This window comes from Crocodylus siamensis, chromosome 13, assembly GCF_052110815.1.
Source record: "Crocodylus siamensis isolate JL-2025a chromosome 13, ASM5211081v1, whole genome shotgun sequence".
In the NCBI taxonomy this organism is placed as follows: domain Eukaryota; kingdom Metazoa; phylum Chordata; order Crocodylia; family Crocodylidae; genus Crocodylus; species Crocodylus siamensis.
The window spans coordinates 10572087-10714615 of record NC_143407.1 but is presented as its reverse complement, the minus strand read 5'-3'; the positions used below and the strand labels follow the sequence as shown (position 1 = coordinate 10714615).

The 142529-nt window shown below is 45.9% G+C and overlaps 5 protein-coding genes across 12 annotated transcripts in view; 3 read left to right on the top strand and 2 right to left on the bottom strand.

Annotated features, from left to right (window-relative positions):
• The first annotated feature begins 50372 nt into the window (after positions 1–50372).
• Positions 50373–71809, top strand: RBM15 (RNA binding motif protein 15). Of its 5 annotated transcripts, none has more exons than XM_090025036.1 (6): positions 50373–60951; positions 61992–62039; positions 65228–65334; positions 69922–70077; positions 71197–71299; positions 71776–71809. In XM_090025036.1, the coding sequence occupies exon 1, from the start codon at positions 52048–52050 to the stop codon at positions 54904–54906; it is 2859 nt and encodes a 952-aa protein (XP_089881162.1). In that variant the 5' UTR covers positions 50373–52047; the 3' UTR covers positions 54907–60951; positions 61992–62039; positions 65228–65334; positions 69922–70077; positions 71197–71299; positions 71776–71809. The 5 variants fall into 5 exon arrangements, with proteins under 5 accessions (XP_089881162.1, XP_089881165.1, XP_089881164.1 ...); XM_090025039.1 differs by lacking the exon at positions 71776–71809 and having other exon boundaries at positions 50373–54969; positions 59325–60951; XM_090025038.1 differs by lacking the exon at positions 69922–70077 and having other exon boundaries at positions 71776–71808.
• SLC16A4 (solute carrier family 16 member 4) lies at positions 70997–88511 on the bottom strand. Of its 4 annotated transcripts, none has more exons than XM_090025040.1 (9): positions 88286–88509; positions 87635–87756; positions 84243–84375; positions 82868–83011; positions 81121–81282; positions 79757–80332; positions 77565–77776; positions 76264–76357; positions 70997–71888 (listed from the first exon to the last, which is right to left on the bottom strand). In XM_090025040.1, exons 1-9 carry the CDS (start codon positions 88299–88301, stop codon positions 71737–71739), a joined length of 1611 nt encoding a protein of 536 aa, XP_089881166.1. In that variant the 5' UTR covers positions 88302–88509; the 3' UTR covers positions 70997–71736. The 4 variants fall into 4 exon arrangements, with proteins under 4 accessions (XP_089881166.1, XP_089881167.1, XP_089881168.1 ...); XM_090025041.1 differs by having other exon boundaries at positions 84229–84375; positions 88286–88508; XM_090025042.1 differs by lacking the exon at positions 76264–76357 and having other exon boundaries at positions 88286–88511.
• A 3827-nt stretch (positions 88512–92338) lies between these two features.
• On the bottom strand, positions 92339–95069 carry LAMTOR5 (late endosomal/lysosomal adaptor, MAPK and MTOR activator 5). The gene is made up of 4 exons (XM_090025343.1): positions 94920–95069; positions 94783–94844; positions 94088–94205; positions 92339–93309 (listed from the first exon to the last, which is right to left on the bottom strand). The coding sequence occupies exons 1-4, from the start codon at positions 94952–94954 to the stop codon at positions 93249–93251; spliced, it is 276 nt and encodes a 91-aa protein (XP_089881469.1). The 5' UTR covers positions 94955–95069; the 3' UTR covers positions 92339–93248.
• A 23466-nt stretch (positions 95070–118535) lies between these two features.
• On the top strand, positions 118536–126095 carry PROK1 (prokineticin 1). Its single transcript, XM_090025746.1, has 3 exons — positions 118536–118607; positions 124061–124186; positions 125976–126095. The coding sequence occupies exons 1-3, from the start codon at positions 118536–118538 to the stop codon at positions 126093–126095; spliced, it is 318 nt and encodes a 105-aa protein (XP_089881872.1).
• Positions 126096–139049: 12954 nt separating this feature from the next.
• LOC149853893 (embryonic pepsinogen-like) overlaps positions 139050–142529 on the top strand; it is a 16383-nt gene continuing 12903 nt past the window's right edge. Inside the window, exons 1-3 of the mRNA XM_090025522.1 lie at positions 139050–139105; positions 139591–139747; positions 142262–142379. Of these exons, the coding sequence (XP_089881648.1) occupies positions 139050–139105; positions 139591–139747; positions 142262–142379 (331 nt within the window). The remainder of the gene's footprint in view (positions 139106–139590; positions 139748–142261; positions 142380–142529) is intronic.

The window sequence follows — 142529 nt, the reverse complement described above, 5'->3', positions numbered from 1 at the left end:
ATGCCACGTGCCCTCCTTCCCTTGCAGGCCTTAGAGGCGGGAATCCCGGCTTCCTACCTGCTCCTTTAGCAGCCACACCTCATTGTTTCCTAGGCTGATCTGTTTATTATTGCCTTCATGCTACGAGCAGGACAAAATCATACCACAAGCCCGCTGTGCATCACCACTTGCCTGTTGGCTCAGTGATGGCACCTGGCGTGTGAACAAGAGACATCAGCAGGGCAAAGGAGGTGGGTAATTAAAAGTCAGAGATCAGATGAGGGATGCTGGTTGCTGCAAGGGGGCTCCTCTGCTCTGTTTGCTCACAAGGCTGAGATGCCTTCCATGAGCTGAGCCAGGAGTTACGTTCATCCCGAAGTAGCTGTTTAAAGACAGTTGCTATAATAGAGCTGCCGTTGCAGTTGCTTAGAGTTGCTGTGGAGTCCTTGGTGTACTCAAGAGCCAGGTAACTCTCCCTAGAGGGACTTCACCCTTTCTGATCCGATCGGATCAAGGGGGTACAGAGGTATAGCTGTTCCAGCCAAGTAGCCAGGTTAGATGACAGGTGAGGGATGGGTCTGTGGGGGGGACTGGGGAGACTCTTATCAAATAAGAAATAAATATAACGCACATGGGGAAGGAACAGCTTGTAAATCACAGCGATGTCCCCTTCTGGGAAGAATGCAACTGCCTACCTGCCCTGCTCAGTGCTAATGATCAGTACTATTTGGTACTTCTGTTGAGCCTTGTACCCATGGGTCTCGGAGCACTTTGCAGATATTAATTAGTTGGTTGTCACAATGCCTCCCGGAGGCAGGCCGTTATCTTCACTGCACAGAAAGGAAAACTGAGTCATAGACCGGTTAAGTGCCAGCTTTTCCAAAGAAGGTGGCCTGCCGTGGGCATCTTGTGAACTGAGATGTGTCTTCCAGGAGAACATGATTGGAAGTGTCATTACGGGAGATACTGGGTGCTGAGCTGCTTTAAGGATCCAGCCTCGGTTGTGAAGGCTGATGAGCACTTAAACCTAGCCTCCTGCGGCTATCACAGTAAGTCAGTGGGGCAGCGACAAACCTGGGACTGGAGCCCCAGAGTCCTGGCTGCCAGCTTTAAGCACGAGAGCTGAATTATGACTTGTCTGGGTTTTGATTTTGACCATTGTTTTTTCTTCTTGTGTTCACATGTCCCATTCGACCAAGGTCCAGAGAAGGAATAAGAGTGCAGTTGGGTCCCCGAGCTCAAAGGTGCCCCCTAAATCAAATCACTCTTTATTTCCTGTTTCCAAAATGGAAGGTGGGGTGCCCCCCTACCAGGATGTGCCAGGCCCCAGACTTCTCCCACAGGTCCTCCCCTACTCTTTGAGTGGGGGGAGTTAAACCCTTTCGATCCAGAGGAGCACAGGGAAGGAAAAACACCGTTGTACAGGAGCACCCTGAACTCCAGTTTCTTGGCAGGGGGAAGGTTATTAATGACTCTCCAGTTTGTTTAAGGCACTGTGTGTGCGTTCGCGAGCCTCCACTCCTGTGCTTCACAACAAGGCCCTTGGAATCGAGTCTCTTTTGGCAAGACTTTTCCTGTTGGACTGAGTTACTCAGCTCGAGCATCTTGCAGGCGATGGTGGGGGAAGGGTGAGTCCAGAACAGGTTTCTGAGTCCTATTAGGCCCCATTCTCTTTCCTTATATATTAAAACAAAAAAAAAAAAGAGGGCCGCCTCCTCTCCCCTCCATGGGAGCACTCAGCAATGGTTTATCTCATTCTGAAAGCAGGACAGATGAAAGCGGGAGACAATACAGGCGGGATGACAGTGAAACCTGAATGGTGCGCAGTAGGGGAGAGGAGGGAACAGACAGTATGTGAAAGGCAAAGGAAGAGAGCAAGAGAATGCATTAACCCACAAATGGAAACCCTGATCACAACAGCCCTGGGCTGGGGGAGGTGATTTAGCAGGAAGATGCAATGAGAGGGTTTTAATAAGTCAAAAATCAGGCTGCCAAGCAGCGGGCTGCTAAGGATTATCTTGTGCTGTGGAGCCAGACTGCTGCCTGCATTAGTTATAAGCTAGGGAAGTCGCTTTAAGTGTTGGAATAGAGCAGCAAACTGCGACAGGGGCACCAGTTTCTGAACTGCCTCCAACTTCTCATTATCTCATGGGTGAGGAGATGCCCAGTGTGAACTGCACTATTGTGGGGACAGCTGCACCTAAGCAGGAATGTCCTTCCCTTGTTTTGCTGGGATAAGTGGGTAGGAAGACCTTTGCTGGCCTAATTCGTTGTAGTTTTGCACTACAGACTCGCGTGCAACGTGCTGCCAACAATCAGCCTGCCAGATCCAAGCTGGACGTCCGCTTCCCTGAGCTGAGCTTCAGCGTTCTCCTCCCTGGCCAGCTCAGAGTGGTTGTTTCAAGCAAATTCAGTGCCATAGGAGAGAGGGGGATGGCAATGCTGGTTAGTGGTTAGACTAGTGTGAGTCTGGAGCACTGGGTTCTCTGCAGGCGGTTTGCTCCCTGGCCCTGGACCGCTCTTCACCTGTGTCTCAGGTTCCCCGGCTGTTTAAATAAAGATGTTATGAACCTCTTTGAAGTGTGCTAAGTTTCCTGCCTGAAATGTGCCAGGCTAGATCTTAAGGATTAGTATAGTCAAATGACAGCAATGAACTGTGCTTGGAGCTAGTTGGGAGAGGGACTGTCTCCCTTGCTTCGTGTTTTGTACTTCCCCCTAATACTATGGGCCAAGCTAAGATTAAAGCCCTTGCCTACCCTGGCAATACAGATAATTAATAATAATTGGGGTGATGCCAACCTTCTTTTTTGTGAATTAATGAGGCCCTGTAATTTTATTGAGAAGGCAGTGGCTATTGCAAATTTATGAAAGCCCACATAGAGAGAATTCTCTGTCAGATACAGCCCAGGTTGGGTGCAAAGGGAGTTGCTGAAAGCAGTCTCTGCGCTGGCTCCCTTGAAGGTAGCAGCAGCACAAAGCTGATGAAAGATATATTCAAAGGGTGCTCCCACTTTCCGATCACCTGGGATGGCTGTGGGACCTCTAGCACTTAAAACCATGTGGTTGGTTCCCCCGCTACACTGGAGTTTTGCTGCATACAACACTAGACCTGGGTCTGAGACTGAGGTGAGTGGCCATTGATCACCCACCCGCCCTTCCAAATGCACTTGCTATTTTTCCATTCATTGTTACATGCAAGGAAAGTGGTGAGGGCCTGTTACAAGCTGCTCTTTGCCCACCCTGGAGTACAGAGAGCTGCCTGCAGCCCGTCAGACACATTTTAACAAGGCTGCTGTTCAAATCCTGCCTTTGAAAGAGCTGATTGAAGCAGGCATCTTTCATTTAAGGGATCTGAAGCAGAGGGAGAGTATTCAAATGAACCAGCCTGGCAGTGCAGACTTCCTGAAAGGTTAGGATCCAATCAAATATTGGCCGGAGGAAATGGATGGCATATATCATCCCCAGATCTTTGACAGCAGCTGGGGGGAGCCCAGCACAATCAGGTTCTGTTCCCATTTGGTAACTCCAATCCTGCATCACAAATAATGAGATAATCAATAGACCATAAGCATGGGTTATCATCAAATAAATGTGACATAAATGCACAATAATTGCAGAGCAGGAAAAATCCTATGTGGTTTAAGTGACCAGCTGGCACCAACCTCCACTTATATGAAGCAAACCCCCCAAAAGTGTTATGTGAAACTGGTTAGGGAAAAGCAACATCCATCTGAGGACTCAGGCAGGGTGTGGCTGGAGGGTTTCACCAGCAGATAGTTAGCAAACTCAAAATACCAAATGTTATTTCAGTCCAGGGTTTTACAGAGGGCTTCCTTCCCCAGAATCTCTTTCAGAGAAGGGAAAGGCCTTTCCTTTTCTTTCTTTAAGACAATGACACTTTTTGTCTCTCCAATCCACCCTCCTAACCACACTCCATGTTCTTCGTGCCGTAGACTATCCGAAGCAGTTGGCCATTAGCCAAAAGGACTTTTGAGTTAGTGGAGGCTGGAGTTTTGTTCCCTATTACAGCCATCCATGGCTGGCTACCCGTGCCTACCCTGAGTGCAAGCTGGGTTACCTGCTTTAAACTGAGACTTGCCCTACTGCAGATTACCCTGGTACAGCGACTTTGCCTCTCTGCACAAGAGGCTCCCTATGGTGTTAATACACCAGTGGCTTAAGTCAGGGCAAATACCCAGTGTCAGCAAGGCCTGATTATCTAGGGACTATTCTCAATCACCAAGAACTCGGGGAGCTGCAGCTTTGCTCCCAAGTGTGCTTAACACCGTCCTTCAGTCGGCATTTGCAATCCCTTTGCAGAGCCACGGTGTCCCTCTGGACGTCTTGGCAGTTTAACTCAGCCGTGGTCTCCAGGTCTCCTGGCTGGCTGTTCCCTGCACATCTATTCCTGCTCTGTGACACTTCAGGCTTTTACTTTAATGGAGCCTGGAGTGAAGTTTTGGCACAGGATGGATTGCTGATTATGTCCAGTTCCCCATAATTCAGTGTGATGCAAGCTAATAAATAAATCAAACCCAGAGTGGATTTGCTTTATAATCAAGGAATGGAATTCACAGCCATTTCGGACCAAGCCTCACACAGCTCTGTTTGACTTCCCTCGTTACACAGACTTGATGGAACATTTTGCTTTTATCTTCCCGTCACCAGGGTGAAACTGTTAGAAAAATAGGAAAATCACTTAAAATGGCCCTTTTCCTCATTACTTTTTCATGGACTTATAGAAATTAAAGGTGACAAACCAGCTGAGAACAGGGCCAGAATAAAAATGTGGGGGAATTTGTTTCAGAGGCATAGGGAAGACGGCTCCTCCACCCGCCCCTCTCACAGACCTGAGGGAAGGGATCCAACTTTCCTTACCAGGTCAGTACTCCCTATGAGAGGGAGCGGACATTTCACCCTATCTTGCAGAGAGGGAAGTCATAGTAATCTCAGTACTCACTTGACTTCCTCCTGCTCTAGATGTCTTCAACAGGTCTGGTTGAAAATGTTTTGTTAACACAGCTTTAGTGGGGCATTGGGCTTTTGACTTGAGTTTTTTTCTCTATGAAAGTGTGTATTTTCCACAGGAAAAAAGAAATCAAATTTTTGTGTAATATGCCCTCACCCCAGCAATTTTTCAAAATCTTTAATTTGCAGGCAATTTGGACATCTTGCCTCTTTGGTCAAATCTGGGATGAAAAAAATATGGACTAGCTGGACTTTCCCAGAGGAAGAGAATTCCCCTTTATGACAAATTTGAGAAGTGTGTAATTCTGGGTGAATCTCTTAAATGCCCATCATCAGACATGTAAGACATGACTGTGGAAAGGGTGTGGTTCCAGTCAAATAGATTTGGAGGTGTGGGTCCTTAAAACCCCTGCAATTTTCATTCCCCCTTCAGAGGAGAGAAAACCCACTGGTAATCTGGGCATTTTGAGGCATGGGTTCAATTCTCCCTCTGCCACCGGTTTTCTGTGTGGTCTTGTTTGCATCACTTACCTTCTCTGTGCCTCAGTGCCCCATCTATAAAATGATGCTTACAAAACATGGAGTTGCCAGGAAAAAATCAATAAAGAGTGAGGATTATTCAGGTACCCTGGAAACCAGGACTATTTAAGTACCAAGACAATTGAAAAATAATAAATTGTATGATCAACAGGCCTATAAGCAACACTCTCTTGCTGTTTATTATAGTTCTGGCACTGCAAAACTAGATAAGGTAATGTAATGCATTGTAGGAAGAGCAGGGGAGCTGTGAGGCTTAATTAATGGCCTTTGAATACTGCTAGCTCTTCAACTGAATGACAAAGCATTATTCATTTTCATAGGAAGGAGCCTTCAGGTGGGAATGACTTTTGGTCACACCTGAAGCACGCTGTGTCTGAGATACTGACCACAAACTAAAACCCCCATCTCCCATTCCTAGGACGCTGAGCCACCCTGACCCTAACTCTCCTACATTCCCAGTGTCATTATCTAGATAGATGTAATCCTGATGGCACAGAAATGGAGCACATACGCTGGGCATTAACCCAGCATGTGGCAAGGCAGCTCAGCAGGTGGTTGGTAACCCTGGAAGAATGGAAACTGCTCACACTCCACACTGTACCTAGACTCCTGGCGGCCCTGGGTGAACTTTTAGTATCAGCCCTCCCTTCCCCAGAGATAATAATAATAATAAAAATTACCATTTTCAGGCCCCCTTTCTGTTTGGGCCCCAGGCGGCCACCTGGTTCACCCATGCCTGTGTCTGGCCCTGCTCAGATGTACCATTTCCAGCTGGAGGGAATCTCTACACCTTCCTCTGTAGAAGCCTGAGCACTGAGGTCTTCTTTCAGGTGCTTAGTTCTTTCAATGACATTTGCAGTCAGTGGAAGTTGTGGGGTCAGACCTGTGAGAGCCCATCGGTGGAGATGGAAAGATCTTCTGGGCTTCGGGAACTTTCATTCTGCATGGGCCTTGTGGCGGCCCAGTAGGGGGCACTCTTGCTTTGGGCCACCCAAGTCACTATGCCCGACCACCTTCCAGGCTCCGGGTGCCTCCCTGGGGGCGCCTCACGTCCAGCTGACCCCCTTCCTGGAGCACACTCGCTAGCCTGGGGGTAACGTAAGCTGCCACCACCCTGAGAAGGGACTCTCTCGGTCCTGTGTCCTCAGGGAAACACAGGCCTAATAGTCCTATGGATACTCGACCCAGTACAGGCACTTGGGGCACTTCCCCAAGTTGGGAGCCAAAAAGGAAAGTCTCCCTTAGTCGCAGACCTAGGGGGCTTCTTAGGCATAATTTAGACCCACCCCTCAATAAGTCTCCTACACTGGTCATAAAGGAGAACTTTATTGACTACAGGGGTAGGGTGAAAATAGGGTACAAGATAGAGCGATATCATAGGAATCCCATAGAGCAAAACAGTCTGGCTGAGGTAGCCTTTTGATCATGCATCTGAGTTACTGCCAGCTAGATATCTAACCAGATCTCGAGTAGCTTACTCACAACCATCATCCCGAGACTGCTGGAGATTCCCTCTAGAGGTAGGCCATTCCTCGCTCATGAGTTACGGGGGAGAGAGCCAATTTCAGACGGTAAAACTCCTCTGTAAGTCTGAGTCACCCACGTGGCTGCTGCCCCCCCCCCCGGGCAGTCTTAACTTATATAGCCCCTATGACCTCATTCACCTGGTCCAATGGAGTCCAGCACCTGTTGGCTGTCGGCCAACCAATTTGAAATACATCTCTAGTTTCCGGGCAGACTCTAGCCCACCAGGTAGATGCCCCTCACCCAGGTAGGTGATGCCAGTCATGTAGGCAGAGGGAGCAGGTTTCTCCCCTCCCTCAGGAATGTATCCAGCTCAGGTTACCTAAAGAGACCGGGTAAAGGTGTGTCTCCTCTGCTGGGCCCATCCTCATCAAATTGTCACAGGGCAGAGATTTTGGGGAGAAACAAAGGTGGCTTCCTGCCACAGTCCTAGTACAGCGATTTCTGATAGCCTTCCAAGGATGCCACGGTATCTGGCCCCTGTGCCAGGAGGTAAGCAATCGGTCCTCCTCCCACCAGATACTCCAGCATCCTGCAGACAAGCAGCTTGCTGCCCCCTCCCCGCTCCCCCCAGCAGCCTACATTGCTGTGCTCACAAGTGGGCAGGTGGAAACAGGGCTGCAGGACCACACTTTTCAGCTCAGTTCATCCCACCACTCCTCACATGGTCCTCGGGCCAGAAGGACAGGCTGCAGGCACACGTAGTTCCAGGGCGCCGTACTTCTAGAAGGATGTTGATAGACTCAAGAGGGTCCAGGGGAGGGTCACTTGTATGGTTAGGGGCTTACAGGATAAGCCCTGTGAGGAGAGATTGAGGGACCTGGACCTCTTCAGCCTCTGCAAGAGAAGGCTGAGAGGTGATCTGGTGGCTTCCTACAAATTCATTTGGGGGGTGCAGCAAGGGATTGGAGATGCTCTGTTCACCAGGGCGCCTCTTGGGATAACAAAGAACAATGGTCACAAATTGACAGACAGCAGATTTAGGCTTGATATCAGGAAAAACTTCATGGTAAGGGTGGCTAAAACTTGGAATGGGTTTCCAAGGGAGGTGATTCTCTCCCGTACCTTGGGAGTCTTTAAGAGAAGGCTGGATAGGCACCTGGCTGGGGTCATCTGACCCAGCGCTCTTTCCTACCCAGGCAGGGGGCTGGACTTGATGATCTGTTCCCTTCTGACCCTAGCATCTATGAATCTACGTGAGTCACCAGAGGAGCTGTGGTAGTGGCAGGGGCTGTATTTCCCCAGTAGGATGCAAATCAGGGGTGAGGAGGGGGCAGACGATACAAAAAGCAGGGTATGGTGGGGTGAAGTTCTGCCCCATCCTGCTCACCTGGTACCAGCTAGATTCCAGCTCACCAGTTTTCAGCCAGTAAAATGCTAAATGGTAACATTTATGGAGGGTTTCTTGAAGATAAAAAGGTCTAGAAAGAAGTAAAAATTGTCTTACAGATTACTTCCCACCGGGGGTCTGGGGAACTGGCACCATGGACTAATGCTCCGAAGAACTATGAATAGATCCTGCCAGATAGGGTGGAGACTTGTTTAGCTGGTCGCTTGGGACTGCAATTCTTTGCCAGATGTCATGAGGCCCCTTTTGTGTTTCCTTACAAGGAGAAGCAAAGGGACGGTGTTTTCCATGCACTGACTCTGAGTGCATAAGGGTAAAGAGTGAAAGCAGCCCTGCTGAAGGAAATGCACTCAGCACAGCCACATTGCGTTAGCAGCAAGGAACCAGTGTGACCATCGTGATCACAGGATGTCCCTTAGAGAAGGGGTGTCAAACAGGGCCCACCAGCTGGATAGGGTCATGGTGCTAAACCACTGGATGCTGGCTGTGCCAACCCAGTGGCTTTGGCAGCCTGTGGCGAGATGCTCTGTGGACCAAATGACCCATGCCCTGGCTTTTGGCAGGAAATACGGCCTGCTAACCAAGTTCAGCTTGACACCTCTGCCTTACCACGCAGGATCCTACCTCCTCCCTTTGTCTGCCCAAGCACTATAGCACCAACGATTAATTTGCAGTAATTAGCATCTGATCTTCCCAGCAGCTCAGCAATGGAGGGAAATAGTTGTATCTTTATTTTACACATTGAGAACCAGAGACCCAGAGAGGCAAGTGACTTCCTAAGGCAGGGGTGGGCAATTATTTTGGGCAGAAGGCCGCTTACTGAGTTTTGGCAAGCCATCGAGGGCCGCATGACAGGCAGCCAGGAGCAGATTAATATTTATTTTCTAAATTTTTTAGGGGCCCCGCAGGCTGGGTAGAATGGCCTGGTGGGCCGCATCTGGCCCGCGGGCCGCATTTTGCCCACCCCTGGCCTAAGGACACCTATGGACAATGTGATGGGGCCAGGAACTGAATGCAGGTGCTCTGAGTGTGCAGTGTCTTCCCAAAATGATGCAGACACCCTTCAGTGCATGTTCATCCAGCCCTGTAAAGGACCCTAGTTCACCTTCTCGCACCCACCCTCCATCCCCCGCCCCTCCACAGGCTCCTCTTCCACCTTCCTATGCCTAACAAAAACCCCTCCACTGTACTGCACGATGAGGATTTGCATTTCCTCAAAAGTTCTGCCAATGCCCTAATTTTAGCTGATTCATGGGATTTCTGAGCCCCAGCAGCAGAGTGTTGCTTTAAGATGCTTACTCAAGTTTGGGAGGAGATTGAGCGCCGTGTATTTTTAGCTTACCGGGTAGCTGAAAGGTATTAAAATGCAGTCAGTGTTACAGACGCTGGGGGTGAATCAGTATTCCAGCACAAGCTTCTCCGTGCCAGCATTTTCCATTGAGTGTCTGAAAAATGCACGTTACCATGACGACCCAGCTCCAGGGCAACAGCACTTCCTGTCAGAAAGCAGCCGCACAGGTAGAAAGATGGTCCAATAGAAATCCAGGGAGCTCGGCGAATGTCACAGAGTTCATCTCCAGAAGGCACATGTCGTCAATAAAGCCTGTGTCTGGGATGCACAAGGATAAACAAAAATTAGGACGATTAGTCTGAGGACCCCTGGGGAAAGGCTGTTAAAAGGCATATGGTGCAATTCTGAGCACTGTCCTAGAGAGGCCCGACCACTTCCTCTCTCCTTCCCCTTTTGACGTTGCTCGCCTTGTCGCTGGTTGCAAAAAAAATCAAATCTGCCCTCGGTAAGGTGAGCTTGAAGGCCTGGAAGCAAAATGTCTGAGACACGAACAATCTGGTGCCAACGTCTGATGCAAAATCCTCAAAGCAAACTAGGGGAGATAGGCTGTAGCTGTGTTAATCTAAGGCAGGGGTGGGCAATTATTTTGGGGGGAGGATCGCTTACTGAGTTTTGGCAAGCCATCAAGGGCCGCATGACAGGCAGCCCAGGAAAGATAAATATTAATTTTCTAAATTTTTTAGGGGCCCCGCAGGCCGGATAGAATGGCCTGGTGGGCCGCATCTGGCTCCCGGGCCGCATTTTGCCCACCCCTGGTCTAAGGACCAAGACTATTCATACATAGGACTAGTCACTCCATCCAGGAAGAGCACACACCAATCGCAGCTGATTCCTTAGCCCGACAAAGAGTATTTAAACCCAAAAGCTTGCTAAGCAGATTTTTTTTCCCACTATTTGAGTTGGTCTAATAAAAGATATCAGATTAATCCAAAGGAAGCTGGGTGTCTCTGGAACTTGCAAGCCACTCCTAGCACTAGAGGAGTTAATTCAGTAGGTCTGCTCTGTGTTCTCCATGTCCCCTCCCAACCACCCAGGCCCAGCAGCTTGCTTCTCAGGCTTTTCCATTATGTATGGGCTATTGGAACAAGGTGTCCTATCAAAGCACAGGTTGTCCAAGTCCTACAGTGTAAAAAGAAGTGAATAGCATAAGCCCCCCAGTTCCTTAACAGGCGCAAGGATGGTGACGTTTCTTTTGGATGGAAATTCGGCGTGAGGACCAATCCTTGCTCACACATATGTTCAATTCTCTTTCATGGCCAATCAGTGCAGGTCTATTGACTTCGGTGAAAGCGACTAAAGCGGGAAGTTTGTAGTGACAAGCCCACTGTTGAGTGGACTGTTGAAATGTTGTAATTTCCGATATTTTCCAGCTCATCACACCTTTTTTTTTTTCCCCTGGGACTGCATCTGCTCTGAATGTTTAAAGGAAAAGAATTAGTTCTTGCCATGAATAATGATAATGACTGACATTTATATAATCTCTTTCATCCAGACAGCCCTGAAGCACTGATATGCTGTACAAAGATCATTTTGCCCATCGCTGAAACGTGGCCATCTCCGGAATATAAGGTGGCAGGTTTCAAGGAGCGCTACAGGGTGCAGAATGCAGCCAAAACACTAGCTCTGTTTGGCAGGGGATGAGTCGTCCCATTTGAATGAGTTAATTGGAAATCTTTTTAATGACCGCAAGAGCATTGGGAAGTGTTTAGCACAGCTTTGTTTGACATAAAACTCTGAGAAGCCAAGTGACCTATTCTGAACTGGGTTATACTCAGTTCTCTCTCTGTGTACAGCACCCAGCACAATGGGGTTTCAATCCAGACTGGGCCACGTGGCACAATTGTAACATAACTGTCTAAACTAGCACTTCTCCCAGGCAAGCACAACTGTGTGGGTTTGTCTTATGAGATCCAACAAGATCCCATGTTGAGCTGTGAGTATGCACACAGCTTCCTCTCCAGTCAGGTTCCCCTTCCCACCCTGTCATGCAATGCCTGCTCAACCATGCAGCAGTAATATAACAGGAACTGAGAAGCAAAAAGCAAACTGCTTTTAATGAAACACAATTCCTTGCTTTCGGTTGTGACATCCTCATTTACATCAGCCTGTCTCTTTAAACCATGGCAGATCCTATTGCTTGTGCCAGGCAGTTTATAATGCAATCCCCAAGGGAGCTATGGTACAATGCAGAACATGACTGCAGCCTGGAACTCGCACGTAGCTGTACCAGTGCAGTCTGAAAGCCCCTACAGGAGGGCTTTTCTAAATACACTTATCCTACTGAAGTCATGGGTAATGAATCATTAGATGAAACTGCTAAATTAGAGAGTACTGGGTGCATAGGGCCAACTTCACAGGTGATAAGTAAGGTGTGAAGTAAGGTAGGCTTTCTTTGCCTTGCAGGCAGTGGTATGATTGGTACGGCTAGCTTGGGCTCCAACAGCAGTACATCTTTGGGCATCACGGGGTTCAGCATCGGCAGGTAACTATTTGGGTAGCCAGCCAGGACTGAACACCATGATGCTCTGGTTGCACAGCTAGCAATATGCAAGCTGGCTAGTTTAAAGTTGGCTCAAGTAAGTTCCTACAAGCTGCGGTCATGCCCCCAGATCACAGTGCAAGCATCCTCTTAGGCTCTTGCACTCTCAGATTCCTTATAGCTAGTATGATTTTCTAAGCTAAACTGGAGCAAAATATACCGTCGATCTCTAATGCCCCACTCACAATCCAAATCCCACTTATTTTTTATGCCAAAGTGAGATGCCACTCAGTACTGACTTTCAAGGAAGGATCTTTCCTCATTACCTTTGATCACCAGCTAAATAACAGGGACAGCATGTAAGTCAGGGGTGGGCAAAATGCGGCCATGGGTCAGATGTGGCCCGCCAGGCCATTCTATCTGGCCCATGGGGCCCCTAAAAAGTTTAGAAAATTTATATTTATTTGCCCCTGGCTGCCTGTCATGCGGCCCTCAATGGCTTGCCAAAACTCAGTAAGAAGCCGTCCACTCAAAATAATTGCCCATCCCTGATGTAAGCGGTCACATCAGTTAGCTCCTCCAGCGATGAGATAGCTACTCCATAAAGAGTAGAGGTTCATACTGTCTAAAGCTTATATTATGAACCTAGCATTATGATTCCTGAAATGTGGTCCATGGCCCACCGGCAATTCCATGTTATCCCTGTGGATTTCAAAGTAGAGAAGAGAACTAATGAGGATCTGCTTTGGAATAAATGTTAATTATTGACATAAAACAAAGTATTGGCCCTTTAGGGAAGCTGTGGGTCCCACGCAAGCCAGTTATATAGTGCAGAAGACTGGTTTGCTCCTTCATGTTCAGGTAGTACCATGGAATGGAGGTGCCCATCTACATTTCCGGACACATTTCTTTCTGATGTGAAACTCTCTCCAGGGAACCATGCCTATGTGTTGGGCTTACTGCATTACTGCTACCTATCTATGCTACCTAAGGGCGTAGACCCAAGGGCGTGACCAAAAGGACACATGTGGGATGCACTTGTAATTTATCCAGCTGACTATGGGTGCCATTAATTGATTAGGACTATCCTGGCTTTGGGGAACCAGAGGGCTGCTTCAGTAAGCCACAGTCCCAGGTATCGTCCTGTGCATCCCCATGTGGAAGATTTCTCTTGGGGCAAAACATGATTTTATTTCTGCTTTGGAAGCTTTTGCCAAGAATCAGAGTGGGGGTGGACAAATTTTAACATGCTGCAGGTTTAGACCTTTTGAAATCAACTTAGAACCTCTTTGTAAAGGCAGCCTGAAAACAAAGGCTTTTGATGCACGTGACATATGGCTCATGCTCCCTTAGTGTACAGGAGCATGGAAGTGATCAGAGCATCACTCTGTTAGCACGTGCAAAGAAGTGAGTTGCACACACAACTCACAGGCATCACCTGGGATGTCTACCAACGTGTACAAATCAGCCATGAGATAAGTTAAAATCTTATGAATGAGTGTAATTGATTATGAAAATCTCTTGGGTACCAGGAAAAAAATTATCTCCCCTTCTCCCCCCATCCCCACACACCCTTCTAGCCCAAAACACCAATTCAGATGAGTTTCAAATGTGTTGACTTGGTTGGTTTTTTTTTTTTAAAGCTTCACACTGCTCTGAACATAATTTATTCCCAGTAAATTCAGCATCCAGGAACCATTCAATGACAACATGATTCAAGCCAAATAAGGGGGTTCTAGGGTTCAGTTCTTCTCTCCCTCACTCCAGATCTGACCCCATTGCTTCCACCTGACTTACTCCAGCACAAGTGAGACAGGAATCTCACCCCGCAGGAGGAAGCAGTTAACCAAATGCAGCATTATATCTCTCTAAGATGGGCATCCTGTCACTGCAAGAAATTATTGCAATGGGTTTATTGACTTTGCCAAGGTAAGGAAACAAATGCCAATGTGTGATTTAAAGAGCAGAATTGGCACCATAGAAGCAGTTTTAGCCTGTCAGGCTTATAAACGCCTAATGATTTTGTCAGCTCCCCTGACCAGCCTCTCAGACTTGGGCTAGGACACTCTGAAATGCACGGCAATGTCTTTGGCACAAATGCCTCCCTCATGAAGGCTCTAAGTGGAAACTGTCTGAAACACTTGGAAGATCTTGCTCATAAAGCATGTCCGTGGTCAGCCTGCCAGGCTACTCTGTAAAATGCCCAGCTATGCTGAGAGACAGCGGTCAAGGCTGGAGCAATCACCAGCCTTCCCAGATTTGTTATTGCTTCAGATATATAGCACCTGAAGGTATCAAGTAAGACTGGGGCAGCCTCATAGGCTGGCTGGCCCCTAAGGGTCGTTAGTCCCATCTTGGTTCTGGCGGTTCACCTCCCCTCAAGGATAATTTTCACTGACTACTGGAGCAATTATGTAATATTGGAGCAACGATAGATTCCTGGGGAAACCAAGGCAGTGTGACTGATGTCATAGCAGGCCACAAAGGGGTGTTATGGATAGGATCAGTCCATCCAATGCCTTTTGCGCCAGGTGCTATACGTGAACACTAGCCTGGAGAGATGGTCCAGGCCCCCAAGAGTTCATGGCCTACGTAGATAAGATAAAGGAAGGACAATCATTCTCACCTTACAGAGCAAGAACAGAAGCAAGACCCCAAATCCTTCCAGGTATATAAATACTTCAGAGGATAAAGGCCAATGTAATCTGGCCAACTTCACAAAGGGAGTCTGCGTTAGAAGCACAAATGGCATGCAGCTCTCTGGTATTCCCATTGAATGCTTTTAACCACAAAACCTTCCATGTAGGGTAGCAGGATAATTCTTCTCTGAACCAGTTTCTATTGGGATTGTGGTGACAGCACTAAGTGAAGGGGAAAGGGTGGAAATGTCTTTAGATGACTCAGTGGGGATACAGGCTAAAAGCCTGTATGACCATGGCAAATTACTGCTATGAAAACATAATGGCTTTGATAGGTGTGTGGGAAGAGAGGTGGTACTGCTAGGAACATAGGATTGAACAGGATCTCCTGGGTCACTGTTTCTCATCCCCTCCTATCACAGGAAACCCCATCATATACCCCTTTGATAGATGATAATTACCCTGGTAGAGCAGTTAGCTGTGTGGGCTGGCTCATTTCTCACTGTTGTCATGGCAGGCTATTGTAGTAGTCAAGCACCTTTTTCTAACTTCCAGTCTACACCTATTCCTCCCCAGTTCACACTACTTGTTCTTGTGCCAAAATTGTTCTTTAACTTAAATAGCTGTTCCTTCCTTTCCTTTGTGGCCACTTTGTTGATGTATTTAGAGGTAGCAACTGTTTCCCCTCCTATCCCAGCAAGGGTCTTCCAGTCCATTTTCACACTGGAGAGTTACCCATCTACCCGGTCATCTAAACCAGGTAAGGCTTCACAAGAGGAACTGGTTAAAATATGTCAAATACAGGAATGTGAATCCGAACAGTGGGTACAGTGAAGCTGAAATAACAACCAAACAAAAAGCCTGATCTAAATCCCACGTCCATTGGATTCTTTCTGCTGACCTCAGAGGGTTCAGATCAGGGCTACTGGTGGAGGGGATGGAATTAGAAAGAAAATGAACCAGAAGTCACGGGTTTGTTGACTGGACTTTCTGTATGCAGCTGGGAAACGTTCCTTGCGAGTCACTGCATTGGTCTGCTCCTCTGAGTACAGGGACATCCGTCAGCAGTCAGACCTAAAGGGCAAATGGGTATAAGAAAAAAAGAGAGATGCAAAGTCTGAAAAGAAAAAGGAGAAAGCACAAGGCAGGGCAGTGATGGAAGGACCTGCAGAGAAGGGAGAGAGTTGGGGTGCAATCCACTGGCCCTTTGTGTTACCACCTCACTGGCATCTGATGAAGTAGGTTATTGCCTGCAAATGTTTGTTCACCTATATGTGCATGAATGAGTTTTTCCTAATGCACATTACATTTAGTACCGCCAATATGAGGTACTAAAAATGTGCATTAGGCTGCGCTAATGTGCAGTAGTGTAAGTGCACGCTTTTTAGGTGACGCTTAATGTGCAGTAGCCTATTTAGTGTGCATTAGCATATTAGCACAGTTTTTATGCACCACCTTAATGAGCAGTAGAACAGCTACTGCTCATTAAAGTGCATGTGTTGATGTGTCCACTGAATCAGTTGGTCTCTAAGGTGTCAGCCTGCTCTACCACTCACCTCTCTGGGGCAAGTAGCTTAATCTCAGATTCTAAGATGGTGAAAATCATTGCAGTTGTCAATGCAGTTAGCTAACGTCCACCAGGTCAGAATCTCCTCCAAGCTCATATATAAGCTTTTTTACGTTTTTGCAGGACTGTGCCATATTTGAAAGCAGAACAGTGAGATGTAAACCTGCTTTTCAGTTGTAGTTAGTAATGTATCTTCACTGGAGGCATGTCAGTTTAGTCCAGTTGAGGATTTGGCCCAAATATCACATCACATGTTTGTAAACTGCACAGTGCATTTGGAAGGTAAAACACTGGCAAAAAAGTCTTGGCTCTTCTCAACCACAGCTTTGAAAGCCCTTACAAAAGCAATTGGATTCATTATTCCCACTTTACAAATAAGGGAACTAAGAAATATGGAGGCCAAAGGACTCCCCATGGTCAAACTGTAGCAGAGCTGGGAATTGCTTTCATGTACTGGGGAGTCAAAGGGTCTCACCATTTCTATTGCATGCATCCTCATGGGCCCCAGTTCCCTACTATCTCCCTGGGGGGTGGTAATGTTTCCTTGCCCCGCACTCGACCCGGGAGATAATAGGGAACTGGGGCCCAGGGTCTTGAAGGCAAGTGTATGCTGTGTCCCACTCCACAGCACTGCCAGAGATGCCAGCTCATGGGCACACCCCACTCACCCACCCACACATGCCAAACTCAGAAGTATGTCCGTCAAGCCATTATCTCCCCCCTCACAGTCACTCAGAAGCACGCTGGTGACAGATGTCTCTCAAGAGCAGTCATGGGGGCATGGGCACCATCCTTATAGCTTCACCTATGCATTTTGGGTTTAGTGCATGTGGGTAGATGGGGCACACTTGGGACACCCTTCTCTAAGAGCACCATGGATGTTATTCTGACACATGTATGGGCCTCCAGTGGCTATTGCCCTTGAAATAAATGGTAATGAGGTGTCTTCTTGGCTTCTGGGCCCTCATGACTTGCCCAAAGTCATATAGGATGTCTGTGTTTGGATTAAAGCTGGAACTCCCACATCCAAGGCTATAACTCCACTGGACCATCCTTCCCTGGCAATGTGCTTGTACCTGGCAAAAGCCCACCTCAGCCTCATTATGCTTAGCATAGAGCAAAGGTCCATTTTCTTTGTGTTTAAGTCTGTAACCCCCTCCCCCAACCCCCATGTAAATGAAATGTCTCTTATCATTGCTTGTTGCTCACAGTTCTCTACATCATTAGGCTTTTGTTTCTTCCCGTGGTGAACTATTCTTCATCTTTGCTTTCCGCTCACAGAAAATGGCATTTGCAGAAGAGCCTGCAGCAAAAACAAATTGCAGCACTCCAGAAATGTATTGACACTAATATTTCAGTAACATACTAAAATTCTCGGAGGAGCAATGTGTGTCCTTTGGGGGATTGCTGTTTTGTTTCTTGTTTGCAGATGCTGTGGACTGGACCCATGGGCTTCTCCTCTCAACAAAGCAAGGGGCAGGGTGGGGAACAACTTCTTTTCTTTTTACTTGTATAAGACATGTTGTTATATTCTAACATGTATAAGTCTTTAATTCAGACTCCATTATCCTTATGGCCGCCTGGGTGGAGTGATCATAGTAGTAGGTAGGGTTGGAAGGGACCTGAGCAGATCATCAAGTCCGACCCCCTGCCATGGGCAGGAAAGAGTACTGGGGTTAAACGACCTCAGCTAGGTGATTATCTAGCCTCCTTTTGAAGACCCCCAGGGTAGGAGCCATCACCACTTCCCTTGGAAGTTGGTTCCAGACCCTAGCTGCCCTGACCGTGAAGTAGCGCCTCCTGATGTCTAGTCTGAATCTACTCTCAGTTAACTTATGGCCGCTATTCCTCATTACTCCCAGTAGTTCTCGGGAGAACAGGGACTCTCCCATAGTCTGCTAGTCTCCCTTGGTCAGTTTGTAGATGGCCACCAGATCCCCTCTCATCCTTCTCTTGTGGAGGCTGAACAGGTTCAGGTCCCGTAGCCTCTTCTCGTAGGGCCTGCCTTGCTGCCCCCTGATCATGCGAGTGGCCTCCTCTGGACCCTCTCCATGCTGTCCACATCCCTCTGGAAGTGCGGTGCCAAAAACTGGATGCAGTACTCCAGCTGCAGCCTGACCAGTGCCGCATAGAGGGGGAGGATCACCTCCCTGGACCTGCTCGAGATGCGTCCATGGATGCATGACAAGGTACGGTTAGCCTTCCTGACCGCATTCCCATATTGGTGGCCCATGTTCATTTTGGAAGCAATAATGACTCCAAGATCCTTTTCTGCCTCTGCGCTGACAAGAAGGGAGTTCCCCAGCCTGTAGGTATGGTGCTGGTTCTTCCTCCCCAGGTGCAGCACTTTGCACTTGTCAGTATTGAATCCCATCCTGTTCTCATCCGCCCACTCCTGTAACCTGTCCAGATCTAGTTGCAGCCTGTCCCTCTCCTCTAACATGCCCACTTCTCCCCACATTTTAGTGTCATCCGCGAATTTGAACAAGGTGCTTTTCACCCTCTCGTCCAAGTCGCTGATGAAGATGTTGAAAAAGTTCATAAAGTTCTGGTCCTCCACACTCGCTACAGAAGACCACAAGGCCGTTCTAGGGAGACAATAATAAAAGGTGGGACAGCCCCCAAAAGGGACCCAGACTACAGCTACAATATGTCTGCATGTCTCCCTCTCATTATATCCTCCTCCTAAACCAGTTTCTCATCATCATCTCTGTTCATTGCTTATGTCTCTTGCTAAAGCAACAGCTCTTCTGCTCGAATTTATGTCCCACCCATCATCTTTGCAATCCAGACAATGGCAGTATGTCTCAGTTCAGCAGAGCCTGTAAAGTATGCTGAAATGCTTTGCTGAGTATGCATGTATTTAAGCACTACCCTCCATACGTGGCTGCGCAGGAACCCTGAAAAGTGGCAAAGCCACTCCTCCGATGAGAATTAGAAAGAGTAAGTCTTGCCCCACTGGATTTTTGACTAAATTCTGGTTCAAAATATCTTGGAAGCCTGCAAGACAGTCCTTCTGTGTCCCATTTACTGATCTGCTTGCCCTCTCCCTTGAAGCCTGGCTGTCTCTCATCCGTTTTTCCTTCAGGGTGAAATCCTGACGTGCTGGTAGATTTAATATAAATTCCCACCGACTCCAAAGGGGCCTGGATCTCTAACCTCTACATTGCAAGTTCCCTGAAATAGAGACTTTCTGTTATGTTTGCACAGCACCTGGCTTGATAGGTCCATGATTAGGATTTCCAGGTCATCCTGGAATCCAAAATAAATGTTTGTCTATCAGGTGTCTAGCACAGCGAGACTCAAGCCCTTGAGTGGGGTTCTTAGGTGCTGCTGTAACACACGTTGGCATTATTATTACTGGTGCATTGCAGCTGGGTCAGATTCCTTGCACACCCCAAGTTGGAGAAGAGCTCCTTTATAGTGTCCCTGGGACAGAGCTGTTCTGCAAAACTGTGGTGCAAAGCTGCAGCTGAGTTCTGTATTTAGAGCAGTGAAATGTTTGATTCAGGGTGTAATAATATCTTGCTCTGTAAATACGTTCAAACGTGTCTGGGAGATGAACACTGACATGTTAGGCGAAGGCTCACAAACCATAAAAAACACCAAGTAGCACTGTACCTTGTGAGAGGATGGAGCTACTGAGTGTAGCACACCTGATGCTAAATCTGGCTTTATTGACTAGCTTCTGTGCAGATTTTAAAGGGGAAGCAAGCAAGATAGCACTAACATTTATGGGCGGCATTAATTTAGGAGAAGAGGCAACATTCCCAGTAGCAAGCAGGAAAAGCAGGATGGTACAGTAGCTTGGAGCACTGACCTGGGAGTGAGGAGACCTGCAGCTTATTTTTATGCATTATTTTGTTCATGACTCAATCTGATAGAGGCTCAAAGCATATATGTGGTCCAGCCACTAGAGGAGGGTAGAGAACCAGACTGTACTATCATGGATACAGGGGCATAACAGAACACTACATTTACTTGGGGTTACACTTGGGGGAAACAGACCTAAAGCCAGAGTCCCAAGCCAAGGGAGACACCAGGGTTAGGGATAGAAATTACACGTAAACCAGTATAAGCAATGGGAAACTGGTTCAAATCTGCAACACAACAGAAGTTCAGTGCACATAAACCACTTTCAAAATGGCCAAAACTGGTTTAAGATAAACCTGGATGGATGTAGTATCAGACTTAATGGATATAGGTTAAATTGGTTTATTGAATTTCTGTCCCAGATCCCCTCCAGATGCAAATTAACTCACAGTCCCCCAGCATCCCAGGATGTTTTGCACCTTCCTCACAACCTCCTCCCCAATCCTTTGCAGGGTGAGGGGTAGGCTAGCCTTGGCCCAAGCTGTCTGCACCAGCTGAGCAGGGGGGAGGAGGGGAGTGGGGGTGCTCTAGCTAGTGCCTCCTGGCTTGTGGCCTGGGCCACTGTAGGCATGTGGCTGCATTTCTGGAATCAGAAGTGAATGCCTGTTAACTAACTTATTGGTTCAACCTATGCAGCTTAGACTAACCTGCGAAGATTGAATCAATTCAGCCTTGGGCTTTTTGACTCTCTGTACTTAGCCTAGGAGACTATAATACTGAAATGGGCCTAGGGGACACATCAGCCAGCAAATAGAAATGGGTTTGCAGTAGGATAGAAGCAGCTAGGGTTACTGCAACTTTTGGTCTGCGTATACAAAGGCATCATGCCAGAGGTAATCTTAGAAAGTCCCTTCTCTGGACCAGCACTGGGGGTGAGATTGTTCCTGGATCCAGAATTACAGGACGTCAAAGCAGGGAGGAAGCTGAAACTTCTCACTAGGTCCACAGGTAAATAAGTGGCTTCAGCCCTATTCCTTTCCCAAGGTTATGCCCCACCCCATGTAAAGCCAGTGACTGGTCTGATGTCTCATCATCATTAAAGCAGCAACAGCATATTCTTCCAGAACAGGCCTTTAGCCCTGATGCTCCACTCAGCTTCTAACACTGTACTTGGCCTCCCTAAAAATTCCCTTCTGTTTCTAGCTACCTATGCTAATCCTTGCTTCCTATTAGCAGCAGGTGTGTTGTGCTGCTAGCGGCTGTTAAACAGCTGCTTTGTTCCATCCCAGAGGTGGCTGCATTTTTGCAGACAACAACTCCTCTTTGAACATTTTGTACTTTCCCTCACTGTCCTGATGCCTCCCTGTGGGATTCTATCATTTACATTTATGGATGCCTCCTGTGATCATCTATTGTGATGGATTCTATTAACAAAATGAATTACATATTACCCTCGTTGTGGGAAAGGGACACATGAACCGCGTATTTGGGAGTAAACTATTCAGTGCCACAATTAGTGGCTTTGGACTAATCATTTGTCTATTTTAAATATCTTTGTTAGGTGCTGTATCAGTGTTTAAATCCAGCTAATTCTCAGGTTCCAGTCTCTTCATGCTGGGAGAATCCTCAGGATACGATGAGATCAAAGGCACCTTTACACCTGCATCTTCAGATGGACCATGTGCACTTTTGCTGCAAGCTAGGGTCTGGGTCTTCACAAGTTGGTGTCCTAGCCTCAGCTGGTTTAAAGCAATGTAATTTTAGTAAAGCCATCAAAACAATTCAGGTATGTATTAGTTGAGGTCCTAGCCCTTTTGGAAAGCAGATGCAATAAAAAGATGGCTGTTTCCAGGAAAGGGTGTTTTGGCTTGTCAGTTATGTGGTGCCAGCTGTGAGGTGAATGGAAGGAGCAGGGAAGGAAGAATAAGGACATAGCAGGTGTGTCCTATGAAACCCTTAAAGAATGCAGCAAGGGCAGAGTTAAATGTGACCAACATAAGGAAGGACTAGAGGGATGGGCAAAGCAAGGCCAGCCATCTGGAAAGGGAAGGTGGAGGCGAAGAGGAAGCAAACATGGTGCTAAATTAAATGAATCTGGCAGATGGGTGAGAGTGTTTTTGCCAAGAACGGTAGGGCCAAGATCTCCATCCATTCAGCTGCATCATGCAGAGCTGGCTAACAAAGGGCTGGTGGCTGAGCACTCCATTGTACAAAATCATTAGAAATGTCTTGATGTCTGTGGAAACAAAGAAAGAATGCCACAAAAGTCCTTTTCATCATTCCGTGAGCTGGATTCATGGGCGAGAAGCAGGAAGGGGTGGTGTGTGGTGGGAGGAGGAGTGTGTAACAAGTGGGCGTCCCAGGGCTGGTCAAGTCATTGGCCCGCCCACTTGTCTCAGAGCTAACTGCCCACCTGCCATGCCTTTGATGATACTAATTGGGAGATGTTAACCAGGCAGGAGCCTGCCCATTTCCATGCCCTGATGCCAAGGGCCTATATACACAGCTCTGAACCTTCCCTTATATTGTGTCCCATGCCTCACAGATGGCATCCATGGCCTAACACCCGGCCTATGATCCAGTGGCCCCACACTATGTGACCAACATAAGGAAGGAATAGAGGAATACGGTTCTCATTCCTGTGCCCTCACACTGGGACCCTCAAAGATGTCAAGACTCTCACTCCCATGCCCTCACACTGGAGCTCGCAATCTCTGTGCCCTAACATCGGGACTCTCAATTCCTATGTCCTTGCACTAGGCTCTTCATCTCAATCCCACTTGGGGCTCCCAGTCCCTCCCTTTTCCTCAGGCTCCCTGCCTGGCTCAGGACCCTCTTGGTCCTCTCACGCCCCCACACTGGGGCCTCAATCCCTTGCCCAACACTGCGCCCCAATCCCTTTGCACCTGGAGTCTCACACAGCTCCTTCTTGGGCCTCATAATCCCACCCCCCTAGGGCTTCACATCCAGCTCTCTTTATATGCCTCAGGCCTCACTGTGGACTTGGGGCGTCTCAAGCCCCTTCAAGCACTCTGCTTGACCCAGGAACACTTTGTTCTGAATGCATTGTACCTTTTAACAAATTAGAAAACTGTAGGAAGCATTTTGTACTCAAAAAATGAATCATTCTGACTACGGGTTAGCAACATTTTCAGAACGGCGAGCCAAAATAACAGAGAGGCAAGCCAGCATTTCTGACCTGTCTGCCACTGCCGCTTGTCTCTGGTGCAGAATTACCACTGAAATGCCTGCCACAGCACTACAGATCCCCCCCTGCAGCCAAAAAGGCTGCTGAGTATCTGGGCTGATATGCTGCTGGTATCTGGGCTTTGCAAGCCAGGTGAAATCCCTCGGTGGGCCGGATTCACCAAGGAAGGCGGCTCACCCCTGATTTTGACTCTTCAACAATTTTTGTTTTGAGATCAACTGCTTGGCAAAGCCGATATGAACTGGCAAAATGTTCCCCTGTGACCACATCTGCATTCTCACCACGAGGGGCTGAAGCTAATTGTCCTGCTCAGTCTATAAACAAAGTGCCTGCATCTTCTTTTGATATGCAGCTAGCTACCGTCAGGGACAGAAGCTGCAGTTCAACAAGGTAATGGACTGTGTGTCTAACTTTAAGTACATGAAATTAAGGAGCAGGCTCTAGTTTAGATCTAGGGGTGTGCTTAAATACCTGGCTGCACTGAGGCCAGTTCACTGGACTAGACAGATCAGTAAAACAGGAGAGTCACAATCAAAAGCTTTGAGGGGGTTTGTCACTGCCACGGATTTTGCTGTAGGGCCTAGAAACTTCATGCCATTGCAGCTCCTGCATCCCAGTTCATCTCTTTGTGCTCCGTACCACAAATCTAAATTTAGCTTTTCTGGGGAGAAACAGGGTGTGCTCATCTCCCATGTCCATTGTCTAATCAAAGCGAGTTGGACTTGAAAGGCTTTCGGTTCTAAGGGAAGCTGACAAGGAATACTCATCATTAAAAATGTTCGAGTGGCTTGCAGCAGACGGAGGGGGTGTCTTTGAAATGTCTCAAACTCCGAGCTCAGGTGAGCAGATGGCCTTGGGGGGGCTGCAGGGATCTAATCTATCAGCCCTTGCGGGCATTGCTGTGATGAAAGAAAAGGCATGTACATTTAAGAAATCTACATTTCCCTTCCATCGCTGCCTGCATCCCTGCAGCCAGCATGCCCCCCCTCCACCCCCAATGTGGCTCATCTGCTAGGTAATGGGCTGTTTTATCTCATTATAACAGTCCCTTCCTAATAGTCCTTCCTTGTGAAACATGGTGATATTAAATCTTCAAAAGCCAAAAGACACTGAGCAGCCAGCGGTAACCAGATCTTTTGCTTAAGTGTGTTTACTTAAACACATTGTTACATGACAGCTTTTTCCACCAGCAGCTACCCAGCTTACTGACTAGGAGCTAGATAAAGCCTTGTGAGGTGGGTAGATCAAAACCCATGCGCACTGGGGATGCAGGTCATGGTTGTTTCTTGAATTTCTCATATTTTGTGCTTGCAATGATGACACTGGAGTCAAAAGCTAAGCAGAATTAGGACCCGTGGAAGCAATCCGGTAGCTTCAATGGGGCGCTGTTCCCTCCAAGTTGGTGCTGATGTCACCATGATGTCAGGGAGTTTCTGTCCTTCCTGGGGTGGGGTGGGGTGGGGTGGGGTGGGTGGCTCAGTAGAAGAGCAGTCCTCTGAAGCAGCGTGGACCCTAACATTCACCTCCTCTTTTGTGTTGGATAGATACTGTGCTTAAAAGAGCAGTGCAGGTGACTCATGTGCAGCATGATGACCTCTGAATCCATGCGAGCCCAACCCCAGTAGGAATTTGGAGGCAGGAGGAGGAGGAGAAGTGAGTGGAAGGGGGAAATGGGCCGCTGTGCTTGTAGCGTGGTGCTCATGGTTCAGCTGAAGATGAGCTCTTTTCAGAATCAGCGCTTGTCCCAATGTCTCAGCATGATGTTTTGCCTTTCGTGGGTACCCACCACAGTGCGGCATTAAGACGTTCTTTGCTGTTGGAAGCAGCATGAAAAACTTGAGAGTGCTCTGCTTTAGTGTTGAGCGGGGCGGAGGGCAAGTCGAGGTGGGCCAAGAAAGAAATGCAGACAGCAAGCAAAATAGAGACAAACTCCAAGAGCCAAACCCTTGGTGTCAATTAATGCAGTTCCACTCACTGACTTCAGCGGTGCTCAGCCAGCTTACTCAGGCTGAGAGTCTGGTCCAGCGTGGGAAGGTCTGGAAGGAAAGTTTCTCCGGGTTGTGAGAAAGGTGCCTCCATACTTCCCCGCCACCATCTAAAATGTTGTTTTGCTCCCTGACTCTACCAGAAACATCCCAGGAAGTTTGACACTCCCGTGTGTCCATTTGAACATCGACCTGCCTTGCTTCTCCAATGGGATGGCGCAGAAGGTTGATGCTGTTTTATGGGGTGCTGTTTTTGATGGTTCCCAAGTGGCTTTTCTCCAGGCTGGAACGGGCCATGGTTGGTTGGTGCTTCAAACATCATCAGTTTGGGGATCCAGGTGGATGTGCTTTGCCTAGGCTGATTGAAATGCTGAGCAGCAGCATGTCACAGCCGCTGAGTCAGAGAGAGAGAAATGAGTCCTGGCTGCCTATCAGCCCTGCTAATCACTGCCAAGAGCCACAATTCAAAGCAGCTGCTATGTGCTGATATGACACGGAGCTGCCTTCCAGTGCCCTGCGGTTTCGGCTGAGCCCACTGTGTAATCAGGCTGGAAATGAAAGGGTAGGGAACCAGAATTTGGGGGGGATAATTAGACTAATGGTGGAGGAAATTGTCTGCTGGGGAGAGGAGAAGAAGTCCAGCCACACTCAGTCATGTCAGTGGGAGATACTTGTCAGGCTGAGCCCCGATGGATGCCAAGCAGCAACGAGCCGGTGTGGTCCAGTGAACAGGATGCTAGATGAGGGAGTCAAATAACCTGGCTTCTAGTCCTGGCTCTGCTACTAACTTACTCTTCATTCTTGGCCAAGTTGCCTGTGCCTGGACTTCCTCATCTGTGAAACAGTGATACCGACCTTCTTTGTGCTCTGCCTAAGAGCTATGCATTTAAATCCAAAGGGGATGTTGTAATCAACTGCTCCAACTTCCTGCATAAATAGGCCCAAAACTTTACTAAGGATTATTATTAGCATTTATTATGGAGAAGAGAACAAGAACTGCTTGAGCCCAGAAAGCTCAGCTCAATGGGTGGGCATCTTTTTAAAACAATCACCTCCAGCCTGGCCACCTGGTATGAAAATTCTATATATAAACAAGATATATTTGTTATGTGCATGGGAAATGGGGATAATTATAAAGATCACCATCTACTGGCAGTTAAGAATACATAGCATTGTTCATAAATCAGCGGGTTCGATAAAGTTGCTGTTATGCACTGTAGATGGCTTCACAAGTTCATACTATGCATTGTTCAGAAATGAGTGGGTTCAGTCAAATTTTATGTATTGTAGATGGTTTCTGGAGTCCAGCTCTTAATACTGCTTTATTCTTCTTAAAAGCTAAGAAAGTCCAGACTGGGATAATACTTGGCTGGGGATTTCAGAGCAGAATGCTTAAGGGGAGCTAAGATTTTGGCCTAAATACCTTGTGCTCGCTGGCAGTTGTGGTGTGTTTCAGCAGTTACTACTTTGTTGGTATTGTGTTGAGCTAAACCGTGATCTGGCTGTGATGTGCCTGAGTGTGTGCTCATTATTTGCATTGTGGTAGCACCTCAGAGCTATAAGCATGGAACAAGCAAGTGCTCCATGCCCTAAAGAGCTTACATGCTGAGAGACAAGGCAGGGGACAAACCGATGGAGGAAATGAAGCGGAATGAGTAGACCCAATGAAGGTGTGTGGCCCCCGTGTATCAGTGTCCTAACTGGTGTTAAGTTTCTTGTAGGCATCATTCAAAATAGAGGTTAAAGAAAGGGCTAAAGACCCCCTTTTTAAGAGGCTTGAGTGTTAGCCCCAGCTAAATGTGGGTGAATGCAGGAAAGCAGGCTGTCAGCATTTCAGGGAAGTATGTCTATCCCTGTCCTACACAATCATGTCCTGTCCCACCAACCCAAACAGCAGAGCTGGACAGTCGGTGTATTGCTACAGATCCCATCCGAGAGAGACCGAGTTACCCTACTTTAGTGGTTTGTACAAGCAACAAGAGCAGCTATCATGGGCATGATCAAGTTGACTGAGCTCACTCTATGTATGCAGAAGCTCTGCATGGTGAACTCACGGGTCTTTTATCTTTGGAAATCCTGTACCACGCAGCTCAGGATGGCGCCTGTTCAGCTGATCAGGTAAGAAAACTTGTCGTGAATCTGTTGCCCAAAGAAACTGTTAAATGCATTGGAACAAACCTTTTAGGACTCTTCTGACAGCCTATGCCTATGGCCTTATCCATGAAGTTTGTCATTGGAAAGAATCGGATGAATCTTCAGTGGTTTATCTTGCAGATTCTTTCTTTTTTTTTTTAAACTTTCCTGACTTTGTTACAAACTCAGCCAGCTCAGAGCCCCAGGCTGTCGCTCTGCAGCATACTGCACCCCTCGGCACTACTTAGCAAGGACCAAGCTTCAGCTCTCATCCTCTTGCTGCTTCAAAAATACCAACTAGTCCATGGCATTTGAGCTCAAAAGAGTCTGTCTTTTCAGGGTGGCAAGCAGCTCGCTAGTTCTGAATGGGGGCGGGGGGGGGGCGATGTGTACACATGCACTCACTACACGCACTCTTACCCCAGCCAACAATTTCCACATTAAAAAGAATGCTACATAGGCAAAAATTCACTCGCTGCCTAGGTAATACCCCCCCAATCCACCCACCTATTCCTATGCCACATGTTTCAACCCCAAAAGGAAGGAGAAAGGTCCAGTTAGGGCCCAAACTGAAACATCCTGAAAAACAGAACCTGATTGAGGTACTTGGGGCATCCTAGGTCTTCCTCACTGCCTCATTTCTGGGCTGGATGCACAGATTAGAAGCCGGGGGGGGACCTTTTTGCCCTGGTAGTGTGGTGGTGTAGCTGTAGTCTCTGCATCCTAAAGGAAATGCCTGCAGCTCTGGTCCTGAGAGACGGATCCAAGGAAGATCCCTGCATGGCTTAAGGCTTTAGACCTGCCCCGGGAAACAGAAGCAAGATGGAAACTTTTGCCCCAGCTGCAGTTGGCAGGGCCCTTTCTACTGCCTGGGGAAGAAGCAGAAGGACTAAAATCAGCTTGGCACAGGGCTGTTTAACCTTCACAGTTGTCGGGCTGCCCTGCAGTTCAGGCTCCCCGTGCTCCCCGGGCTTGTATCCCGCATCCGTGTCCTCTCTTTTTGCCTCCGCTTGTGTTGTTTTGTGATTCTGCCTTCATTGGATCGCCTCGGCGCTCTGTGCTCCTGCCCTACCGCACTGAATGGTCTCCCATAGCAACACCAACACATAGCAACACAAAAGTCTGCCACCAAACAAGCCCCCTACAATGGATTGGCCAATGCTATGACAACATCCCCATAAATAGCTATCATCTCCATGTCACACTGCAGCTGTTTGGGCTTGCCACCTGGGGCTGATTTAGGCAGCACAGTTTGGGGAAAGGATACAGGCCTACAAGTCAAAGCAGCTGGATTTTGCTCCCAGCTTGGCCAGTGCTTTACTCTGTGACCTTGGACAAATCACAGCGACCTCGTTTTCCTGACTGGTAAAATATGGATCATGATATCATCCTCTGAGAGCCCCCGTAGATAGGTTCTGTAGAAGTGTGCAGTATTACTAATGTCTCTTAGTAATGGTAGGCAGCATCTAAATGCAAGGACAAATGAAACATTAATACCGCTGTAGTTGGCATGACACTGGGTGCGTCTACACGTTCATTAATGCACTGTTTTACTGCGCATTAAGTTTAGTACCTGCATAACCAAGCACTAAATCAATGCACAGGAACTGGTGCTACTGCACAGTAGTGCTAGTGCACAGCTTTTTACTGACGCCAATCGTGCAGTAGCCTAATACTGCGCAGTAGCGTATTAGCAAGGGTTTTGCCAAGCATGCTACTGCACGGTGTTATTAAGCTACTGCAGTTAGTGTCTCATGTAGATGCACCCACTGAAGGACAGGTGGCATAATCTCCGAAACCAGGTAACTTTGTCCAATCTGGTTGCAAATGTCTCCTGAAATTAACTGGGGGGAGGGGGAAGGGGAGTTAAATCCGATGCGGAGTTATACCAGTTTAGGTTACGTTTGTCTGCATCCTTTCTAACGTATGTTTGCTGAAGGCACAGAGGCTATTGGCTGCCCTGTATCATTTAGCATTGTTGTAAGTAATAGCCGCGTATTTTATGTGCTACCCAGATAGCTGCATGTCTATCCAGTCCTAATCCAGATGTAATTTATATCAGGGTACAAACTCAATATAAATTATGCTGGGGTATGTCTTTCTGCCCATGCCCCAAAGCAGATAAGGTAGTAAGTTCTTAGGCAAGAGAAATTTAGCAAGTAAGTCCAAGAATAAGCAGGTAGGGTTGCCAGGGAACGGCTGAGGACTTGTGGCCACAGGTGAAAATCTGTGAGGCAGGAGGGCACCTGGAACCAAGGTGGGAGGACGCATGGTAGGGAATTATGACTCTTTTCTCACTCCCTGAGCAGCTGAAGCCTATTTCACTCTAGAGGAAGACTGGAGCCACTTCCTTCTTTTTCCCTGTCCCTGTGCAAATAGGGTTTCTTGGGCAATAGAAGCAGCAATTGGTGCTGCGCAGGGATGCCGGATACCTAGAAGTGGGCAGCTAGTTGGCACTGTGGCAGTTGGATATGGGCAGTCCTGAGCGGATCATTTGAGAAGTGGCATCCAGAATTGGCCAATGTCAGTTTGGCAGCTGTTCCATCTCCCAGAACTCCAATCAGCTAAATATGCCTGTTTAATTAACTGAAATGACTTTAATTGGAGAAGAATAACAACAAATAGAGCAACAGCACAAATTAATGTATTTAGTACAGCGCATCTTTTTTTTATAGACAGCACTCAGCCCACTCCATCCTTGGGTTCAGACTCCTGCTCTACATGTGGCCATCGAGGCACTTTGAAGTCCACATGCCACAGGCACCAGCTTGGACACGACACCCAGAAGCAGGCTGTTGGGAAAACTACAGTGGAGCAGCAGAACTTGAACACAAGATGTGTTGCAGTTTGAGCCGGTCAAATCACGTGACTAGTAGTTTAGCAAATGTTATCCCCTTGCTCTCTTAATGAATTAATTTCAAGGGAACTTGATTCTGGGAATGGCTTTCTATCCATCGTGGAATACCATGCTCTGGATTAACTGTGGCGAATCAAACCTGAGACCTTTGAAGGTAGCAGTGGAAGGTTACGCTCTCCATTACACCTTACGCTGTGAGCCGCATAAATGCTGATCAGCTTAGGGCTAGCTTGGAGTCTGAAGCATTCACATTATCAATTTGAGCAGCACGTTTGTGGGGAGTGGCCACATCTTAATGGAATAACAGCTGGGTTGTGCAAATCAAGAGATCATCCTGTCCTGGAGTGGCCTAACTCTGAGCCACGTAATGAGCCCTTTAAGCCACTTTAAGGTGGAAAATCCAGGGGTTAAATGCTCCAGGAGTTGCCCAAAATTTCCATGTCACAAGATCAGTGGCACAAATGTCATGAGCCTGCTTCTGCACTCGCTGGCCTCTGCTTTTGAAGTTTCTGACCCCGTGAATTGCAGTGAGGAGGCAGAGAGGTTTAGCGTTCAGATGTGAGGTGCTACGCTTCTGGACTCTTGAGTCCTGCTCCCAGCTGTATTGCACAAAACAGAAACAGCTACAACCTGAGAGTCTGCTGCTAGAGCAAAGCAACCCCGCACCATCGCCTGTGCAATAACAGGGCCATCAAACTCTATATGTGACCTGGTCATCCACAGGCATCTACAGTGTAGGAGTTGGGAAAAAAGCATGTGAGCAAATTTCAGCCAATGACGTATTGGCCCGTTGTTCTTTATTGACATCCATTATTCACGACATCTAACTGGCTGTCAACGTCCCATGGTACTGCTCCTGCTCCATAATGGGATCCTTTAAACTTTTTTAAAAGAGATGAACTTCAGAGAAATCATCCTTCAGGCTAAATATAATGATTTTTTGCAACTCTTATGTATGTATGAATGTTCAAAATTCAAGGAACGGCAGGGTCTCCACGTGTAAAGAAGGACAAAGCAGACTCGGGCTACTGATGGAAACAGCTGCTGAGGGCATTTGGTGTCAGCCAGTTATTGGAAAGCTGTGGGAAAGGGATGTTTCCAAGGCAGCTGGCATGAAGGAGTTGCAACGGAGGGCAACTGAGAAGAGAAAACGCAGAAGAGAAACAAGACGCTGTCCCTGGTGCCCCCTACAATGTCAGTGGCATACATGCCACAATCTGCTCCCGTGGGAATCAAGAAAGCGGAGTGGGACTCGGGAGATTTCCATCACCACATCACTGCAGGACCACGGGCAAGCAATTTCTCTCAGCACTGCCTCAGTCTCCTTAGCTGTAAGCTGGTGATAATGGATACTTGTTTTTCTAAAGGTCTTTGACAGTGACACGGCTTAAGTGCTAAGGATTATCTTTGTAAGACATTACGCCTTGGCTTTCCAGAGTTAAAATGGAATAAATATTGAATGAGGCCCTTGGGACCTGGTCATTTTTCTCTCTCTCAGTGTTTCTGTCACACATTCCTCTTTGCTAGATTGGATCCTGATCGCTCCACTCCACCTCCCCACTCGTGGTTGCAGAGGATTTGCATGCAGCCCTGCCAGGATTTTTAACACAAAACTGGGTGAGGGGAGTGGGATCTGGGAAGGAAGAGGATGAGGGAGTGCTTTGCCTTGTTTAGTGCCTGGCAGGAGCAAAGCCCTAGGGCCTCGGGAATGGCTAAGTGCATCTGCAGCTGACGCCGACCCGGGGTTTTATCAATGGAGGGACTTCTTATTCACAGCTGCCTTGAGCTGCTGATTGCAGTGTGCCCATCTCATTCATGCGTCCATGTACAGGACAAGATCTCTGATTGCCCGGTCTGCGAAAGGGCAGCTCCCAGCCTCCAGCAGAGGAAGCTGATGTCCCTCTTTCTGTCCTCTGTCTCTGACATGCTCCAACCACGGATTATTGCACAGTCCTTGGGAAGAGAATGCCCTAGAGCAGGGGGGTCAATGCCAGTGGCACAGGCAGCCTCCGTATGTGGCATGTCGCAGATCAGGGAGTGGACGGGCAGCAGAGCAGCAGATTGGGCAGGGAGCATAGGTCGGAGAGCAGAAAGCAGAGCAGCAGATTGGCAATGGAATGATATTAGACTCAGGGAAGGCACAGGGCTAATCTGTGCCCCAGCAACGTTGGCCCCCTCTAGAGCAGGGGTCAGCAACCTACAGCTCACAGAGCCATTCTCAGTAGCCTGCAAAGCCAGGGCTTCCAATCACCTGGGCCTGGGCTGTGCCTCTCCTAGACATCCCTCTCAGATGGAAAATGTGAAGGTGGTTGCTTGGATTAGACTAAGGGATATTTAATAGGGTCTCATGGATCTCAATAGTCAGTGTTCAGCCAGGCCTCCCCCATGGCTAAAGGACCAGATCCTCTTTTTTCAGTAGCTGTTTTCTCTTCTTCAGCACCCTCCCGGAGAAGGGTATCAAGGGGTCTCTCTCTCATATGGTCCACGTGAGACAGTGTAATACACAGTGCAGCGGTTCCCAAAGTCTGACAAGGTTGTATAGTCTTAAATTGGTGGTGCACAATCTAAGTACCGCCAGCACATTTTTCAGTTCAACCTTAAGTACCACTAGCAGAGTTTTGTCATATAAAGTAATTATAATAAACCTGTTAATGTGTACCACTGACAGGTGTCTGCATACCATGCATGGTACCTGTACCACAGACTGGGAACCGCTGAAATAGCAGACCAAAACTGGAGCTGGGTAAGGCAGTGGACTAAGTTCTCAAGTTGCATCTGATCAGGCAGCAGCAAAACCCACTGGGAGTGTATTTCAGTGAAATGATTTGTGACAAATACATCTAATCTCGGATATTGTTGGCAGCATGGGAAATCATGTCATTATCCAGGGAAGCGGAAATTGCTAGACTGCTTCAAACCCATGGTGCATCTAATCCTGTCTCTGATAGTGGCAGAACCTTCTGCTTTAGAAGAAAAGTGTGAAAGTCTGCAGTTAGTAGATGTGGGATGATCTCACCATAATTCCTAGTAATAGCGACTGGCTTGAGATTTCAAGTACAAGGATCTTCCAAAAATGTCTTTCATTCCATTTTTTTGGGTATGAATTAAATTCAGATCTTAATCCCAGTTATGACACGTACCTCAGATCTGGTGTTTGTTTACTGGCATGTCTGTCTTCGTCTCTTTATTATATTTTCTTAGGCACCCTAAGAGCTTCAAGATATTGGCAAGCTAGAATCTAAAATAAATTAACATTGTTGGAGAGAAGCGCTAAGCCAGCTCCCAGATCTGAACACTCCCAGACTATGAGGTGACTTCAGCCTTGTGCCAATGCTCCATATTCCTTGATAGGAACAAGTTAATGGATGAATATAGATCCAATCTAGTTCCAAATGTCACACTTGATTAATTCACTAGCTAGAAGGCCATCACTTGGATAGAAAAGTGCAGTAATTAGTCATAGGATGCCCGGGAGGTGGCCGCAGATACACGACCACGATAACTGGTCGGTAAGCCTGTGCAAATAGGGAACTATTCGATTCAGGTTCAGATTCGGCTGATTTGGATGCCAGCGATTCAATTTGGAGCTCCAAATCGGTTTTCCGCTTCAATTCGGTCAAATAGCCTCCAAAGCTTCGGTGCCGATTCGGAGATTCGGCCATAGGGTATAGTTGGTAATCAATGAAATATCTGTAACTTTGTTGTTTTTTGTCTGATTCAGATGAAACTTTCAGGGGTGGTAGCCTCTGCTGAGAGCATGAAGCCTGCTAAGTTTCAAGGAGATAGGTGTAGAGGTTTGGGGGAACTGCACCCCAAATTCTTGAAAGCAAAACTCATGTCGTGTATGTGTTATACCACAGGGGGCTGAAAACTGCAGGGTTTGCAATTTGGAAAGCCTAAAGTTTCCAGTGATTCAATTTGGATTCATAGATTCAGCCTCTGAATCATCCAAATTATCTCCAAATCTGAATAGTGATCCGAAGCTTTACATAGCCCTACTGGTCAGGGATTTTTCCCCAATACTTTTTTCTGTGGAAACGCCACTTGTCAAAACCAGGGTTTTATATAGGAATTTACTACTTATGATGAAACTGTCATTGGGAAAAGTTTTAAAGGATTACAACTAGAGAGAAGGGCAACCTGTTGCCAAATAGCTGGGTGGGCAGGGCATTCGCAGTAATGTGCGAGACCCAGGTCCAAGGTCCTGATATTCCTGATGAACTGGTCTAATTGTTCATTGTGCTATAACTCTCTTATCAGATCCCATACTGACTTAACAGGTCTTCAGGGACTGTGACTCTTTGGGATCAGCACGAGAAAAGAGAAGGAATTTGAACATGATGTAGTACATGGCTTATACTTTTGCGTATTGACTCTGGATAACTAGGCTTAAACCTTGGCTTGTGGCATGTAAATGTTATGGCTTCTCAAGAGAGACAGGGCCATATCCACAGCCAGTATGTATTTGGCAAAGCTCCACTGAGGTCGAGAGACTTGGCACCAGCTGATAATCACTGACCGTGAGCTTGCATTCAGGAGAGACCTGCAAGGAGGAAATCACAAGAAACCAAGTGACTGCTGTTGTGAAGGAATCCAGACAAGGATCCCTGCTTTCCAGTGAATTACCACATCCTGCTTGCCTGTATTTTCCCAGTAGATAACATCAGTGACTCAGCAGCTTCACTGCCCGCAAAGAACAAGAGCAGGACTGCGAACAAGTGGAAGCTAGGAGATAAAAATAACTCTGCCCTTCATCAGATTAAAGTTGAAGAAACAAAAAGACCTTGGAGGAAATCAACAGGGTTGGAGGGAGAGGACACGGGGAAGAAGTGGAACACATTTCACCAGTTCTTGCTCGAGGTCCAAGGACTGCAAGTGCCACATCTTAGTAAATATGTACAGGAAGCAAAGAATAGGGCAATGGGAATGAACAAAGGAATGCAAATAGAAAGAATCAAGGGTGAGTGAAAGTCTTATAAAGCATCAGGCATGCAGGAGGAAAGGAGCTTTGCACGTGAAGTTAATCGAGTGTAAAAGGAACTGATCACAAATGTGAGGGGAACTGGCTGAAGGGCAAAGTGCTGCAGCTGGGAAGATGAATGAGAAGAAGTTTTCTCAAGTACACAAGGAATTAGAGGTCATAGCAGGAGAAGATGGGCTTGCCAGAGGCAGCCGGGGACATGAAACAGTCAAATACACGCAGTGTTTCTTCTGCCAGCAATCCCGAATAGTAATGATATTCTTCACTTCTTTGTTATTTCTATTCTGGTCCTGTCTATAATATCCCACATGCAGCATACCCACACATGGGAAGACACTGTCCCCTTCCCAAAGAGCTCAGGGGCCTAGACATATGATGCCTTCCATCAGAGGTTCTCAACATATTTTCCATGCAGTAAAATCCGGGCTCTCACTATCCCAGGGACAGCATGATATCCCAAGGAAGTTTTAGCAGTCTCATATGGCTGATAGGAAAACTGATGCACAAAGAGGTGACGTGATTGATCAAGAAAGCAGAGAAATAGAAAAAAGAAATAGGATCCTGGTATCCTCAAACCCAGTTTTGTGCCTCCCCCATTAGACTGTTCAGAGGAAGTGGGGACCAGCGCTCAGAAACAAACTCCAGTTTCTTCTGGAGGGAAAAAACAGATAATGAAGGATCTTATAACAGCACAGGACCAAGACATCAAGGAAAATAGGGAAGACACTGCCTTTGCTTCTCGCTAAAGGCAGCCCATGTCTGTGCATGTCACTGAAATGACCCATGCCATATAAATAGCTTAGCTGAAGGAACAGATAGATAAATAGAGGATGAATGAATGGAGAGGTTTAAATTATTAAAGAGAAGAGACACACAGGAACTGTGCTCTCTATTGTGAACTCTCTGATTAATGAATGTTTTCCCCTTAAGCTAAACTCAAAGCCTTTCAGAGTGAAAGTCTAGAGTTGCTCTTCTATCAAGGCCTTGCTTTCACCGCTGCCTACATCCAGGGCTCAGAAGAAAAAGAAATCCCTCTCCATAAGGCAACTAGTTTTGCAATACAATGGAGTGGAAAATGTCTTCCTGATCACCCCTGGCTGATGATTAGCTTATGTCCTGAAGCATGGGGGTGTGAGCCCCTGTAATTGTTCTATTAACCAGGAAAGCTGCAGATGCTGTTCTTCCTCACATGTGTCTAATCTTTTCTGGAAAGGCTTTTGTCTTTATTCAACCAGCCAACCCCTCTCACATACAAGAAAGATGAAAATAATCTCTCTCTGGGGAGCAAGAAGATCAGACACAAAGAGGAAAGCAGAGCAAAATTCAACAGAAATAGCTTCACAGGTCATTAAAAAATATCATGATCAGTCTCTTAAAAAAATTACAAGGCTTCACTGTCCATGGGTGAGGGAGCTCTGGACATCATAATATTTATGAAAATGACTTTTAATACAGCAGCACAGTGGGCAACTGAACAAAGTTAGTGAGACTGAATCGAGGAATGAGGTAGAGAGAGCATGTTTTAGGAAAGAATTCAGGATGGATAAGGGTGGAGGGAAATGATGACATGGCTTGTGGTAGGTAAATCACAAAAGGGTCGGATAAAGCACTAAAACCGGTTCTGTTCATGTTTACGCTCAGGCCTATTGAGTCAATGGCATTAGAGCCATATCACTTGATTCAATAACATTGCATGTGGTATAACGCAGTACAGAATCTGCTCCCTAGAAAAAGAGGATTATTCAAAGCCCATCTCTCCCCCAGACAATCTGATGGTGTCAGTGGAAGCAATTTTAAAGATGTGACAATAAGGATGCACACTTCTCGAGGTAGATTGGATTTGGCTTTGTCATACTGATATAAAAAAGATTTCCAGGGTGATTTCTACCTTCTTGCTGGAGTGGAAATAGTGTGGAGGAGTTACCCCATGTGCTTTTTGGGCTTACAAGCCCAGACTTCAAGGGAAGCAACAGCACATTGAGAAATAGATAGGAAACAGTGAAGCATACACCTCTCAACAGATTCATTGGAGGCTCATAACTTTTCTAGGAACCAAATCCCAAGCACCCAGTCAGATATGCATGTGTCTGGTATAACAGTTCCTAAGCACAGGCTATTAACCAGAAACCTTCACTAAAAAAGCACAGACCTCTACTGCCAGGGGGTTGCTCCATCAGGTGTACTTAAAAATTGGTTCTTTTCTTCTACATGGGCTAACCACCTGGCCAGGGATACACCATGCAGTTCCAAATGTGTTATACTGGCTTCCATCAGGAGTTGGTTCAGTGGTAATTCTGCCTGAGTAAGATGTTCATGGCTTAGCCCCTATAATTTTCTAACCTACAAAACTGAGAATAAGTTTGGATGCCAAAGGCTGACAGCTGACTTTAACTGAAGACAGATTATGGTGGGAGTCAGTGGTGGGATGAACCCCACAGAGAATGGCCCATTAAAAAGAGATTTTGTTCCACTCCTGTATCCACGATCTGAAAAAGGGACTGTGCAGAAGCTGATGAAACTGCTGATCTTACAAAATGGGAGCAGATGGGGTAGAAAGGTGCAGTATTGAAATGGTAATGAAATGCCTAATGAGGTGAAGAAACTATGAAGATGGGCAGATAAGCGGCAGATGCAGTCCAGCGAGGGGAATGTATAACACCCCGCTCTCACGCAGTGGGCTGGATTCTCAGCTGGTGTAAATTGATATAGCCTGGCTGACTTCAGTATTGCTACACAGCTTCATGCTAGCAGGAAACCCAGCCTGGTGTCATTCAGCCAAAGATCTCAAAGCACTTTCCAGACATTAACTAATTATATTTCAGACAGGTAGATAAAAATAGCAGTTTTCGTCAAAAAAGCACTTTCATGGAAAATTTCCATCCAGCTCTACCTGGTTCTCTGTAGGAAGATGACGTCTCCCACTGGGGGAGGTTAGCATACTTAATGGATGCTACTAAGCAGATCAGCATGGTGATAGAGTGTGGGTAGTTGATCCCCTCTTCTGGGTGATCCACATAGATATATGTTAATCTGACACTGCTTTTAATGTAAGGATTTAGTTTGTTAGCTCAAGTCACAGCAACTGAGTCTTCTTGCTTCAGAGGGTCAAGCCCCACCGCTCCAAGTGGGGCTGGTTACACCTGTTGATTGGCCCTACATTGTGCCGTCCCCAATCTTTCCAAAATTGTAGGGGTGATTGGGAGAGAAGACCCTTCACCCATTCAGGACTGAGAGAGAGAACTATGTGACTCCACTTTTACTGTACTTGTGGTAAAGGAAGGAGGGGCAACACAAGACCATGAAGGAGGAGGAGGAGGAGGACAGGACACACATGACTCCCTGACTCCTAAAATAGTCTAGAAGGCCACGTATCCCTTCACACATCCCTTAGCGTATGGCCATAGCCCTTAGCTCCTAGGCCCAGAGCCCAATAAAGCCATGTGACTAACCAGAGGCCATGAATTATTCACCGCCCTTCCTTCCTCAATGAAGATACAGTTACCCTATGGAAAAGGGTCTCCTTGAACACTCACAGATCCTTGCCAAGGCTTGGTAGCGCTCTCCTGAAAACCCAAGACCGCAGAGACTCTCAGGATTGTCTCCCCGGGCCTCACTTGCTTTGACACATGGTGTCTTTACTCTTCTGAGGCAGCACGGTAGGATATGCGGAGGATGCTTTAATAAAGACCACAGGGATTCTTAGATGCCTGCAGTGTCTTTGGTGCCCCTGCTGTCTGAATGCTGCCAGTGTCCTGTTACAGACCTGCAGTGTTTATTGATCGCCGTCAGGCTGCATTCAAATCATGCATTTACATTTGACTCATTAAAATGACAAATTAAGCTGCCAGTTCCCAGCTTCTCTTGATTCCCTCCCCCCCCCGCCCGCCCCAAGAAAAGCCTTATTCAACCTACTCCTTGCTCCAACATGCAAAGGGACATTTTACAGACACCTTGGAAGCGAGGGGGATTTGTGCGTGTCTGACTTATACCCTCCTCCTGGGTGCTCAGTCAGTGAGTTCACTGAAAACCTCCTGGTGGGAGACAGAGTTGCTAGAGGAGCTGGTGGGAAGAAGGTAGGAAGCTGAGCTTCAGCCGTGGGACTCTGAATTAGTGCTGCAATTCAGAGTGTGTTGATTCAGGCTAACACAAATAATGTCCGGCTAGCAAAGTGCCTGCTATGCATGGCTCTTTTCTGAGTGACTCACAGTCCGTAATGGAATTATCTTCACTACTCCATGGTGAGGTACTAAAGTCCTATTTCCCTCGTTCTTCCTAGGCACAAGGTCATACAGGAAATCTGCAGCAGAGCAGGAAGCTGCACGTAGGTCTCAGACATCCTGGGCTAATACCTGAATCGATCAGCCATCCGTCCTGCTTACTGACAGGAAGGATGTTCTTGTGGTTAAAGGGCTCGCCAGGGACCCAAGAGATCTGGATTCTGATCTGTTTTATCACATACTCTGCCTCTGACCTTGAGAAAAACACTCAGAGCTGAAACCCATTTTACATTATGTGCCCAAACGGTGGTTGTAACTGCTATTTTTGGTGCTTACGCACAGTTTGCAATCCTACTCCACATGTACCATGGCTGCCTAAGTGTCTGCACAGCTACTGAGAAACTACAGTAGGCTTTGTGCAGGCTGGGCAGCTGTGTGGCTTATGGATGCTCACTGAGCAAGCAGGGGTCACTAAATACCTAGTGAAAACCCACATCAGTGGGAAGAAGGAGCCCTCCCATGGTTTATCGCCAACAGCTGATTGGTTAGGGCTGCCGACTGTAGATACAGTCAGTAAGTAACCGACTATACTGACTAGTGCAGATTACGGACCTAGCAAAAGTCTGAGTTGTGAATAATATGTGCTTAAGCTGGTATACAGTCAGCTTGCAGTTAGATCATAAACAGTAGCCTGAGAAAGTAGAATAAGAATCTGTTGATCAAGTCACTAATATTAGGCTAGGACAAGAATGAATAACTTCTTTTTGAGAAGGTGCTAGAAGTAGCGATTGATGTTTTGGCTTCTTTTAACCTGTTATACATTATAATGGGTCTATTCAGCAAAATAAAAGAAAGAAAACATGTCAAGTAGCATTGCCATGCAGTGAGGGAAAGCGATAAGAAGTCCTCCCTTCATGAACTGCACTTTCCTCAAGAACACAGGCCCCAGCTAATTGGCATCTTCCAAGTCCACAGGAAAACTGGTTCAATCCAGATCCCAAAGTTTCAGGGAAACAAAGAGATTTGAATAACATCAAGCAGAATATTTATTTAAATAACCCGTGTATAAATACTGGGTGCTGTAGCAGCCTGCATACTTGCAGGGGCCACAACCCAGCTGTGGGTGGTAAGCATATGCAGGCCTGCCTAGGAGGACTGGGCCAGCTGAAGAGGATAATTGGCTGGCCAGAGGAAGTTAAAGCTCCCGGGGAAAGAAGCTGGGGGAGCTGGCTAGAGCAGGGGTTTCCAACCTTTTTGCATTATTGTACCCCCCCCCCCCCGGAGGCCAGACACGGAGCAGTGTACCCCTGGCTGCTGAGCCGGGGGGGTGGGGGGGCATTGAGGGAGGTGGCGCACAGCTGGAGACCGAGTGGGAGGCACGGGATGGCAAGCAGCTGGATGCAGAGGAGCAGCAGCCACCATGTGCAAGTTTCCCTTAAGCCCCGCATCCAGCCAGGCAGGCAGTGCCTGTGCATGGCAGTGCATTGTCCCCACCTGCCCGCATATACCCCCTAGGGCCGTCTCCAGCACCCCCAAGGGTATGCATAGCCCCGGTTGACAACCCCTGGGCTAGAGAGAGAGAGCTACCCAGCTAGATGCTGCAACATCGAGCCAAGATACTGTCTTGGGGTCTGGGAAAAGACTCCAACAGCAAAAGACAGGGACAGAGGGGGAAGGCTCTGAGGCTAGAAGCTTCAGTGCAGTTGGTGTGGACCTGTCAGGGTCTGGGAAAAGACCATGGGGTGAGAGAGAAGGCTGTGAGGCTAGTAGCAGCAGCAAGCCAGAGAACCCTCTCAGGGTCTGGGAAAAGCCCCTCGGTTGCAAATGTGAGGCAGGGAGCTCACTCCAGAAAGGGAGAAGGAAGACTGTGGAGATAAAGAAGCAGCACAGAGCTGCCATTACCTTCTTGAGGCCTGGGAAGAAATCTTTAGTGGCTATATTGTTGTTTGTTTGTGGACTGACGTTTGTGGATATGTGAAGCTGTGTCCTGTGAGGCAAGTGTGACCAGGAAAATAAAGACTGTGCTAAGCTAACTTCTAACCTGGTACAAGTATAAACAGGGGAATCTTTGGGAAGACCTTTGTAAGTTCAAGACAACCTGCTGCCAGCCTGCATGCCAGTTTACTCCTTCCTCCTGTATCTCCCCCAGCCAGTAGAGGAGAGAATCTGTCTAGTGCTACTGCAGTAGCTAGATAGGCATAGAGAAAAGTGCTTATCCTTATGTTTTGGGCTGTAAACAACAAAAGGCTGGGTTACGGACTTGACTCCTGCCTCTTTGTCTGACCTGGGTGGTAGTATTGCCTTGCCTGCTAAGAGGAATGGAGGATCATTGATTTGGTACACAAAAGGATAATCATCAAGGGAACTGTAACTGTCCTTGAATTCTGGGTCTAAGTTTGCAAAGAACTCCTGCTCATAGATGGGCTGTAGTCTTGCCTCTCAAAAGACCAAATGGTACTGGGTTTTTGGTAAAAGGGCATTCACCCAGGAAGTACTTTATCCCCCTCAGTAAACTGAATCTCTGACTTCACCAGCACAGTCCTTTTGCCACCATGCTCCAGATAAGGCATTATCAAGTCCCATTTCCAGTGCTCCTTTCAAGCTGATGACCTTGGCAATCAAGGGGATGCTATAACATAGGGGAACAGCACTCATGTTTTAGCCTCAATAGACTTATCAAGGAAATGGGAGACCCAGGTTCCAGGTGCCTCTCACTCAGAGGGGGTTTGAATCTATATCTCTTACTTCCCAGCACAGTGTTATGACCATGAGGCAACATGTCCAAATCCACACTGCAAGCTGTGTGGAAGTGCCAAAAAGGCAGTTTTGCAGCTGGGGAAATGCAACTCAGGTGTGTAAGCTAAAATATGATGCTCTGGCATGGTGCCAGAGGACTGGAAAAGGGCTAATGTGGTTTCCATTTTCAAAAAAAGGAGGAAGGAGGATCCATGAAACTATAGGCCAGTTAATTGTACCTCAATCCTGGGTAAGCTTTTTGAGAGAATTATCCTGGCACATGTCCACGAGGGGCCAGCGGGGGAGGTTATGCTTAGGGGCAACCAACACGGGTTCATTAGCGGCAGGTCCTGTCAGACCAACCTGGTGGCCTTCTATGACCAGGTCACCAAATCCTTAGATGGCAGGGGTAGCAGTGGACATAGTCTTTCTGGACTTTTGGAAGGCCTTTGACACTGTCTCTCACCCTGTTCTCATTAAGAAACTGGGGGCTGTGGTGTCAACACCTACACGGTCAAATGGGTCGCCAGCTGGCTGGAGGGCCGCACCCAGAGAGCGGTGGTGGATGGGTCATTTTTGACCTGGAGGGATGTAGGCAGTGGGGTCCCCCAGGGCTCGGTCCTTGGGCCTGCACTGTTCAACATCTTCATCAGTGACTGGGATGAGGGGGTAAAAAGCACCCTGTTCAAATTTGATGACGCGAAGATGTGGGGGGATGTGGGCACGCTAGAAGGGAGGAATAAGCTGCAATCAGACCTAGACAGGTTACAGGGGTGGGCAGATGAGAATAGGATGGGATTCAACACTGATAAGTGCAAGGTGCTGCACCTGGGGAGGAAGCACCAGCACCATACCTACAGGCTGGGAAACTCCCTTCTTGTCAGTACAGAGCCAGAAAAGGATCTTGGAGTCATCATTGACTCCAAGATGAACATGGCCCGGCAGTGTCGGGACGCGGTCAGGAAGGCCAACTGTACCTTGTCATGCCTCCACAGATGCATCTCAAGCAGGTCCAGGGAGGTGATCCTCCCTCTCTATGCAGCACTGGTCAGCCCGCAGCTGGAGTCCTGCGTCCAGTGCTGGATCCTGCATCCGCACTTCAGGAGGGATGTGGACAGCATGGAGAGGGTCCAGAGGAGGGCCACTCGCATGATCAGGGGGCAGCAGGGCAGGCCCTACGAGGAGAGGCAACGGGACCTGAACCTGCTCAGCCTCCACAAGAGAAGGCTGAGGGGGGATCTAGTGGCCTGTTACAAACCAGTCAGAGGGGACCAGCAGGCACTGGGGGAGTCTCTGTTCCCCCGAGCACTACCAGGAGTGACCAGGAATAATGGTCACAAGCTGGCAGAGGGTAGATTCAGACTAGACGGCAGGAGGCGCGACTTCACGGTCAGGGCGGCTAGGGTCTGGAACCAACTTCCAAGGGAAGTGGTGCTGGCTCCTACCCTGGGGGTGTTTAAGAGGAGTCTGGATGTACACCTTGCTGGGGTCATTTGACCCCAGCACTTTTTCCTGCCCTGGCAGGAGGTCAGACTTGATGATCTGTTCAGGTCCCTTCCCACCCTAGAAACTATGAAACTATGAAACTCTGATTCAGCCCTTGATCTCTCTGTGTCATTGTTTCCCATCTCTAGCACTTTATTACCTCATCTTGCTTGCCCGCACATAGCAGTGCCATGTGAACGCCACAGGCTGCAGTGCAGTAAGTTTGTTCTAGGGAAGGGCAGAAACATTGTGCTTGCTGTGGTGATAATATCCAAACTGAGCCACCTACCTTCCCAGGGGACTGTTGCCAGGAGATGCTCAGATACAGAACATCCTGGAAACAGGGGGAGATACAGGAATCCACTGGGGAGGAAAGGGATGAGCTGGCTTGGGATTTCATAGCAGCAGAATGTCCCCATCATGTAGGTCTCAGTGGAACTGGTGTAAATCAGGAGTAGCTCCTGAGAGGCTGGTGAAGTTACAATGGGCTGAAAGAGAGGGAAGGTCGCTGAGAAGAGGCTTTGCAGTGCCGTGTTGATGATGCTAAGCTATCCCAGCCTGTTATTTCCTGTATTGATCAGCTTTTCTCCCTGAAGTCTGCCTCTTCAGCTACCCCATCCAAAGAATGAACATGCATCCGGCTCCTGGCCACCACCCCGCTTTCCTTCCCTGACAAGGCCTTTTGGCTGAGCTAAGACCTGTCCTCCATGTCTGCCTGCTCCGCTCCAGCTCAGAGCTGAGAATTGTGCTGCTGGCTGAATTTTCACAGCTTACCCTATCACAGACCAATGCTGCTATTAGCAACGAGAACAAACTCATCACCCCTGAAGCATGTTGTGCTTAGAGTCTGCATTTTAGGTCAGAGCAGAAACCGCTCCCCCCCAAGCCCTTATTCAGGTGCTTGACAGGCACACACGACAGGCTGACCCCAGTGGAGTAACCTTGGCTGGAAGCGAGGCCTCAGTTGTTCAGACTGGTTTTAAATGCCAAGGTTATGCTAATTCTTTCTCAACAAGAGCTGCTGCTTCTTTGCTGCTTGCCCAGTGGGGCAAACTGATCATAAAGCAATGCTCTCATCTTGGCGTGTCTTTGATGTGTCAATGTGCAATGACACAGCAGTGCCTTAAATACAGCTTGTAGCTCTCCTATTTAAATGTGCCTGTCTCACCAGATCTTTCTGCTACTCTCGCATCCCAGCAGAATCCCAGTGACATGCAAGTCCTGTCTGAGCTTTAGCCTTCCCGAAATCCCCTGAGGCTGGGCAATATTGCCAATATCCCCACGTGACAGATGGGGAACTAGGCCCAGTGAGAACAAGGGCCAGATTCTCAAAGTGGATCCAGCCCACTTGCACTTAGGTGATAGATGCGAGGCCCCACCTGCCTGCCTAAGTGAGATTTCTCTGTGTGTGGGAAGGATTCCTTCCAGTGGGGGAAGTTTTTCCACTGGGTTAAAGTCAGTGGGGCTCAACCCATGCCAGCTACCCTCTGCCCCTGGGAAGGAATGGGGAACAGATGGGATGGAGCTATGCCATTTAGGGGGCTAGGCAAGTATCCTAGATTAGGATGGTTTAATTTGGGAAGGAAGGCCATTGGATAGGCCCTAGCCTAGGGCACTGGAGACCTGGATTTAGTTCGGTGCTGTGACATAACTTTCTTGTGTGACCTTGGGCAAGTCACTTAGCTTCTATGTCGCTGCATGCATTAGGGCCCTACTCCTGCCCTGCCTGAGAGAGGTTTTGTGACAAGAAATGCCCTCCAGGTCACAAGCAGCTCAGACAGAGCAGGGAGGTGGCCATTTAAGTACCTTGGACAGAACACATCCCAAGTCCGAGCCCCTAGAGCTGAGGCCACCTCTCCCGAGCACTGCCTTCGCCTCAGATGCACAGCTCAGATGCTGCAGATATCAAATCATGAAGCGTCTCCAGCCCATAACTACTTGCTCAGAGTCCTATAAAGAGTTTGAAACACTGGTAGGAGACCTAGTCTTAACAGGCTAAGACAGTGCTTGGAGAGTGCCAGCCGCACAACAGGAACAGAAGAGGCCAAGGCAGGGGAAGTGCAAGCTTTCCCAACCCTCCCAGCCTAACCCAGGTATGTTAACACTGCCCTGCAGACACCCCAGTGGCCTCTTCTGTTCTTGGCATCTCTTGAGCATGTCTACACAGGAGCGTCTTCCTATCCCTTTCCTCCTCACTAGCTCCCCTTCCTTTTTTTTTTGGGTCTATTTCTCAGGATTTCCCTCCAGTCACATGTGAGATTGGATCACTCAAGCCCTGTAGCTCATAGGCTGGCTTAATCTGCTTCTAGGTTCTGCTCCATTAATCTCTGGGTATTAGATAGAAAGCTAACAATTAGTGTGCTAATGGCTCCATAAAGTCCCTCATCATTTATTAAAGCCCAGCACTAGCCACTTGAGTGAAAAGCAAACTCGGGGGATCTGATTGGGATGAGTAACCCTAATGAGATAGGTGGGTTGGAACATCCTAGATTTTGCCAGGGACAGTATCCAGGGTCCCAAGAACTCCTTTCCTATTAACTTAGTTCCAGCAGGATCAGCAGCCTAGGGTTTGCCAAGCAAGGTCAGCGAGGGAACCTGAGAGTGAGGGACGGGGAATCTGCGTGCGGTTTCTGCCCTCTGCTGGCTACTGGTATGGAAGACGGGGATTGTTCTCTTGCACCTGCTTTAGTGCAACCCATTGACAGCACCAGCATCGATAAGAGAAGACTCAGTCCCAGGGAATTTACTTCTCATTTACAGTGGGGTCAATGCAATGGGAACAGGACCGCAGGAGTTACTGCTGATTCACATGGGAGTGGACAGGAGGAGAAACAAACCCTGGTTGCTGGACGGAAACAAGCCAGCTCCCACATGGACAGGACACTGCCGCCATGCTGTGCATCCCAGCTGCCCCGCTAAGTGCAGAGGCACCTGTCCCGGGGAGATTTGTGAAGCTACTCCGCTTCTAGGAACTACCTTCTCTGGGGTTCATCCTGCAGGTCACAGCTCAGCACGGGAAGCCCAGATGTCAACCAAATAAGGTGCAAAAAGGTATTAAAAATGTAATGGAGGCTACAGCCTCATCTGGGTGGGGTGAAAAGAGTGAGAGAGTTACATATGTAGCCAAGTAATTCTGTTCCACGTTGTGAGCACAAGCCTCTCTTCCATACGCTCACTAGGCCTCTGGGGTTGCATGGGTGATGCTGAACTGCAAACTGTGCTGACGTGCCACAAGCTGCAGTTCTGTGCTTGCACGCTTGCCATTTAGATGCGTGAAGGGAAACAGGATTTAGCCTCAAATGTACAAGTGAAAGAAACCTGGATGATCATGATGGCTCCAGCCAGTCAGAAGAGAGTCTCAGCCATGAGGAGACCGTAGCCATGTCAATGTTCACCCGTGGAAGATCTGCCCTTACAATCCTCCTTGTCTCTGTTCCTGAATCAAGCTGTTTGTCTGCTCCTCCTCCTGACTAAGAGGTGGCAGCACTTTTGAATGACTTATCACCAGGGAAAGATGAGAGGTGGTTCTCAACTCCCTGTCAAAGTGTATTCCAGGTAGTGAAGCAGTGTGACTAGATAGCTGAGCTACTGAGACATGTAGGTCACTGCATCATCCACTCCTGCTCAGATCAGTGCTGAGTGTGCCCCTGTACAGTCAACATGGAGATATCATCTATCCCAGAGAGGCCCGCTCCTGTATCCAAAAACCCACCTCTGTAATCAACATCAGTGGGCAGAAAAGCTGGGCATCAAGATGCATGGAGGCTGGAAGGCCTTCTCTCCACAACAGTCACCCATGAGGTCAGTATTGCAGAGTTTCCAGAGGAACCCATTTATATTATACAACTGTTTTCATTGGTTTTACAAGGGTCATGATCCTCAAAGGCCTTTTGGCACCTAATTTCCACTGAAATCAATGGTAGTTCAGTACTTTAAAAACTCTTTCGAATCTGGCTACCTCGCCTGGCTGCACGTCTACAGAAAAAGAACACTCCTGAAACAAGCACAACAGAAAGAGCGTTGCTCACGTTGTACCATTTCTGTTGGCCCAACAAAACACTTACTCTTCTAGAGCTCTTGAAGTGTGGCTTTTCCTTTCCCTGATGCAAAGTCTTAATCCAAAATGTACTCCCACTGCTAAAAACCACCAGAAATCAGGCTTTTTCTACAGAAATCCAGGATCTGACTGCAGCTGAAACAAAGAGGAAAAATCCCACAAGAAGACTCTCTCATTTAGAAATAACAACTTGGAAGAGAAATTGAAATCACATTAAATATCACTGTGTGCATGGCAAGGACTTTCAGTGATTCATGCCAGTTGCTCACCCAAGGTGTCTTTTAAACTATGAATCATCATCTGAAGATCTTAAGCAATCACTGCATATATATCACTTTTAGATGGAAAGAGATGAAGGAAATAGGACCTTGGAAAATTCTACAGTCTTTGGATCAGATTCTTGGCAAAGGGAAATTAATGCTACCTTCCTGAAGTCCCTGGAGCCATGCCACTTTCTACCCACTGAGGGTCTTGTCCTTTTAGCTGAAATAAAGTATTTCATGGTTTCCCTTAAAACCCATTTTCAATCCATGTCCAAATGAGACTGAGTCAGAAAACAAGAATTCCATTGGGCAAAAGCAATGTTTGGAGGGTCAACATTTGTTTTTGCTCCAGATGGGAACACGATCGACATCTTGTGAAATTCTGCATAAAACCAAAAAAATATTTAAATAATTACCCAGGAGAGCATGTGAACAAGAGAGAAGCGCTCGCTCCTAAGTAGCCAATAGCCTAATGATGCGCATACTCACCTGGGATGTGGGAGATTCAGATTTTTATCACTGGTCCTAATGGGGTACTGGTTTGAACCCTTTTGGTGTCAATGAGAGGTAAGAATACAGCCAGCCTCTTAAAGTAAAACACTTTATTACAGCAAATTCTAACATGAGACTTAATTACAAACCATAAGCAATTCCCTGATTACCTGTCAGCTGTAGTGCCCCAGTTTGGATAGGCAGCCCTCACCAGGCAGCTGGGGAATTCAAGGTGCATTCTCTAGCAGCTCCTTTAATGAATTGCAGCTCATCCTGGTACCTCGGGACTTTTTATACTCGGTAGCGATCATGTGGACTGTCTCTGTAATTTTCCACACTATGGTTTCCCTTTCCCCGCACCCACCCCACACACTTGTCGCATGACCTCACCCCTCATTCAAGTTACAAATGCAATAGTTTGCCAACTTTTAGCTAAGCTAGTTTAAAACAGCATATGCTCAACCATAAACCCAGAGCAGTCTAAGACGGTGGTTTTCAACCTTTTTTTCATTTGTGGACCCCTAAAAAATTTCTCCTGGAGGTGTGGACCCCTTTGAATTATAAGTGGGGGGTATTCACTGTGGGGGGTATTGATCCCCTTTTCATGGACCCCTTAGACATAGCCTGAGGATCCCCAGAGGTCTGCGGACCACAGGTGGAAAACCACTGGTTTAAAGGGGAACCCTCTTAATTAACCCTCTTGATTAAACACCTTAGTCCAGTAGTCAGCAACTGAAGGCCCACGCCTAGTCTGAGGCTTTAGGAGACAGGACTAGGAGCAGTGGCCTCAAGCTGCAGCAGAGGGAATTAAGGCTGGAGAATCCAAAGAACTTTCTGACCATGAGGGTGTTCAAGCATTGGAGCAGGATCCTGAGAGAACTTGTGAAATGTTTCTCAGAAATTTCCAATATCAGGTTGGACCCACACTTGGCTAGATGGTTTAGTCCTGCCTTTGAGCAGGGAGCTGGGCTAAATAACCTTGTGAGGTCCTTTCCAGCTCTACTTTCTTAGGAACCTATGTTTCCAAACCAAGCCTTTCAGTTTTGCTGAAATGGCAATTTTGATGGAAAAAAGTTTGTCAAAAGTTTTTGGCCATTTTTACTGCGGTAAAGCAGCCAGGTGACTGTCCCAATGTGATCTGAAAATCCATGAAGCCCTGGATATTATGTCTTGTTTCTATGACTCCCAGTATGGCCCTTTATATATATTTCTCTTTGTCTTTCATATACCCCTGCATAATTAATCTTTATCAGCCTGTCTTCCACATGATTATGTGCACCTAAGTATATGTGGCCATCTTTGATGTATCTTAGGATAACATGGTATAACTAAGTAAAAGACATCAATGTCCATGCACGCCAACACAGCATACATTCCCAATGTATGTCTCTGATTGATCCTGGGTGTGTCTACACTGCCTAAACTTAATGCATCTTTGCTTAAGGTGCATTAAGATGACTTAGGTGCATGTCTACACATGGACATGCTAATACACATTAAGTCTCATTAAATTTAGGTGTGAACAGCTAAATTGCATTAGCACATGTGCAGATAGATGCATGAATGTGCATTAGTATGTGTACACGTGCGCAAATGTGACAGCCATTCACACCTAAATTTGTTACCTGCTTTATGCACGTGTCAGATTTACGCTGGAATAGCCTAAAAACAGCTTTATGCCTAAATAGCCTAAAATCGCCATTTTTAAGATGCATTAAGGGTGCGCACATGTAGATGCACACCCTTAATGTGCCTTAAATTGGGCTACTGTTCATTAAATGTGGACATGAAGACATGCCCCCTGTCTCCAAACTACCATAATTCAGTGAAGTATTTAGCTCCACATTTGAATCCCCCCTTTTCAGGAATCTTTGTCTTGAACATACAAGAATTCCAGTCTTAAGCTTCTTGGAAAGAGAAGGTGAAGGCAGGGTAGAGTGCCACCTTGCCTGAACGCCAGTAGAATGCCTTTAAAAGAAATCTCATTGGTTTCACCTCTGATTTGACGTAAGATGCTGCTGGGACACTTTTTTTTTTCACCCCGGGATGGAGCTGAGGCACCCGTCACAAATTGCCAGTTTAGTTTTCCTCCTTTTTTTTTGACTACAGAAAAATAATGAGGAGTTTTCTTCTGCTGCAAAGAACGCCGAAAGACCCCAACCATGGATCTCTGTTTGAAATCTCTGTGCTTATCTTGCGACTCACAGTTGCAAACCTAACAGCACTACCACGCGTGGCACCCTGCTGCACTCTCTGAAAGGATCTCAAGGTACTGCAGGGCGCCGCGAGACCCTCGCGGACAATCACTGCAATAAGCCAGCTCCACCTCTTCCACTCTTCAGGGCAGAGACGGGTGTTTCAGGCCTTCTCCAAGCAACTGGATAGAATTCCTGCCCAGAAAAATGGACTGTTCCTTCCTCCCGGGGATCCTGGCAAGAGAGGGTTCCCATCCCTTGGTGCGGCAGGTTTTGTTCATTGGTTTATAAAACGTCAGGCTGAATACAGAACCGTTGGGCTGGAAGAGGTTCAGAGGAAAGCAGAGCGGAAGACCAGAGGCAAGATACCGTGATGAGAGCAGAAAGCGGAGCAGCGGAGAAGACCTCACTGCTTTGGATCTGGCGGCCAATAGGCACCGCCCCGCATCCTCCCTAAGCCAATCAGAGAAACCCTCGGCGTGACTGACACTCTCCCCGCCCATCAAAAGGCTTCTCACCTCTATCCAATCAGAGCGATAAGAAGATTTCCATCAACCAATGAGGGCGAAGAGGCGGGGTCCGGCGGCATCCCGCGCTTATTCCGGAGGGACGTGCGGCTCAGCCTATTACATTGGTAGGGCGGGACGGGAGAGCCGCGGGCCAATCACAACGAGAGGCAGGGTCACGGCCCGTCCCGCTGAACTACTCCGACGGACACAAGCCCCATCCAGTCACAGAGAAGGGGCAAAGCGACTTTCGACCAATGAAAAGTGGGGGAGGACTCCCGGCCACCAGAGCAGGCCGGTTCGAAATGACGCGGATCTTCACCAATCAGAGACGCGAGGCCCGGTCGCTCTCCACTCAATGAGAGCCAGAGGAGCGGGGTAGGACGGTCTCACCCCGAGAACCGTTACGATTGACAGGCGGCTCGCCCAATCAGAACCCCACAGTAGCCAATCAGAGCCTCCAAAGGGGGGGGTCTTCCCTCACGAGCCACCCGAGCACGAGACAGCGAAGAGAGGCAGTGCAGCTACCCAATCACCGAGCGGTTGGGGTGGGGCCTCCCGGACTGACAAGCCGAGCGCCCAACGGCAGCAGTGGGGGAGGATTGAGTGGCCCAATGGCGGCCAGGGGGGCGGGGCCCATTTCCGCGGCGGGTTCCAAGATGGCGGCGCGTGCGTGAGCGCGGGTCCGTCCGTCAGGGAAGCCGTCCCGGAGGTGCTGGGCGCCATGAAGGGCAAGGAGCGCTCCCCGGCCAAGGCCAAGCGGTCCCGGGGCGGTGGCGGTGAGGACTCGGCGCCCTCCTCCTCGTCAGCGCGGGCCGAGCGCAGCACCAAGAAACCAAGCGGCTCCGGCGCGGCCGGCAGCAACGGCGGCGGCAAGGCGGCGGGCGGCTCGGGCGAGAGCGGCCGGCGGGGCCTGCACCCAGACAAGGCGGGCCGCGCCGGCAGCCGCGAGTACGAGGGTGGGGCGGCGCCTGGCAGCAGCCGCCACGGCTACAGCGGCAAGAACGCCGAGTCGTCGCGGGGCAGCGGCGGCGGAGGGAGCCGGGGTGGCGGCGGCGCGGGGGAGTCCCGGGCGCCGCCGCCTCCCTCGTCCTCGTCGTCCGAGTCGGGCGGCGGTGGCGGGGGCGAGTACAAGACGCTGAAGATCAGCGAGCTGGGCTCGGCGCTGAGCGACGAGGCGGTGGAGGACGGGCTCTTCCACGAGTTCAAGCGCTTTGGCGATGTGAGCGTCAAGATCAGCCGCCTCCCGCCTGGCACGGGTGCTGCAGACGAGCGCGTGGCCTTCGTCAACTTCCGCCGGCCGGAGGATGCCCGTGCCGCCAAGCACGCCCGCGGCCGCCTTGTGCTCTACAACCGCCCGCTCAAGATCGAGGCTGTGTACGTCGGCGGTGGGAGCAGCCGGCGCCGCGGCAGCCGCTCGCCTGCGCTGCTGGATAAGGAGTCCCCCTACGCAGCTGCGGTGGCTGGTGTGACGGCCGCGGCCGCCGCTGTCCGGCACCCTGCGGCCGGCGCCACGCAGAGGGCCCTGTCGCCCGCTGGAGGGGGGGGTGGTTTGGGCTACAGAGACTACCGTCTGCAGCAGCTTGCCCTGGGCCGCCTGCCGCCGCCACCCCCGCTGCCCCGCGAGCTGGAGCGGGAGCGGGATTACGGGGCTTTCTACGACACCCGCGTGCGACCGGCGTACGGGCTGGAGCGGGTGGCTGGCGTGGCGGCCGCCGGTGGCTTCCGGGGAGGAGGAGGGGGTGCTGGAGCGGCTGGCGAGGAGGAGATCAGCCCTGAGGACGACCAGCGAGCCAACCGCACGCTGTTCCTGGGCAACCTGGACATCACGGTGAGCGAGTCGGACCTGCGGCGCGCCTTTGACCGGTTCGGGGTCATCACGGAGGTGGACATCAAGAGGCCGGGCCGCGGCCAGACCAGCACCTACGGCTTCCTTAAGTTTGAGAACCTGGACATGGCGCACAGGGCCAAGCTCGCCATGTCAGGGAAAGTTCTTCTGCGCAACCCCATCAAAATCGGGTATGGCAAAGCCACCCCCACCACCCGGCTCTGGGTGGGGGGCCTGGGGCCCTGGGTGCCGCTGGCTGCTCTGGCCAGGGAATTTGACCGTTTTGGCACCATCCGCACTATTGATTATCGGAAAGGTGATTCATGGGCCTACATCCAGTATGAGAGCCTGGATGCGGCCCAGGCTGCCTGCACCCACATGCGTGGTTTCCCTTTGGGTGGGCCTGACCGTCGCCTCCGAGTGGACTTTGCGGACACAGAGCATCGCTACCAGCAGCCATACCTGCAGCCGCTGCCCTTGCCCCCACCTGCCCACTATGAGCTAGTGGCAGAGGCAGCTGCGTTTGGGGCTCATCGGGGAGCCCCACCTGACCCACTTCGGGGGGCCCGGGATAGGACACCACCGTTGCTGTACAGAGACCGGGACAGAGACCTTTATCCTGAGGCGGAGTGGGTGCCTCCGCCACCCCCTGTACGGGACAGGAGTAATCGTGCAGCTGCCTATGACCCTCTGGAAAGTCTGGAGCGTCGGCGGGATGGTTGGTCCCTGGAGAGAGACCGAGGGGAGAGGGAGTTGGGTAGCAGTAGTAGGGACCAACCCAGGAAGCGGAGACTGGCCGAGGATGGAGGCCGGCATTTGGACCGCTCTCCAGACAGCGAGCGCTCATCTTCGTCCCGTAAGCGACATTGCCTGGCTGCAGCCTCTCCCCCAGACCGCAGCCCCGATCCTGGTGTGGCCCGGGAGCGCTACCTTAGTGATGCAGAGCGCTCATCCCGTTTGCTCCTGCTGGAGCGGCCATCACCAATTCGGGAATCGCGCAGGGGCAGCCTGGAGCGTGGCCAGAGTGAGAAGCGTGACCGCAAGAACTCTGCTGAAAGAGAGAGGAAGCACCGTGTCTCAGCGGTAGCTGTTGCCCAGGAGTGCAAGAGTCCAGCCAAAAAAGATGAGCGCACGACAGAAGGGGGCAGTGGTGGTGGGTCCCGGCTCAAACCCCCGCCCCAAAAGCAGCAGCAGCAGCAGGATGGAACGTCTCAGTCTGCTGCAGCCCCCAAACTGTGCCTGGCTTGGCAGGGGATGCTTTTGTTGAAGAATAGCAATTTCCCGTCCAACATGCACTTGCTTCAGGGGGACCTCGGTGTAGCCAGCAGTCTTCTGGTGGAGGGAGCAACTGGCGGCAAAGTGGCCCAGCTCAAGATCACTCAGCGTCTTCGCTTGGACCAGCCCAAGCTGGATGAGGTCACTCGCCGCATCAAGGTGGCAGGTCCCAATGGATATGCCATTCTCCTGGCAGTACCTGGCACATCAGACAACCGCTCCTCATCTGGGGGCAGTGAGGCTGCCACCACCTCTACCCAGAGGCCACTTAGGAATCTGGTGTCCTATTTAAAGCAAAAGCAGGCTGCTGGGGTCATCAGCCTCCCTGTAGGAGGCAACAAAGACAAGGAGAACAGCGGGGTTCTGCACGCCTTCCCACCCTGCGATTTCTCCCAACAGTTCCTGGACTCCACGGCCAAAGCTCTGGCCAAATCGCAGGACGACTATCTGGTCATGATCATTGTTCGTGGTGCATCGTAAAGCCCTCGTTCTCTGTACCCAACCCTGCCTACTCTTCCACGCAGCCCTTCCAGCGTGTGCCAGGTGCTATGGGATACAGCCTTAGCCAGCCTCACAATTATTTTTAATTAGATCTTTATTTGTAGCTAATACCCCTTGCCCATTTTTTCTGTACTTACATTTTTCTATAAACTGAAGTTAGAAGCCAGGAGGGTTTAGCCATTAGCATGAATAGAATATTTTTGAGGATCCCTTATCAGTGAGAGTAGCAGGGAAGTTAAGCCTGCCCAACAGGAAAAAAATGAAAAATAGAACAAAAAAAAATTTGTCTTTTTTTTTTTTTTTTAATTTTAACTCTTATCTTTTTTTTCATTTCATAACTTTTAAAAACACATGCTCTAGAGTTACAAAGCTAAAAGACCAGATTTAAAGTGTTCAGTAGTTAGAACAGAGAACCACGTACCCGATAGTGGACTAGTGTCAACTTGTTCTGAGTCTGAAATTCTATGAAGGCCTCAGACCCTCAGCTCTCAGATAAATAACCCCTTTTGTCAGGAGCCTGAATGGTTTCACTTTGGGTCCAGTGACTCAAGGCTGAAGTCTTTCAGGTCTTGTGGTACACTGTAAAACATTTGAATTTCTTTATTGGGTGTTAGTTTGAGAATTGCAGCGAGTCCACAGAAGTGCATGCCAGGAAAGTATGCTTTTAACAGGTGTATTTCTCCTATTCTTTGGAGTTCTGTTGTATCCCATATATGCACTTTGGGTTTGTAGCAGTAACAATGTTTGGTAAATAGGCCAGGACTTTGTTACAAACCGTGAATGTCTTGTGCTTACTCTAGTATGCAAGAAACAAGTAGGTGCTTCAAAAACAACTTGAGTCATATGGTGTTTTTGTTTTTACTGCCTTTTTCAAAGAGTTGCAGGTACAGCGAGTTCCAGAATGCAAACTCTGAATAAGCGTGCTTCTCTTCAGAGATGGCTTTTAATTCTGTGAAAAATGAAAGTTCTCATCATTCTTTTATCTCTTTGTTAATAGAAAGACAGTGCTGTCTGTCTGAAGACTTTTCAGGTACAATACTGTGGGCATTATGTGAGGTTTTTCCAGTTGCCTGGACTGCCTTGTCTTTTTACACATCTTCATAGAGCATTAAAAGAATTCCAAAATGTTAACAAAGCAGTTCACCTTGTTCAAATAATATAGTTCATTTTCAATTCAGCAAAAAGTTTAACTCCATGTTTTTTTCCACTTATCTTGATAAATCCTTGAGAATATAGGTTCTGGTGATAAAATTCTTAATATCTCTACAGAGATCTATAGATCTCATTGTAGAAAAAAATCCACTGAAGTATTTATTGGCCAGGATCGAGGAGTATGGGTATGTACAGTGGGTACCACTTTACTCTGTGGAACCTGGACCATATTCCTGTGATAACTAACTAGTCTTGGTTAGATGACACAGGCCAGGAAGATGAATTGGATTCTTTTCCAGATCTAGTTTCCAGTTAAGGGATCTGTAGCATTAGTAATTTGTGAGGCGGGAGCGAATGATTCGAATTGCAGTCTACAGGGCTGGCAATTAGAGAAGAATGTCCTCTGTCTGAGAAGACTTGCTGTTGTGCCTGTAAGGCACAATTCACACGGTTCTAAAATGCTGTTTTCAGAGAACTGGATTTGAAAGGGCAGTGTTTTTCTAATGAAAGTGAATAGCTTGTATCCCAAATGCCACCTTTATTATATATAAAGGGGTACTTTCTCTTAATATGTACTTTAATATTTTAGGGGTTTTTCTTTTCTTTGGTTAAATGAACACATGAAAACCTCATTTAATGCTCCTAATATTTATTGAGGGTAAAATGCAGAACTTCTTGATTGTCTTTCACCATGAACATTAATAGGCTTATAGATGGCAGAATTCAGCTGTTTGTCTTACTATTAACAATGAGGATTTTGGAAATGGCACCAGTAATATAAGGGATGTTTCGTATATTGTAGGAAATACAGCATATTCACCCTTCTTGCAAAGAATGTTTTCTTCTAGCAGGTGTCTATGTTGCATGTTAGCATGTAAAATCACTGATGCTGTGTAACTGATTGCATTGTATTAGGTTAAACGTTTGTTGCATTTACAATGAGTTTCCTCATTGTATTTGGTGCCAGAAGAAGTTAGAATCTTTTTTTTTAAACGAGCCAATCGCCCTAAGGGGTGTATGTGTATGTGTGTGTGTATTTAAAAAAGCAAACAAAGAACCCAGCTTCCATTACTTGTGTCATTGGGGATTCACAAGAGAGATACTAGCACTGTAGCTAGGTTTTGTGAACACTAGGTTTGTTGTGTTCAACACTTAAAATTTGCCAGGAACAGTGTTTGTTACTCTAATATGCAGTAGACACCTGTTTTTTCAAACCCACAAAACTTGGGGTCAAAGTACAGTTTGTCTATCAGCAAATCTCATTGACAACTAACTGAGAAAATCCCATTTGGAAAAAGCAGCATGTGCGCACTTTCAGTTTTGCCTATGAAACAAAAGCAGTCTTGTTCTTTGGCTCTGCTTTTGAGCCCAAGTTGTATGTGTACTGAAGGCTAATATGGAACGTGCTAGACTGTATTTCTTACTCCAGGTTTTCTGGTTCCTTATGGGTTATCTGCTTCTTTAAATCTGGTTTATTTGTGGTTGCTACTCTAAGCAAGGATTTTTAACACCCTTTAAGGGTATTTAACAGTGAAACAGCTGACTGGTGCCATTTTTTGACACAGCACTTAGCCACAAGCTGCCCTCAGGTCTAATACAGCTCTTTTTGGCTGCACTTTGTCTTATGCTATGGAAATGCACAGCATTGGAGTAACTGTCCATTTAAACCTCCTAGGCCAGGGCTGAATACTAGCAGAAGTCCATATTTAATGCCACTTTTGCATAAAACAAAACAGATCTAGGAAACTTCAGATGCCTATTTGGCATTATGTGGCTCTAATGAGACCTCTGCATCTTTTCTAATGCTGTCTGTAGCAGATGTTCTTATTTCTTGACTGAACTGAATGTGGAAAAGGGCTCTCCTTTTCTTGAATTGTTTCATAGTTGTGCTTTGGGGAAAGAACCTCAAGTGACTCATACTTTTGTTAAAGTTTTAGATTTTTACAAATTGGAAACTATACAAATTACTTGGCTGCTAGCCAGCAGCATTGTTTGCTTGGGTCTCTAGTGTACGGTCTCCTGTTCACTGGCACTGCAGCATGAATTTCAAGGTTACCTCAAACAACTGTAAGTTATTGGTACTTGTGGTCTAGACAGCAAATGTCATCCTTGCAAGGATCAGAGAGAAGCAGTTGGAAATTTGGGCAACGTGGACAAATGCAATACGTCTTAAATTATTTTTTTTCTTTTTAAAAAAAGAATTATAAGTGTGCTGTCTCTTCTTGCCAATAGAGACAGCCTATTCAGTCTCCTGTAGGGGGCAGGGAAGAGAGGACACAAATTCCTTGGGTTGTTAGAGCACAATCTGGCTTGTGGTCGCTGAGTTGAGGAGCTTTGCGTATTAGTAAGGTGGAGAACAAAACGGTTCTGAAGGCCTCTGAGGACTGGGGAAATCTTCTGGGGATTATCCTTTCCCATATCTACTAAAATAAACAGTGTTGTGCAGTGCTTGTAGGAAGCCTGCTAATTCTAATGAAGAAAAATCAAACAAATCATTGCTGTGTTTCCTGAGGATTTGGGATTCTTTCCTCTTGCCTCCCATTTTTAATGACTTTCTACAAATGAAAACTAAGGACATATATTCCGATGAATGATAAACTTGATGGAGAAATAATCTTTGTATAAGGCATAAGCAAAACAGACCATATTGGATGTTCAGATTCATGCAGTTCTGGCTTTATAAAAATGTTGGATACTGCCTGGAAATACAGCTTGAATAGTAACAGTGAAGTTTGAATAGGTGCACCCTTGATTTGGCCACTAAAATATTAGCGTTGTATCTTCCTGTTGAAATTTAAATAGCAAAATGAGAACAAAAGAGAGAAACATGTAACACTACATTTCATGTTTTTTATTGAAAAAATGCCTTCAGGAAATATCTTCTGAGGAAAGTCAAGTGAATTGTAACTCATTCAGTTGATTTTTCTCGTTGGTTTTTTTTTGTTTTTGTTTTGCCCTGCTCTACTAACCGTCATAAAAATGGAATATCTTTAATCCTGTAAGCCTAGTTTAACATCAGTCCAAAAAAAAAAAACCCCTGCACTACTTGTTATGCATTTATACATAGAAGGTGACTTCATTTCAAGGTTTTGTGCCCGTGGGTGATATTGGTGCTTTTTGAAGTCCAAGTAGAATATTCAGAAAGGCCTTGTAGTTCTTCATGTTCATCTGTATGATGTAGGGAGGGGAAAATCAGTTGTAAACATTTGTACTGAATAACATTTTCTTTCCTCCTGCAAGCAAAGCTGGTGGACTGCGGAAGGCAACATGGGATTCCAAGTTCTAATGGACCTTTGCGAAGAGAAGCTGTGGCTTGTGTGGAATTTACATGGGCCTCGTGATGGAAGAAAGCTTATCTGTTTAGTATTTGTGCATTTTACTAAAATGGCAGCTTTAAAAAAAAGTTGTGTATCTGCTATTGTGATGCCAATGCCCGTGTTTTAAGTGGAAAAAAAAATGACCTCTTTGCTTTGTGCTGTGTACACAAGATTTCTGGAAAAGTTAAAGGAATACCGTTTTTATGGCTCACACAGCTTAAAAGTAGCTGTCACTCAAACATGCACTCACAGTTGAGCTGATTTTGTTTCATTCTAAATAAATTGTTTCTTTTGAGGAAAATGGTTTTTCTGCCTGGAAGTGAATTGACGACAAACCGTTGACCCCTTTGTTTGCAGCGGAGGGGTACTTGCTGCTGCTGCTCAATGTTTGATCTGATAGTTGTGGGTCTTGAGCAAGAAGCAGGGAGACCATCACTTTCATGCCGACCAGCCTGTTGTATCAAATCTGAAGGATCTAGTTCATGGTGTTGCTGTGGCCCCCCCTTGGTTGCAGTGAAGGGGGTCACTTGCTGCTTAACTCCTCATCCTTACGAGGAAACGGTGCTGATGCTGGCATGCAAGAAGCAGGGAAAGCATCTTAAGTCTCAGAACCGTGTACAAGTCTGGGGCTTCGCTGGTTTGAAGAGCTGGAGTTCCTGAATTTTAAGTTTCTGATTTATTTTGTTCACCCAACTTGTTTGGCTTTAGTTTTGATTTTTTTAATTTGAAGAAAGTTTGAAATTGCTTTGAATCTTGCACGTAAACCTTTGCACCAAATTGCCAAAAGAAAACAGAAATGAGTCCTTTAAAGTGTTAAATGCTGTTAATAAAACCTTTCCTGACATGCTTGAGGAGCTCCTCCGTCTCCAGGGGCTTTTCACCAGAGTTATGCAGTGATGGGTTTAGTTCTGAATGGATGAAGAGTTCCTGAGAGCTATAGTTTGTAATTTAAAACGCTCGCGTTGGTATCAGTGCCTTATTTTGACCGGTTTTGAAGCAATGTTCCACACGCCTCGGATGTGCATGCACCCTGACCGTTTCGTAGGTACGACTGCATGTTTGCTTGCAGTTGCCTCATTTATAGTACAGATTGTGAGAGGAAAAAATGATGGAGGCATCCTTGAAAAATTGTGTGCTGTAGTTCCTGCATTATCCTGTATGGGGGCTCCTGAGCTGTGGAAGGCTGTGCCAGTACAGGAGTACAACTCCATGTCTGCTGCAGGAGACTTCGGGGCATATTTGACAACACCAGAGCTCAAGAGGAAGCTAACACAGCTGCATCGTTGGCTTCAGAAACCTCTCGCATTATGTTTGCCAGTCTTTGTTAGAATTAACTAGTCGCTGTCTGACATGCAGATGAAGACACCTTGAAATGCAAGCTTGCCCTGGTTGCCTTGAAATACTTAAGCTACTGTGGATAAAGAACCCTAGTGCTGTCCTGTATCCGTGCAGGATGATTGCTAGGCAACAGGTGCTTCTCAACCAAGGAAGCCACGATTGTGTTCTGCAAGGTGTCTGTTCCCGTGGCAAACAGCTGTATAAATCTTATAAACAGGTAAGGGGGTTTTAAGAGGGCAAACTAAATCATGATGTATAGGAAAATGGTTTTGTTTTAACCTTGTTCTTTGATTCCCGCTGCCCTGCAAATGAATACTAACCTCTTACTAATGCATTCACCCCAAGCAGAGTATCGGGACCACCAATCTGAGGGCTGGACTGAACTCCTCAGTGCCACTTAATGTTCCTTTTTTAGTTTGGTCCTACAGGTTCCTGTTAAGAGGATGCAGGGTCCCTCTAGCAATTGGGAATGCCAGATGCTGGTCCCATGAGTAAAACGGCAGGTTTTCTTGGCGAACTGGAGAGCTGTCACTTAGCTTGCACATAAGGCTTGAGTTAATACTAACAACGCTGAACACTGCCTAAACTTTGAATGTACATGCGCATAGTGAGAACAAGACAATTAGACCAGCAAATTTGTCTATTCTGTTCATGGGATAATGGTATAATAAACATGGTGTTAATCTGATAAGCAAGTCGTCTAGAGCAGATGCACTCAGACTGGGGCTTGAGTTTTCTTACGAGAAGTTTGTATTTATTATGGTCTGAGCTATTTTTACTCTTTCATCTTCAACCTTGCCAATCTTAAGTCTGGTATTTAAGTTCAATTGTATTGTATTGAATGTACATAGACTTTGGGATTGCAGTAGTGCAATAAATGGGAGGTATGCTTGAAGCCTCCTTGGCACTAAGTTCACCTGGCTGGGTTTCCAATCCCAGCAAGAGCGATGAGGGTGTGCTGTTGTGACCCAAACAACTGGGGATCAACAAGAAAAATGGTTGTATGGTTGGGCAGGAAGTCTGGATGGGTAGGTCTGGACGATTGGGTTTATTCATGCCCTTTGGCCATAAGAAGTTGGAACTTCCTTGCAAATGCAGGATAGTACCTTTTGGGGGCTAGTCCATAAGAGGTCCCATTAAGTGTAAATCTTGCTAGGGGATTGTTCCACTCTGTTTAAATGTGATTTTAATTTTTGGTATGTGGCTCAGGGTAATTCTCCTATGGCTGCTCTGTAATGGTGAGTTATTTCTTCACAGGATTGGTCAGCCCCTCTGGATTGGTTATAGGGACACCTAAACTTCCAGGTAACTGTACATTTTTTGTTAAAATTAATTGTTGTAAAGAATAATGATACAAATAATTTGGCTAATGGACTTCAGATGAGCAAAATCTAAATGGAAAAAGTTGTTTGATAAGGTGAACCATTTAATTAAAACTGCACTTTAGTGTAAACTTGATTCTAGCTAAATGGGTGGGAAATTGGTTGTTTGAATCCACCCCCTCACTTTTGGCATTGTGCTGTTGTCTGCTGTGGCTGCATTGTAAATAAGTTAAAACGTCAGTCTTTTCTTAGACCCGCACAAATTCTGCTTACCCCTGATATCAGTAGGGGTTCTGCTGTTCTTAGGTTGTGCAGCTATTTTATTATAAAATGGCAAGAAATTCCATCTTGGGCATTAATTTATCTCTGTCCCACTTCTCAGTGTGGTGAATAAGCAAGTAATTTTGGCTGAGTTAGGGGATGGGGAATAAGTGAGAAATGTTTTCGGTTTGTTCTTTTAACCGTAGGTTAGCCATCAACCTGATAAAGGGGGACAGCGTAACTTTTTCTTATAAGCCAATGGAGGACCCAACCCAACTGCTGTTGGAGCGTGGGATTCTTATGGTTGAAAACAAGTCTTGGGCCCTTTATGAAGTTCGAGTGTTTTCATCCTCGGTTTATGTTGGAAATGCCCTCATTCAATCAGAATATTATCTGGGGTTTGGATTTGGAAGCAGGCAGTACAGATCCTGGTATTACCTTGTGCGATGTTTACCTAAGTGGTGTTTTTCGCATTTAAGTAATACACACTTAGCTGGAGAATTACCTATGTTCATATTAATACTTTGAGCATAAAATCAGCCTCATTTTGTAGATTTTCTTTTTTAAATTTGATTTTGGAGCCATTTCAATACCAGTATGATTCTGTGACCAGGTACTAAACAGGTTTGAGGTACATGGCATACTGGCAGTGTTATCTAAATTAATCTAAGATGTGTCTGTTATTCTATTAATAATGTAATCCAGAAATTCTGCTTCCATGGTATTTTTTTAATTGGTTTCTTCCTTATGGGAGCTGCAACTTTTAACAAATGAGCTTTTAGGTGTTTCACGTTCAGTCTACACCTTCCTCTTCACTTGTTAGCCTTATACGCAAATTGCCTCAGATAGGAAGACAGAACTTGCTTCTACTCTGAATTGGCCTACGTCAGTGTCATAGTTGAGGTGCCAGGATGATTTCTGGTGCTTGAAATCCTAATTTTGAATAAGCTGTGGTTTTCAAGAGCTGTTGTGAAGATCTGGAAATAAGTGTTTAAGCATTAGCAAGGTCTGTGTACAGAAGGTTGTATTGTGAATGGTTATGAGGTTTTTCCTTCGCTAAACAAGCTACTTGCTTGTGGTTTGTGATTAAAACAAAATTGTCAGGTCAGTGTATGCAAAAGAGTAAGGGAGTCTTAGTGCAGTGTGCTGGACCCCTTGGTTTCAGGCTTGACAGGGGCGTGCGCCATGAGAAACTAAATCTCTTGACCCTGCAAGAGAACTATTATAGTTGAGAGACAACTTACTGGAGCAGTGTACATGTAAACTTATATTGTTGTTTCCTGCACTGTACCCTTAGGTGGATCGGTGAATAAAACGTTATTTTTGTGTCTGCCAAACCCACTCTGTCCACTAACTCTAAAATTGACCTCAGAAGAAATTGGGAAGGATATTACCAGTCTATTCTTAACCATCAGATACTTTCTGACAAATCTTTAGTCTTCCTTACGTCAAACAGTTGGATTAGAGGAGTAACTTCCTTGACTAGCCTGTGCCAAAACATTCATAGTGTTTAGTGAATCTTTAACATCCAAAATGAGGTCCTTTGCATCCATGGGAATTTTTGTTTACAGCTTTTGCTGCCTTGTTAATGCTTGAAAAATAGGGAAATCCCTTTTTCTGTACCAGTCAGTTGTGTTAGAGGGACTTTTCCCCTGCTCTTCTAGGCCACTGGGTGATCAAAAGTTCCAAAATGGCATTGACTCTTCAATCTTATTTTTGAAAACTTTACCCATAGACTAAAATAATAACAATAATTCTTTTTATGTTCCACAAGAGTAAATCAATGGAGTAGTAACTAGTTCAGAAACTTTGTTAGGGCAGTGTCAATCTGTAGTCCTGTAATAACCTGAATTAAAACTCTTAGGTTTTTAAAGGGTTTTGGAGTGGCCTGCTCCTGTTGGGCACAGCGACAGAACTCATGTGGCCATCATGGGAAAACTAGTTAAACTGGCACTTTAAAAAAAACCACTTTTCATCTACAAGGTTTTTAAATCATGCTGTAAACTAAACCTTTGAAAAGAGGTCTGTTTTTCATGTTATGTAATTTCAGTAAGCACGGGCTGTCATTCAGTTTATTTGGGGTGTAGTTCTTTTCCCCTTGGGTGTGTTTATGGTGCACCTTCAGCCAAAAAAAGCACTACTGTGCAATATATACTAAAAAGTGCTATTGTTCTTAAATACGCACAGTCTAATTTTGTGAGCTGTTGCTCATGAAAGCTTAAGCATAACTCATTCAGTTAGTATACAAGGTGCACCTCTACCCTTTTTGCATGGCTTCAGACCGGTGTAGCTAACTCCTTTTTTTGCTCTTTAAAAATAGATGAAGTTTAAGGATGCTTTATTTCTCATAACTAATGAGCATCCTATTTGATGCATTGTATTTCCTAGTGCACTGAATCCTATTAACCCCATTTTATAAATAGGAAAATGGGCACGGGGTGAAGTTAATTGTCTAATGCTATAGCTGGCCATTAGCAGAGTTGGAATTAAAGTGAAGAGTCTGTGACTCGGCTGCTGTGTTCAGACTGCTTGGCTATGTTGCCTTTAGGTGAGTTTTAATTCTCTAGCTGGTTTTACAAATAGTTTGTCTACATGGGGAAATGATTTCAGAATGTTATTTTGGAATAGTTGTGTGTAGACTCTATTGCAAAATAAGTTGCTTTGTTTTATAATAGTAACTTATCTTAAAATAGCTACTGTGGTCAATATTCTGGGTACACAAGGCCTTGGCACTTACACAAGCGGCATCTAACAGTGATAGCATGAAGTTCTTACTCATTAGAGACTTCCCCTAGAAAAATAGGCACAGTCTGCAAAATACAAGGCAGGGACAAAGCTTATTTTGTGTAGTGTGAAAATATTTTCACACCTTTACTTTGACTTTTGATGATCCAGTGTAAATTCCCACAGATAAGGAAGAAGAAACTGAAAGCTTCCAACTGGAAGTCAGAGTCCCATGCATTTACGATGATTTCTGCTGTTGTACAAAACAGGCACTGGATCATCATATGTATAAGGTAAGGATTTAAAATACGAGCTCACGCTCCTTTTTCCAAATTTTACCTCTATTTCTGTAACAACAAAGCCAATAAGATCTGAGTGAAAATTTGTTTTTGTAAGAGTTTTTGAAGGTGACCTGTGTTGGACTTGATCCAGCTTTATGATTTTTATGGGCAGCTGTCAGTCATGGTTGGCCCTATTTGCAGTTAGCCATGATATCAAATGGGCAGTGGTGAGAATTCTGCTGTCCCTTTTGGAGGCAACTCAAGTAAGCTCTATAAGGAGAAGTGCCTGCAGTTAAGGAAGTGTGAGGAAACTTTAATTACCTTTGATTACTGGATAAATGTCTTGCAGTTTTTAGAATTGTCTGTGGGCATGCTTCATGAGCACTAAAATTATTAATTCAAATATGACCCACTAAATTTAATCACGAGAAATAGCTCTGTAACTATAATATAATGGGTTTTAGCCACATAATGGTTAAATTGACTGGAATTTGTCTATCCAGTCTTAAGATACAGTACTGAGTAGTCTGAAAGCCAGCAGCAGCTAATTCTTAATCGGGACATTATTCTCTAGACTCTTTTGTTGGACAGATCCTGAGTTTTATTTTGATCAGTCTTTCCTTTTAAGTAGTGCGCTGCTGAAATTTACAAAAAAATAAAACAGCCCCCTCCACCTAAAACAGAAGGAAGTTCTTTTTGCATATTTATTAATTTTTATTAATTAAATCTAGCAGAGCTGGGATTTTTGAAGGAGCCAAGGGGTGTTTGGGAGCCCATCAGACTTCAAGAGGAATTGGCGGCTTAATTCATTTGGGCTTTTTTTTCATTTTCAAAATGATTTTCACCCTAATGGGCACATCTGCACATGCAATTAAAGAGCCAAGTAAACTAATCCTGATGTCACCATCTACACATGCATTTAAGTGTGGCACTTTACTGTGCTGCTAGTCCCATCAGGTACAAGTGGTAGCCATCTGGCAGTACAGAAAATTAGTCTACTGTGCCCTAATTGCCGCACATGTGTAGATGGTGATGCTTTACTGTGAAGCAAATTATTCTGCTGCACAATAAAGCATCTTGTGTAGCTAGGCCCAGTGAGTTTTGCAATCCTGAGTCTGACTGCCTTTTGGTGTGGCATTTGCCCTTCAGTGTCTTGTTTCACTGTTGTCCCAGAGCTACTCTGCAAATGCCAGGTGAATTGTAAAAGACAGAGCACCAACCCAATCCTGTGGGTACTTCTGTACAGCTGCTACATCCATCTTGTTGTAGAAGGAGATCCAGGAGGGGATGCTGCAGCTGAATAAAGTACTTAATCTGAAGATGTAGGTACTGTTCCCTTGAGACTTGCTTCTTTACTCAAGAGAGTGGTACCTGTATGCAGGGAACCTACTTTGGCTTAGACTTGATCTTCATCATAAATGCTTCATGTGGCTGTAGACTCCTAGCGTTTGGGATTGAAACTCAGCCTAAAGTATTGCACCAAGTCTTTAAATTCATTTGCACACCTGCATAACCACCATTAACATTTTTTCTGGGATGGAAGGGTTGACGTTAGGTTTTTTCCTAACAGTGAGATGGAAGGTCTCATTCCAGCTACTAACTAGTGGGAGAGGAGCTCGCATCAAAGGTGTTCACTGGCTTTCGTTAGAGTTAGGAGAGTTAAGTCTTCACCCATTTGTGAGGTGGTGCATTGAGGTTAGGGGTGTTGAGTGCCTATTGGGAGGCTTGCATTCTTGGTACCATCTGATGATTTATTTACAAATTAATAGCCAACTTTTGTTTCTAGGATTGTCAGTGTTGCATTCTTAACAGCATTATATTTGTTATCAACCAAAAACAGGGGGAGAACAGATTATACTTAACCTTGTTGGGATATGAGTGCAAAGCTGAACTTCGTGGGAGTCTGAATTTTACTAAATGTCCTTCCCCATCCCCTAAAAATAGTTTTAAGGATCTTCTCAAATATTAGGTCTATTAAAGATGGGTTCATACACTGCATCTGGGGAGAAGGCTCATTTTATAAAAAAAAAAACACTGCCTTGAGGGATTTTTTTAAAATAATGCTGGAAGTTACTGGGTGTATGATGGAATATTTTTGTCTGGTTTGGGCCTGGAAAACCCACTTAATGGGGGCAAAACTCCTATTTGGACAAGAGGCAGAGTAAGAGTTAGTGGTGTTTATCTTGGGTGGGAGCCACAGAAAATAGAAAAGCATGTGAGCCACTTATCATTTTGTTATTAGACTCCCCCAGAAAACTATCAAGAGTTCTTTTGTAGAAAAGGAAAACAGCAGGAAGAAAATAGTGGCTAGTAGACTAGGAAAGATGAGAGAAAATGGACTCTGTGCTGTTTCTCTGAAAGGAAAGGTGTAGGGAACAGAGTGGCCCAAGTGAAGGCAAGTTTTACTGGGTTACATCAGGAGTTCTCAACCTTTTTAGATTCAGGGCGCCTCTCCATAACTCCATAACTTCAGCATTTGGCAGCCCTCTAGGTGAGCACCCCTGTCATACTTCAGCTTACTTTGGTGGTGCTCAGCCAGGTGAAGTTGCCCTGTGTATAGAGCCAGATTGGAAAAGGGTACCGGAAGGTGGTGGGGGGATAATGGGAATGGGGGTGTTGTGCCAAGCACCTGAGAGCTGTTGGGGTGGGAGGGGGAAGGGAAGAGAGGAGGTAGTGGGGGCAAGCATAGGTAGGCCTTACCTAACAGTGGTGGCAGTAGCTGCTGTTGCTGGGATTGGTTCCCTGCAGACTGCCTTGCAGGCAGGGTAAGTTACTCTTTCTGCATCCCTGCTCAGTCTGGCCCTGCACACTTGTCACACAAACAGCACATGGGGCAGCTCTACATGATGGCAGCTGTGCAACAGCCTGGAGAAACAGCTGCCACCTGGTAGAACTACCCTGTGCATCTGTGTTTCCTGGACAAGCGTTTATCACATAACTCTAATGCAGGCAGGAGTGCCAGCCCTTGATTTGGCCCCTCACAGTCTTGCTGCATGCAAGGCGCATGGAGCAGTTTTACATGGTGGCAGCACCTGTGCTGTGGCACTCCTAAGAGAGTCTTGCAACACCCCAGTTGAGAACCACTGTGTTAGGGGAAGCCCGCAATCATTTGTTGGAGCAGATTTTATTTAGAAGTGAGGAGGTAGAGCAGCAGAAGTCAGAATTCAGTTATTTGCATAGGTAACCCTAGAATTTGTGACATGGTTATTAGATTTAAGAATCCGTGTATTACAGGTGATCATTCCAGGCAACTTGATCTACCCCAAAATGAAGATGTAACCATTTAAATTGCCTGGGTATTGCTTTGGGTCTGTAGCACTGAACTGCCCAAATTGGTCCTCCGGTCCAAGCCTGGACCAAGATGGGTAGCTCTACTGTAAAGACATTTTTAAATGTTCTAATGCATCATTTTTAGATCTACAGAATTCCAGCGGCTTTGAAAAGATATAAATGCTTTGGATAACAGGAGGCCAGGTCTAATTTACAAAAGCCTAAGTGGAGCTGCATCTGTGTTAGCAGATCTGTGTGCTTTTGCTGGTATGGTTTGTTTCAGGGCGTGGGGGCAGAAATAAATTATACTAGCAGAAGCGTGCATTTTTCAGTAGATTCTGTGCCCTCACAAGAACCACATGTTAGCATGATGCTCTTTTTTAAGCTTGGCAAAGTGTTCAGAACGAACAAGTTGCCTAAGACAAAAGTACCTATTCTCTTCTTTTTTTTAGAAGAGTTATGCTATAATGTTTGAGATGTTGATGGGTCTCATTTTTTCAGAAGCATGTTATTTATAAGAGCCACTTTCAGTTGAAAGATGACCTACTAGATCAGTGGCCAGCAGCCTTTCTTTGGTTTAAGCCAGAGCTTCTGACTTGGCTGCCTTCGCACCCCCAGAGCAGTCGGCTGGCTGCATTCACCTTGCTGCACATATCTTATCTCTGCAGCAAGGGTAGCACAGATGTACTGGAAGAGCAGAAGGGTGCGTGGCATAACACAGTTCTGCACCACTAATTCCCTGTGCTGGATTGGACCTCTTTGCAGGCCAGATCTAGGCCATAGGGTGCTGACCCCTGTGCTGGAAGCTTAGTTATTTGTTCTTGTGTCATGGGTTTAAGACTGACTTGACCTCATCAAATCAGATTGCAACATTTGATGCTGCATCTGGAAATTGAATGGACTGACTTCTGAAAATGCTCATTGCCTGTAGATCTCATCACTGAAGCTGTGAGTGCTTAGAATAGACCTTGGAAAAATTGCACGTTTCCCAAACGCTGCAGATTTAAGGCCTAAATTCTCTCCTGGTGTGAGCAGGTACAGCTGTTTTGAAATAATTATTTTGTTAAGTGACTGCAGAATTTGGCCGATTTGCCTTTTAGTTCATTTGTTACCTACAACACTGCCTTGGATTCTTTAATAAAGCTATAGTTATATGTAAATATAAATATTATATGATTTGATTGTGTGTTTACCGTGGGAGGAAGATACAGAAAAGTATGTGGCACACACGCACACATGCACACACGTTTTCATGCTTGAAATAACCCTTGACTTTTTTTTTTTTTTAAAGGAATATTTTTGTAATGGAAATAATTTTTGTCATTTTAGAAAATGCTTGGTGCTACTCAGTGAAATGGTTGCAGCTTAAAATTGCTAAATATTCTACATCGATTTAATAGGTTTCAAATAGTTGGTGATAAAGCATGAAACCAGTGTAGTATGAGGAAACCCAAAGCAGCCGTATGAGGATTCTTCCTTTCAGAGGTGACTTCAAACATTTTCATGCTTCTGCTTTCTTATGGTGTCAGATGTGTCCAGCTAAATGTAAAGAATGGATGCTGAATGAAACTGTTAATGTTATGGCCAAGCATTTGACATTAAATACTGGAAATATTTTGGGGCATAAATTGGCTCAGATGTTAACTCTCACAAATACGGAAAAGGGTTGCAAACTGATAACTAAAAGGTAGGAAGAAAAATCCTATTTCCCACATACTGGGCACACTGTCTAGAACAAGTAAAAAATTATGCTACCTCAGTAGACCCACTTAATATGTAGGTCCAAGTAAATGAGGTGACATGAATTTTTTTGGCCTTGCCTTTGAAACTGCATTTACAGACATGTCAAATCTCTGTTAGTATTCCAATATATAATGCATGACCCAGTCATTTGAATGGGGGTTGTGGGGGAGAGTGAATATGATGAAGAAGAGCATTGATGCATGTCTTGAGAGCTGTTAAGTCTGCTATCACGTGACATGCTTGGAACAGGAGTTAGTTTGCCTGGCATACTGGTCTTGTACCTTTGTTTGCCTGCTCATTGTTCTAGGTAGATCGCAAAAACTTTGAAGCAGGGTTTTCTTGTATTTAGATGCTTGGCATATCGAGGCCTCAGTCTTTGCTTTTAAAGCCCTAATAAAATAAGTCTAAAAATGAAAAACCATCTTGCCTGGCGTACTTGCCCTTTTCTGACTTATATGGTAGCACCGACTTACTGAACTAGAAATAAGAGTTGGTTTTGGTTTCCTTGTTTTCCTTACTTGAAGGGGTGATCTCTTTTACAGTTTTATTTCCCCAATTTTTTTCAAACGCACATTTGAGCTGCATGACTTCCTTAATGAAAATATAATCAGTACGTCATATAATTGTAGCTCACTGAATGAATGGAAGACTAAACACTAGCTTACTTTATCTTAGGTTTTTTTTTAATTAGCAGTGCTTTTGGTTACACAATTCTATAGGCCATGATAGATACAGCGTGACCTATAGTTGGGAGCTATTAGTAGATTGTATTTTAGCAGCCACAGTACTGTTCCTTTGTTGTTGAAAACAGTTCTTTTGTTTCAGTTTCTTTGAAATTGCTTTATCTTTTTTTTTTTTTAGTACTTCCTCTGCTTTTTCTTGATCATTGTTCCAGACATGTATATCTCATAAGCAAGAAGGTCTGTTACAGCACCTCTGAAGATCACAGCTCTTTATCCTGAAAGTGAGTCTGTTTTTTACTGTTTAGGCTAAAATCACTGGCTGTGTGAGCTGAAGAAATGGAAGTGATTTTTCTAAAACTAAAGCTCTGACTAATGTTCAAATGTTATTATATCTTTGCAAAAAACTGAAGCAGTAAAGTTGATAACAGACAACTAGGCTTCCTACCAAACAGGATATTTTAGGAGCCAAAAAGTGACTGAAATGCATGTTCACCTGGATGTTTTGAGTAAAACTTAAAACTAACTCAGTTCACTTTAGTCGCATGAAGCAATAACATTTAAGCAGAGTAAGTTAAATTGAGTCTTTGTCTTCAAACATGACGCTTCTCTTTAATCTTGGTGTCTTTTTATTACTTAGTGAAGAATGCCTCCTAATGTTCACTTTCTTATTGTACACAAGCCAAACTGTCCTGTCCCAACTGCAGCAAAACTTCTTCAGCTAAGTTGTAATTATGCTCAAACCATCTTCTTTTTTTAGCTTCCATTTCTGGGCCAAAGGCACAAAGAAGAAAGAAATGGGCGAAATGAGAGCACAGGTTCCAGCAAAGAGGAAGGAGCAGGCATATGTCTGTGTGTAATCGTACAGCCAACCTGGAGAAGATACAAAACAATTCAGTTATTAAAGCTGCTGGACTTCCACCCAGGAAAAGCCTTCCAGGACCTCATTTTGGAACGTAGCTGGAAAAGAAAAGATGGGACCTTACTAAGGAATCTTTCATAAATTTTCTTTAGTTTTCCTTTTCTCTTCCACAAACCTTTTTACTACAGAATGCTTACAACAGACTCTTAAGTACTTATGAGTTTTGTAGGCGTCCTTTGGCCAGAAAATGGAGAGAGATAGCTGTGTCCACTAGGCACATAGGAGACATTCGATTATATCTTTGCTATTTAAAATAGAGGGAAGATAACTCGCAGATAGACTCTACCACCACATGTGTATAGTCTCATTAACAAACTGAGTATTTGCATGCAAAAAGTGCTTGCAGGATTCATAGATGTTAGGGGCTGGAAAGGACCTCTTGAGATCATCCAGTCTAGTCCCCTTGTGCTTGGGCAGAAAAGACTGCTGGGGTCAGATGACCCCAGTAGGGTGAGCATCCAGATGTTTTTTAAGATACCCAGAGTAGGTGACTGTACCATACATTTAATTCCAGTCTCCTCTCATACCTTTCTGCCCATAGGTAGACTGGGAAGAAATATGTAGCAGTGCTGTCATAACTTCTTCTGTTCTCTCAGCTACATGATGGAGAGAGTCTAGCTTAGTGATTCTCAGCCAGGATGCTACAGAACCTTAGGGTGTCATTGAGCTTTGTCATGAGGTGTGAGAAGATGAGCACAAGCTCAGGTTTGCTTCTGCCTGGACAGTCTTCCCCCCAGAAGTAAGCACTAGTATACACGTTAGTGTTTGAAATTGGGTGCCGCTCAATTCACAAAAGTTTTAGAGGCCTCAAGTCCAAAAAACTTGAGATGGCTATGGATAGACAAGCAGGCATGACTATTTAAGATACTTGACATTCTGACTTTCTCTTCGTCTATGTGCAGAGTATACCAGTAGATAGCACTTACTTCCTGTACCAGCTTTCGTATCAGGTTTCTTAAGCATTTACTGTTGAGAGACTTGGATCAGAGGGATATCTTAGTTGTTGTGGGGGGAGGGGGGTGGATTATTTTTTTCAGTGCAAAATTCTGAAAAGCAGGGTCCCTGTAAATAATGTTGGTAAATCCTTGGTCTACAAGGAAACATTCTGAATTTTTTTCAGGACATGCCTATGCTGCATTTGAAAGTACAGGAGTTAGTACTGGTCTTTCAGTTCCTTTTTCTCCACTGAAGGAACCAGAGCTTCCTGTATGCTGTTACGGTGCTCAGAGAACATTTTCTACAAACTGTCTCCTTACTTTTGGCTGTAACTGATGTGGAAAAAATGCTGCTATCTACTTTGTGGTTTTTCTGTGAAGCTCTTTTCTTTTTGTCTTAAATGTTTGTCTTTCTTTTCCAGAAAGTCAAAGCAGCATCCAACAGCTGTGTCTGTACAGGATCAGCAGGTAAGTGGGCACCACTGGCCACTGAGCCTTCAAACCTTTAAAGCCCTGGGAGTCCAGCCAGTTACAGGGGACTTAATCAAAAAGCAGTAATAGAGGAGCCAGACTTATTAAGGAACATTTTTTTCCTGGTTATATATTTTCACTGGGTGTTTTGTTGTTGCTTTTTTTTAATGTATGGAATATGGACCATAACATCTCTAAACAATGTAGCCTAGAAAATAGTTTGAGCTGGCAGGTTTTTTTTTTCTTTTTAAAGTTTGCCTTAACTTTAGAAATACTCGGTCTGTTAGGGGTGGTTCAGCTAATCCAGTCAAAGGACAAACTTCAGGAGCTACCTCTAATAGTAGTAGTAATTCACCCTTTTCTTTAGTTAACTTTTTGAAGTTCTCTGCTAGGAGGAAATGCTTCTGCAAACATTGACTTATTGATTAACTTCCAGTATGTGCAAGTTTCATGATTATGCAGCTGCATTTGAATGAGAATATTGTAAAGTTTCTTTTGAAGCATTTTGTGCCCAGGGTACAATGGTATCACATGGACTTCCCCATCTTGTTTTCCCATCTTTGGGAGAAAGTGACATGCACAGTGGAAAGGGTTGGAAAAATGAGGCTGCTTCACTAGCCTTGCTGGTTTCATTGTCTCCTATTTCTGGTTCTTCTCCCATCCCACTTGTTTTGACAAGACTTTGGCCAAGGACAGACATTACATTTGTAAGGCTACGCACACTCTTGTAGCGCTACAGAAGTGGAGGGAATAGGTGTTCATGCCCCCTAAAGCACAGTAAATATGGAAGCATGACAGATATTCCTGGATGAAGCAGGACCTCCCTTGTAATGCTGCATATAATATTTGTACAGTGCACAGTAGCTCTGTAGGGCATCTTTTAGTCCCCCAGCATCCTGTAATGCTCCACTCCTCCCCTTGTAAGGGAGGAAGGGATGTGGCTGACAGTTACTGTGTATAGCCCTGTGACCCTTCCTTTTTGGGACCAGGTTGTCAATAACTGCTGGACCAAAACTGGGCTTGGGGTCAGCTGTGTCAAGCAGAGCTGCAGTCTGCTGGGAGTGGCAGCTGCAGCTCTGTTTGCCACAGCCCAGAGCTGGAGGGGTGGCAGGCTCACTGACAGAGACTCCTTCCCCTGTGGTGGAGAGGGAGCAGACCTACAGGCCTGAGCGGCCCCCTGTGACTCCCTGGCTGGAGAACATGCCACTGACTGCTGTCACAGCGATTTTGTAGTTCTGCAGCCAGGGGGCTGTGCACATCTGTGTCTATTGCGCTACACTTTTTAGTGCTTCATAGTTGTGGCACTTTTATAGTGCTACAAATCTAACAGTTGTCCGTGGCCTTTGATTGCCAGGTCTGTAAATCTAATGCTTTAAGTCACTGAGGGCTAAACTTTCTGGTATGTCACAAGGTAAGTCCTGCCCTTTTCCCCAAGTTCTACACCAGTTCCCTTCCCCTAACTGATCCATTGCACTGCTCTCCCAGCCTTTCTCAATGTGCTGCTGTTCTTCCTGCTCCCTGTAGGATCTGCTCAGTGCCAAACGAAGTGGCTGCACATGTTACCTGTGGCTCACTTGACGTACGTTGGACCCCAGCTTTAACCAAAAGCCTGATTATAGATACAGAGCCCAAAAAGTGGATCTCTTGATGAGTAGAGGCTTTAGGATTTAAAAAAAAATCTTGTAAAGGAGAGAGATTACAAATAATTAAAAGGTTCAGTAAATATTGTCAAGTATGATGCATATTAAAAAGGAAGAAATACAGAAATATTCATATAAATTGCTAAGAGTTCACTTAATTTTAAAAGAAGCCTTATTGGAATAATTATACCAATATAGCTTTTTTTTATGCAGCTGATATTGGCAAAAGGAGTTCTTTAGCCAGTATAACTAAGTCATTTCCTTGAACAGCATACTTTGTAATACTAGTGAACTTGCTGATATAAGTTACATATAGTAGGGGGTTTTGCTGGTATAGCTATGCCTGCTAGGGGCATGACTTTCACGGTGCTAACCAGTGTGGCATACATTAGCATGCTAGTAAAACGTTATAGTGTAGTGCTCTTAGTAAAACACAAGGCAGATTGAGGACAAAGTGTTTAACCAGGCAAGAAAGAGTTGATCAATGGAGTGGAACACATAAAAGAAACCGTTGGCACTTTTTTATCTTGTATTCTTAATACAGTAACAGGTTGGCATTTATCCCCCGATGCTCGACTTTGCAGCAGTTTGGGAATAGCAGAAGAGTTTGATCATGTTTTCAGGTATGAAGGTAAGATTAAAGCTTCAGTGAAAGGACAGGCTTTGTCCTGGGTAGAAGCATCCAAAGCAGAATGCAAATTTTTCAGTCTGTGTGAACAAAGAACCACTTGAGCTTGAATTAATTGGTATATCAACCAAAATGCATTAAAGTGTAATGCCCACACCTCCGTTTTTTGGAAGTGGGGATGGTAGAGTGGACAGCGAGTTTTGATTTCTTATGCTTGTGCCTAAATCAGTTAAACGATTACTTTTATTTAGCAGTATGAATTCTAACTCTTTGCTCAAGATAGGAGGTAACCACTTAAACTACCGCTTTCACTTCAGAGTCTCTGCTTTTGGGGAAATAATGCGAATGTAGCATCTGCTCTTCCTTTTTTCAAATCTTTTTTGCATTAAGCTCAACTGTAACAAAGGCTAAGCTGAAGCTATGAGCAGGGCATAATTATGGTTTGAGTTTTATTAATTAATTTCCTATTCATTTGTGAAACTGCTAGTTTTTTTGTAAGGAATTAGTTTTTCTTTCAAATTAAAAAAAAGCTGTCATTGAGAGAAGCTTTCAGTTTAGATCTCTGACTTCACTCCAGCACTGAGGTGCACCCAGAGGAACTAAGAATATGATCTATCAAGAGGATGAAGAGAAAATATTCCTCACGCATTACCTGCTATAGGAGGTCCAGTGATGGCTGCTATCCCAGCAAAGAATGAGGAAAATCCCAAGTAACTGTGGAGTCTGGGGACCCCTACAAGATCCACCTGTTCATGGAACCAGAATGATTATTTGTATAATGTTCATTGTTTAAGTGCCAAGTGTTTGGGGTGGGGGGCTACTATTTACTTTCAGAAAAGCGTCTGAAAGATATTTGCTATGCTGATTTCAAATTCAGCTCTGATTTTGTTTGATTCAGATTTGATTTGGTAAGGTGCCTACTGAAATCACTAGGATGTTGGTTATGGGCTATACATATGTTTTAAATTTACCCTCTTCAAAGACTTGAAGATGTATTAAACTGTGAATCCATTCCTTGCTGAACTGTAGTGTAGATGCATATTGGTGCAAATCTTGCCCCTGTAACGTTATACTGTAGCATGCCTTAACTAGCCTAGAAGTTGATTTTGATTAAGTGATAATGCTGCATTCTCCACTGCCTATTCACAGCCTTTAAACTTGCCTGGATTGCCTTAAATTATAAATAGGGTGACGATATAGATATAGATCTGGGATTCCTCCCTCCCTCACCCCCTAGCAGATCCCTGCCCCAGCTGCTACTCAGTAGGGCACCAAGGGGGGTGCCAAAATACAAGTTCACCTAGGGAGCCGCATTCACGCGTGCATGCTCATGAGCAGCCTGTGCTCACAGCAGCACTCTCCTCCCACCCTACCTTGCCCCAGCCTAACCTTGTCCCAGGCAGAAGGAGCGGTGCCCAGCCCAGCCAGCCCCCCCACCTCCAGCCAGTGTTCAGGGGGAGCTGGGCTGGGCAGTACAGGTGGAGTTGGTGCCACTTTGAGACTTTTGTTTCCATATTCACCAACCAGCTGGGACAGCCTACAAAATCTGGGAATGTCCCGGCCAAACCGGGTTGTATGGTCACTGTAATTATAAATGAATGCAATTTACTGGAGTCATCCTTGTTTCTGTTAGAGAGGGTACAGTATATAATATGCTATAATAATCACATCAGGAAAGACAGAAAGCAATTGGTTATATTAGATGACTGGCAGTATGTCGTAAAGGGAGCTCCAGTAATTTGGTATATCTGGTCTGTGAATGACTTTGCTTGAATACTAAAGCAAATATAGTTTTAGGCTAATGTTTTCCAGATGTCTTGATGTTGAGATGGGTGTGTCCTTAGGACATCTCAGAGAAGTTGGTCATTTAAAATCTAGCCATAAGATTCAGAGTCTTTGCAGATCTTTGTTTGAAAATACAGAATATTTATCTTAATGAGATTCTCTACTCACCAGCACAGGGAGCAGCAGACCCAGGTATCCACCGCCAAAAATGGAAAAAGCTACTGTATAGGTCATAAGTAATGGGAAAGAGGTAGCCAGTGGGCACAACAGGTTAGTAATGCCACACAGGGTGAGGTAAGTCATATGATAATGATACTTTTTGGTCCAGTTCTGATCAGCAATCCACCCTGAGAGCAGCTGGCTTACTGTCTCTGTGATTCCTGGAGAAAAATAGAAAATCTTGAAAGCTATAGCTAAATCATTTAGAAACTGTTAAAATAAACTGGGGGGGGAGGAGGGGGTTTGCTACTTCATGATAAAAAAAATAAGTGCTATACTGGGTCAGACAAGTAGTTCATTTTGCCCAGTATCTTGTCTCTTGGCAGGAGCAGGGTTGTGGATGTTATGGAGCGTTGAATCAGATATTTCTAGAGTGATCCTATCCCCTATTCAATACCCTTCTTGATATCCACCACTACTGGTTTAGAGATGCTGAAGGAAACGTGTCTAACCATTCTGTTCAATAGCCATTAATAGATGTATCATCCATGATGATTGTCTGAAATGCAGCAGGTTTTGTGTTCTGCAGTAGAGGTGCAATCACAGATTGAACAGATATGGGGAAAATATGATTTTAAATTATTCTAAAACTTGAGAAGAAAATGTAACCCAAAATTCCTAATGGATGAGAGATGAACTGTTGAACATTCATCTTTGGGGCGAGACTCGTGCAATAAATGAATGAGACTCTGTGTTCCAGTGAAATGGGAGATACTGTATAAACTTGGCATTTTTTAGTCTCCCTCCCCCGCCACCCCCGCCTAGTTTCTTCTTTCATGAAGAGGCATTCAAATAAAAGGCATAAACCCAGGAACCCCCAGGATAGCTAACTTGCTTTTATTGAACTGTTACTTTTTATATTCTAGTCTGGAGTCCAGAGAAGTGACAGCGACCACTGACGATATCCCAGTGGTTAGAAAAGGCAGGATGGACACAAGCAACTTGCTACCTGTGTTCCTACCAACATTCTTGATATCATTTGCAAATTAATTACTGTGTTCTTTATTTAGGAGTAATTGCCTACCTAGCCCAAATATCCTCTAACAGTCCAAGGATGCTGATTTCATTTCAGGTAACATTTCCTTGTGTAATAAAATCCTTTATAATGAGCGAGAATGAGCCATTTCTTAATGTGATGCGACTTGCACTGTCTGAAACATTGTGTTTACATACCCTACAGCCATAGTTTGGTGTGTGTTTTGGTTTTTTTTAGGGTGGAGGGCGTTGTTCAAAACAGCCATATTTAAAAGCAGACTGAACTGCAATAAGCCTCGTGACTTTTATACATTACTGCTGAAATCCTCACAATAAATGGTTCCATATAAATAAAGCAGTTCATGGTGGAAGCTCATGTGAGAATAATTGAATGACCAATAATAGTGGCTGTGAGGGCTTAGTAGTGACAAGGTAACGCCATAAGCCTTTAAAAAGCGTGTGCTTAAGTAACTCAAGGTAAAATTGTAGTGAAAGAGAGACAACAACAGAACTGCTTCCTCAAATGGAGAAAAGTCCCATACTTGAAATTCCTCCCCATGCTAAGGCCTTTTTTGTTTTCCCCCTTAAAGAAATTGATTTAATAACGAGATGGAGTTAAGATACAGGCTGTTTTCCAGGTTGGAATCCTTGCTCATTAGAAGTATTATATTCATTGCCAAAAAGATCAGGTTTTCATGGTGATTACAGCAAGAACTTCTTAACATTATAATTTTACCAAGCCATAACAGACTAGGTGAGTTCAAATGTAGATGGAGTGTGTACAGTGCTTAGCCTGCAGTAAAAGTTACAGGTGCTTTGTCTCCACAAAGCTAACCAGTTGGTTTGTTGACTGATTGATTGATTTTTTTTTTTTTTGTGGGGGGGTTTTTGGGTTGTTTTTTGTTTTTTATTTGTTAATCCCATATTAGTAAAAGTTGCCTTAATAGAAAGACAAAATCTTAGAGGAGACAGTAGGGGAATTCTAATCGTAGTGTACAAACCTAAAGGATTATACACCTAAAGGGTTGAAGAGACTTGAATAAGGAGCTTTGGTACTTGATTTAAAAATTGATTGATTTAAAGGTTTGGCTAAATAGTGGGACTGGGGGGGTGTCTCTTGAAAGTAATAGACATTTAACATTCTTTTAAAATAGACTCTAGCTTACCAGCCACTGAAATGAGGTAGGAGGCACTCATGTTGTCTATGCCCAGCGTTCTGGCTCTTGCTGCTAGGTGGAAGGTGGGAATGAAGTAGGCCAGCTGGCTGAACAGAAAAGACCAGGTGAAAATGCAGAAGAAAGGATCTTTCAGCAGGGAGAGATGGAAGAGAAGTTGGTTGAAAGGAGCAGGCTGGGACTTGGGCTTTTCCTTTGCCCACTGGAGGTTATTACAGCTGCTCTCAGTCTTTCTGGCCGGCTCTGAAGACTTGCTGTTGAAGGGGTCTTTCTCAGGCCTTTGCAAACTAATGGAGTCTACTGTAACTACACATCCTGCAGTTCCAGTTGATTGGCACTTGCTTGTAACAATGTAGTCTTGCCCCAGTCCGGCCTTCAACTCCCTTTCTTTGCTGCTATTTTCATCACAGTGGTCAGTGACAGCCGCTGAATGTTTGTCATGTGTTAGTGATTCATTTCCTTTATTTTTACAAGGAGAGTCTTGGGAATACTTGAGGTTAATAGGTCGAAGCAACATACTTGAAGGCACAAGGTTTAACATGATGCCTCCAAATATCAGTAAGGTACCTGAGGAAGGGGAGGATAAATTTCATGAATGTCATTAAAATGTGTACCATGATGATTAATATTAGGAAACATTTTCAGAAGTGGATGGTGGTGTTTGTCATGCTGAATACACTAAATGGTCAGGTCAGAGAGAGATCTTTCTTTTATAGGAGTCCTTTTGCTTCTGCTGCCTCCATAGGTGAATTGATTTTTCCTTTTGATTCAGAATATTCTTCTAATTTCAGATAGATGCACATTTCAGGTAGGAAACTGATAAATAAAGAATGCTGTTCAGTGCCACTGTCCCACTGAATGGGAAGGGATGATGCATCGTATCTCATATATAGATAGACTTACATATTACCTGTAAGGCATACTATATTTGTAAAAGTTTCTCCTGCTCGTTCTGATAAAAATTTGGTTCTTATCTCATCTGGCAACTTTGTTGGCAAGTAAAATGATGTTATCACATGAGACTGAAAATTTAACAGATGGAAGAGGAAGATTTTTTTAGTTGCTGTTTAAGAATTTGGGGTGCTTAGTTTTAAATGCCAATTTAACTTTTAATGATTGATTTTAACAATTTGGGGAGTGAATAAATCTTTTGGCGAAGAGGTAACAATCCAGGGAGGACCAGTTACCATTTCTGATTGTGTTGTCAAAAGGGGTGGGGAGCTTGGCTTCTCTAACCAGACAGAGGCAGAAAAGCGCAGTTCTGTCTTAAAAATGATTGGGGGGGAAGAGGGGTGTATAATGCTAATTAAATGGTGGTGAGATGAATGCGTTGGGAGAAGCAAAGCCCTACTCACCTTGCCACCCATATACGTCTATCAAAAGTTGAGTGAAAGGTGCCAGTACAAATGTCAATCCCATTCCTGACCGAGCAATTGCAATGGATAGAGCTAGTCGCTTCTTGAAGTATCTGGCAGTCATAACAGCGGCAGTTTGATACAAGCAAGCAAAACCCAGCCCTGAAAGAAAAGCAGAAACAAAATATCAGTGCCCAAAGAGTTATTTTTGTGGGACTGAAAGTGCTGAGTAGATTTTTTTTTTCTGCTGCTGTTGAAGTTGCAGCAAAGTGGGTTTATATTGGATATCAGGAAAAACTTCTTTACTGTTAAAACAGTGAGATAATAGAATTAGATGCCTAGGGAAGTTTTGTGGACACTTGGAGGTGTTCAGGAAGAGGTTTGACAGCCACAAGTCAGGGATGATCTAGGTGTAGCTATGCCTATGTTCTACTATGGGTATTTCCCATGCTTCCGGGCTATGCTGGGAGGGAATTCTTCTCCTCCCTTCCCCGACTCCCCTGCCCTCCCCCCCCCCCCCCCGTCCTTTTTAAAGCCTCCTTTGGAGATGTTGTGTGTTGGCTGGAGACTTTGGGGTGTACCAATGCTGTGGATGTTAAAGCCAGAGGCTCCTGCCTAAAGGGTCTGCTGTGGATCAGACTGATAGCATATTTGGGGTCAGGAAGGAATTTGAGGTCAGATTGGTATGGAATGTGGGTGTGTTTGCCTTCCTCAGTAGCAGGGAGCATGGCCCTCTACCTGGGATCTCTTGAGTATATATTAACAACCTTTTACACAAGCAGGATGTGGGCTTCTGTGGTCCCCCTGCTTTACCTGTAGCAGGTCAGGGTGTTGCTAGGGTTGATACTAGTTTTATTAAGAGGTTAGACAGTGGATTTGTATAGGATGGTTTGGATAGGCCTGATCCTGCCTCAGGCAGGGCTTGGACTAGATGACCTTTTGGAGGTCTTTTTGAGCCTTACTTCTCTGTGGTCTGTGACATAAAATAAGAAAACTACTTCACCCTTTCAGCCCCAGAAAAATAAATACATATTTATATATGTATCATGATATGATAAATATATCATACAGGTAAGAATACATCTTCTGGTTTTTAGGATCTTTTTCTCAATGAATTAGCCCAACTGAATGGATTATATGAAAAAGATAGTTCCTTTGTTTTGGAGAACAAATGTGGCATACAAGGCAATGGCCAAACTGGGTCTACTTTTAGTAATTCTTTCTAGAATTGGGATTGTGACTTGGAAGTAGTTGTCTATGGAAACCCATGCAAATTGCAGTGTACTTGTTTCCTCAAGATGAGTGGGGTGAAATTGTGGCTCCAGTTTAGTGCCATTGAGTTCAGTGGGATCAGGATTTCATCCAGGGCATTTAGAAACGGGCTTCTTGTAGGTTGCTTGTTCTTTACATTTTGAAACAATTAAAAAGGCCAGGATGTGTTGCACATCATCATTTAAAAATAATAAATAAACCTGAAATGCATTTACTTGTTCTGACAAGTTATCTGGCGTTTGGCATTCCTGAAGTGTAAAGCTTTCAGGGAAAGGATTATAAACATTATATGTTTGCAAGGTATGGGCCAGACTGGATCCTTAATCTTGCCTGTGGCCTTTGGGTGATACTGTAATATAAACAAAGACACTGGGTGGCTACATGAATTAACAGTTCGTTGGTTTCAGTATAAACTCATGAAAATTATTGCAGATGTCTTTTTGAACTACCTTGAGCAGTAGAAACCTAGACTCACCCAGCAGAAGCCCCATAGACGCACAGAGGTAAGAGATGCTAGTGGCCAGTGTGCTGATCAGGCAACCACTGCCAATTAGGCCTGCCCCAATGACAGAAGTTAATCGCTCTCCCAACTTCTCTGCAGTTACACCGGCCAGTGGGCCTAGAAAGGAAAGGAGGGGAAGTTACTATAACAAAACGGATCTGATATAATGTTATGTATACTAAAGAGCTGCTATGCAAGGGTGAGGATGTTGATAAGTAACTTGGTTATTAAGGCTGCATAACAAAGCATTTCACTCCCCCAGTGAGTTATATGCTATTTGGTAGGCCTGTGGGTAGAGAAAAGAGGGAAGTAACACAGTCACGTTGCTACTAGTGGCTAATAATGTCTGTTGTTGCCCTGGAGAATTTGGACAAATCTGATTGATTTGATTTGATCAGTCAATGCACAGAACTATGGAAACCAGCATCCAGTTTTAGAGTGAGAGAATTGATGATTTCATCTCAAAAGAAGTGTGATGGGATGAGAGAGAAGGGGTTATACTCAGTGACCAGGAGGGGTCAGAGTTTTCCTAGTCAGTTGTACTTGAGAAAACTGAAGATTTAGGATAGAATTGAAGAGAGCAGCTTAAATATTTTGGAGGGTAGGAAGGTATATAGGCCAGCACCAGGCAAAATAGTATCTAGGATAGGATTATTATTTTTTGATTATGCACTTGTCAGACCTGCAAAGAGAGCTTGCACTCTGCTCTAAGAATTAGCATAGAGAAGGAAAATGGTAATCAAATATCAAGCATTCAGATGGAAGGCTTTCCTTAACCAGTTTTCCCTGTGGATGGCATCGCTCAACTGTTATAGTGGATTATTTAGTGGTGGAAAGGATTGTTTTGCTTTGAAGCATTAAAAAAAGAGACTACCCTAAAATGCATCAGATCTAGCATGATAGATCCTTCCCAAAGAAAGAGTGACCCAGAGACTAGTTGTGCAAACTGTCTTGTCCTTAAATTTCCAGAGCAATGTGATAGTGACAGAGGTATTTGATCATGGGCAGGCTCTTGTCTACACTAATAAGTGTTTGGTTTCACAGGTGTGGAGACTGAAGTCTGCTCTTCCACAGATGAGCATTAATAGTATATAGTGGCATGAGCCTCTCACTTGAGCGAATAACTCCAGGCCTGAGAGCCACTCAGAATTCATTCCCATTTCATTCTGGGATACAGCATGCCACCAAGTGTTCAATCACAGACTGCTGTAGTTTGCAGTCTTCACTAATCTAAGTGAACTAATATTCTTTCCTGTTAGCCAGTGAATATTAAAAAATGGGCCCTTAGAATTGAAAGGCCCTTGAGCTGTTTCCTGGTAGGTTGTTAACCTTACAGATTCCTGCTGACCTCCTAGGAAGCGGAGAGAGGACATGATGGAGCCAATCCAGCTGATCTTCTCTGAAGACCCTCCAATTTCTTCTTGGAAAACCACAAAGAAAATTCCAAAAGTCTTTAGCATTCCCATCACAAACACGTTTACCTAAATTCAAAGCAGATTGAAGTGAGGTGTTACTCATTATACAAAACAGATTCCTGGCCATGTGTCTTGTTCCTGTTCCTCAGTACTGTGAAACCTTCATGTGGCAGGAGAAGAGGTCAAGATAAGGGTGGGGGGTAGGGGAGAATTCCCATTTTCTCCCCACATGTACACCCCTTAGCTATTCAATAAGTAGGTACAGTATGGGGATAGGGCAGGTCTTCTGAGCCATCGGGTAATGTTTAGTGTCAGATGGGAATATTTAGCACAGAGGGCTAGTGTATGATGTATTCAGTGGTGAGGTGTCTGACACGTGCATCTGGAATTTCAGATTCATCAGGTTCTAAAGGGGGCACTGACACGCATCTGGGCATTTTTTCCAACCAAGAGCAGAATAGCTTTGTGCCTTGAGGGTTAGTTACATTTCAGCTCCTTTTGATAAAGTGGATCTGGCATTTCTAGGACTAGCTTTTGTTTAAAACAAAAAGATGTTCTTGTCAGAGAGAGCACTGCTAATTCTCTGAAACCTCACTAGTAATTAACAGACTAGCAAAACAAGTTAGTGTTTTAGTGGTGATAAACTCCTGGTTCTCCATGGTTAGAAGCTGTTGTGCTATTAGGGCAACAGTGCCTTAACTTCCCAGAATTGCTTTTCTAGTGGCTGACTGAATAGAAGAAAAGTGGTCTTGTAACTTACTATCTAGAGCAATGATTCTTAGCTGGGGTGCTGTGGCATTCCAGGGTGCCGTGAGATCCCTTTCACAGTGCTGTGGCACCCAGCCCTTATGGGAGGAGGTAAGCACTCTTCCCCTGCCCCCAGTCTGGCATCCTATGCCCCCTGCTGTGCTTTGGGGGCTGCTGCACCCTGCATGCTCCCAGCAGCTCGCTGTGTTGTGGGCAGTAGGACTCTGAAAGGCTTTGGACCATGCTTCAATCCAGAGAAGCTTCAGACGCTTTGGCATCCAAAGCAGCATGTTCAAATTGAAGCACTGGCTGCTTTAGGCTTTTCAAAGCGGTTCAGAAAAGCTTTGGAGCTGCTTCAGAGATCCAGCCATAGGGTATAATGGGGGAATCAATCAAATATCTATAACTTTGTTGTTTTTTTGTCTGATTTGGATGAAACATGCAGGGGTGGTAGTCTCTGCTGACAGCATGAAGCCTGCCAAGTTTCAAGAAGATTGGTGCAAAGGTTTGGGGGGAACTGCATCCCAAATTTGTGAAAGCAACACTCATGTCACATGCATGTGTTAAGCCACAGTGGGGTCAAAACTGCAGGGATGCTAGCCCCTGCTGAGGCCACAAAGCCTGCCAAGTTTCAAGGAGAAAATTGCAGGGGTTTGGGGAGAGCTGCACCTCAAGCTGCTGACAGGCAAAACTCATGCGACTGACCCTCTCTGTCTTGGCAGTTGATTGTATTGATTATTTCCTCTCCTTAGCCTGTGGTTTTGTAGGTGTTAATCATTGTTAATTAACTCATTATTTAGTAGCTACTAGTAGCTAGGTCCTGTGTATTGAGCTGGTCCCTGAGTGAATCATGATTGCTTGGTATCTGGTAACACAGTAGCTTAGCAGCCAGGCCTGCAGTAGTGTGCGTCTCACCCCCAACCCCATGCCCCAAGGCAGACACAGTTGCACAAGCACCCATGTCATGAGTTTTGCCTGTCAGCAGCCAGAGCTGCAGCACTGCAGAACCCCTGTACCTATCTCCTTGACAGCTGGCAGGCTTCGTGGCCGCAGCAGGGCTAGCAGGCCTGCAGCTTTCACCCTGCTGTGCCTTAACACACATAGTGTCACCCATGTCATGAGTTTTGCTTGTCTGCAGCTTGAGGTGCAGTTCCCCCCAAACCCCTGCACCCATCTCCTTGAAACTTGGCATGCTTTGTGGCCTCAGCAGGGGCTACCACCTCTGCAGTTTTGACCCCACTGTGGTGTAACATACATGTGACATGAGTTTTGCTTTCAAGAATTTGGGGTGCAGTTCCCCTGCCAAATCCCTGCAGCGATCTTGGAACTTGGCAGGCTGCATGCTCCCAGCAGAGGCTACCACCCTGCAAGTTTCATCCAAATTAGACAAAAAAAACCAACAAAGGTTATAAATATTTCATTGATTTCCCCATTCTGCCCTATGGCCGGATCTCCGCGGCAGCTCTGAAGTTTCAGAGCCACTTCAGCTGGATCGAAGCGGGAAACCAGTCCGGAGCTCCAGATAAGATCCCTGGCATCCGAAGGGGCTGGATCAAATAGCTGCCTACTTGCACAGGCCTAGCGTGCAGGTGGATGTGGGGTTAAAGTTAGTTGTGCTTTACAGCCTGGCTCATCCCCTTTCTCTTCCCACACTCCCAGAGCTGGCAGGTGGGACTGCAAGTGCAAATGACTCTTCCTGCCAACATGCGAGACCCCAAAGGAGTAGCCTCTGCAGAAGGGATGCCCTTGTCCCCTCGGGTACAGACCAGGTGCAAGAAGGGGACGGATAACAGAAAGAGCAGGGAACAGCACACCAAGGTCCTGCCCTCACTGCTTTTACCCTGGTACCAGATAGATCAGGGGTTCTTAGCCTCAAGGCCCCACTCCATACCCTTTCTGAATTTAGATTCTAGCTCAGGAAGGTGATTTGGAGCTTGAAAATCACTGATCTAAAGAACAGGATTGGAAATCCGAGATGGATGGTTGCTATCCACCGTTTGTGTGTTTTGGGCTGAGAGCGTGGCAGTGATAAGCATATATGTACTCCTTGGGACGTTAATGTCCAAACTGCAGGTAAATTTTCTTGGCATTTTGCAAATGACTCCTATTACAGATTACAGGTGAGATCTGTGGCTGCTGTAACTTATGCCCCCTTACAGCAAGACAGCCATTAAAAGACATAGTCTTCAAGCAGTCTAGCACTACCAGGCAAGCTACAATCTCTACTGCTCACGTGTGTATTTCTGTAGATTAGTGGCAAAAACTACTAAATCCAGCTGCTGCTTTAATAGAGGGCAGAGATTAATCCGCTCAGAACTAGTTACCCATTTCACTGTTCTGGGCAGTCTGTACCTGTATCATTGCATACCAGTTGGCCAGATTCATTGAAGCAGAAGTCCCTCCCTTCCTTTTCATTGTTTAATTTCTGCCATGAATTTTGATTTAATCAACCCTATGCATATCGCAGGCTGTCTTAATGTATGTTTGTGCATCTAAAGAGCTCTGGGTGAAAGCATTCACAGCCTCTGGAAGCATCTCCTGCCACAAGGATGTAACTCCATATGGTCCCTCTGCTTACCAGAAAGAAATGAAGCACTATCATCCATCCCCAGCCTCCATCCGGGGGTTCTGTGGCTCGGAGCTCTTTTTTCTTCTGTGTTGATGTTGGCTGCTTTTCTATCCCTGTTCCTTTCCTTTCTCCTGTAAATGAGAATTTGAGGAAATAATCACACCTCACCTTACTGAACAGGCTTCCTAGTTTAAACACTCAGGGTTCACTTTGATCTACTACAAAAACACAATCTAACCCTGCTGCCTTCTTCACCAGTCTCCACCACTGTTAACTTGAGAAACAGTATTGTGTCCTGGAACTCAAGTATTTTTGTGGCACTGGAAATCATTGTTATTTATTTAGGAAGAGGGGTTGAGACTTGCACAGATCGCGTGTTCTGTAGCAGATCTGGCACTGACGTTTAGGTCTTCTGTCTCCTGCCACAGCCAGCCCTTCAACAAAGACATTTTGCATTTTAAGGTCTGTCATATGTTGTGCATATATACAAATACATTCAGCTTCTACCAGGTACAGAGAGCCTGTTTCACCAATTATAGCTGTACCCATCTCAGTGCTTCTATAAACCTCTTTCTCCCTCTCTCCTCTTATCTGTGAGGGAAGCAGTAAGACTGGGAGCTGAAATAGTGCATGTGTTATAACCTGAAGCTTTTCTCTTACCGTCTGGATGATTCATGATGCAAAATCCTGCAAAACTAAGTAGTTCACAAAGAAAAAAAATCTCTCATTTGCTGTTGGGCTTAGAATCCTTCTGGGTTAGTTCCTTTCTGAGTCTGTTCTGTAATTTGTCTCTGAGCCCTGTATTCATTACAGCAGCTATTCTTCCAGAAGGAGCTGCGAGGCAGAGCTAGCAAAAAAGATCAAGATGCCTGAAGCACGGGGACCTTTTAGACTTAACCGTTACCCCGCCCTGTGGGCAGTAATTTGATTCCTTGGCTACTTTCAGATCTTTGAGGACCACCCCTTCCCTGGGGCTGTGGGATAGGAGTGGGGAACTAGTTTTTTTGCTAAAAGCATGCCCTGATTGGAGGAAGTTTTGAATACTTAGAAATGCTGGTGAAAACTGCAAGGAATGGTTTGGGACTGGGCATGAGGTCTTGCTTGTTAGTCACTACACTCACTAGTGGATGGCATCAGTGGGTTGAGGCCAGCTTTCAATATGAAGAAGAATCTTCATGTGTAGCTGTCCAGCATTTTTTGGCAGACAAGGTTCTTTGGGTAAATGTGATATCTTTTATTAGACCAACTAAATAGTTAGAAAATTTGTTCTTTGCAAGCTTTCGAGTACAAACATCCTTCTTCAGGCAGAGGGAGAGTCTCAGTAAAATTTCTGTTACTATTTGGTAGCCAGTTTTACTGTGAAATAGCAAGGTAAGGTCAGCTCGGCTGGTGGTATAGCACTGATCTTGTCTAGTTAATGTGGTCAAAACTAGAAGGGCACTGTCTCTGCTACCATTTTACAGCAGCAGTAGCTAATTGTGTATTAACCTGCTGTGTTTTTTTTTCACTGAGCATTTTTAGTTGGAGTGAAAACAGCAGCTTCAGAGCTGGATCTTATTCTACCCATTACATGGCCAAGTCTGATCCTATTCTACTCTGCTTAAGTCCCTGAAAAATAATTAATGCAAAGGTGTGTGGATCATGCTTCTGATCACTGCTTTTTTTAATTTAATTTTAAAGCAATGGTGTGTTAACAAAAATGGGCATATTAACTTTTTTTTTCAGTGACTTGGGCAGGGTGGAATAGGTTCAGACGTAGGCATGTAATAGATGGAATAAGATTTGGCCTGAAGTGTCTGAAGATGGAATAGATCGATGCTGCAAACAGTGGATGGGAACACCATGAACTGGCATGGCAGTGATTAATTAACAGTGGAGATGGACCTGCCTTTGCCTGCAACCCTAGAATGTATTGCAGCTGATCTCATGTCACTTTGAGGGAAGTGCCATGAGATTTTTGTACAGCAATTTGTAGGGCTGTGCAGCCATAGAGGCTTCTACTGCAAGCGGCTCTAATTCTGGCTTGGAAGAATAGAAACAAAAAAGCAAATGTGGAAGGTCCTCATTGTATAAGACTTGCCCAGGCTCTGTTGTGCGTAGCCTGCCTTATTTCTCCAGGCATCTAGTCAGCCCTCTGTGTATAGATTGTGTGCCCACCCTTCTGTTTTCATTGGAAGTCCCAGCCATAGAGTCTATCCAGTCTTGGATTTGGTAAGCAGGCTCAGCTGTACTGCTATTGTTAAAATTTAAATCATGCATATACCACAACTCTTACTCAGATAAGAAACAACTGGAGAAAGGGGTGGTCAATTTAAGAACAAGCCTAAAGGAAAACAATAAGTATGCTGTGAGAACCTGTCATCAGCACTAAGATGATTGCTGTAAAAATGGTAGGGCTACTGTAGCATGAGGGAATTGGTAGTGAGAATACAGCTATGCATCATATCCATTGATTGTTTGAAGCAAAATGCACAAGCCGTTTTAGGGGTGTCCTCATGAGTTGCGTAGGCAGGCAGGGTTCTTTGTGCCTGAAAGCTTGAACAATTTTTCCAACTATTTAGTTGATTTAACAAAAGATATCACATCTACCCAAAGGTCCTTCTTCGGGCATAAGGAGAATTTGTTGGTGTGTGCGCGCTTCCCTAGGTGGAATAGGAGCCAGCATACAAAATGCATTTTCATTTTCACAGACCTGCATTTTGCATATTGGCTTCTATTCTACCCAGGAGAGCGGACACACCAACGAACTCTCCCTATGTCTGAAGAACAGCGTTTGTGCTCAACAGCTTGCAAAGAACAATTTTTCCAACTACTTAGTTGGTCTAATAAAAGAGATTGCATTGACCCAAAGAACTTTTGTCTGCCTGTTCTTAGATCAACATGGCTACAACCAACATTCTTCATGAGTCACAAACTTTCTTTTGATCATTTGTCTCTGGTCCTATGACTTTTTTTTAAAATTCTTCTCAGCACAATGGCCAATAAAAAAAAGAACTGCATTATACTTCCACACTTTGTTACTGTATTTCCCATTGATAAAATGGACTGACACTTCTGTAACTTTGTTCTTTTATAGTTTAAATAAGAAAAATCTTCACCAAAAATGTTAAGATTAGTGTTAAGTCTTTGAAACCTCACTGGTACCTAACAGCTCTGATTTATTGGTCTGATATAGGAAACCAGATTTTAATACAAATGTTAGCAATTGCTCTGCTGTTAAGCTAAGGTGACTCTGGCCCTATCTCAGATTTAACTGATTCACTGGCAACCATGTAGACACTATAACCTATTGTCTAGAGAATAGGATTGGAAGTGAACTCCCCTCTTGCCAGCACGGAGACGGAAAAGGATCTTGGAGTCGTCATTGACTCCACGATGAACATGGGCCAGCAGTGTGGGGAGGCAGTCAAGAAGGCCAACCGTACCCTGTCATGCATCCACAGATGCATCTCGAGCAGGTCCAGGGAGGTGATCCTCCCCCTCTATGCGGTGCTGGTCAGGCCGCAGCTGGAGTACTGTGTCCAGTTCTGGGCGCCACGCTTCAAGAGGGACGTGGACGATATGGAAAGAGTCCAGAGGAGGGCCACTTGTATGATCAGGGGTCAGCAGGGCAGGCCTTATGAGGAGAGGCTACGGGACCTGAACCTGTTTAGCCTCCACAAGAGAAGGTTAAGGGGGGACCTTGTGGCCTGCTACAAACTGGTCAGGGGGGATCAGCAGGTATTGGGGGAGTCCCTGTTCCCCCGTGTGCTGCCAGGAGTGACCAGGAATAACGGTCACAAGCTGGCGGAGGGTAGGTTTAGATTAGATATTAGGAGGCGCTACTTCACAGTCAGGGCGGCTAGGGCCTGGAACCAGCTTCCAGGGGAAGTGGTGCAGGCTCCTAGCCTGGGGATTTTTAAAAGGAAGTTAGATGAGCACCTTGCCGGGGTCATCTGACCCCGGTGCTCTTTCCTGCCAAGGCAGGGGGTTGGACTAGATGATCTACCTAGGTCCCTTCTGACTCTAGCTACTATGAAACTATGAAAGGCAGCCTGGTATTCAGTTTTGTTTGGGGCTGCAGCATCAAGTCTCCTCTCCTCTTTGATAAACTTAGATACAATCCAAAACCCTAGTAACTCCCTACCTGGGAAGTTTCAGTTAATGCTTCTGAAGTGCCTTAAAATCTTTGGCCCCAAGGGTTCATAGCAGTGAAAAGTACATACATAGCAGTCACTTAGACACTTGGGAATATACCAGTGAAAACTTGTGGAACCTATAATCTTTCAGGTTTCAAATGGGTGAAGTACAGGTTTCTTATGGATTTAGTCCATGCAGATCTGGGCCCTGGTGACTATGAATTAATATAATACTCTGAAAACTGAGAGTGGCTTTCATTTCTTCTCAGAAGCTAGGAAGGGCATGACGCTCAGAGCTACATAGAAGGCAGCTAGTCACAGTTAACACTATATTGCACGCACCGATTTTAACAGAAACTTCTGAAATAAAGTATGAGATGCTTTTTAGGTTAGTCCTCTTTAAGAATCATTATAACTATTAGTCCCAACTCTAATAGTTGCACCATCTTTTTGATAAAAGTTGGGGGAGGCAGGGGTGTAATGTTTATTCAAGGTGATGTTAGCTGTCTTGTTCCCTTGATACGGAGTAGTCAATAGTGAAGATGAATTAAAGAATCCTTTCTAATACTGATTTTAAAAGATGAAGCATTGAGGCTTGCACTTCCAGCTTTTTATTGAGTCACTTTCAGGTCAAATATAGTCTCATGTCCAACTTTCAGTATGCTTTCACTGTACACAAGATAAGCTTCTATCTACATTTGAACAGCAAAGGAAAGGCTTTTTACAACAACTCTTCTCCTGAAGAAGTTTTCAGCATAGGGTTGAGGACTAAAACCTGAGTGCAACTTCACATGCAATCAGTTATGTCAGACAGGTCTGTTTCCAGTCCAAACAGTAATGCAATAGCTAGAAATCTTAACTAAAGTTAAACTTTAATCCAAGATGTTTCCAATACAACAACACTGTCTGCTTTTAACCAGATGAGATTAAAGGTTTCCTCTAAGGAACTTGAAGAATGGAGCATGTGCTCTTTTGACTTTGGTGTCAAAAGGCAGCCTGAATGAGTTTGATTCCCCCTCCCCCTTGGAGGTACAGAAAACAGGACTTATCTTCCCAAACAGCTGAGGGACTGTTAAGAAGCAGGAAGTAACCTTCCTCGAAAGGAAGGGATGGTGACTAACATTTTAGAGAGAGACAAAAGTTTGATATTGGTGTACTTCCACTTCACCTACCAACTGAAATATGGAACCCACTGCATGTGCTCTCACTCATTGGAGAAATGAATAAATGATGTAAGGCCACACCCTATACATTTTGATTACAAAAGCAAAACAAGTGAAACCTCATTTTACACTTGACAGTACAAGTCTTGTAATATGCTGGCAATTTAAAGATGCTGACCAATATACAGTAGCAGTCTGAACACACAGGAAAGTTACCAAGCATTTAATAGTTGGCCCATGTGTAGTTTTACAGGCACATTCTATGTTACAGAGGGAGGTAGGAGTCCAACAAGCAGAAGTTGTTGCAAGGGTGTCGAAACAACCAAGCAGACTGGTGAAAGGTCAAGACGCCAGTTTGTGCACTGCTACAGTGATGCCATCGTGCTTCTTGATCATGATATTCCTGAAACAGCAAATTTAAACAGTTACAACTTTCCAAGACTAGTAGCTCATCTCAAAACCAGTGCTAGAAATGCCTTTAGGTTCAGCATATGCCATGGCTCGTCAGAGGCAAGTTTACATATAGGATCTAATCAAAGAGAAATAATTGGCTTGCCATGTTTACTACTTACTACATAATTGTAGGATACATAGGATTTCCAGGAGTCTCCTTGCAATTCAAAATTTGGAAGCACCTTGGAGTGTTTAGGTGGGCTGTGAAGGCAAATCTCTGGCTACCCAACTTCCTTTGTAAAAGTTGATTATAAACAGGAACGTTAAGGACCACAGCACTGCTTCAGTAGTCATAAATTTGATGCAAAAAAGTGACACTAGCTAGTCTTTCTAACCACAGATGCCCGGTTTCAAAACAGCCAGCAGTATATTTAGAAACACGAAAGGGGGGTGTGTGGATCTCAAAATGAGCATTGTCTAAGACTGCAAGAGACCCATGTGTCCCAACAATCCCTGGATGCTCATTTGAGACCCCCCTCCCCCGGTCCTAACAAACAATCCATGGATAAACTCAAGGGACAGGAACAGTCTCTGGATGTTCCCTTCCCACGGGCCCTGCAGGAGGTGCCTCTTGCCTTGTACCTCCTTACAAGCGGCGACGCATAAAACTTAAAAGCCACCTGGAGATGAAGGAGGCAGTTCTAAGATCCTGGTTTGAGAAGTGTTAGAGCAAACCAAGGAGAGGAAAAAAAAAAAACAGCAACAAGAATGGAAACCCAGACACTCACCCATGATCTGATTCCAGACACACCACAGGAATATCAGTGGGGTCTGAAGTTAACTTGGCTGCCTGCTGGGCCAGAATGGAGATCACCCCTGCATGTTCATCAGAAAGGGTCCCACGACCTGCAGGGCACGAGAGAAATCTGTATCCAAATTCACCAAAACAAGCTTCTTGACAGCAATCATCACACCTGCTTCCTACTTCAGCCAAATGTCTTCCCTAACTCGACCATCTTCCACAATATCTCAAGGACACCTAAAACGTTCTGAGATTTGTTTAAAGAAGTGCTGGCCAACGTGTCCACACTTCCCCACCCCCACCCGAGTCGGGGCTGACAATACTTGTGCTTTATAGGGCCACATTTCCTAGCAGACGCAGGCGCTCGGGCTAGACACAGAGGATGCCAAACGGCGATTCGGCAGGGCCACGACGCGCGCGGGCGACTCGCGTCCCTGGGCGAACCACGCGCGGCCCCGTGTCCTGCCCCTGGCGCTGTGGGCCCCGGCCTGCGCCGTGGGTCTCGGCCACCGGGGACAGGCACTTCCTGGCGGGGCTGATGCTGGCCCTGGAACGGGGTTTCCCTCCCCAGCACGGGGCTGGCGACCCGGGCAAGCACCTCCCCTCTGGCACGGGCCCGGGGCGGCGCCACAGGGGATCAGACGCCTTATAGAGGCGGGGGGGGGGGGGGGCGCTACTCACAGCCCAGGTTCAGCCCTTGCGAGTCCGTGCACAGCACGCCCACGACAGACGGGTTCTTCATCCTGCGGGGCAAAGCCACAGCTCGGTCACTCACCCGGCCCCGACCCAACCGCCCCCAGCCCAGGCCCCGCACGCACGTGTCTTCCAGGTGCTGCTCCAAAGCCCCCTCCATGGCGCCGCGGGCTCGGCCACTTCCGCCCCGCTCAGCTGCGGCCCGTCACGTGATAAGCGCCGGAGCTGCCAGACGGGTGCTGCGGAGGCTCAAGATTCCCCGAAACGCGAAAGGTGTCGTGGGCGGGGTTGATTAGCTATGCTGCTGGAGCGTGGGAAATGCAGCCCGGCGGACGTGCAGTGAGTCCAGTGAGGGGTGCAGTGAGTCCAGTGAGGGGTGAATTGAAAGGTGCATTCGGTCCAGAGAGCTGCACCTCCCCTCCGGGACTGGGGGCGCGGGGTTGGGGTGCTGGGGGCAGGGAGCGGCTGACCCCGCTCTGAGGAGGAGGAGGAGCCCAGACGCTCCGAGCGGCCCAGTGCCTCTGCCTCTGTCCGGGGGCGAGGCCTAAGGCGCCGACTCCGTGGATGCTCTGGGGCAAAAGCACCCACTGCAAAATACGAGTAGGTGCTCAGCACCCAAGAGCCCCAGCCATTTATTTCCTGCTTGCCCACGTTAAAAAGCACCCCAAACCCCCACACTTCACCGAAAGAGGTAGCATGTTACTTCAGCCCGGCTCTGCAGTGTCAGTAAGGATTGGGCGCTTCAGCAGGGCTTTGGGACACTTTTCGCTAAAGCCAGTTCAGTCAGCTATTAGATTAAAAAAGGGCCAAAAAAGCCCCAGTGAAGTGCCCGATCTTCATAGATGTTAAAGAGCCGGGTGGAAGAAATGCTGCGTTGCCTCTTCCGGGCTCAGCACAGGAACGCGCCAAGTTTGAAGTGAAGTGCCGCTTGTTTTGTTATGGCTGCAAGCACCCACCGGCAAAAACCAAAGTTGGCGCTTATGCAGGGCCGTCAAACTGCGCCCAGGTTGCCGCCCAGGCTGCGGCCTTGATTCACAGCTGAATCGGAGCCATGACTGCTCACTTCCTTGAGGCCTTGTTCTGCATCCTAGGATAAGTCGCTGTACTGCACTGGGGAGGCAGGGGATTGTGTTAGAAAACTTCCTGTCGTCTTTATCCTGGTCACCACTTTGCACCAGGGAATATCGCGTGAGTGCTTTGTTTTCCTCTGCAGCAGTGACTCTGAACACTTGCTTGGCCCTGGAAAAGCAACTGCCATCGTCCAAGCTGCCAGTGCCACCTTTACATCCCCACCTAACTCCCCTTTAGATCCCATGTAAGTCGTCTCCCCAGGACATGGCAGCTATTTGGTACTGTCACTACTTTTTAATTAGCTGTGTGACAGAGGAATAGGTGCAGTACAGAAGGGATGTGGCTGTGGCCCTTCCTGTATTCCCCACTGGAGGGCACTAAATCCACATCCTGCACTGCACATTGTGCATCATTTGCACAATATCCACAGCTGGCATGGAGGCGATCATATCCCGCAGACAGCCCAGCCTGACTTTCAGCCCAAACGCCAGTGCTCTTGTGGCTGGAAGTGTGCACCCGGAGAAATCCAGTCCATGAAGACCTGTCTAAGCACAGCAGGCTGGCAATGGGCAGCACCAACACAAGCATGTCCAAGCTAAGACCAGTTTCCACGCCATGCACAAATTCATGGCTGCTCCAGAAGGGAGTAGCACGTGTGCTGGTTGCAGGGCAAGCCATCTAAGCCTTCAGCCGGCCAGAAGTAGCTCAGGAATGACTGGACTCTGAGCTCCCTCAGCAGGAAGAGATGAGATGAGGGATGTGCCTTTTAAGTCTCTCTCCCCACCCCTGCCAATCCTCTGTTATCCTACATACTGTGTCATCACTCAGTGACACCGCTGTAAAGTGGGTGTAAAATGCTGCAAGGTCATGTTTTACGTTTGCTGGCGTTGATGATGCGAGTTATATGATGATGGTGAATCAGATCCAGAATCTATAGAGCTGGGCTTGGGTGCTCTATTGCATTACATCCTTCCTGCTGCCATAGCTTTACATAGCTGCTGGGGAAGTTGCCAGCATAACTGTCACCTAAGAGGTGTGATCATTTCACGCTCCCTACACAACCTGGCTTTGAATAACTGCAGTGCTAAGCAGACCTGAAGCTGTACAGGTGTAAATCTGAACTGAGACCCTTGCTGCTTGTTGTCCTGCTAATAATGCATAGGTGAAGTCTTGGAATGAGGTGTTACCCCCCCTCCCAACAGGTTAGCATGAAAAAACTCATGCATGATGAATTGCCAGGACTTGTTAGGTCTCCGAAGCATCGACATGAACAGGCACACGTGCACACACACACACACCCACCCCCTTTCCAAAAGCCTTTTGGTGGGTGGCTAAATAAATCATATTGAAGGTTATTAGGTTGGTGCTGGTGCTTGTGCTTAAAGAGGCTTCCACTCCTGAAAGATGCAAATGAGCCACAAGGGCTTCCTGGAATCCTACCCTGTAACTCGGGGCGGGCAATTATTTTGGGCAGAGGGCTGCTTACTGAGTTTTGACAAGCCATCAAGGGCTGCATGACAGCCCAGGGCAGATTAACATTACTTTTCTAAAGTTTTTAGAGGCCCCACAGGTCAGATAGAATGGCCTGGTGGGCCACATCTGGCCCCCGAGCTGCATTTTGCCCACCCCTGCTGTAACTTCTACTCGCCCAGCACAGTATCTTGCTCCATGTGAAGTCTGTTCAAATTGAGGTCCACATCCCTCCCTGCACTGCTTCAAGTGCCCACATCTGGAAGGCCATTCAGGGTATGTCTACGCTGGAGTCAAGGGGTGACTGCAGCTTACATACATACATGAGCAGATGTGTATGTGTCTATATATATATTGATGTGTCTATATATAGACACATACACATCTGCTCATATGTATATATGTATATGTGTGTGTGTGTGTATACAGACACACACATACACACACATATACATATATATATATATACACGCAGTACACACACACACATATCTGACCTAGCTTTTACCTAGCTGGTCAGGATGCTGCTAACAGGTTACTCACAGCAGTGACGGCAGAGATTCATTCAGGATCATTCAGGCAGCTAACTCACCCCATTTATGCTGACTAATTAGTGCACAAAACTAATGCAGGCCTGCTGATTTTAGTGGTTCGTTGAGGGGACTGTGCATGTGAACGCTTGGGTTCTCCTCCCTGTTCCAGAACAGGGTGTGTTGGGTCATAAGAGCAAGTTACTTCTGCCCTGTGCTTTCCCCATCTGTAAAGTGAGGATAATGACGGCAATCTCTTTTGTAAAATGCTTTGAAATCTATGGGAGGAAAGTCCCCTGCGAGAGCAAGGGATCTTTATTATTATGACTGGCTCTAGACTCAGAGTTTATTCCAGGCTCTGCTGCTGATTTACCACGTGGCATCACATCTGCTGTTTTACCCCTCCATGCCTCAGTTTCCCCCCAGCTCTGAAAGAGGCGTGACTAATTGACCTTGTAAACTGCTTTGAGATTAATGGACAACAGGCAGAGACCTGGCTGCGACCTGCATCTTCCTGAACAGATGACAGGCACACCACAGCACAGTGAGGTTTGGCCTCCTCTCGCAGCAGGTAATTGGTTACAAGCATTGAAGGATGTAGGGGGAGAAGGCAGGGGAGAGGCAGGACATGAAGTGTTTGATTCCCCCTTTGGGCAAGCAACCAGGGACTTGAAGCCAAAGACAGGAGTGATATGGTCAAATCCAGGGAAAAGCCAGTGTGGCCTGGATTTGGGCAACATCTTATTACTCAAACCCTGGGCCCAGCAGAGAGCTCCCAGTGCTTTGAAAGGGATACTACCCTCTCCCTTGGTGAGATGAAGGATGTGACATTTCAGCACCCTTCTTCCACACCCCCTGCACAGCCCCAGCTGGTCAGTCTCAGGTTCCCTATGTAACAATTTGAATTGCATGTCAGGTCCTGTATATTAAATCAAATGGCACATCAATTCTGGGGCATCAGCACTTGCTCCCTGATGAGAAAGTCAGGAGCAGAGAGACTGATGTCCCTCTTGATATTTCGCACTGCCAGTAGGGAGGCGAGCTGAGTATAATCCCATCTGTCAGGGCCTGATTGGGAGGCAGAGTGAATTACTTGGAGAGAGGGAAGTTTGTCATTCTGTGGATGCGGAGATAGGAAACAGAGACTAAGGTCCTCCATCACTCTAGAGAGCTGCAGCAGGGCACATGGCACGCCTGACCACGCAGAATGGGTCCCTGAGCCCCCAGGATCCCTCGGTGCACATGCTTGTACACAGCAAGGACTCACTGCACATACATACTCCATCATCACCTCACAGACCTACACACCTGCCCACGACAGGTGCTCATACCCCATACACAATGCACACGTGCACAGACCCACACACACAGACACTTTCTATCCTCATCTCACAGACACACACCATCACACAACAAGGGCTTACACTCCATATACAGTACACACACATGTGGGCATGCTGCAGCCTCACTTCACAGATGCACACACCTGCACATGACAGGCGCCCACATTCCACACACACACATCATCCTCACCTCACAGGTGCACATACTTGCATACAACAGGTGTCCTCATTCTTTACACAACACATACATGTGCATACGCACACACACACTCCATCCTTACCTTGCAGGCATGCACACTTGCACACGACATGCACTCACATGTCCTACATGACACAAACACACATACACTCCATCCTCATCTCACAGACACACACGTCTGCACACAACAGGTGCTCACACTGCATATGCCACACACCTCATCCTGCCCACACATAGATGTGCACCCATCTACATGTTGCAGGCAATTACTGCATACACAAGCACTCCATCCTGACCACAAAGACGCACGCATTACAGGCCTGAACTCTGTGGGTTTTGCCTTCTCCAGGTATGGGCCATGCTGCTTTTCCTAGACTCTCACGAGTGTGTATCTGTGTAGTGGCAGGACATTGCAACCTCACACATTATTACTAGGCACCGTACACAAAGGGCCAAGAATGCCAGAGGTCAAAGCAGGTTAAGGCAAGGGCGTAGCTAAAGTGGTGATTTTGGAGATTCCTTGGGTTAAAGAGTCCCTGCAAATGCAGAGGCATGGCTTCAGTGGCCTAGGAGACCTCTTCCAGTTCCTATATACGTTGCCATCTACCCCCTTTCACACTACAAGTACTCTTCTGCTGATCTACCTTCCTCCGAGCAAAATACCAATGATAGAGTCTGGGTCTTGTCTTAATGTTACTCATTCACTTGCACAGTATGCACTGGTCCTGGAAGGGAGGTGATAATAATCTTTCAGGACTCTCAGCCTAAATACCAAGACTCATTTCTCTGGGAAATTTCTCCCCCAAGAATTGACTCTAGTTAGAGGGAATAAAGCAAGAAACCTACTTGTTGCCTGCAACAGCTCCTCCACAAAGGAACTAAAACCCTATACGTAATATAAATGCAATGTTCACCGAGGAATAAAAAGGAAGCCTAGGTATAATAGCATCATCTGGTGCCTCCAATAATAATGAAGCAATTAAAACTTGTCAGAAGAATCACAGTATCGTAGAAAAGTTGGGCTGGAAGGTAAGGCAGGGGGACCGTGGCAGCCACCGTCCTGCTTCTATGAAATGTTACCCAAAAAACCCAAGGACCAACATGGAAATCTCGGAGCAGAACTGAGGGAAGAGGCTGCTACTGTTACAAGCACTACCCAGAAAGGGATAAGCCTGACATTACTCAGGATGCACGGACTTTATCTGGAGCAGCGGGAAACATTACCTGCTCACACACTGCCTCAGGGACATACTCCAGAGACATCAGGTCCCTATCAGGTGCTTTCTTTAGCGCGAGCTCCCATTCCTAGGGCTAGCAGGGCAATGGATTTGCGGGGACTCATGCCCAGTACTGTTGCTTAGATTTAGTCTTGGCAGAGTGACACGTGTGCTTTAATGCGTATTAGCTTATATTAATGTGCATTGAGGTGTCACGTAAAAAAACATACTTTTTACTTATTGTGCATTAAAATAGGCACATTAATCATAGAAAATGAGGGTTGTAATGGACCTCAGGAGGTCACATCTAGTCCAACCCCCTGCTCAACGCAAGGCCATCCCCAACTAGATCATGCCAGCCAAGGCTTTGTCTATCCAGGTCTTAAAAACCTCTAAGGATGGAGCTTCTACCTCCTCTCTGGGTAACTTGTTCCAGTGCTTTACTACCATCCTAGTGAGAAAGTTTTTCTTCATATCTAACTTCAACTCCCCCTGATGCAACTTGAGCCCACTGCTCCTTGTTCTATCATCTGCCACCACTGAGAACAGTCCAGCTCCATCCTCTTTGGAAACACCCAACTGAAGGCTGCTATTAAGTCCCCTCGTCTTTAGACTAAAGAAGCCCCGTTCCCTTAGTCTTTTCTCGTAAGTCATGTGCCCCAGCCCCTGCACTATTTTTGTTGCCCTCCGCTAGACTCTCTCCAATTTGTCCACATCCTTTCCATAGTGGGAGCCCAAAACTGGACACAGGACTCCAGATGTGGTCTCACCAGTGCTGAATAGAGGGGGATAACTGCTTCCCTTGACCTGCTGGCAACACTCCTACCAGTGCAGCCCAGCATGCTTTTATTCTTCTTGGCACCAAGGGCACACTGCTGGCTCATATTCAGCATACTGTCCACTGTAACCTCCAGATCCTTTTCTGCAGAGCTGCTGTCCAGCCAGTCAGCCCCCAGCCTGTGCTGGTGCATGGGATTGTTCTGTCCTAAGTGCAGGACTTTGCACTTGTTCTTGTTGAACTCCATGACGTTTCTTTTGGCCCAAGCCTTCAATTTGCCTAGGTCACTCTGAATCCTAGCCCTACCCTTCAGTGTACCTACTATTAAACATCACTTTAAAAGTGTCCGCTTTAGTTAATGGGCATTAAGCCAGGCTAACATGCATTTTCCTATTACCTCACAATGGAGGCTCTAGATTTAATGTGCATTAACTAATACACATAAATGCACATATAGACATGCCTCGTTACAAGCACCAGAAGATCATCTGAAGAGTTGTCTTTCCCCGCAGGCTAATGACTCTGAATAAATACTCCTTTGGCATGCATGTACATTTGCACCCAGTAATTTGCAGCCACCAGCTCTGATTCACTTCATTGACATTTAGCATTTGGCAGGAAGATGGCTCACTGTGAAGTGTGTGTCAGAGGGGAGGGACTTCTTCAATTATTGCTTCCTGCTGGAAGGCCTGAGGATTAATCAGGCTGCAAATGTTCAGGAGCTGAACTAGGCTCCACAGTATTCAAGGCAGTGCCCAAAGAGTCGTGAAATGTGGAGAGCTCATTCTGAGCATGTCAAGGACTCCTTGTGGGAATCCAGATGAAACTGGTTGGGAGGGGGAAAGCCTCACAGGCGCGCACAGTGTTTGGTCACCTCTTTTGATATCTACTCATGCTTATATGTGAATCTCGTTCTGACAAATACAGCAAGGCGATAGAACCGGAGAGCCAGAGGGTGGCAACGATGTGCCACTTAGGACACGGCAGGTTACAATCTAAAGGAATCACTTGACCTTAAAGAGTGTTTCTAACAATGGCAAAAAAAAAAATCCCATCCTGTTTAACATCATGGCTCAGAACACAGCAAGTAGCCCCCGCAGGCCTGCCCAATCTCTGCTCCCAGAGGGAGGGAGGGAGCTACGTGAATGGTTTGCAAGCGTGAATCCTGACGCAGTTAGCTGCTAATTGAATTGCCATGGGGCATATTTGTTGTGTGAATCCAGAAGCAGCAGCACACCCTGATTTCCCTGGTGGGAGCTGCGAAGGAGACTGCCGTAAATCCTGCCCTGCTGCGCGTTCTAACGCTGACATTTCCAAATCAGTAAGTGCCAAGGCCAGGTTGACAGCTCAGCCTTCACACGACGTGCGTGCTGCTCATTGTTTGGGCTGCAGGCTGGCAGCCAGTTCAGCTTCTTTTGTGCCGCCACTGATAATCCCTCTCTGGAGCCGGGTGGATGAAAATGAAATTTGCTTTGTTGCTTCGCTCTGGCACTGAGCCTTGTGTGAGCTCAATAAGGGCTCTGAAATCCAGAGGGTCACAGATCCTATCTCAGTTATTATGCACCTAAAGGCTTTAAATGCAATTCTACTCTGCCCTAATTAAGTCCCTGAAAAAAAATCATTACCACATCTCCTTTTGCAGCACACCTTCATGTCAGCCCAAAGCCTAAGCCACACAAAGCAGTGAATCACAGTCACAAAGACGCCCAGCAGGTGGAATAGGATAAGCCATGGCATCACCGCAGCTCGGCCATTGACCACATTAGAAGCATTCAAAATGGAGACAGGGGCACGTGATCACTGCTCACCTATTCCCCAAAGACTTGGGGGTTTAGATACCTGGGATCAAGACTGGAGCTACTCCATTTAGGGGTTTTCTGTTCTTACAGGAAAGGCAACCAGACCCTTTATAGTCCATTGACTCTTCTTCAGCATCATGTTTTACAGGGTACCTTGCCAGACTCCTTTGTGCCCTTCTGACAGCGCCTAAGGCAGGGGAAGATCACAATATCTTTGTCTTCTGGATCCATGGTATTAAAAGCATACTTCCGTGCTGTGGCCTGTCTGAGTTCTTTGCAACAGAAGAATTGCTTTAGCAGTTTTCTGTAGTAGCAACAGGAGTAAAAACTAAGAGCTGGTATTTTTGCAAGGGGGGCTTTGAGTCTAGGGAAGGGCATCTTAAGTCTAAAAAGGCTGAGAGCCACCGGCTTAGATCAAATGAAAGCAGACACTACATTTTTCTGCACTGCAAAAATGCTGCTGCTGATATAGCTGTGCTGGTCTAGCTATGCCCGTGGAGCCCCCTGTGGAGATACAGACTACCCTACCAGATGGAGGGGCGGGTTTCCTCTGCTGGCTCAGCTCTGCTGACACTTCCTTGAATGTCTTAAATCTGGAGGTCAAACTCATCCTGCCTGTACCACCGGGTAGGCCTACAGAGGCAAAAGGGGTGATTTTATGGTGGACAGGCTTTCCGCTAGCTAGCAGTACCAACACAAGTGCCACAACACCAGCACTGGGGACAGTACTGACAAGCAACCAGACTACAGATCATGGACCCCAGAGACCTTGTGCTCTGGTGCTAACCTGTGCTGTAGTGCATGTTGCTACATCTTTGTAGCTATTATCACCTAGCAGGCTAGCTATGTGAAAGCTACCATCACACCTCCGTTCTACTCTGTAGACACAGTTTTCGCATTAAAGAGACCTGAATGAAGAGTTGTTTTGCGTGGGTGAGAGTTGAGTGAACTCTCTAAGAAAGACAAGCTCAGGTTGTTCCCTGAAATGAGGCCAGCTGGCTGGCCTGTGGATCAGCTCCTCCTGTCAGATGAGGCCTGAGCCTGTAAGCCGGGGATGAAAAGGCCACGGGACAAAAAAAATCATAGCTAAGACTAACACCCCGATGTCTGAAAGCAGAAAAAGAGCTGAGGTTTTGGCCCATTATAAATTAGGAGCCACAAGCGATGCTGAAATGTGGATTTGAGTTGTGAGCATCCTTAATGTGGGAGAGTGATGGGCCTGATGTGCTGGGATCCCCCCATCTCTACTAATAAAACAGTACACGCAATCAAGGGACCATCTGACACCCAAGCAGGCACACATCATATAGCCCCTTTGCCCTTTCCCTTGGAAACAGATAAAAATGAAAACGGGTCCTTCCAGCTTTTCTCCGTGCAGATGAGCGCAGAGGAGAGCACCAGCGATAATTACCAGACCAGGTGAGCTGATTGTGAAGGCAAACAAATGTCAAAAGGGAGCCTGATTAAACTCCTGCAAAGGCTGACCCTGGGGAGAGGCCTGGTAAGCCAGGGCCATGTCGACTCCAGGTGGCATTGTTCTCGTTGGTATTCTTGTTTCTATGCGGTTGAGTCTCATGTCTAAATAGCGGTTGTAGAGCATAAAGAAGGCATTGTTCTGGCAACGGTGCTCAGAGCCAAAAGTGACAAAGGCCTGTCCTTTGATTAGATCTCCTGGCAGCTGAGGTGTTTGGAGAGAAGAGAAGAGGGTGCCAGGAATACAGGGCACCGATCACTCTGGGCAGCTCATCTTCCACTCACAATGGGAGAAGTCAGGGAGACTGCATGGCTCAGAGTATGTTAACATGGCAGTTGGGGTATGATTGCACATGTACAGACGTACCTGAGCTAGCTTTAGCCTAGCCTGTTTGGGCACCAATGGCCCACACTTCAGTGCGGGGGATGTACAGTCCATGCTGAAGCCCAAGCTGTTGCGATACCCACGCTAGCTGGATTAAAGCTGGGACAGGGTCCTGGTCACATCTTCCATTTCGCCTGTAGAAATTTCTCCCTTGGATTTTGGGACATAGCGTTCTCTCCTCCCAGCTATCTAGTCCTGTCCAATCACAGTTCATGCAGAGGAAAGACATCTTGGACTGCAAGCTGTAGAGCTTACAAAAAACCTGAAGCACTTTATGTCGCACGAGGAAGGGAAGCAGCATCTCTTTATGCTTGCACAGCACCTGAGATGAGCCCTGATGAAGTTCTGAGTAGTTTATTATCTTGGCTCATGTTGATTTCAAATGACCGTACCGTGGCCCCCTACTTTCTTCCAGCTGTTTCAATGAGACTCTTGTTTCCCTTCCTTGCACTTGCTGTCCTGAACTGCTGCACAGTATTACTTTGGCCTGTTTTGTCTAAGTAGATGGCAAGCTCCTTGGAGTGAGCTTGTCTTTTGTTAGCGTAATGGGGTAAGTCTTTTACCTTGGGAATAGCTTTAGGAAGCCAGTCACCGGGAAAGTGATACGATCTGTTTTTTGGATTTGATCTGCAAGGTGTGGGGGGGAAGGCTCTATACATCTATCAATATGTTCCATCACAGGCAGGATATTATTGCCTCCCACAGAGGGTGGGATGTATTTAGAGTTGTCCTGAAGCTACAATTGATTTCCCAGAGGTCATTTCTTGGGTGATTTTTGTTTCAAACGTCCCTCTTCCATTTGCAGTGAGTACGTCTCATGTAGGTGCACCCCCCTGTGTCCCAGCTTCCCCTCATATGAAGTGAAGGTAATGCTGTTTCCTTTAATAATATCAGGCACTTCCTAGCCCTCAGCCTCAAAGATCTTTGCAACAGCAGTATCATCAGTCCCATTTCACAGACAGAAAAACTGAGATGCTGTGTTTAAAAGACTCACAAAAAGCCACCCAACTGGACAGCTAGGACTAGACCTCAAATTCCCTAACTCCCTGTCACAGGCCAGCTGGGCACTGTGAGCATATCAATTTAGCTACTGGGCTGTTTGGTTCGGGATCGAGGAGGCAGAGTTGGGAGTAAAACAATGGCAAATGTATTATAGCTTACACACACACACCAGTTAACGGAGAAATAAATGCAATAAGCAGATAATGTAATATTAAAGAGCTGATAGTAAATAATAACAGATAAGAACAACAGATAAATAGATCAATCTGTCGCAGGCCAGCTAGGCACTGCGAGAATATCAGCCCCTGGGCTGTTTTAAACAACGAATAGACAGACATGGGTTGGCAACTTATTGGCAGGTTTTCAATGCCAGGTCCGCGCTAGGTGATTCTAGCAAAATTAGGCATCTTCGATCAATGCTGTCCAAAGGAGTACCAGGGAACGACCCTTAGTCAGGATCTGATCCTCACTCACACTGGGAGTCTGGAGTCCGGGCTTGGAACTAAGTTTTTTACCCCCATCAAGTGTGTTAACAACTGGGCCATGCAAGATGCATACAGACAATGCACGCTTTTCAAGGCAGAGTCTGGCCTTTACTATGTGTCCGTGTAGCTAGCACAAAAGCCCCCCCCCACCCCTTGCAGCTGGCATCTCCATGCAGCTTGTATAGTACATAACACAGCTGCAAGAAGAGGTCAGGGCTGAGCTGCTGTAAACAGACATAAGTCCACAAATGGTCTGGGAAGCTACACTGCTTTACAATGACTGGGGGGATGGCACATTAAGAGAACCAGAAGCTGCTGTGTTGCTATCTGAGCCCTGAGCATGTTTGAAGAGTGGTCTGGAAGGAGCAGAAAAGTGTGTTTCTTCAGGTGAGGAAGGAAAAGAAAAACCTCCCTATTGGCCCTAGTCACATTTGTTTGGCAGCAAACTGATTTTTCTTTTCTCTAGAAGCTTTTTATTTGCTAGTGACTTATGGTTGCAATAAGGGGCCCTGCTCCCTCACTTACTACATCGCTAAACCAACAGAGGGGAAGCTACTTTCCCCCTTTGTTTACGTGGCATCCAAGTAGGATCTTTTAATTGCGAGGTTTCAACACCCCAAATTGTGGTACCTGGACCCCTCTTTTAATGCCAAGAGAAGAGTGTCTCGGGGGGTCACCTCCCTCCTGTAGTTGTGTGGCTCCTGGCAGGCAGGCACACATGCCACATTGTGGAGCTTGTAGTAAAGGCAATGTGACAGGTCTGGTCCTTTTTCACCCATCCTGTGGACCCCCACCAGAAAACCAAGAATCAAGGGCTCCTCGGATGGCCTTTCTTCTGCCTCTGCCCTCTCTAAGGGCTTAGGTTTTGCAAGGACCAGGGCCCTATTGTGTTCGGTGCTATACAGACATAACAGACAGACATACCCAATGCCCTAAGCTTATAAGCTAAATGGCAGCCTAAATACATCAGAATAAGCCTTTCAGATCCAGCTAATTGTTATGTCTTTGGATTTGGCACGTTCCAGCTCACCGTGAATCATGAATATGCTCTCAGAGTTGCTAAACATGGATTTGTTTTAGCTCCAGTAAGATCAAGTTCCCCCCCAACCAAAACCCTTCAAACAACCACTGGAAGGAAGAAGGAGCCTGACTTGGGGAGAGTCAAGTGTAGTGTCTCATAGGCAGAGATAAGGTGCTGGCTGCAGTCATTTCAACCACCTCCTTCCAACAGATCTTGGCTTGTCAGATTAGAAAATTAAAATGTTATTGATAGGGGAAGTTAAGTGCCTTTTAAAAAATGTTTTGGAGCACTGCCATTCATCAGCAGAGTAATGCATCCCTGTGCTGTGCTCCAAGTCATGGCAGCACCGGGGCTAACTCAGTGTAAGAGGCTGAAGAGCAGAGACTCGAGTGCTGTTCCAGCTCTGCCACTGATTCAGTAGGTCAACATGGGCAAGTTCCTTAAACCTCTGTGCAGCTCAGGTCCCTCTGATAAAACTTACCTTCCTCCACGGGACTTCTAAGCATAAATACTTAGGTGCCAGATCTTCAGCTGGTATAAAACAGTGTACCTTCACTGCTTTCATTGGACTAACCAATATTGCACAGACACAGAAAAGCTCTGTCAATTTACAGTGGACAAGACAGCCGTTGATGTGACACTAGCATCCATCCGATCTACCATGGAAAAGAAGAGACAAAAGTGTTTGTAAAGTGCTTTGAGATCCTCAGATAAAAGACTCTGGAATAATCATCTTACTGTCTTGAATGGAAATCATACCAAGTGCAAAGTTTTAGTAGTAGAAAGAGGGGAATGTGCACGTTAATGTTATTTTTTTCTCCAATCCTAGGCTGTCTGGCTGAGACACTTATTGTCTCAATCAAGCAATCAAACAACCTCTCAGACTAGTGACCCAGTGTTGTCACTTCTTATTTTATTGCAGTTTTTGAAATATCTGAATGTCTCCCTGCAATCCCCTGTGTCCAGACTCCAGGGATCATGTAGTCTCAGCTTGCATTTTCTAGTCCTTTCTGGGAAAAGTTGAAACTAACTGTAACTCCTCCTCCTCCTCCTCCTCTCCTCTTCCAAAATATAACTCTGAACTTGCAGCTTGGAAAGGAAAACACCTTTTCAAATATCACCCCAGCTAGCCTCATAGTTAGGTAACTCCATAAATAAGCCATGAAAACATGAATGCATCACTCAGTGCAGAAGAGCAGTTCAATGCACACTAAGAAAACCATCCTGCCGCAGAGAAGGGACTAGGAACGGGGAGGGCAACAAGGTGAGATGTGACTCAAGGTCTGTGAACATAAACCCACCTCAAGAGCCATATGTTTCCCCCTTTCCATGGCTGTGCATCTCTCCCCTGCAATGATATCTTCCCTTGGAAGCTCCTTGGCTTGAAAGCTGCTGATTTGCCTGACCAACCTTTTCCTTCCTGTGGCTTTGCATGGATGACAATGGACCCGGATAATATTAAATGGAAATCAGAGTAACAGTGAGGTTTGGAAAGCTCCAGGCACATGATTCAGCACATGCCTCACTGGACTTCATGATGGGGGATATCACTGGAGCTATTGACCCGCTGAAGAGCAGTTCCAAAGAGGAGGGAGTTGGACTGTTCCCAGTGGTGGCAGATGACAGCACAAGGAGCAGTGGTTTCAAAAGGGAAGTTTAGGTTGGATATTAGGAAAAACTTTCTCACTAGGAGGGTGGTGAAGCACTGGAATCGATAAGCCAGAGAGGTGGTGCAATCTCCATCTTTGGAGGTTTTTAAGGTCCAGCTCGACAAAGCCCTGGCTGGGATGATCTAGTTGGGGCTGGTCCTGCTCTGAGCAGGGGTTGGACTAGATGCGACCTCCTGAGATGCCTCCCAACCTTCATTTTCTATGATTCTGTTGGTTTCAGGTCCCTTCCTGGTGAAACTATTATTGTTTATCTCCTTTGGGGCTAGGAGTAATACATTCGGGGCCATATGGCTTGTTCCCTATTGAAGTACTAGTAATATTAAAGCGGCTGCCACTTCACATTACTGGCCTCCAGTGCAGAAAACTGCTAATGTATTTTTAGAGAACGGACTAAATATAGAGACAATTTAGCATTTTAATGATGGTCTCACAGACAGGAATTCTGCTCACAATGGGAAAAGCCAACTGTCATATACAGAATGAGCAACACTGGTATTGGTCTATTTTGCTCCTCCTTGTGCCCATCCATCTGACTTGCAGTTTCACAGTCAAACAGCCCCAACCAAATTTCTCCCTCGAGCAAGTGTCTTAGCTTCATCAAAAAGAGGCATTTGACTCTATAATCCCAATTTGCTCCCATTGTTTTATACTTCTCCAGAAATGATGCGTAGCCAGAAGGCCAGCCAAATTGGCCAGTTAAAGGGGGACTGCAGAGACTTTGCAACCAGAGCATGTTGGGAAATCTGGCCCTATGTCTGTCATCTTCTTCTAGTGCTCAGAAAATACTTAACCTTGGTGTGTTTGGCTCTCCGCCTTTTGGAGCAATGACTGCCTTGGCAGTGCATAGCAAAATGGGGTCATAATTCCTACTTTGGGGTTTTGGTCTGCTACAATACAGTACCAAAAATAAATACCGTGACCAAAGAGGTGTGTCTTGGTGAGGTCCGATAAAGGAATTAAGGGAAAGTTGTTGGTTCAGGAAAGCATTCCTTGCACAGCGGGGAGGGGTTTAAATGAAGGGGTATTTAGAAGTCAGGGTAGATTTGGATGGAGGGATATTGCAAGGGAGCATGGATTCTCAGCCAGATCCTCAGATCACGACTGTAGCGTAGAGTCACACCACTGAATTCTGCAAAGGAGTTCTGGCTTTACATCCCTGCAAAAGGCATAGACATCTGGCTCCCTCTGAGTCGTGGAGGATGTCGACAGAGCCTTATACATTCTACACCGATTCAATCCTAATTCACCCCAGTCTACATCTGCCATGGATTGAGTGGGATTATGGTGTAGCATCTGTCTGTGGCTCTTTAAAACTGGTTTAAGGACACTTAGAAGACAGTATAACTCGTAAACTTTGTCCTTCCCCAGAATTCAGTGAAGACACCAAACCTGAAACAGAGGAGTGGGGACTTTTTACATTTGTATAGTCCCTGTATGACTAGGGCTCTGTGCTCGTATTCAGGTACAATCTGTTAAGCCTTGGGTCTGTATATCCAAAACCCACTACATAGAGCCGAGCACTGGGGGTGGGGAGCTAGGTTGGCTCCGAGGTGCTACCATGATAGAGATATTATCTAATAATTTCCACCTTTAAAAACCTTTTGTATCAGGGATTCTACTTAGCATCAGCAAAAGGTGTGGTACAATTGAAGGAGCCCCCTGTTTTGTATCGTTCACACCTGTTTCCCCATCTCCCTTGTGTCTTGGTCCTCAGCTCAGTCCTCACCGCTCCACCCCAATGCATCCCTGCAGGCTTTTTGCTGCTTTTCCATCTGCCCCTGCATGCTACTTTCCAGCTCTGCCCTGCCCTGCTTCATTCCAAGAGCTCCCCAGCCTCAGACTTGCATCTCAGCATTGTACAAGGTCTCCCCTTTACTTAGTTCCTGATCAAAACCCCCTTGAAATGAACGGAAAGACTTCCACAGATCTCTGCAGGCTTGGATCAGGCCCCTTCAGCTCTGGCAGTTTAATGCTGGAGGTTCTGATTTACTTTATAGGCACAGCCTGTGCCGATGTTAATGCATCTCCTGCAAAGTCCAGTGTTAGCAACTATTGCTCAAGAGTGAAAGCAAAAATCACTCTTGATTACAGCTGGAAAAGCAGATGGTGAGATGGAAGGATGAGCAAATAAACTTGAGATGCAGAGTGTTTGCAGGCAAAACATATTTGATTAGAAAGTAATTGCAAGGGCACATCCCCGCATGACAAAGCTGGATAAATAGCAGGCATCTTATTAGCCTTGTGGGAGGTTGGGTTCCCATCACAGGCTCTGGGAAGATTCTCCCTCTATGATTGCCAAGGGTCCCCCGCTATGGGTGGGGGTGTGCTGTGCCTTGTGCTTCCGAGGAGTATGGGAAAAGCCACTGGTGATGAACCAGTAGCATTAACAGATAATGGGGGGGAGGAGGGAGTCCAAAGTGCTAGATTGGGCTGTGCAAGACCTTGGGTCACCTGCTGCCCATCAGTAGTAACATAACGAGGGCAAGGTGAGTGAGGCACCAGCCGTCCTGTCAAATTGAGGTGGGCCTTTGCTTCCCCCCTACACCTGCCTCTGGTTTCTGGTGCTCAGCAGCATCTCTATCCAGAGGGCTGAAATTGCTAGGCCTCAGCACCTTGAGTTGCCTGTCTGAGCTTGAGTAAGTCACGTTACGCCATCTGAGTCTCAGGTTCCCTTCTGTATAATGGGGATAACAGCACTGGCCAGGGCCATGGGGTGCTGTGAGGCCAACATCCAAAGAAAAGAAAGGGATTATGTAAAGGGGCACATGTAAACACAGAAGACCCCTGGATCTGGACCCAATAGACCTGAGTTCTCTTCCCAGACTCCACATGAGACCATGTCACAGACTGCAATTTCCAGACCCCATGATTTATGGGACCCTGATCCCAGACAACTCATGTTCCCCACATTGGGTATCCAACACGAAAGTATTGCAATGCAGTAGCCACTTTTGAAAAGTTGACCCTTAATGTGACTCTGTTCCTCCACTGGCAAAGTGGAGGCAGTATCAACCAAACTATTGACTGAGGGTGGGTTCAGGCTCGATATCAGGAGGCATTACTTTACGGTTAGGGCTGCCAGGCTCTGGAACGGGCTCCCAAGGGAGCTGGGGCTCTCCCCTACCTAGGGGGTCTTCAAGAGGAGGTTGGATATATATCTGGCTGGGGTATTATGATCCCAGCACTTGTTCCTGCCCAGGGCAGGGGGTTGGACTTGATGATCTGTTCAGGTCCCTTCCGATGCTAGAAACTATGAAACTCCCAAGGAGCAGGTTGGAGGGCTAAATCCACTGGTGTTTGGGGGGGTGGGAAGGTGCTTTGTTGCTATACATCTGGAGACATTAAAATGAATAATAATAACAAAATGTTAGTTCCTGCCTGCCCCTGTCAACATACGTTTAAGGTTAACACCGATCTTTGTGTTTGTTCATGTCTCGACAGCGCTTGGCACAATGGTTCAATGACTGGGGCTCCTAAGCACTTCTGCCATATAAAAAGCAATTGTACTATTATTACCCAAATAACTACTGCTGTAGGGCCCAGACCTCACCCCATGGGGATTTCTTTGGTTTATATCCTCAGGGATGTAGACAGGATAAAGTCAACAGGGGTGCCAGAACTGGATCTTCAATACTCAGGCACTTGGAAGTCCTTCTGGAGATGTGCAAGGGCACATCTTGGGGATGAAACCTGGTCTGGAGCAGCTGGCAGATGAATCCTGTTGTATTTTCTGGCACTCCAAAAAAACAATGCTCCCCACCCTCAACTTGCTTTATCATCCCAGCTGTGGTTTGCCCCAGTCTTGAGGTGCAGGGCAGCAAGGTTTTTTTTAACCCCCGCAAGACAGTGAAGTCCAGGTGCTAGAGGGAGTTTGCAGAGCTTAGCAGGCTGAGAAGCGAGGCCTGACTCCTGCAGATCCATTTAATTCTGTACCTGGGGACCAGACCCTTAGATGATTTAAATTGATGCAGCTCCTTTGCAGCCAACAGTGGGATGCTGATGGGCACCATTGGAGATCTCAGCATAGAAGTAAGGATTTGCTCCATGAGAGGCACTTGCTGGGTGGCTCTAAGTTATTTCACTGTGTGCTAATTTATGGGCTCCATAAATAATAATATTTGGGGTGTTTAGCCAGCTCTGTTCGGGAGTAGACGAACCTGCTGATTGCACCGGGGCAGGAAAGTGCTGACTTCATGGAACAGTAAATGTCACCATAAAGCAAGCTCTCTGGAGATGAATGGAGATAGGTTAGCAGCTGATTAATGACTGAGCACAGCCCACGTCCACTAGGATGTGATGATGCAGATGCCTCTAGGATTTATCATGCGCCTGGTGTTAAATTAATACATTGATGGTCACAAGTGGCTCTTTGTGGCCAACTGGCAGCTTGGCCTCCTTCCCAGTTAACTTGGTAGACAGGAGCCTCTGCTGCACCCAGGCCACTGGTGAGCTATTACCATGGCTGTTGGGGTATTGTGCATCACCGGGGCCTGTCTTATGATTTACATGGGTTGTCCATTATCTGTGCAATGAGCTTTACGGCTGAGATTCTCAAAGGAGCTAAAGAGAATCAAGCACCAGCTCCCACTGATTTCTTTCCAGTGAGATTTGAGCATCTCATTCCTTCAGGCTCCTTTGAGAATTGAAGGCATCAGCATCCTGGGGCATGAAGGAAAACTAGAAGGAGGAAAGAAAGGCAGGAAAAGAAAGCATGAGGGGGAGAGGAACCTTGTTCATTGAGCTTCAGTGCATTAAATTCATTCCAGTGCAGAGGGCCAGCTCAGGGCCCGGGCATCACCTTACCACTCATTTCATCCCTATTTTGGTATCATAAATGGGATTAAATTGGTGCCTTGTTCTTTGGCTCCCTGTACCCAGCTAAATTGTACCCCAGGGAAGCCTGGAGCAAGGCTATGCCACCGTTTCAGGAGCAACTGGCACAGGTGCAAATGCCTTGCCTGTGCCAGTCTGGCTTTCTTATCTGCATATTCTCCTTAAGCAGGGAATTGCTCACACATCTGACTGAGGAAAGGGGCACAGGGCTTGAAAGCACAGCCTTTTACCTGTGTGAACTGCTTCCATGTAATGCTAGAGCTCTTAAGTGTAACTGTGGGGGATTTAGGGAGAGAGTAACCCTGAGCAGGGCCCAGCACAGGGCTTGCACAACGCTTGTAGCCCCTGCTTGCCCTCAGCACAGAACTGTCATCACATATATATCCCCTTCCCGTGGCTATTTTCTTTTCCATTGTCCCCACATTCTCTGGGTAGCAGCATCAGGTGGCGGAGGGGCTGGCTGGGGCACAAGGTGCTAAAGTGCAGGATTAGGCAGCAGGGAGCCCTCACACTTTAGCACCCTTGTGCCCCAGCCAGCCCCAGTCACTGTCTACACATGCATTTCAGCACATGTAATTACCCTGCTGTAGGCTAGTACTGTCCCCAGGTATCCTATGCTGGAGTTAATTAATTTATTGCTCCCCATTAATTAGTCAACTCTTCAGTAAAGTGCACATGCAGATGCACCCAATGCTAGCAAAGTTAAAACTAGAGCTCTTAAACACAGCAAAGGCTTTACATACTCATAGGTCAACTTGGGGCCCAGCTACTTAGTGGTATCTGTTGCATTAGTTTATGCTGTTGCAGTGCAATAGTTAATAATTCCTTGGTTGTAGTTTGACCTCATTTGGCTTTTCTGGAGGGGACCAACCGCTATTACAGCCCTGTAAAGTCTGGAAGCTGGGCTCTGTTCTTGGATACACTAATTTAACCCCATGCACTCTCAATAAGGACTTGATCCAAGGGGCCTGTCAGGATGACCAGCCCCGACACCTTAAAGCAGACAGGATTTAGCCTCTCCCTTAATCATTATACAATAATCTCTTAGGCAAACTTGTCCACTCCCTGATGGGGGGCCTTCCCATACCACCTATTATCCTTCCTGACTATTGCTGCTGCTAATTCAAACCCATCACTCCTCCTAGAGTCTCCCAGCTCCCCAGCTCCAGTTAACGTGGGTATCAAGGAGCTTCAGCAGCTGCTCAGTAGTTAAGGCTGCAGCTTGGGTTTCTGCCAACTTCCTAAATCTTTTTCCTTTTTTCCTCAGGATTTTGCCAAGCAAGCTTCTGAGTCCTCCCCGTCCCACCTCACTGGTGGTTGAGAGGCAAGAGGAGATGGTGGAGCCCCGGGACTGCAGAGAGGTGCAGCACAGAGAGGTGTGCTCAGGGGGGAGCAGTGTGGGGGACCCCCAGAGGGGGAGATGGAATTGGCAATCTTCTACTTACGACACCTGAATTTGGGGGCTAACTCTGCATTGGGCAGAGGTCTACTATTGCTGGCAGTATGTAATTGTAGCGCAGCTTAGAGGCCCTCATTGTGCTTAACTAAACCCATTTCAGGCCTGCAACATAACCACAAGGAGATCCTCCTTTCCAGTGTGGGCGCTGCTGAGATGCTATTGTGCTAGGTGCTGTCCAGGCCAAAACTGTGCCCCTTCCTTTCTGACTCTCTTGCTAAATGCCAAGACAAAAAAAAAAGCACTATCCACCAAGGCCCTCTCTAGTTTTCAGCATGAGCAAGCAGTTCAGTGCAGCAGCCCTCCTCTCAGTTTAAGATCTCTCTTCTGGCTATGACAGGAAGGAGGCAATATGTGAAGAGAAACAGGGATCCTTAATTCTTGTTAACACATAGCAATCCATTTAGGAGACAAGTTAATCTTGCAGCCGAAACTACACTGACTGCTATATTCCAGATATCATCCATAAGCCTCCTTGGCTACTGTGAAGATGACACCTAGTCCTCCATCCAGTGCAACCAAAGCAATGGGCTAAGAGATAGAAATGACTAAGGAACTGATCTAGCATGTATGAGACTAATCTATCCACTGGAGCTTTTCCTGGTACCTAAACTCCTTCCTCTCAGGACCAGGACCTCTGTCTTCATGTTATTCCCAAGGGGCACATCCATGGGATCATTATGGATCCATGGCCATGCAGGGATTGGCCCACCAACCTCAACCCTTTCCAGGATTCGGGACACAGTGTGTTCGGGACTCAATGCTGTTTCCAATAGGTTTCTGATCCATTCCTTTAAATTTTTCTGACACTAAACTTTCCCCTAGAGAACTATATTGCTTGGAAGAAATAGGAAGAGCGAGTAGATGGGAGCAGGCCAGGAAGGAGAGGAGGGAAGGGGGACACCTGCAATGTGTGGGAAGGGCAGCAGGGAATATGAAAGGGAAACCAAATGGTTTGCCCTGTCTCCTGAGACAGGAGGCCAATTTTCATTCATGCCATTGTGTGAGTTTTTCAGGGGTCATAAATAAAACAGAAACCATGAATACAACCTGGTTAGGTCTTAGGAGACAATACAGTAGCTGCATTGCTAGAAAAGAACACAGCCTTCAATAAAAAGTGACCCAAACACTTGAAATCATGCAGGTATCAAATTTACTCCCAATTAGTCACCACAGTAATGCATGTGTAGATGCCTTACTGCACAGTAACAATATGGGTGTGGACTGACTTGGGACTAACTTTAGCCCCAAGTCAGACCGCACTCAGTATTAATGCACTTTAACGCCTGCATGTGTAGATGCCTGCCTATTCCCGCTTACTGCGAAGTAACTCACTGCGCACTGAATTTAAGCCAGCGTAAATGCATGTGTAGACACACCCAAGCTGCATTAGAATTAAGGCCACATCTAGATTGTGTGTTATTATAAAGAATTGATAGCCCTTGTACCTAAGGGTGCTCAGCTCCCAATGGAAACTGGGCATCTAAGTCTCAGAGGCATCTTTGATAATCGCAGACTCACACCTCAATAATAATGGTACTTTTTCACCCATAAACTTCAAAGCTTTGCACAGATTAAACTCAATATCATTATCCCTGTGTTGTTCTTATTTTTATTCCAAGGGTGTCCAGAGCCTGCATTTAAGATAGGGCTCCCACTCTGCTACCTAGACTGTTCCCCAAAGAACAAACTTAGAGGGCAGACAATTCGGACAGAGGGGTGGGGAGATAGGGCTGCTCAAGAGTTTTCCAATCTCCATTAGAAAATTCTGTTTCTTCAAATCAAACCTTATTGCAGAAGTAAGGGGTGGGGGATGAAATGCAGCATTTCCCTAACGTGAAAATGTTCTGTTGTAACCTGATTGGAATAGATGGCTACTATTTTCTTTCAATTCCAAAATGTCTTTTCATTTTAAGAATGTAGTTGATGTAAGCAATTATACAATTAAAAGAGGTGCAAGAAGGACACCATTTTTCAATGTTACCAAAACAAAGCACCTGACTGGCCCCAAGTGATTTGTGACACAAACTTTATTTCCTAGGATGCTGCAATTTTCCTCTTGTTCTGATATGAAACAAAACCACGTTTAGAAAAGTTGCAGTCCCCCAGAGGTCAGAAGCTCTATGTTTTGGCCTTCTCTAGCAGAAATACAGTGGAGAAGTCAATCACCCATAGTTTTATAGCAAACCTGGGGCAGACCCGGGATTTAAATACACACTGGATCCCAGTTCATGGACCTCTGCAGCATGCCATGATGCACAAATATGATGTTTCGAAGTGGTTGCTAGTTCTGGCTGCTGTCTCTAATAACTGGCTACATGCCTTGTTGGAGTAGTGTCCCCACTGTTTTCATGAGGTAGTGTCTTAGAAGATACTCCAAATGCAACCAAAGATGCACAAAATATTGTCAAACCTAAATTATGATAATTTCGTAATTCAGACCTGTACATCCTACAGTCATACAATTTTATCCGACTCCCCACCTCATTTCTGACAGACCCACCCTAGACCTGCTCAACACACATGTTTCTAGAGAGCATGTACCACGCATCCCAATGTATAATGTTTTGCAGCAGCATTTTGGAGTACCCAAACTTATTCTTTTTTGCCTTGTTTTCATAAAAAGTTGCAAATCCTACATTTTATTCTCAGATCAATCAGGAGGGTTTATAAAATGGTACTTAATAAAATCCAGACTTAAATGTGACTGGAAAAAAACCCAGGTAATTTGTATGTGTAGATTGACTATCTTCTTGCCATCATTATTATATTAATATAATATATATATATATATATTCTTATCATTATAGATTCAAGTCTCATCTCCCTATTCTGAGATCATCAGTGATGGAGATTGAATGGGCTGAGGTGTTATATACAGAGCCAGAAGAGGGGGATGCTTTCAGATCTCATCAACAGGGAAGCAAGGAGAGCAGAGGACTTCAGATATTGCAGTGTTACTGTGACACTCCCAAGACAAGGGAGAGTTTATTTACTTTCCCCATCGACATGAAAACGGTCATCCAAATCTTATGCTTCTTCCTCTTAATAACTTTTTACAAATGCGCAGTCATTACTGGGGTAAGTCTCTAACTTTCTGGCTTATATGAGCACGTTTGCAACTTTGTGTTCATTTTGAGAGGGTATAAAATTGCAGGGAGCTAAAGATCAGGGTATCTGCCAGTGGTTAAATACCTATTTCAGTGGTGCAGGAATAAAGGTCCTCCTGACAGTTCAGATAAGAAGACTTCCAGCAACCATTATACTCTGCTTTTTTTTCAATTTTCAGAGCACTGATAACTCAACATCCTTGCAAGTTTTATTAACTAACTCACAAGTTTCTTCCAACATGGAGAGGTGATAAAAAATAATCAAGCCTCAAAGAGAAATGCTTGCATGATTTTAATTTCTCATTTTAATTCTTGCTTTGGAAATACTTCACTTTCTGCCAGCAGTCTGTGCTGCTCCATGCATCTGAAAGTGAAACTGCCCTCATTGATTGTAAGAACTGATTAGTTTATGTAGGTTTATAAATAATGCTGACTTTTTTTTTTACTGCTATATGAGTATTTTTTCAATTAAGCTTATCTAAATTGTTTCCAAAGTGAGGTTGGTCTAGGTCATTAATTCTCAACCAGGGTGTCATGGCACTCTGCGGTGCCTTGAGATCCTTTCAAGGGTGCCATGGGGTGCTACACAATGTTAGCACCGTTAGGTGTGCAAACATGATTCATAAACCCAATTTTCAAATAGGAATCCATAGTGTTAAAAATATTCTGCCCTGCTGTGGTCTTTTTGAGCTCTTTGCAATAGAAAAATTGCTCTATTATTTTTCTGTAGTTAAGAAAGAAGTGAAAGCTAAGAGCTGGCAATTTATGAGGGGTGCCTTCAGTCTGAAAAGGTTGAGAACTGCTGGTTTAAGTAGGTAATCTATACCAATTACACACTTTTATAAATGAGCCTAGCTGCTAGATTTTCATGAATAGGCTGTGTTATTATTTATGCGCTATAAAACCACAGAGCCAAACACATGAACGTAAAATCAGTCTGGGGAATTCAGCGTGTCTTTTTTTTTAAACACACCGTGCCACAAACTTCTATTTAAATGGCAAATGTAGGGAGGAAGTGTCAAATAGTTTCCAGGCTGGGAAGAATTGCTGTATCAAACCACATCAACACAAAAGTCAGGGTGTGCTTTAGCCGTTTTGGGGGCTGATTGCAGGAAGTACTGAGCCCCCCAAGCCCCTGCTGACTTGATGAGGCATTACAGGATCAACACATCTTTTGGGGCAGCGCTCTTTTATTATCAGCTCCTCTGTGGATAAAGTTGTAGCTCCATTGAAGTGAGTGATTTCATGACAGTTTAGACTGCCTGGGAATTGGCTACAGGATCCAAACAGATATCAGTCTTTTTTGGGGGTGGGTTGGGGGGGAAGGACGGGGGCATTCCTACACTAAAACACTAGAGAGATTTACAATGAAAAATCAAATCAGAACTTGAAAAGAAAAAGAGAAAGCAAAAAAAAGGGGAATCAGTGTCCTCTAGTGACTTTAACTCTTTATTTGCAATGGATGTTTAGACATTCTCCTCATCTGAGACATTTTTAAATTGCTGTTGGTTTAAACAGAAGGCAGGGCAGTAGAGACCAACTCCAAAAAGGCACAAGCTTTCATAGGAAACAGCCTACTTTGTCAGATGCAGGCTGTCACCTACAAAAGCTTATATTTCTCCGAAGGAGAGGTGACACCTCTAAGGTATCTCTGAAGTGCCACTGTGTCCTGCTGTCTGCCTGATTTCAGACGAACACGTTTAACTACCTCTCTCTCCTATAGGGTTAAAGTGAACAGTGATTAGTATGCAGGGCAGCCAGTATTATGTCGAAGTACAGCAGAGTAATGAGTCCTGAACCTCTTTAAAACTTTTATGTTAACTTGCTGCTTCACTTGTGTTTGGTCTTGGATGCAGTACGGGTGTCCAGAATTGAGGCTGTGATTAAAATATGAAGAAGGACATTCACTCTCTCAAGCGAGAAAGAAAAAGTCAGAATTTTCCCTGCAAATAAATTTATAGTTAGGATCTTTATGACAAAGAAATTGGGCAAAAAAGAGACTACTCCATCCTAAGGAAAGAATGTACAGTATCCCACGCCCCGCCATGTATTTCGTGGTTGCTTTTTGGTGAGCCTGTCCTATTCTGACTGGTGGGAATTTTACCACTGGTTTTAAATAGGGTCAAGATCTTCTCAAAAGCATTATGTATTTGCACACTACTGATCGATTCTACTGGAAAAAATAGAAGCTCCTCAGTCTCTCTCTGAAACATGCATGCAGCAAGTAGTAAATACCTCAGAAGTGGCTGCAATGCCATTCTGTTGGCTTCCCTGTTGTATTCTTCCTTTTAAAGTCCAGTGGCTACTTCTAATTTGATAAAGCACGTACAGTGAACTCATTTCACTTCAGCTCATCCAGTCCTAAATGGTACATTTCATTAAAAAAACCCCACCTACCATTACAGTACACTCAAAATCCGGGAAGACTGTTTCTCTGGTGCACAAAAGGAGTGTGGTTGACCAGGATGGCCATCATAGAGGACATTCTGGTTTTCTGCTAATCCGTTCTCTGTCCTCTATTGATATGAAACTGGATGCCTTGATGTATTTTCTCTTGAAGAGAGAAACAGAGGACATAAAGGCGTCTAGTTTTGTATCAATAGAGGACAGAGGACAACGGGACTATATGATGGCCACCCTGATAAGGTGGTATGCAGGCAGGGGATGAGGGGCTCAGATTCTAACTACACATTTTGCATTCGTTAGTAACTGAGGGCCAAATCCTGCATCTTTCCTTAGACAGGTCTCCTCCTGACTGACACCACCTTGTTCAAATTTTTATACTACTCTGAGCCCTGTTCATTCTGTAATACCACAATGAACAATAGTTCAGTGATACTGGCCTTTTGTCATTCAAAGGTAGTGGGGTCAGACTCTGATCTGACTGGGGAACTTCCTACTCACGTCATTGATTGTAGATGGGCCAGGATTGTACACCTATCGCTAAAATATCAATCTGCTTAAACTCTTCCTCTATACTTTAAATACCCATTATAAAAACCAAAACAAATGGTCTGGATGAGATGATGAACACCCATGATCTTACTGACTGCCGTGGGAATGAAGTGGGGTGAGCCTTTAGCAAATCTGAACACAAGGCTTTATGTTTCTTATTAATCATTAAGGCCAGGTTTTAAAGGTATTTAGATGTGTAAAGGTGCGGAGAGATGCCTCAGGATTTTACCAGGCATCTAAGCACCTAAAGCGCTTTGAAATCTAAGCCAGGCCACTGCTTAAAGCTCTGTTTGATGCCTAGGTCCTTAAATACCTTCAAAATGTGGCCCTTAGTATCTTCACCCCAGATGTGTTCTTGACCCTTGGTCTCCAACGTAGGATGCATGATGATGAAAAGCGCTACACTGAAAGTGGTGGAGACTCCCTAGATACCAGATTCTGATCTCACTTGCACGGGTGTGAGTCAGGACTAAGTCAGATGAAGACAAAGGCCGGACACCAGCATAAAGCTGGTTGCCAAATTAGTAGCAAGCCCTATCATGAGTAAGCATGGCAGGAACAGCGCAGGCAGCAGCAAAGCATAAGGTCCCCAAAGTACCCCAAGCTGTAGGTGAGCAGAGGACAAGAGCATCTTCACTGCTAAGCTCCACCAGCTTAGTTCACATAGGCTGGATATCAAATGCATCCCTGAACGATCCAGCTGGCTTTGCAATTGGTGACCTGCCTAGCGGGTGTGTGTTCCACACTAACTTCCTCTGCCGCTTATATTTAAAAGAAATGTCCTCACTGTTTCCAGCCCTCCAGGGATGAATTCAGAGCCTGGAGTGTCAGCCATGTTATTAATTTGTTTTTCGAGAATCTCCAGCCCAGACAGGCCCATGTTCGTGGTGTTACTGACCTCCAATCATTACAAAACATATTATGGTGACTCGTGAATGAGCCCCAGACTAGAGGAATCAATAAGCTTTTGAAGGGTTCTCATGGCTTATTTATTGCGGAGGCGAGGAATCAATCCCTATTAATCCGTGACAGTACGGATGGAAGGGGCAAGGTTCTCAGCTTCAGGCTCTATTAGAAACATACCCGCCATTCAGTGATGTGCTCCTCTAGTTCTGTGCTGGTGTTGTGCCCTTGAAATCAGCACATTTACCCCAGTGTGGCACTGGTGCAATCCCACATTCATAAACTGAAGAAGGTCCCAGCTCTGTTTTTTTTATCTTTTTTTTTTTTTTTTGCTTTGAACAAATGGACGTAGAAAAAAGTCCGTGGTTGGAATTCCCCTTTTTTTTGCATAGATTTTAGGGCACCGGGAAGCACTGAAGCTGATGAGATTGAAGGGCTTTCCACTTGCCACTGTACAACTTTATCAGCTTTATCAGAAATCAGAAGATAATCGGTGTCTATGAACAATGAGTATAGCCATAATTGCATGAATCGTTTTACTACTGGGGAAATCACCTACCACAGCTGTGTTGAGTGAGTCACTTGGGAAGCAGGGTGCTGTCTGTATGCACTGGGTTATCTTTTAGCCCACAGTAAGAAACCATCCAGGAACACACTGTCCCCACAGTCACAGAGTGATGGGGTAACAGCATTAAAACATGCTACGTAAAGTATGCCCAACTGGTGGAAAGAGACCTGTTAGATGTGGCACCCGAGGACGTGTCCGTCAGTTGCCCAGCAGTGTAATTTGCATTCTGCAGCTCCATGCAACTGTTGCAACATTTGCATCTTTATGCTTCACCTTCCCTCTCCGCACCTAGTTTCCTTACTTGTTAATGCCTTGTTTGGCATTATGAATTCATGCCTGTAAGATCATGGGCGAATGACGCCTCCTGATTCTGGGGGAGCACCAGCTGCTGATCACCAACCAGGGAGGGGGTCCTCCAGCGGCTGAAAGATGCTTTGAGGTCTGCTGAAGAGAAGCAATCTGTCTGCCTGTCTATCTGTTTCTCTATTTTTCTCTCTCTCTACCTACTTATTGCTTTCATCCAACCCTAGATGACAAATTCTACACAAATACAGGCGCTTGTAAGCCCCATGAGAACATTTATGTCCAAGAACAATGTAGTCTTGATTCCTTTACTGTGAACAAGCAACAATTTTATTATCTTTACAAATCCGCTGGTTTAATGCAGGGCCACTGTGAACTCAGCAGATTTCCTCTGACTCTCTTTCTGCATTGTAATTAAAAGCCTTGGGAGCCCAAAGACCTTTTCTCCCTGTCCTGACTGTCCCAGGTGCTGCTGTGAAACCCTTCTACTAAAAACTTGTTTTTTACTCTCCTCAAAAGCCTTCCTTGACTTATCCTTCAGCACATGGGTCTTAAAATGTCTCTTGTTCCAATTAGGAATTCATGCCCCTGTGTTGTACTCAGGTTGATTTATTTGCCTGGAAGAGGGAATCCTCCCCCTCCCTTCAAGAAGGTAGGTCTGGCTAATCGGTGTCTGTTGTTGTGCCTCTTCCTAGGCCTGTGAAAAGGACCTGCAGTGTGGGCCTGGGACATGCTGTGCAATCAGCCTGTGGCTTCGAGGGCTGAGGATGTGCACGCCCCTGGGGCAGGAAGGGGATGAATGCCACCCGTTCAGTCACAAGGTATGGTCGAGCAGCCCGAACCCCTTCAGGCCCTCTCCCTAAGCAACAGCCCAAGCCGATTGTTTTCCTGACTGTTGCATCTGTACTGTCCCAGATCAACTTCTCTTGCAAAAGGAAATGGCCCACCCTGTTCTCCGAGACAAAATGATTCACTTGCTAATCAGATCTCATCCTTTGGCAAGATGAGAGCCTCCTGAGGCTGGGATCTGTTATGCTGTCAAGCAGTGGGCATGTGGCTTGAGTAGGACAGCACTGAGCTGGGATTCAAGAGATCTGGGTTACGGACTCACCTCTGCAACAGACTCCATGTGTGGCCCATATTGTGTGATGGCTCTGTGCCTCAGTATCCCTCCTAGAACTGCCCCAGCCACAGAACCGAAAAGAGAATTTCAGTCCTCCACCCACTGTCCTCTAGTACAAGTGCTACAAGCTCTACCTCAAAAGGTAAATAGGCATGTAATACCTATTGCTTTCAAAAGGGAGATTGGTACCTAAACACCTTTGGGATCATTAGGCTTTCTTAGTCAGGCCCTCAAACAACACTTTAAAACACCAGCCTGTCCAAGCTGCCACTAAATAATTGCTGTTGGACTGAGAATGCCACGTGTCCACCGCTAACCCTGTTTCACTGAGCTGGGGGGTTGATCTGTATGCTCAGTTGCTCTCTTGGCACTTCCGATTGAAGCCTAAATACGCAACCAAGCACATGTTAAGATAACATCTCTGAACCTTCAAAGCTCTGAGATTCTTGTCCAGCAAGAAACACAAAGGAAGGAGGATTAGTCCAAAGTGACGATTTGCTGCTGTTCCTTTGGCCATGAGTATTTAGCACCAGTCACCGAGGAGGCTGCTAATAGGTACTCAGCTATTGATTTCATGTGGCAGGAGCGAGACTCACTAAATAATACAGTGCTTTCCACCCTGGCTCAAACTGCAGGAGACTGAAGAGTCTCCGAGGGATCAGAATTTCATTTTAGACAAGTCTATGGTGAAACTGTCAAGCTCAGGAAATAAAGATAAATTTCTAGGACTTCAATTTCATTTGGGATTTTTCTACAAAGCTGGGAGATAAGCAAATACTTGCAACTCAGTCTCCTCATTTACTGCCAGGAAGGAGAGGAGACAAGGAAAGAAAACAGAGAAGTGAGGAAAGGGAGCTGTACATACACTGAAGAGCTCAGGTCCTTTCCATCGTTGCCTGCTCTAATATTAACTCCAGGCACCCTTAATTTAAATCAGTTTTCAGTTGGAATGGATAATGGCTAACCTATTGTTACTGGTACCCATGTTTGATCCCTTTTGTCACAAGGACCTAATTATGATGCGCTTTATGCATGCTGTAATTAAGTCTCCTTGGGTGCATCTACACGAGATGCTTAATGCGCATTAGCGTGTCATGCAAAAAGCATGCTGATGTACTAAGGCGCAGCAGACTTAGTTTAATGTGTATTAAGCATCACAAAAAAAGTTTATCTGTGCTACTGCACAGTAGTGCCAATTACCATGTATGAAGTTAGCACCTTAATGTGCCATAAGTATGGTGCACTAACGAACACGTAGATGTCCCCTGTGAGCAAGGTGGTTTGACTGGAGATAGGAAGGGCAAACCAAGGCACAGGAGTTAGGGCCAAGGTGGGCAAAATGTGGCCCGTGGGCTGGATGGGGCCCACCAGGCCATTCTATCATGTGACAATATGGAGAAGCTGATGCTGCCCATCTCCAGCTTTCTCTTGGGGCCAAAATCCTAATATTCTGCATGTTTCTCGGTTTCTTCCACTTTCTGTTTTAGATCCCTTTCTTTGGAAAGCGCCAACACCACGCCTGCCCGTGCCTTCCAAACTTTATATGCTCCAAGTTCACTGATGGCCGATACCGCTGTTCAATCAACTTCAAGAACATAGACTTTTAACAAACAGGACAGCGCCACCGAGATCTTTGCATCTGGAGAACTGTGCAGCACTTCTCACCGAAATAAGTAACCTCCCCACCCCACCTTCCTTCCTGCCTCTTTCGGTTTTATTTCCTTTTACTGACACTATGTATTGTATGTCATGATTGTCAAGACAAAATAAGGGCAAGGGGAGATTTTCAAAGGCACAAACAATTCCTCAGTAGATCCCCAAGCAATTTTATAAGGACGTCCCAGAGAACTGGCACAGAGACCAAGTCATTCAACACAAATCAGTGGGACCTTGCTAGAGCCAGGGATAGAGCCTAGTCCCCTGAGTTAACTAGGTTACACTGTTCCCTGGATGTCTATGTATGCACCTAACTCCCATTGACTTCTGAGGACCTGCCATTTGTGGCTTTGGAAAACTCCCCAATGTCTTCCTGCATGTAATAATATAAGGGACATTGTCACCATATTTTAGACCCCCAATCTATTTTTAGTAGTACAAAGAAGGGATTCAGGATGTAAAAAACATAGGGTGTGATGTATAATCCTGCCTCACATTGCTGTGTCTGCTCACAAATAGCCTCCGCTGTTGTTCTTAACTCACCCAGCTCCTAGTTAACATTGTTTTTATTCCTGCAGCACCTGAGATGGGAAGCAGAGCCTGCTGTAAGCTGCCATCTGCCTCTCAGCTGCCTCCTGCTGTTCAGTGTTTCGCCTCCTAAATGGAGCAGAGCTTTTGGGTGCTGTAGCTGATTGTGCGTCCTTATACCCCAATGCCAGCTGCACCACACTGTGGTGTTGCAGGAAGTGTATCCGTCCACCTGACTAGATGAGCACCGGCAGGCAAATTTGACCCGTTGTGGGTCAAGCACAGAGTTATGCTAATGCACCAAAATCAGAAAAATGAAGCTGACAAAACAACCAGCGTATTCTCAATGTCTAAATAGTAACATAGCTTCTGACAGTGATTAGACACATAGCTATTAAAAATCCTGTGCGCAGCCAGACGGAAAAATTGATAGACTCACGTTCCATTGGGATACGCATTTCCATGACAGTCAAAGTGCTTTGGGAATCAGCCTGATTTCATCAGACTTTCATTTGGGAAGAAATCAGGGGAGGGGGAAATTCTGACAAAATCAAATGTTATTTCCACATTTTATGAAACAAAGCATGGGCGTGTTTTTATTCTGGCATGACTTTTGAAGCTTAATTTTGTGTTCAGGGCATCAGAGGTGAAAGGGTCCCCAAACCCCTGCACAGATGCTACTTCTGAACCCAGACAAATACATACCTATCCAGCCCTGCTTCAAACAGTACATTTTACAGTTTCTATGGCTTTCTATAGTAAATTGTTCCACTGTCCTGCTGTTCTGACAGCAAGGAAGTTCTCCCTGACATTTAAACCAAATCTGCCTTATTGCAGGTTAAACCCACTGCTTGGTGTCCAGCTCTGCATGGCAGGGAAAACTGTTGTGCTCTCTCATCTCTATGGGAGCCTTTCCAATAATTGAAAAGGGCTATTGTATGTCCCCCTTTCCTCCAGATTAAAAACACTTAGCACGCTCATTCTTTCCCTGTATATCTTGCATCCCAAACCCTTTATCATCCATGTTACAGGCCTCTTCAGGCTCTCTCTGTTCTTCTCAGCAGAGACCAAACCTGCACACAGTACGGTAGCTGATGCCCGACCTGTGTCATCTGCCAATTTGATTAGAAAGCTCTTTATCCTGGTCACCATATCATTAATAAAAAGGTTAACCAGTACTGGACCCTTGGTGGACCCCTGTGAAACGCCATGTGAAACCTCTTGCCATTTGGACTTTGATCCACTTAAACTTGATCTCAGCTTGTGGTTATGCCACCAATTGTGTGTCCACCCCTTCAAAAATTCTGTCTCGCCCACACATCTCCATTTCATTAGGACACTGTCACATGGGACTGTCTTGAAAGCCTTCAAGTCCAAGTATAGTATGCCCCTTCATCCACCTGACTAATTATCTTGTCAAAGGATATCAATTTGGTTTGGCATGATTTGTTTTTAAAAATCCATATTGGCAGCTAGTGATCACCCCTTCCTCCTCCAGCTGTTTACGAAGGGATCATTTTATCATTTGCTTCAGTAACCTCCAAGGTATAGAAGGCAGGCTGATGGGTTCATAATTCTCTGGGTCTTCTTTTTCTCTGTCAGTCCTTGCCTTAGCATCTGGGACCTGGCCTGCCATCCATGACTTTGCAAACATAATTGCCAGTCACTCAGAGATTTTTTTAACCGGCTCTTCTAGTACCTTGGGATGAATTTTTCCTGGCCCTGCCAACTTCAATGCATTCAATTTTATCACAAGCTTTCTGTAAGGCAAAGTTAGAAAGAAATATAAACACTTGAAATGGATCACTTTGATCCATCCAAAGCAGATCACTGGATCTCTTTGATCCATCACTTTGGGCACATCTACATGTTGCCCTATGGCAATGTTGTTATTGCGCTGTGCTTTAGTACTTCCCTTTAGACTCTGATACACAAGACGCAGTGGTGCTTTAATTAGAGCAGCTCTTGGAGCCACTCTAATTAAAGTGCTGCCCTCTCTTCCTCCGGAGCAGGTGGAAAAGTGCCTGCAGTGCATGTGTCTACACATGCATTAATGCTCTTTTGTTAATGCACATTAAAACTAGTACCTCCATTGTGAGGTACTAGGAAAATGCACATTAGCCTGTCTTAATGGTCATTAACTAAAGAGAATGGTTCTTATGTGACACTTAATGTGCATTAGCTTATTTAAATGTGCATTAACTAAATGGCATGGTTTTTTAATGATGCGTTAATGTGCATTAAAATAGACTAATGAGCATTAAAGCCCATGTCTAGATGTGCCCAGTATGGTGCATTTGTCTGAACCCTAGATCCCCTAAAATTACAATATCATGGGCAGATCTTATATTTGTCTGTCAAGCTTGTTCCAGGAAGAAAGCAGGATATTAAACATAATGGGTTTTCGGTGTGTGATAAAAGTTACCTTTTGGAAGAAGATCTCAGCTTGGGAAACTTCCTCCATGTTCCCTTGTCAAAGAAGCTGTTCAAAAGATTTAAAGGATCTTTTCAAAGATTTGATCTTAACTTCTGCTCCAAGAACACAAACTGAAGTGTGTAGTAGTGTGTTGAGTTTAATTGTGGCAGTTCTTGCAAAATGTATGCTTGTCTTTATTTAGAAAGGATGAGTGCTAAAATGCAAATATTGCTTTTGAAATTCACAGACACATTTATTCACTGGAAATTAAAATTCTACTTGTATGTGACTGATAATTAGTAAGATGTATGTGAGAAAATTGGACACATGACTGTATTATTGTAAGTGTACTTCATTGTAAGGGGATTTTTTTTATATATATCATTTTTTATGGAGTACAGCTCAACACTATATTATATTCCAGTAACAACCCAAGGGCTCAGCTGATACCAGGGTTTCACAGAAGAGGACACTGTCCTGGCTGCCTGTAATGTAGACTTAGGGTTAGGTGAAGTTCTCTGCTCCTGACCCCCATCTATTTTTTCCCCAGTGAAAACTGCAGATTTCTTACTCAAAGTTTCTTCATGAATTTCACTACCAAACTTCAGGTTGGCCAATTTTGAGACTTTGGGGTGAAATGACATTAAAGCCCAAAGGAAAGCATGAGGTATTTTTTTAAAGTATAAACTTAAACTAGATCCATGACGAATTTCTAAATGCTGGATTTCCCAAAACATTTTAATAAAGCTTTTCATTCTCAACTGGGACATTTCTTCCCCTGCACAATTGGTAGTACCCTAAACTCTCTTCCCCCAGCAAAAACCACCCTCAAAAACACATTCTTGTCCCATTCTATTTATATTCTAAAAAAAAAAAAACAAAAGCAAAGACAAGAGGTAGGGGAAAGTATTTCCGGTTTATCTAGAGCATCTGTTGAGGGGCTTAGACAGGGTGGGCAAAAGATGGGCTGCAGGTCAGATGTAGCCCACCAGCTAAATGTACCCAGGCTGCAGGTATGGGGATCCAGTAGCTCCAGCTGCTGCCAGGTGGACAGGCATGTCCTGGCCCCATCCACAGCTTACACCAGCTTCTGGCACATGCCTGCTGCATCCAGCTGCACAGGTGAGCATATCCCAACTGCAGCTGCAATTTATACCAGCTCCTGATGTGTGCACCAGAAGCAGCACTGGCCAGGTGCCGGCATCAACTATGAATGCTGCTGGCCAGTTCCCAGTGGGGATCAGGGCAACTGCCCAGGACCACGGCTGATGCACTGATGCAGAAGCAGCAGCTGCGGACCCAGACAAACCCCCCAATCTCCACTCAGAACCTGACCCAGCCCACGACAGCTCCGCAAAGCTCCCCATGTGGCCCCCAGACCCAAATAATTGTCCCCCCCCAGGCTAAGCTGTTGATTTTCTAAGCCCTGTTTTGCAGGCTACAACATAATGAGTGTTACACCAGGTGAGTGAGCTAATGTTGTTGTTTCTTATGTTACTTTTCCATGTGAGCCTAGTTCATTGTTGGAACATAATAAAATATTACTGGCATGACTCCCTTCATGAAGTGTGCATAGGGTTTGAACTGGAAATCATCATTTGAGCTAAAGGAACAACATGAGTATCCAGTAGTAGTAAAACTATTAGCCACAGCCACAGAGTTGGGACATGGCATTTTCACGGCTAAATTCCCTTCTGATTTAAATGGATGCAACCTCATCGACTTTACTGACTACTCCAGCAGAGAATTTAAAGCAGAAATAATTCAGACTGGGAGTGTCTACACAAGATGCTTTGCTGCACAGTAAAGTGTCACCATCTACACATGCACAAAACTTACTGCACATTAAATTACTCTAATGTGCTGTTTGCTAGTACCAACACATACAGGTACTAGATACATGGCTCATTAGCTAATGCCCCATACACATGTGTAGATGTGGACTGGCAATTTGCTGCTAGCCGGCCCAGGCAGAAGGGGGCCTGCTAGAGAGAGCTGTGCCATCTGAAGGGGCAGTTGTCTCCTAGCCACATGGGGATCAGGACAGGTCCCGATCCCCACGTGGGCAGGATAGCTGTGCCAGCTGCAGGGACATCTGTCTTCCCACCACATGGGGTTTGAAATGGGTCCTGATCCCCACATGGCTGGGATACAGCTGCTCCTGCAGCCAACACAGCTCTCCCCACCCAGTGGGGATTGCAACCCCATGCCCCTTGCCAGCCCCTGGAACTCCCCCTGGCTGCAGCAGCAGGGGCAGAGCAGGGAAGGAGCAGCCCTGAACTGGGCTGTTCCTGTCAGGCACAATTTGCTCCTGACAGGGGTGCACATGTAGATGTGCACCTGGGAGCACAGTAACAAGACTGAATTTTCTGTGCAGAAAATTCAGGCACATTAACTGCATGTGTAGCACATCCCCTGAGTGCCACACTATGGGAGACCAGTAACAAGTAAAGGTGGCTTAGGAGAGAACACAGGGCAGATACTTTTTGAGTAAATAGCGTAGTATTCTGGAGAACAAAATGGTCACTGTCTCTACTCCTGATGAAGTTCAAAAATTTGAGCGCACAGTCCAGGAAAGCACATACCACAGCTACGCAAACACACTCTGCACATATTTCAAGTCTTCAGTTACACTAAGAGGATGCTTGCACCCTGCTAGGCCTTTGCATATACTATTAGTTTCACTTTTTCCCTGCAGAAAATGTTGGATGATAAATAATTCTAATGCCTTGAGTTTTTACAGGAAGTTTGGAAACGAAACCCAAGAACTAGGGTAGCCATCACAGAGGACAGTTCGCCTGTCCTCTATTGATACAAAAGTGGACAAGTTTGTATCTCCTATTTGGCCATCATAGAGGATAGTCCAGTTGTCCTCTGTTCTCTGTTGATACAAAACCAGATGCCTTTATGTCCTGTATTTTTCTCTGCAAAGACAACCTTTAGACAAGAGAAAAATAGAGGACATAAAGGCATCTGGTTTCGTATCAATAGAGGAGAGAGGACAACTGGACTATCCTCTATGATGGCTACCCTACTGAGAACTGCTCTTGAATTCAAAAACATGCTGTTTGTGTATCATTTTGGGAAAAATGAGAAGTACAGGTCTGAAATGAAATAAAACATTGTTTCATTTCACTGTGTGAAATCTCAGATCAAAACATAATGTTGGAAACAATACTGTTCTCCTATAAAAAAAATTTCTTGTGGTTGGACCAACATTTTTAGGTCATAAAATATTGAGCAGCTCTACTTGATTTCTCTATTAGATATTCCTGCGGTCTTTAGTCAGTGCCAGGATTTGGTGACAGGAGAAGTTATCCCAGAATGACTATTTTAGATTTCAGATGGACTGTGTGGAAGTTCTTATTAAGCTAACCTGATTAGGAACAAGGCGCCCTGCTGGATCAGAAATACCTAAACCAGTTTAACTTGACAGCCCACCTTATTCTACAGTCATGCAAACACAAGCCCTGTCAAGTCAGCCTTGTTTCACTTTCTACAAATGCTTCTTGTTTCATTTGCCTCCTAGCGGAGAACGTGTGTTATATTTCAGCTGTTTTAAATAGTAGCACTAGGAGGCTGTTCTATTACATAAGTATCATTTTGAATATGAAAGTCATTGCATGCCTAAAAACCTGAATAGCATATCTGGACACCCAAGGTCTATATAAGGCTGAATTAAATCTACATAAACCCATAGACAAACCAGCATGTGAACATGGGCATAGATTTACATAAGAACTGGAAAAAAAACCCAACCTATTAGAGAGAAAATTAACTAGGTATTCATCAAAAATTAACTTAAAGGTCTCTAGCAATTTTGGGTGCCAGGTTCTGTTTTGGAAAGATGTAATATGAATTCATATTTAAAAAAAGGCCTGATACATTCCATCCCCATGAGAAACCCAATACAAAACAACTCTTTTCTGGGTCAAATTATATAAACTTGAGTTATCTTTTTAAAGTGTGTTTGTTTCAAGTAAATCAGTTTCAGGTAATGGCCTCCTAGGGCTGAAAACATGTTTTTTTTCAGTACATCATGGGACATGGTTTTTTCAAAGGAAGAATATTTCCCTCTTCTATCAGCAACAACTGGACCTAAAAGATTTTCTCTCTGTCCTGTTTTCTTTAGGTGATCTCCTGATTCTGTGCTTGCATGGACTGCTTTGAGGTTAAAGGAGCCAAACTAATGCAGAGGTTTTCAACCTGTGGTGCATGGACCCCTGGGGGTCCACAGAATATACCTATTGGGTCTGTAAAAGATGACCCTGATTTCTCACTTATCATTCAAAGGGGTCTGCACTTTCATTCAAAAATTTTTAGGGCTCAACAAACTTTGAAAACCACTGATCTAATGTGTAGAGGAGCATGCACTTGTAGAAGAAAAAGTACTGTGTGTATACATATTTTTATATATATATATATAAAAAGAGTTCATATGTGATGTTCACTTCTAATGAAGAGAACATAATCCCAAGATACATGTTCAGTGGGGCTGTGTGAAATGGCACCGTTTCATTTCACCTTGGGTTTTAACAGAACGGTGTTTTGTCTCGAGTTTCATTTTGAGTTGAAACAGCTGTTCTGTTCCATTCTGTTGAAACCGAAAGGCTGTTTTGACGCTGTTTCAAGTTTTGCTGGGGATGGGAAGTCAGACCAGCTGAGCTGACTTCCCATCCCCAGTGCTAGATCCTGCCAGGGATAGGAAAGCAGCCCAGCTGGGCTGCCTCCCATCCCTACCAGATCTTGCACTGGGGATGGGAAGTCAGCCCAGCCGGACTGACTTCCCATCCCCAGCCTATGGTCGAAACGTTTCAACTTGCAAAACATTTCAACCAGCCTCATTTTGTTTCAAATCTATTTCCAGGGCCTTTGTTTTGTTTCGATGTTGCTGTTTCAAAACGAAACAGCCAGTGAAATTTTCCACAGCCCTAATGTTCAGCTAGTGAAAATCATTGCAGCCTCAGCGATATCATTACAGCAATTTCAGTTTAGTTTATACCAGCTGAGGAAATGGGTGTCAGTCCCCTTTCTGTCTTCATTACTTGGCTGTTTGAGCTGTGACTGGGCATGAAGGGAGGTTAGTTACTAGTTAGTATCAGCTCTGATGGTGATTTTGGGAAGTCAGGACTGGGGTCGCCACCTTCCATGCAGACCATGAAATCGCAGCTAACAGCTGTGGGGCCCAGAACCTCTAAGGGTGCTTGTAGACATGCGATGGGGCTGCTTCAACATGCTGCAATTACAGCGTGCCAGATGGATAACTGGTATCATATGCTTCCCCACTTCACAGTCTGCTGAAACTATGTCCACATGGTAGGTTTATTATATCCAGTAGCAGCATCCTCATCCTGACTGTACTGCTTCAGGAAGATTTTTTGAGACCAAAAAACCAGAAGCAGTCTGTGCGGTGCCATTGACAGGCTAATTAGCTAGGGGTCAGCTAATTGGCCTTGCAACTCAGTAGTGCTAATTAAAACATGCAAAAGTCTGCACAGATGCAACTATATTGCAATCTGTGTCAGAGGCAGTCCTTCCAGAGCAGCACAGAAAGCTTGAGGACACTAAGTTTACCATGTAGATACAATCCTGTCTATTGGAAGTCACGGTCTACTTTAGCTGTTGCCCATAAGCAGCTTTCAAAAGTAGATCCAGACTTGTGCAAAGGGCTTTGGTGGTCTACAGGGTGGTTGTGACCACAGCAGGGAGTGCCAGAGCAATTACAGCCTTCCAAAACATGATGGGAGGAGTTCACAACACAATGCCATGATCCAGTCTGTGGTTCAGAAGTCTAACTGTGACAAGTTGCAAATCAGATAAAGCCTCCAGACTCATACATATGGAAAGAGGTTCTCCTTGGTCACCACTGATCCATGTTTCCTGGAACTTGGGGCTCATTCAGGGATCCAGGTGCACCTACAGCTTGTGGTCTTTACTGACATCCACTTAGAAAGGCAGGATAGACCCCATCTCTGCTATGCTGTCTAAACCATAGGTTCCCAGACTTTTTCTTGTTGCATACCAGCTGCCTGCATACCCCTACCAGCATACATTTTATATTTTGACTCCTTACATGCCCATTATTATTATAATGAAAATAAAATCTGCCATTACACACTTTCTCCCACGTACCCCTCAGAGATGTCTTGCTTACCCCCAAAGGGTATGCATACCATAGTTTGGGAAGCCCTGGCCTAGACCTTTCCTCAAACTGACAAGTATCAATCTTTGTTGTGTTCAGGCTAATCTTTCACCAGCCAGGGTCTGTGGGGAAGTTAACAGGACTTCATGGTCAATGATATCAAAGGCTGATTAAGGTAGAATTTAATCACATTGTTTGCTGAAAGGCCAAGCACCCTTTCTACCTAATAGCTCTCTTGCACCTGTGTATCATTTGCTGTTTAATGTTCTCATTCCAAGGTGAAATCACATCATTGCGATCTGCCAGAAAAGGTGTCCTGATTTCAAAGCTCTCAACGACCTAGACTGGAAGTGCTGCTATCACACTATATATAGACTACAAGTCCGCACAGTTTTTGGACTGAGTGCCAAAACCCCCCACAAACCTTGACTAGAAAAATGTTGGCATGCCAGGAATGGATGGGGGGAGAAAGGTGAGGAGCCCAATCCTTGTTGTGGCAGTGCTGCCATGCGCCCACATATGCAGCCATGGCTGGCACCAAGCCAGGCCCAGGTCTCCGGACCCTGATGCAGCTTCTTGACTGCCTGCTGTGAGCAGCCCAGGTTCTGGGCAGGCCCTTGCCACCTGCCATGAAGACCAGGCTGCTTGCAGCAGAGCTTTCAGCCTCCCCAATGCCTGCTGCAAGCAGCCTGGGCTCCATGGCTAGTGGCAGGGGGCTGCCCAGGGTCAGGGCCTGCTATGGCAGGCCATGCAAAATGGCTTCACGTGCCATGCTCTGGCATGCATGCCAGGGGTGCTGACCCTTGATATAGATGTTCTAGTTATTACAAAAGACTGCGTGTATGATACACTGAAAAAGCACAAGTTAAATTAGCCTTGGCATGGTCTCACAAATGCAGCTGATTCACTGCTGGGCACTGAGAGAGCCAGCAACTCCAGTGGCCAGTGAAAAAGAGTCATTTAGCAAGAGACAAATGCCACATGCCTTCCTTTTGTTCATTAGGGTTCAGACTTAACGGGGGGCGTTCTTCAGTCCCTCAGGCCCCAGTCCCTCAAAGACCATGTAAACTAGAAATGTGCCAGCCAATATTCACTGGTACATAAGGAACAAGTGCTAATCTCTACCGAAGAAATAAAAAAGGTATTTTCAGAGGGCATACAAATGATTACTATAGAGTAATTCATCCGGTTTGGTATACTACAATATCATACTGTCTTGCATACCATACCCCCAAATAAGATGCACACCTTGCTTTTTGGAAGCCGAATGAAAAACATTTTTTTCCCCCAGAGTCCTGACCAAAAAGCTGACTCATGGAACTGGGGGGAGCCCTCTTTCCAGCTCACTTCCCCTTCTCTTTCCTGCTCAGAGAAAAAATAGAGTTACCCTTCTCAGCTGCTGCCCAGTTTCGAGAAGTTTGTGACCTCTCAGCCAAAACCAGCTGCCAAAATGGGAGGGCTGTGAGAGAGCTACCTCTAGTAAAACTCTGCCTCTGCTGCTTGCTGCCTGGAAGAGAAACGAAAGAAGCAGCAGCCATTGCTTTTCTCCATGCTTCTGTTCCAGTGCAGAAAATCAGCTTCCCTGCTTTGAAGGGCCAGTTTTGGGGGAAAGATGCATGTGGTATGCAAGTGAATACTGTAAATGAACTCTGATGTAAGAAGCAGACGTATGACTCCCAACTGAGATACCTGAAGTAGGTGTTCTTAGTGTCTGGCGAGGAGCCAGTCTGCATTGAGGCAATGGCTAACCCAGGGTAAAACTCCTGAGGGGAGCAGACACATGATGATCAGAGTAACTTCCAAAAGTCCATAGGTACTACTCAATTTACAAGGAGCAACATTACATCCGAACGGAGTGACTTACACCAGTAAAATGCTGTACATCGGGTGTCTGTTGCTCTAACCCCAAAGTGAGCCAAATTACTACACATGCATTTCTACACACTCCGTGCCCTAGGTCATCCAGTGCCAACAGCTGATGGAGATTTGCCTCTCAAGCTGCAGTTTTTGCAGCATAACAATATGAGAGTTTCAGCCCCTTGATTACTGTGAAGTGACAAGTGATGTATAGAGTATATACAGTATAGTACCAAATATGAGACACTGCTTGACCACCGAGTTTTTACACATACGAGCTAAGCAGGCACTCTGCTTTGGGAAAACAGTCTCACAATCACCTCCGCTCTTATAGCTCACATACCTGAAGCTCAAACCTCTCCAGCTCCTATCCTACCTTGCAGTCCTCTGTGCTGCAGCATGGGAGCAGACTGACATCTGCACCTCCTCCTGATTCTGGAAATGTTACAGAAAATTTGCTGAGCTCTTTTTAGGGCTGTTGGGCAAAGGTGGCAGCTCCAGCTGAGAAGCAAGGAGACAGCCATGGGGAGTAGAAACCTGGGAAAAGTCTCAGATGTACTTTTGGGTTGGGATGCTGGCTGAAAGAAGCTGGCATTTGTGAGGAAAATAGCTGTCTCCTCCTCCCTGATTCCTCCTACTGTGTTCAGGAAAACAGGACTTTATAGATTTCTTATAAATATGTAAGATTACATCAAAGAAATACCACCATTCTCTCTTCCTATCTGGAATGACTGGCCAGAGCCCAAATCTGAGCTATTTGCTTGAGTCAGAAAGGAGAACAGTATTTTCCATCTTTGGCTCTCCAAACGAACACTGCAGTTCTTATCTGGGGTGCTGGTTAAATATATCTTGGGTACTACAAACTAGGATCCTTGAATTTTTTAATAGCTTTAAGTTCCCTTTCATCTCTCTTCTCAGCTTTTCAAGAAGCCATCTCTGCACAGCTAGGAGCCTGACTATGATATCTGAGTGTTTGGGGGATTCTCTTTATCTGAGTCTATGTTTTCCTCTTCCCACCTGCAAACAACCCACCACAGAGCCTGTCCCCTATTCATAAAAAACACCGTTCACCACAAGACCCATGCCTGGCTCCTCCGATGACAGATAATGCCAGACTGGCCCCTTACAGTTTCCTTCTCTCCCTCCTGTAAGTCACAAAGGCAATCTGATGCCTTCTGCTGTTATCGGCATGTTTGACATTGGCGTACGGAAATGATTTCCATCTTTTTTTGCTGTTCCCTATATTGCTGGATAAGAGCTACGTGATGTTACCTTTGCTTGGGGTCACCTTTCTCAGTGTTTGCCTCTGACTCTACAGTGTGATTCTGTGCTAATAACAGGCGACACTGGGGAGCTGGACCATCTCCGCAGGTAATGGTATGTGCGGTTTGACCCATTTCATAATTGCCACCAAATAGGAGGCAGCAAATACCCTAATCACATTTTGGCATTAGATGATATCACATTCTTTGTTTGCATTTCTGTTCTCTGCAATAGTGAAGGGCAGGCATAAGACTTCTTTTGCAGCCAAAGCCAACCAGGGTAACTGTGTGCCTGGGTACCTACCAGGGTGACTGTGTGCTCTGGGCAGAAGCAGGGCACAGGGCAGAAGTGGCCACATGTTACCAGGGATGCAGTCATCTGGCAGCAGCTGTTCATCTTACTGTGCCCCCTGTCAAAGCACTCCTGATTATCACAGGCACAATCTGCTTCAGCAAGTAACACGTGTGCTGTTCTTCAGTGCAATGTATTGATGTTGGAAACTGTATGCTATGGGGTTAGTCCTTGGTCAGCTGTTGTGGTGTTTGCAGAGTGATCTCCTATCATCAGATTGAGCTGGAATTTCTCCTGTAATCTGACTTCTTTTTTGGATGGAAAAGGAGGGTCAACCTGAGATCATAAAAGCAAGCAAGTTGTGTTCAACAGCCCCGCATCTGCAGCAATCTTTGTAGAAACAGAAGGATGAAGGTCTTGGTGGTTCTCTGTGCTCTTTTTGCCCTCTCTGAAGGCTTTACTAGGTATGTTGCTGTTTTACTGTTTTTTCTTGCTCTGCTGCTGCTGCTGCTAACCAGCTTGCTTTAAAAAAAAAGCATGTTGATAAAATGATCTCATGGTCCCTTCTGGCTCCCAGGTCATTTAATCTAACAACAGAGGGATAGGAAATGTAACAAGCTTAAACAGGGGAAGGAGGAAAGCTCTCTTTTCAGATGAGGTCTGGGAGGAGATGGGAAGTTATGAGAAGGACAAGGCCATTCCAAATGGAGAAGACACTTGTGCCGGCCGTAGTGAGACTATACCCATGCTTGATAAGAAGAGGAGTATTTCGAGCGATTAAAAATGTTGATTCCATCAGCCGAACAAGGAAACCCATTTCAAATGTCGTGGGAGTTGATGGCTTTAATGTAAACTGTTTCTCTTAGGCTCAGTGCACAAGAAAAGTCTGTTGCAGGACATTAGTGATTGGGGATCTTGGCTGTTGTTTTTTTTTTTTTTTGCACACAAGGATACCTTTGCAGAGAGGGAAGAAGACGAGGGAAATCCTGAGGCAAAAAGGCTTGCTGGAAGACTTCCTGAAGGAGCATCACTATGACATCGGCACCAAATATGCACGCTCGTTTGCTTCCCAGGGTGTCTACGAGCCACTCATGAACTACTTTGATGTGAGTTTATGCTCTGGAACAATTCATTCGTTGTATGGAGGAAAGTGCATTATCAGGGCTCTATCAACACAGACAAGCTAGGCACTTGCCTAGGGCCCTAAGTAAAGGAGGGGCCCAGTTGTTCTTATTTTACATATTAGTATTATTGAGTGAAAAAATTAAGATAACTATATAGTATAGGGGCCAACGAGTTTGTCTGCCTAGGGCCCACTACAGGGTTAATTCGGCCTTGTGCATTATGCTTGCTTTATAGGTTTCATGGGGATCCCAAGGCTGATGTATTTGATGGGTAGGTCTCTCTGTCAATATAGACCAAAGCCCCTATCACCACATTTTCTCACATACAAAATGACCTGGAATAAAATATGCACCCTGATTTTGAAAGGCAGACTGAAGGGAAAAGAAGACCTTTGCTTATAATAAGTAGTTGAATAGCAGCAGCGAACGAGCCCAGCCTGCTCCTTGTTCTGCCCCCTGTGCATGGGCAATTGGTGCCTCCTGAGTCTGGGGGGGCACCTGCAGAAGTGGTTGGCGGCAGAGATGGGGCTGGTGAGCACTCGCAGAAGCCACTGGCAGCATCGGGGCAGGAGACAGCCCTGTCAGGGGGTGCACATAACCCCCGTAGCATTGCTAGCAGTTGCCTGTGTCCCTCTGAGTCCAGATTTTACTTTCATTTCTGCTCAGTAACTGGCAGAAACTGCTTGTACCATGTTTCCCTCATATAAGTCACACCGCAATATTGAGCATGGGGTTTTGGGAAAAGGGGCTTGTTGTATGCAAGACAATACGGTATGTTTGTGTCTGGGAATCAGCTGTGGTTCACATGTTCTCCCTACTGCATTTACCTGTTCCTGTCCTGGTGGGATTGTCAACTGGATTGGACCCCGCAAGATGAGACCTTGCAAGTAGATTTGGCCTCAGGCACCAACCTCAAGCATCCATGGGTTACATGTGCAAGTCCTGCCATGCTACAGCAATGGCAGCACAGCTCTGTGCTCCTGGTGCTAAGGGCTTTTGTGCCCCCATCAAGAGCCCACTGAAGTCAGTAGAAAGGCTTCTGCTGGCTCCAGTGTCCTTTGGGCCAGGACCTTAGGGCTCCATTTAGGTACCAGCCATTTAAGTATCTAAATACATTTACAAAAATAAATGGACAAGATTTGTAGGCAGCTGGCTATATTTCCGAATGAAGTAAAATACATGCTCGTGCTATTGAAAGATTTGCAAGTGGTATGGAAAGGTTCATTTAGCTTTGAAGCAAAACTTTTTAGACTTTTTGCAGCAAAGACCAGTAGGGGTCATTGGCTGACTGTGATATTCCACCCTCCATCAAACCATGATGTTGTTCTTAGCACGGACTTGATCTTACATGGTTGTTTTTCAGACTCATGTTGGAAACTGTGTTCAGTGCTTGCAACAGTGACGAACAGTATCAGAAGAATGCTAATGGCTACAAAGAAGTGTTTGCATATGGAGCAGCCAACTTGTCTGAACCCAGTGAGACAACGGAAAACACAAGGGGAAAAGCCTTTTGAATTTGATTTTTCCCATGTTTCAACTACAGTTCTTCTGCCTTGTAGTCTAAAAACTGGAGGCAAGGCTCATTGCAGTGTGTGGCAATGTGCTCAGCGCAATGTCCAGCGCAGCTGCCCCATTTGCCCTACTCAAAAGCCGGCTCTGGGGTGGGGACTCAGTGGGGGCAACTACATGTGTGCTCTACTGCAGAGTTGACTAATTAGCTCTGCACTAAAGCGTCACTGTCTACACACACAACGCTATTGGACTGGAGTTAGCAAATTAACTCCGTTGTAAGATAGTACTGCCCAACACAAGTACTATCCTGCGGCAGAGTTATTTGGTGTGTCACAATGCACATGTAGATGGTGACCTGTGCTGGATGGGACACAAGAGTGCTACAGCCTGCCATTTAGCCCTACACTGTAGCACCCTTTGACCCAGCCAGCCCCTCTGCAGCATGTTGTGCCAGGGCAGAGCAGCTCCAGGCTGGCAGGCTGACTGGCAGGGGGCTGCACCACCTTGGGTCAATTTGCTGAGGGCCTGAATGCACATATAAACACTGCACCTGGGAGCAACAAACTGCAGCGTGAACTGTCCTGGAGTTTATTCAGCTGCACTAATTGCACCCACTGAGAGGAAAGCCTTGATTCAGGATCCCAACCAGCTACAGCCCAAGCTGCTTTGCCGTCTCAAACCTGAGACAGTTGCAGGTGTACAGCTTCAGTGCCTAGGAGCTTTAGGTCACTAATAGCAGCACTCCCAGAATTCAGGCACATGCAATCTGAGGCAGCAGCTGAGAAGGGGCTTTCCCACTGATAAGTTCGGACTAGGTGCCTGAAGTGAGATTTGTCCAGATGCTTACATCCTTTATTGGCTCTGGCCTTTGGTGCTTATTCCTGTGAGCATTTCGCATGCCTGAAGTGAAGTATTTTATATGTCGAAGACACATATTTGTATAATTAGCTGTGAGAATCACTGTTGTCTCTCTTACCTGAACAGACAGAGTACTATGGAACAATCTACATTGGGACCCCCCCCCAGGGATTCAATGTTGTATTTGATACCGGTTCATCCAACCTCTGGGTTCCCTCCGTCACCTGCCAGAGTTTGGCCTGCCGTAAGTAGTTGAATGTGTCCTCCCCCTCTACACTTCTCCTTTACTAGGCTGTGATGGAACAGATTGTGTGAGAGACCCTATATCTGCTACTCAGCACACCTGGCTTTAATGCCCATTTCAAACCTAACTCCCAGTGTGGCCCTCTGCCAC

Bases quoted from the DNA above. Each gene is read 5' to 3' on its own strand.
- RBM15 (XM_090025036.1), top strand. From the start codon at position 52,048: ATGAAGGGCAAGGAGCGCTCCCCGGCCAAGGCCAAGCGGTCCCGGGGC.
- SLC16A4 (XM_090025040.1), bottom strand. The intron at 77,777-79,756 runs GTAAGCTAGAGT...ATTTTTCTCCAG, and splicing joins CTACCTCATTTCAGTGGCTG to GAATCACAGAGACAGTAAGC. The intron at 71,889-76,263 runs GTAATGCGTGAG...TATCTTCTCCAG, and splicing joins CACTGGACCTCCTATAGCAG to GTTGGCTGTACGATTACACA.
- LAMTOR5 (XM_090025343.1), bottom strand. From the start codon at position 94,954: ATGGAGGGGGCTTTGGAGCAGCACCTGGAAGACAC. The intron at 94,206-94,782 runs GTGAGTAGCGCC...CGTGCCCTGCAG, and splicing joins GCAAGGGCTGAACCTGGGCT to GTCGTGGGACCCTTTCTGAT. The intron at 93,310-94,087 runs GTGAGTGTCTGG...TTGCTGTTTCAG, and splicing joins TGTCTGGAATCAGATCATGG to GAATATCATGATCAAGAAGC.
- PROK1 (XM_090025746.1), top strand. From the start codon at position 118,536: ATGAAAACGGTCATCCAAATCTTATGCTTCTTCCTCTTAATAACTTTT. The intron at 118,608-124,060 runs GTAAGTCTCTAA...GCCTCTTCCTAG, and splicing joins AATGCGCAGTCATTACTGGG to GCCTGTGAAAAGGACCTGCA. The intron at 124,187-125,975 runs GTATGGTCGAGC...TTTCTGTTTTAG, and splicing joins GCCACCCGTTCAGTCACAAG to ATCCCTTTCTTTGGAAAGCG.